The 124,901-nt window shown below is 41.7% G+C and overlaps 5 protein-coding genes and 1 long non-coding RNA gene across 22 annotated transcripts in view; 2 read left to right on the forward strand and 4 right to left on the reverse strand.

The window, feature by feature from the left end:
• Positions 1–606: 606 nt before the first annotated feature.
• On the reverse strand, positions 607–18,716 carry LOC142935319 (polypyrimidine tract-binding protein 2-like). Of its 6 annotated transcripts, none has more exons than XM_076079617.1 (17): positions 18,610–18,716; positions 17,369–17,520; positions 16,885–16,936; positions 14,708–14,871; positions 14,500–14,571; positions 14,319–14,390; positions 14,057–14,215; positions 13,227–13,337; positions 12,596–12,764; positions 11,389–11,466; positions 10,777–10,889; positions 7,657–7,690; positions 5,431–5,523; positions 5,050–5,166; positions 2,959–3,058; positions 2,781–2,858; positions 607–2,697 (listed from the first exon to the last, which is right to left on the reverse strand). In XM_076079617.1, exons 3-17 carry the CDS (start codon positions 16,913–16,915, stop codon positions 2,568–2,570), a joined length of 1,521 nt encoding a protein of 506 aa, XP_075935732.1. In that variant the 5' UTR covers positions 16,916–16,936; positions 17,369–17,520; positions 18,610–18,716; the 3' UTR covers positions 607–2,567. The 6 variants fall into 6 exon arrangements, 2 of the variants coding, with proteins under 2 accessions (XP_075935732.1, XP_075935725.1); XM_076079610.1 differs by having other exon boundaries at positions 17,369–17,390; positions 18,610–18,710; XR_012947839.1 differs by lacking the exon at positions 607–2,697 and adding an exon at positions 3,410–3,904 and having other exon boundaries at positions 2,821–2,858; positions 17,369–17,390; positions 18,610–18,710.
• Positions 18,717–21,293: 2,577 nt separating this feature from the next.
• LOC142933925 (uncharacterized) lies at positions 21,294–22,671 on the reverse strand. The gene is made up of 2 exons (XR_012947642.1): positions 21,854–22,671; positions 21,294–21,766 (listed from the first exon to the last, which is right to left on the reverse strand). It is a non-coding gene; the product is annotated as an uncharacterized LOC142933925 (long non-coding RNA).
• An 11,416-nt stretch (positions 22,672–34,087) lies between these two features.
• Positions 34,088–65,571, reverse strand: dpydb (dihydropyrimidine dehydrogenase b). 2 transcript variants are annotated; one of them, XM_076079655.1, is made up of 26 exons: positions 65,204–65,571; positions 56,863–56,973; positions 56,603–56,685; positions 56,007–56,094; positions 55,680–55,841; positions 54,157–54,353; positions 53,544–53,625; positions 53,306–53,393; positions 52,948–53,055; positions 52,264–52,433; positions 51,972–52,182; positions 50,830–51,014; positions 50,508–50,723; positions 49,298–49,462; positions 48,568–48,636; positions 48,369–48,452; positions 48,040–48,160; positions 47,759–47,878; positions 45,050–45,192; positions 44,482–44,536; positions 43,729–43,850; positions 43,476–43,622; positions 43,238–43,300; positions 42,099–42,176; positions 41,808–42,012; positions 34,088–35,420 (listed from the first exon to the last, which is right to left on the reverse strand). In XM_076079655.1, exons 1-25 carry the CDS (start codon positions 65,231–65,233, stop codon positions 41,848–41,850), a joined length of 3,063 nt encoding a protein of 1,020 aa, XP_075935770.1. In that variant the 5' UTR covers positions 65,234–65,571; the 3' UTR covers positions 34,088–35,420; positions 41,808–41,847. The 2 variants fall into 2 exon arrangements, with proteins under 2 accessions (XP_075935770.1, XP_075935762.1); XM_076079647.1 differs by lacking the exon at positions 34,088–35,420 and having other exon boundaries at positions 37,825–42,012.
• Positions 65,572–67,040: 1,469 nt separating this feature from the next.
• odr4 (odr-4 GPCR localization factor homolog) lies at positions 67,041–79,017 on the reverse strand. Of its 2 annotated transcripts, XM_076079666.1 has the most exons (14): positions 78,887–79,017; positions 78,460–78,560; positions 78,032–78,148; positions 77,616–77,708; positions 76,762–76,868; positions 76,644–76,680; positions 76,329–76,472; positions 76,150–76,245; positions 74,336–74,383; positions 73,858–73,977; positions 73,678–73,771; positions 68,617–68,820; positions 67,606–67,659; positions 67,041–67,154 (listed from the first exon to the last, which is right to left on the reverse strand). In XM_076079666.1, exons 2-14 carry the CDS (start codon positions 78,553–78,555, stop codon positions 67,084–67,086), a joined length of 1,281 nt encoding a protein of 426 aa, XP_075935781.1. In that variant the 5' UTR covers positions 78,556–78,560; positions 78,887–79,017; the 3' UTR covers positions 67,041–67,083. The 2 variants fall into 2 exon arrangements, with proteins under 2 accessions (XP_075935781.1, XP_075935789.1); XM_076079674.1 differs by lacking the exons at positions 67,041–67,154; positions 67,606–67,659; positions 68,617–68,820 and adding an exon at positions 72,412–73,337.
• A 302-nt stretch (positions 79,018–79,319) lies between these two features.
• Positions 79,320–110,429, forward strand: LOC142935362 (nucleoprotein TPR-like). 9 transcript variants are annotated; one of them, XM_076079714.1, is made up of 55 exons: positions 79,320–79,585; positions 80,026–80,130; positions 80,298–80,362; positions 81,660–81,750; positions 81,943–82,046; positions 82,716–82,880; positions 83,158–83,250; positions 84,034–84,114; positions 84,247–84,334; positions 84,583–84,720; positions 84,873–84,967; positions 85,783–85,980; positions 86,116–86,223; positions 86,763–86,986; positions 87,963–88,126; positions 88,222–88,346; positions 88,463–88,611; positions 88,714–88,876; positions 90,058–90,192; positions 90,339–90,479; positions 91,413–91,620; positions 91,758–91,954; positions 92,073–92,213; positions 93,601–93,717; positions 93,839–94,042; positions 94,162–94,340; positions 95,097–95,244; positions 95,522–95,659; positions 96,583–96,714; positions 96,828–96,958; positions 97,702–97,912; positions 98,018–98,167; positions 98,852–98,965; positions 99,184–99,288; positions 99,440–99,652; positions 100,277–100,315; positions 100,444–100,638; positions 100,782–100,893; positions 101,001–101,194; positions 101,298–101,365; positions 101,545–101,744; positions 101,866–102,054; positions 102,390–102,493; positions 102,992–103,066; positions 104,420–104,680; positions 104,773–104,974; positions 105,058–105,266; positions 106,100–106,171; positions 106,299–106,390; positions 107,405–107,517; positions 107,625–107,723; positions 107,830–107,971; positions 108,735–108,832; positions 109,707–109,817; positions 110,069–110,429. In XM_076079714.1, exons 1-55 carry the CDS (start codon positions 79,435–79,437, stop codon positions 110,122–110,124), a joined length of 7,602 nt encoding a protein of 2,533 aa, XP_075935829.1. In that variant the 5' UTR covers positions 79,320–79,434; the 3' UTR covers positions 110,125–110,429. The 9 variants fall into 9 exon arrangements, with proteins under 9 accessions (XP_075935829.1, XP_075935871.1, XP_075935800.1 ...); XM_076079756.1 differs by having other exon boundaries at positions 107,860–107,971; XM_076079685.1 differs by having other exon boundaries at positions 107,405–107,516; positions 107,615–107,723.
• A 13,725-nt stretch (positions 110,430–124,154) lies between these two features.
• dusp12 (dual specificity phosphatase 12) overlaps positions 124,155–124,901 on the forward strand; it is a 5,275-nt gene continuing 4,528 nt past the window's right edge. For both annotated transcript variants that reach the window (XM_076079788.1, XM_076079781.1), the window contains exon 1: positions 124,155–124,382. The gene's annotated coding sequence lies outside the window, so the exon portion shown is untranslated. The remainder of the gene's footprint in view (positions 124,383–124,901) is intronic.

Consider the following 124,901-nt stretch of genomic DNA (forward strand, 5'->3'; position numbering starts at 1 on the left):
GTTACGCTGTCGTTTTAAAGTGTTTTGGTTTTATGGTCCATATGTGCCGAGGTCGGACCTAAAACACATATAAACACAGGCACCTATGAATATTCACAAAGTTTAACTGAACGAGACAAAGCTTTTCTTTTAAATAACAAACGAGTGCGCTTTTAAGATGTTCAGTAAAGGAGATACTGAAGTGTAAAAAAAATCAATGAGCCCTCTCAGCTTGTCTCTACGTGATAAAAAAATTAATTTAAATAAATAATGCTCAGTGTAAAGAAAATCCCTTCAGAAAGTCTGACTATCTTTAAGGTTTCATACACAATTACCGGTAAGTTGCATTTTTATTGAGCACAGATTCTTCTCATCTGTTCCAACCGGACCACAAAGACTGAACCAACAACTGTGTTGTGCTGCTGAAGGTTCAGAAATCATGGCAGAGATTTGAAACAGGAGAAACCCGACTGCACAGACGGGACCAGAGCATCAGTGGAGAAACTAATGTGTGACCGTGCTCTCGTGGTGGGAATCAGCAGCCTGCTTTGGTGTCTCAGCAGAAACGTAGACAGAACAGCTGCAAGAGGAAGAAGTTGAGAAGAAGTGAGAGCAGAGAGACAGAACTGAACAGAGTGAGAGAAGTTTTATTGATGGGTAAGATACAGATGAGAGCAGAGGCCTGAACCGAGACCGGACACACACACACACACACACACACAAACACGTCTGGGCTCGTTGGTAGAAAAGACGTGTTTAATTTGGGCTGGTTGGAAATTTTGCTACAACAAAAAAATTATTTATAGCAGAAAACAATCTGCTAAAAAGAAAAACTAAGTAAAGAACCAGAGACGATTAAATAAAAAGCTACTTTGAAGAAGACCTCAGTTGCTTTCTGAGCATCTCTGCTTCATGTTAGACAAACGGAGGTCCACTTCTATCTAAGAAGAACTAAAGAATCACTTTCTACTGGTCTACAACACAAGATCAACAGACTTCACCGGTAAAATAATACGTTTTAAGACAACAGATCAAATCAGACCACAGACTAAAGGCACATGTACTTTGGTCCCAACAGGCCTCCTCCCAAAACCAGAGACCAAGACCAGAATCGCATGAAACCGTGTCCAAACAGACAGCATCAGCATGCATCCTGTGTATGTTTTATGTGTGTGTGTGTGTGTGTGTGTGTGTGTGTGTGCACCCACTAACATCATGGTCTGTAAAAGACTGGGATTTAAACTTTGCAGGAACCTCTATTCTTTGATGAAAGCTTTGGATCCTCACTATTAGTGCATGTCAGCAATGTGTTGATGTCACTACTAGTAGAAAGGAAACGTCCTCACAGAAGTGGTACGATGCCGCTTTGAACCCGATCGTGTACAAACAGCTGAAAGTCTGCCAGTTAAGAAAAAACTGCCTCTGAAATTTAGAAACTGCAAGACAAGTAGTTCCCTTTAAAGGATTTCTGGGTACTGAAGTCCTCAAAACGTAGTTCCATCTGGTATTTAATTAAACTACATTTTAGAGTGCAGCAAAATGGTCAAATCGGCAAGCTGTTCTAGTGAAGGGGCGCCAACATGCCTACAAAGTATAAAAGTGGGTGCTGGTAATGTAAAACTGGTCATATTTACATTTAACTTGAACCTTTAGTAACAACCCCATCTACTCCCTCATGCTTGTCGCTTGGAAAAATGCTGTAAAAAAAAAAAAACCCAAAGTGCACAAATGAACATTTGGAGAAGTGAACCAGCACACTGAGAATGTGTCAGAAACTGCACGCTGACGACAGCCGCCTACCAGAAAAGGAGCGAGTCGGCATGCGGTAGACGACGTGGAGGTGATGAGTCCGTCATGATGGAGATGTGTTGGAGTTACTACCACAAAGAACGGTGAGCACGGACATCGGATGGGAGTTTGGGGATCAAAACGGTGTTTGATTGGGAACACTAAAGAATTGGTAGGTGGCTCAAGTAGCGACACAATGTACAGAGAAAAAACAGATCACAGGAAGCAAAGCCTCAACTGGAAATTCAAGGAAAAAGTGACTCAGACTAGACTGATAGATTGATAGGTGGATAGGGCAATGCAACAAAAAAAAAAAAACAGGTATTTCAAATGATAAAAGATTCAATTCAAAACTCTCCGCTGCTCTAAAGAGTGACAGCAGGCTTTGGTCAACAGTGTGCTCTGTAGCCACACCCACCCAGCAGTGATGTCACGCTGTACTTTTATATCACTGCAGCCAGGTGACGAGCTGAGCCACGGGAGATAAACACAACACTGTAGTTGCTCTTTAAGATGCTCACAGTATGTGCTGCTTCTACTGGGCAAGAATATTTGCTCTGTGGATTTTGGATTTCTCTCAATATTTTACCTGAAATACTTGAACATTTCTAATGTGTTACGTTGCGTTTGAAGCTTTTGGACATCGAAGCACATTTCAGTGATACACAATATCGTACTGTCAAATTAAAGGGTCGGGGAAAGCGCAGAGGAGGTTTAACGGAAAACGTAGAAGAGATGACAAATGGTAGTGACTTCCTCGCTCGTCATAGATCTTAAGGTTTAGGAGTCAGCTGTGGGGCTCAGATGGTAGACTTTGAAAAGGAAACTTTCAGGTGGTGATTCCCTCCCATGTCGTAGTTGTGGAGTTCCATCAGAGTCTGGATGGCCTCCTCTGCTGACGTCATCTGGATCAGGGCCATCTTACGATCCCTGGTGAGGAAAGAGACAAACAGTTCAAGAAGAGTGCACTGCCTGGTGTGTCCGAAAGAGCGTCACAGTGAAGTGCTTCTTACTGGAAGAACTTGAAGGCCTTGACGGTTCCTCCACTGTTGGAGAACAGAAGACGTAGGTCATCCTCTCCGACTGCATCCCTGGACATCCAAAGACAAGCTGTTAAAGGTGTTGAAGCAGAGTAGCATGAAGCCAAAGTGATCTCACTGATTTGATGAACGTGTGTAGTGGATGTACTACCGGACGTTGGAGAGGTGAAGAGTTGCAGAGGGAGGAAAGATGTTCTGGAAGTTTTTGGATCCCGGCTTCTTAAAGCGATGGAGTGGTGAGCCAGAAAAATCTGTCCAACAGAAAAAAGAAATATATATATACAGTATATACTGTATATACACAGGTGCTGGTCATATAATTAGAATATCATCAAAAAGTTGATTTATTTCACTAATTCCATTCAAAAAGTGAAATTTGTCTATTATATTCATTCATTACACACAGACTGATATATTTCAAATGTTTATTTCTTTTAATTGTGATGATTATAACTGACAACTAAGGAAAATCCCAAATTCAGTATCTCAGAAAATTTGAATATTACTTAAGACCAATACAAAGAAAGGATTTTTAGAAATCTTGGCCAACTGAAAAGTATGAGCATGTACAGCACTCAATACTTAGTTGGGGCTCCTTTTGCCTGAATTACTGCAGCAATGCGGCGTGGCATGGAGTCGATCAGTCTTTGGCACTGCTCAGGTGTTATGAGAGCCCAGGTTGCTCTGATAGTGGCCTTCAGCTCTTCTGCATTGTTGGGTCTGGCATTTCGCATCATCCTCTTCACAATACCCCATAGATTTTCTATGGGGTTAAGGTCAGGCGAGTTTGCTGGCCAATTAAGAACAGGGATACCATGGTCCTTAAACCAGGTACTGGTTGCTTTGGCACTGTGTGCAGGTGCCAAGTCCTGTTGGAAAATGAAATCTCCATAAAGTTGGTCAGCAGCAGGAAGCATGAAGTGCTCTAAAACTTCCTGGTATAAGGCTGCGTTGACCTTGGACCTCAGAAAACACAGTGGACCAACACCAGCAGATGACATGGCACCCCAAACCATCACTGACTGTGGAAACTTTACACTGGACCTCAAGCAACGTGGATTGTGTGTCTCTCCTCTCTTCCTCCAGACTCTGGGACCCTGATTTCCAAAGGAAATGCAAAATTAGCTTTCATCAGAGAACATAACTTTGGACCACTCAGCAGCAGTCCAGTCCTTTTTGTCTTTAGCCCAGGCGAGACGCTTCTGACGCTGTCTGTTGTTCAAGAGTGGCTTGACACAAGGAATGCGACAGCTCAAACCCATGTCTTGCATACGTCTGTGCGTAGTGGTTCTTGAAGCACTGACTCCAGCTGCAGTCCACTCTTTCTGAATCTCCCCCACATTTTTGAATCGGTTTTGTTTCACAATCCTCTCCAGGGTGCGGTTAACCCTATTGCTTGTACACTTTTTTCTACCACATCTTTTCCTTCCCTTCGCCTCTCTATTGATGTGCTTGGACACAGAGCTCTGTGAACAGCCAGCCTCTTTTGCAATGACCTTTTGTGTCTTGCCCTCCTTGTGCAAGGTGTCAATGGTCGTCTTTTGGACAACTGTCAAGTCAGCAGTCTTCCCCATGATTGTGTAGCCTACAGAACTAGACTGAGAGACCATTTAAAGGCCTTTGCAGGTGTTTTGAGTTAATTAGCTGATTAGAGTGTGGCACCAGGTGTCTTCAATATTGAACCTTTTCACAATATTCTAATTTTCTGAGATACTGAATTTGGGATTTTCCTTAGTTGTCAGTTATAATCATCAAAATTAAAAGAAATAAACATTTGAAATATATCAGTCTGTGTGTAATGAATGAATATAATAGACAAGTTTCACTTTTTGAATGGAATTAGTGAAATAAATCAACTTTTTGATGATATTCTAATTATATGACCAGCACCTGTATATATATATATATAGCCGTCCAATAACAGTGACTGATACTGCTGGTGGTTGCTATCGTCTGATGAGCATTTTGTCTCTGAACTCAAACTCCAGTCTTGCATCTCAAGTTGCTCGGCGGGCTGTAAACATTGAGCAACCCTCGGCAGGGAAGACTTGGCCGGAGCGGATAAACACACGTTCTTGTATACTTGTGAGGATCAATCACTCTTAACCCCTTAACAGCAGTTTGAAAAGAGCTGCTTGAGGGTTCGGACTTATTTGAACTGAAACTTGTCCTCACAAAGATAGAATTACTATACATTACCAGACTGTTCGTGGATCTGATCTGGCTGTTGAAAAACTCTTACCTTTAGTGAGCAGCTGGTCATCCAATCCTTCTCTGGGCAGAGCCACAGTCTGATGTTTAGACAGAGTCACTCTCATCACTTTACCAAACACCTTTTGACCATTCAAGTGGCTCATTGCTGCGGGTGAGCAAAGACAGAAATATGGAATGAGTGTGAAAGGCGTTTTCTGATACATCAATCACATCACATGCATGAAATTGCTTTGTGGTAAAAAATGTATTGAGGAAGTGACCGATGCTACAGTGGTTTTCAACAAGTAAACCTTGAAATTAAAAGTGATAGTTGACATTTTAATCGTTGCCCAGCACTAATATAAATATCTAAATAATCCTATTTTGCAGGCCGATACTAGTGACCGATAATGCTGCTGCATAAACTCACCCAGCTGAGCCTGGTTGCCATCAGACAACTGTATCAGAGCACTGTCCTTTTTGTTGTAGAGGATCTTCACCCTCTGGACGTCACCATAGACTCCTGAAGGTAGAGAGAGAGCGAGAGGCAGACCAAGAGAGGGAGAGAGAGAGAGAGAGAGAGAGAGAGAGAGCAGGGTGGAGCAGAAGATGAGGACAGAACAGACAGAGCAGGAGAGATGGAGCCGACCAAGATAAAAAAGGAGAGGTGTGAAGGATGGAAGGAATAAAGTTAGTGCAAGAAAGACAAACGATAAGAAAAGATGGAATCTTCCCATTTCACTTCCACTAGAAACTCAATCAAACCCTTCTGTATACCGAGTGGTTTAATCTGTCAACCAGCGAGACACATCAGCTGAGCTTGACCATTGACATACACCTGAAAGTGGGGATTCACAAATCCAGCTTGAAGACTGGCGATTATAAATGTACTACCATGAATGGACAGTGTGAGAAAAACAACTTTTAAAACACATGCACTAGCCTAAGAAAGGACATGTTGTACAGTGAAACATGTGCAGTAAATGCAGAAAGAAGACCTGAACAACAATTAAGTTCTTTTTAGGCCTTTTATGCAGATCATTTTAGACTTTTTAAAAGATCTGTGGAGCTGAGCTAAAACTGCTCCAACAAGTGGAAGGACTACATATTGTAATACTGCTGGCTGGTAGACGGTCTAATGTGACCGATGAGAAGGTGAACTGTGACTGCACTTGATTGGTACAAAATCTGGAGAAAAAGGCAAAGAGAGTCTTAGTGAGAACACTGGACAGTCATGACCAACTTAAGCAATAAAGTGGTGAGAACATAAACACTGCAATAATCCATAGAGACTCCAGAATAAATGACTAGACAGTCCACTCACAGAACAGAGTGTTATTAGAGAGCGGTATTTTATTCCAGCATCTTAGGCCAAGCTGAGTTTTAGTTACTTATGGAATTAAATGCCATGATTAAATCTTTTCTATCTCGCTTTTTGCATTACAAAATAAGAGCTCAATGAGAAATAAGAGGTTTTTTTGCATTGTAGATTAGCAATTTGGGTATTTGCCAATTGACCCATCGCCGAGTCCCGCCCTCAAACGCAGACTGGCCAATGGTGTCGTAGCTACGGCCAGCTTTTCCCAGGGTCTGACCACTATCCAGCTCGGTAATAGCTCCATTGACTCATCAAATGAGTTTCTTCATCTTCAGGCTGCTTTAGTGGATTTGGAGCTTGTCGTGGTTAAACATGTGATAGTGATACTCGTTACACGGAGAGGTTGGAAGGAGATATACGTCTCTAAAACGTTACGTTTCTAAGTAAAAACCTGTGGAGCTAACATTAGCAGAGTACGTTAGCATATCATTAACTAGCATTAGCACTTCTATGCTACGCTAGCTACTGAATGTATACACATGCTGCTTTAGCTTTTTAATGGTTGTAACAGTGAATAAAGAGGAACAGAGTTGTTCCTTCATTTCATTGTTCTGTCTGGATCATTAGGTGATTTTTACACTGATCTGTAGCTTCAGCTTCCATCTTTATCTTCTAGTTTTCACTGCTAATTCAGTTTGACATCCTGGAAATATCCTTAAACACACAGATATGTATTGAGGGAGTGCAGTTAGTGACAGTGTGGGCTCCATGGTAGCTCTGACAGCTTGACGGAGTAGCAGCAGGGGCCGGGGCTTAGGGAAGGGTCAAATGGGCACTGGATCACTTATGGAGCACCACCCTACTCCTTCCCTTCATCTAACAGATCGGTTGTGTTGTCCCATCAGGGCTCTAATGACGTATCATGTGCTAATTATTGTTACTGCAAACTGCAGCTGTTTCACATTCAACATGTTTTCCGTATCGTTTTCTTTGCAGTTGGTATTGTGGAGCAGCTGCAGGAGGTGCTGGCTTGGCAGTGACAAACCTCAGTGTTTATTAGATTTGGAGGTTTCACATCACATTTTCGTATGAGCATGACATCACATGAATGATTTTGGTGTCTTTGTTCTCATCAGTTTAGAGATAAGATGACCAAACAGACAATCCCAGACTCACTTCTCATTCAAAGTAGAGACAGTTGCGTACAATATAAGAGGGAGGCTTGTAGATACACGGAGATAAGGAGGAATAGCGTGTCCACGACATCACTGAGGAAAGTGAACAAAATTGGATTAACAGAGAGAGATATACAGATAGAATAGTAGAGGTTGAACATACCGAAGAGGGTAAAGATACTTTGAGGCGTGACCATCTTTAGAGAGAGAGACCGCAGAGCAGAGGACAGGAAGAGGAGGAGCAGAGGAGGAGGAGGAAGAGGAGAGACGAAGGTAGAGATCAGACCGCCCAGCGTTGGACGAGGGGGGAAGGTGGTGGTTTCCATGGTGATGAGGGGTGGAGCAAAGATGGAGGGCATGGGGAGAGGGTCAAAACGGCAAACCCAAAGTCGGGTAGACCAGAGTAAGACAAGTGAACAGAGGAAAGGAGGTGGAACCAAAATTGGGTAAACGTACATGATGGGGGAGGGGTTTAAGGGGAGTGTGTAACATTAAAGGGCGTTTGGCCGAATGGAGAGAAAATAAATGTGTTAAGGGAGGAGGAGGAGGAGGGGAAGATAGGAGGCGGGGAAGGGAGAAAGGAGGAGAGGAGGACAAAAACCAAAGCAGAGGTCAGTAAACAGAGCATCAGTGGAACATCAACGGAGTCTGAATGATTCACACGCACACACACACTTCTTCCAGTTCTGTTATCGCACGCACATTCCCTGCTGGATGCATTCATCAGTGAGGAGAAGAACAGATGGGACGAAGGTAAAAAATAATAAATAATGAATAAAGCATGAGATAAATAAGAGAATGAAAGGGATTGGCAGGAGATATCAAACCAAAAGGGGGCAGAGCCATGAAGCAGATGGCCAACCAGATCCCATGAAGGTACCGGTACCAGAAGGACTGCTGACTATGACCGACGGAGACACGTGTAGAGGAACTGTATATACAAACAACGCAACTCCAATTTGATTACAATGAGATATTTTCATTGTTTTCAAGGTAGAAAATCCTCATTAACAAATCTCACTACTAAATAATGGAACATGGGTCAGTTTGACATGTTTCTTTTGGTTCAGCAGGATGTCCAGCAGGAGACCTGTGTCGTCATGGTATCAACTGCCTTTGAATTTGACGCTCGCTATATTAAGTTACCAGAGTCCACGACTGATAAAGGTTTCAGTTTGTGACACGTCACACTGCCTTCAAAATCATATCTGGACGTCCAAGATTCTTCACCTTGAAGTTTGGAGATCATTTCCACGCCACATATTAAAATACAGGACAGTGAGAATCCATCATCACTGGCAGATGTTTTGTATTAAAATGTTTGTTTTGGGTCTCGCAATTAAAGGGGTACAACGGCCATTTTTTTAAAGAAAAGTATATTTTTCAGGAGGTGCGAAAAGATGCTAGCAAAAATACTGCAACCTGTTTATGAACGTGCATACTGCGAGGAGAAGAAATAAATAGAGGATAGAATTTCAAGAACTTTTAAACAAATAAACATGATGTTCCTTTCTGAATCCATTTATTTAAACAATTAACACGTATGAGACAAGGAAACTGTGTCATTCCTTTCTCACCTCTTGTCCACTGGAACAGAGAATCCATGACAGGATTTCAGCACATGTTGTGACCATCATCACGGTTAGCAGCAGGCACGCCATGTTCTGTTTGGTAGCTAGCTAGTTAAATAGGAAGTAGCGTTAGCTATCTAGGATAGTCTAGCTGGTGTGCTGTTCCTCTGTTTTATAAGTGTGTATTGTTTTCATAAAACAGATTCAGATAGTAACCGCATGTTTTGTGTGTGTGTGTGTGTGTATATATATATATATTTTTTTTTTAATTTATTTTTTATTTTTTTCTGTTTTAAATGGCCGTTGTTCCTCATTAAACCTCTAAACAGTAAGAAAAGTTAGTCTCAGCTACCTGGAATCAGTGTACTGCCTGAAACAGATTAAAATCCAACCAGGGATGTTAATCTGTCCATTTGATGACACAGTTGAGAAAGTGACCGGAAAACTATCCCCTGGACTCAACACTCACAACATGAAGAATGGCCACACCACAGTCAACCACTACCGAGCCACTGGTATGTATTGAGCACACTCCCACGCGTGTGCAGGAGCTGCTGATTGGTCAGCGGAGAGAACAGCGTGCTGCACCGAGACTTTACCAGAAGAGTGAAAACCACCACTCCACCATGGAGTCCCCCTCAAACAGGGAGAGGGACAAAGACAGAGAGATGGAACACACACACACAGATAGTGTAGGTATAGAGGTACAGATGTAAGAGTAGGCGCACATTCAGAGCTAGAGAAGAAACTGAAAATCGACAGAAGAAACAGAACTCTAAGGTAATAAAAGTATGTCGGTGTTCAGTTCAGAGAAAACCGCACAGCTTTGAAAACAGAACAGGTCTCATATAAAGACGTAATGTAGTTAGCCTCTGTGACAGTCCATGAAGAACAAAAATCTATCTAGAGAACGGGACAGAGGACCGACCAGGGTAGATGGTCAGCTTGGGCGCTTCCACTTTGATCATGAGCAGATCTGGTCCCTTTGCAGAAAAAAACGCTCGCTTTTCCAATTTGCTGAATACGCCATGCAAGTGCACCTGGCTTTTCACAGGAATGGGAGATGACACTCTGATTGCTTTAGTTCATGCTACGCCCAAAACACACCTATGAATAATTAAGAGACAACCCATTTGCCCATTGCACCTAACATTGCGCCCAGATTACGTGCCATTTAACTAGCAAAAGTGGAGTTGGACGCGCATTAAATGCACATGTGCCATGCACCCTTATGGTTTAAGACTATGTATTATACTCAGACAGTTTATGGCCCATTATGAATCTATCATAATTACAAAACAGACTATATGTGGCTCAAAGAGTGGAGCTGGTCTCCAGTCTGTACGTCGGTACTGAAAAGCCAAAGTTCCTGAAGGCTGTACCATCGGTGTGTGAGTGTGCATGAGCATTTAGATTAGAACCTAACGAGCAGAAGGCACCTTGCGAGGCAGACTTGCCATTAATGTATGAATGTGTGCGCGTCTGGGTAAATGTTGACATGTGGTGCTGAGGACGAGAAAGTCCATTTCCCATATCTAGGTGGAAGATAAATCACGCTGTGAAGCTTAGCACACAAACAACCAACACACAGGAATACACACTACTATCAACTCCAGAATATCATCCAATGGCGTCTGTTAAATAGTAAAGACAATGAGTGACTCAGAGCAGAGACGCGTACTCATTCACAGCTATGCGTATGGCTAGTGTACCTCTTCATTCAGGTTGGATGCCAGCAGGACTCCTGACACTCCGGACCCAGACAGAGCGACGCGGCCGGCTGCTGCTGCTGCTGCTGCTGCAGCGCTCAGAGGACTGATGGCTCCTGTTAGAGAAGAAGAGACCATGAACAGGTCAGAGTCATGTCACATGTAATACAGCAGCAGAGAAGTACACTCACACATTTAACACTAAAAAGACAAACACACATGATTACGCCCTTCTACAGTAGATTTAGGTCAATGGAAATAGAATGCAAACGGCTGTCTAACAACTACCCCAGAGTGCTACGACACTAAAACGCATGCACAGAAATCTAAATGAAAACACCATATTGATTAAAATACACATCGCTACAAAAGCTACTACAGTAATGAACTTGATCTACACTGATTGTAATGTAGAAGGCATTATTCAGCCACAAGTAGTTTGAGCATGGTGTTTGCCTTATTGAGCTCGAACATCAACCAACCTGAAGCCATTGAGATAAAACACACATTCCAGCCCGAGCACATTCAGACAACCATGACAGGACAAGAGAGAGGACAGCAGACAGAGTGATGGACAAACAGAATTAAGTTCAAAAACAGAGAAAAGATCAGTACCTCCACCCTGAGAGAGGGAGAGAGAAGATGAGTAGCCTCCTCCACTAGAGTAGGAAGCTAGCGCTCCGGATGGGGTACCTACAAGACAAGGACAACACTTATCTAACCAAACAGTACAATTATCACAAGAAGACAAACCAGCAAGTCAGTAAATGTTAAAAATACAACAGTATTATAGCATAAAGAGTAAATATTGGTTCTCGTGACAACCCTAGTCAAACATCTTTATAATATTGTTTAAACCCAGAAAATATGATGACAGAATATGTAAATGACATTGATACACCACCCAGCAGGAGCATCATCTACCGACGCAGCAAACAGTAATCCAGACAGATTCTAAATGCATCACAAACATGTGTGCTTTCACTTTCATGTTGCTGTTGGGGGGGGGGGGGGGGGGGGGGTTATTTATTAAGAGGGGAAATACAGGACTCATACACCACCATGCATCTTTAGAGGCAGGCTTCTGTCCCCATGGATACTGATGGATGCTTCATTCACACGGCTGCTGTGTCATGTTTTGTGTTAAGATGCTGAGTCCACTTGAAACACACCGTCAGTCGTATCACTGCACTACAGGACTACTTTTTTAGCTGCTTTACTGTACAAGGGCAACGCAGAAACCGAGTCTGGCCTCCAGATGACCTCATCACAGCCTGCGCTGAAGACAGAATGGTGAAACAGGAAGCAGCGAGACACCAGTCTGTCTGCAATAGCGCTCTGAGCTCCGGTGTCGACCGTCAGTGATGTCCCAGATACTACTTTTGAAGTGTTCAGCTGAATGTACCACAAACGCATGACAAATTAACATACCAAAGCTTCTGTGCTGCATATACTCTCTAACTACTTGTGGAGAACAGTTTTTGTAGTATTTCTGCTCGCTGCTGTTTCCCACTGTAAGCCCATGTGTCCGTGTCTCGCCACAACAAATTCCACATTTACCTCTAAACTGTCATTTTACTGGATTCCAGCAAATTGCTGTATTTAGCCATCACGACACCTCTGCCAGGGTATCGCTGATTGTTTTGAAATAGGAATCCCGTATGTGTTGTGTTTTTTTCCTATTGTGACGCACAAATCACTGATGCACACTAACAAAGGAATAACCTCGTGCATGAACGGGGCCATCAGTGTGACAGGTCAGTAGTATGGATACCCTGGAAGGAGATTTGAATGGATGTGGTGGAGACAGAGGTGTATTTACCCAATAGAGAATGATCCTTGTTGACCGACTCTCCGTCCCCGGTAGGGAGGTCGGGTCTGGTGTAATCGCGACTCTTGTCGTTGTTGTATTTGACGTTGAGGTTGACCAGTTTACTGAAGTCTATCCGCAGAGTACAGCATGAATTATAGATGTTCTGTCCATCCAGAGACTGGAGTAGAGGTAGTGGAAGAGGGAGAAAGAATCACAATAGTGTTTCAATAATTGGATAATGATAGGATTGTGACAAAGATTCACACTAAGAAGGACATCTTACAGTTATGAATCAGCCAGGCTGATGTATTGGTGCAGCTCTACTGCAGCGCATGTTAAAGGGCTGAAAGGTTCGACGTGAACTGCCTGGTTTGAATGTTAGGCACTAACGGGCAGAATGAAGACTTCTGTTAAATCACTGAGATTCAACCTGAAATGCGATTCATTTTACATACGAGTGAACCACCAACACTGGACATGTACTGAGAGTGGCCATGAGTCCATCAAAACCTGTTACTGCATCGTAAAAAGATTCAAATCTAAATCTGTTGTTTAGCCATTTAACGAGGGATTTGAATATAAAAAAGGAAATAAGGTTGCTGATGTGACGGCCAGACGTTACACATGAGTGTGATCCTACCAGTTTAGCCTGCTGCGCATTGACGGGGTCGCTGAACTGCAGAAGAGCCTGGAACTGGTTGTTCTTGGTGAAAGTTATAATCTTCATTACGGTCCCGAACTTACTGAAGATCTGGAAGAATCAACAAATAGAGAATAACTAGTAAACATGACCATGCTTGATTTAAATCACAAACCTAATTTCCAACATTCACATTTAAAGCTATGCCGACACTAGGGCTGTACCAAAAAGGTCAAATCAGGCTACACTACTATCATTAGTATTATACTATTGATAGAATTAGATTCTAGTGGTGGCTGTGTAGGATTGTTTCTGACTGGATCCAAACACTTAAAATAACTTCAGAGCGTTTTGAAGTCAAAAAGTCAAAATCTAACGAAAGAACATGGATGTAATAATTTACACTATGCACAAGATAAATTATCTTATGAAATATTCTGCTTCAATCCATATTTGTTGGCGTTTAGCCGTCAATAACGGTCGAGCAGCAGTCTAACAGCACCATAGATTACATTTATATAACCACCATAAGTATGTGATGATATCTGAAACTATGACGACAGACATTCAATGGTCATTCAGAAACCTCAATAGAACCTTATGAATAACTAAAAATAAAAAAAGCCCGAGCAGACACACAGTCATTATCACAAGTCAACCAGTATGCGCTTTAAAAGGCCTAATGTGAAAGTAGATATCTTATCTCTTTTTTTGCTTTAACGATGCCGTTTGCTTTTTTTCATACCAAGAATATCCAAACATTAGGGGAAATAAGAACTTGACCATTGGACTGTGTATGTGTATCATCCTGAATGGTGTTTGGGTTTTACCTGTTGTAGAACGTCCAGTGTCACAGGATAAAACATGTTGTCGATGATAATTCGCAGGACAGGGCTGGGGGGTGGAACTAGGTCCAACACTCCAGGGTCAGAGGACGGAGAGCCTCCATCCTGAACCGCTGACACTGCCTGCAACACTGCCTGGGCCCTCTGGGTGGAAAGTAAAAGATGCATCACGAATGGGAAGGCATCAAGTCCCACGTCAGTGTAACCCTGGTGTGGGTGAAGGACAGTGCTTGGTGGATTAGTATACCTGGTTCAAAGCCGAGTCTGTTTTCAGCTCCTTATGGTTGGAGTACTGGATGAAGACGGGAGTGTTTCTGACCTGAATAGAATACGATCGGAGGAATACACAGTTCGGTTAGTAGCACTCAGAACATGAACAGAAATGATTAATAACGTGTAACAGGAATGGACACTGATGTATTTCAGACCTGTGGCGTGACAGCTGCGTAGTAGTTCACCATAGTAATGGCTGCTTCTTCTGTGCCCAACTCCAGGAACGCCTGCAAAAACACAGCAACAGTGAGCTCTCATAGATGACAAATCACCTCCAGGACAATGTGTCACTGTGTGCAAAAGACTGTTCCTGTTCCGTCTTCACATCAGCGTATTGGCTGGTGGAGTCTTGCTGTAGTTTACCTGGTTTTTCCCCTTCAGCATCAGTATATTGGTGACCTTTCCGAAGGGCAGCCCCAAGGCAATGACTTCAGTCTCTGACACTTCATTGGGAAGTTTCCTGATGTGGAGAACTCTAGAGGGGGGGGATTCGTCCAGTCGCTGTTTCTTACTGTCACTGCCGTTCGCTGAACATGAACACAAATAACACAAATGATCATATGGTACCATGACTCTAGAATAAAGCTGAAGTCAGAGTACAGCACAAGCGTAAATACTAAAATGAATGACGACTAAGCTCCAATTAGCTGCTTCACTTCCAGAACCCTGGTATTGTGCATGCTGGCTCACTGTCACACCATCATGAGTAATCTTAATACTTTTGACTATTTGATAATTTATTAGATTTGTAATGTGATCTAGAATTTCAAAGTTGTACTGTTAGATACTTGCCCCAAAATATGATCGGACCAGATTTCAAGACTTTAGCCCAGGGGTGGGCAAACTTTTTGGCTCGGGGGCCACATTGAGTTTTAAAATTTGACAGACGGGCCGGGCCAGTAGCAGATGAATGGAGTGTTTGTGTGAACTAATATAAATTACAAGTAAAATTTAATTTCAGTGGGAACAGTGTTGTTGGTCACCCTTTTTAACCAGTGCGTCAACGTTTGGTGTCAGTTTGGTTGTGGCAATTCTCAGAACAGATCTGAGGTGTTCATCAGTTAGCTGGGATCTTACACGGTATTTTTTTATCGTATTAATGCATATTTAATCGTGCACTTAATTATTAAGCAGTCATTTTTGACACAGTGTTTTTAGTGTAAAGGTTAATAACTGTGGTCTTTTTAGCAGTTGGATTCTTTGATCGGATCATACAAATACTTGACTGTCACATCTAACATTATCAGAGCTCTGCTCTGTAATGTCTTTCCTTGTCTCTCCCCCCTGTGTCACGGTGTGGGTACATCTCACTGGCGTCAGGAAACGTATCAGAATACCCTTATTTTATTGGCTAAACTGCATCACGTGACGTGATTTACACCGCATTGGTCGGTGTTTTTCCTGCATCGCTGAACAAGTGCTGTAAATGCTGGAAAGGAGCGTGAATAACTCCGCTGCATAAAGCAAAGTCCCGCAACCCACTGAAAACGGGTCCGCGACGAACCACCAGTTGAGAATCACTGGTCTACAGGATCGTGAAGAGCGGTGAACAGCTGTTTGTGTGGCGTGTCTTCCGTCTCTTCCCGTTTCCTTCACCTACATTCCCCTGGGTCCTAAGCCCCTCCCTGTACAGCTTCTTATCACCCTCTTTGCAACAATGTACATTTATAACAAATACCACACATATTACGGTAATCTGCGTTGCATATGTGTCAAACTCTATCGGTGCATCTCCGGTCTGTCTTTGTTCATCCTGCATCGCTCTGTTCTGTTCTTTAATGTAACGTAACTGGAGCGACGGAGCCTCTCCCAGCTGTTAGCAGACTGTTGTGCTAGCAGGCTCGCGAGTGAGCTGTACCCAGCATGCAGTTCGGCGGGGAAATTTTATAAATGTACAATTATTAGTGTTACAAATTGTTTATGTGTCACAGACTGTTGTGTGCTGTGGTGTTTTTCTCTGTTAAAGAGCGTTAGTTGTGGGTTGTTAATTGTTGTGTTATAAAGTTATGACCATGACTAGGCGTCCCTCTCAATACATATAAGACAACTAGCGCTGACCACTATAGCAAAGAATACATTTAGCTGCCTGTTGAAAGCAGACAGCAGTTGTTTCGGCTATGCACCGGTATAATGGTGTGTGAAGATGTGATATCATACGGGAAAAAAAAAAAGGTATACTGCCCAGCCCTATTCTTTATTATAGTATGGACAATTTTGTACCAATATTTAACGGGCCCGATTAAAACGCCCAACGGGCCGTAGTTTGCCCATGTCTGCTTTAGACCAATCAGAACAAATGTGACATTTTTCCTTATCATATTAAATATTATTATTTACCCATACACAAATGGGTAAATACAGAAAATAATTGATTGAAGCCCTCTAAACGTAATTTGTAAACCCATTTTATTAAAATGTGTTAAAAATGTTTTTTCCTCAAAACTAAGTTCTTCATTCAATATATTTTTGTTTCTACTAAAAAGCACGACTTTCTGTCTTTTTCACCATTCCAGTCCATTTGTGACCATGTTGGTGCTTACCGGTCACAGGGGTGGGGCTGCTACTGTACATGGTGAGCTCATCTGAGCCTCTCTGGAAAAACAAGAAAAAGGAAAAGAAATGTAACTTTCATATACATCCCAACTTCTGACGAATTCCAAAAATATTACTATTATAGGCAGAGTAACAAAAATACTAAACATTCATCAAACATTGATAAAGTATAATCACGGTCTGCCCTACTGAACGAAATATATAATACAACATTACTTTAATGGCTTTACATTTATCCCAATGAAATTACACCATCTGTCATTTAACACAAAGGATAACATACATCTTCATAGTATGTCATCTCGTTACATCACAGCCAACACTAATAAAAAAAAAAAAAGGTATTAAATCTATCCACCCACCCCTATGCTAAAAATCTAAAATCCAATGACATCCAGTCAATTTGTGAACAAAATCATGTAGACCGAGTAAATGCAAGTGTGTTCTAATGTAAAAAGTAAATATACTTGCCTTCACACCAACTGCAACATCACTGTCAACGGAGAACAAACAGCAAATAATGTTACTTCAAATTCTCAAGGAAAAGCAACCTCTTAATTCAAAGTAAAGGGGAGACTGGTGCTGTTATCCTGGATGATGGTGTTGTAGCATTTCTCTTTTAACTGTGTAACAGTTTCACAAAGTAAGAGGAAAAATCATGCAATTAAAGAGGTTGAAATATTATCGTTTTTAAAACTCCTAGCTCTTAATGTACAGAGAAGCTCATGCAGCCATGGAACAGTTGTATAGGTTCAATACTGAATTAGTTCACCACACTGATGTTGGTTATTTTTACCCGCATTTGCATCATTGCATGCTTTTGCCCATAACTAATAAACTGGGACAATATCCTGTCACACATGAACATAGATATTGTTCATCACAAAGATATCTCATACCATCATAGAGGCAAAGCTACTTCAAACACACCCAAAATACATCCGGACCAGTTCAATAATATCACAATTTAATCTGAAGATATTTGAAACCTCCCCACGCAAATGTAACAATTAAGCCATTCAGTGGCTTTTCAATTTATCTGACAAATAATGAACGCTGTTCACTTTGTATTACATTATTATGTTATTTTACACGTCTTTTCTGCGCATATGGTCGTCATGTTTATGTTCCAGTCACCTTCTCTCATATAATAGCCAACGTTGTATACAATAAGCCGGTGGAGGTCGCGTGTAGCATGCACGAGCTCCAGACAAAGGACCGAACTGACAGGTGCGCACGGCACTCCACGTCGGATAGGACACACGGGGCTAATACCGTGTTACACTAATGCTAGCCGACAATAATTGTCGCCATTTACTCATACGAACATTCATCCTTCATATGTTCCTCTCAACGGTAACGTCAGCTACATTAATCCAAAGTTAGCTGCGACATTAATCCAAAATTAGCTGTGACATTGCCGAAGTTAGAAGACCCAGGTGACACGTAAAACGTGCAGTAGAATCATGTTCTACCGTGTAGGGTTTCCTACTAGCAAGACAGCGTTGGACTGCCTCCTTTCTGAGTGGGGGATTGGTGCCGTTGTTTAGTTAGCATCATGGTCTTCGTAATATACAGTATAAAGGATCGCAGCTGAGCTAACAGTTAGCATATCTTAAATTAAGCACGGGGACGGTTCATTCTGCCCACGTCACATGCACAGCAGTGGGAAGTCCAACTAGAATCATTAGTTGTAATATTGACTCATTTACCCGTCCATTGCAGCTCTTTGTCCTCTTCTGTCTGTTGATAGTTCAGCACAATTCGATGCCTTGACAGTGACCAAAATGGGCGTTCTTCTTCTTGTTTGAGATTTATTGGCGGTTGGCAAACAATGAATTAGCGCATTACCGCCACCAACTGGTATGGAGCGTGGATCAGGATATCTAATAGGCTACTTATATAGAAATTTAAATTCAAAAGGAAAAGAAGAAAGAAACAAAACAAAACAACGGGCTCATATTTTCTTAATAATATTAATTAATCTAAGATATTGAAATAACACTCACTTTTTGTGTTATTTTGCAGAATATTCACTATATCCAACCGTACCTTCATCTTGCCGAGGTCTCCAATCAGCTGCCCTCTTTCCTGCTCATATTTCTGATATTGTACAATTACATGCTCTATTGTTTCCTCTTGCTCACAATAGTCGCATTTTCCTGTTTCGTGTTTACCAATTTTTTGAAGCATACCGTTTAGGCCAGTGTGTCTAAATCTAAGCCTTGATATCACTGCTTCCTCTCTCCTGTTCCTTCCTGCACATCTCATTTCTCCCACTTTCCTCTGAACTCAGTAAAACCATCGTCCTTTCCTGTCTTCTTCCCATTGCTTCAGCCACCTTTCCTTCAATCTCTGTTTAATGATACTTTTTGTTTCTGATTTACTAAAGCTGACAGCAACATTAGTGCAGCTATTTTTTGTGGCCTCTTTTGCAGCTTTATCTGCCATTTCATTTCCTATGACCCCAATATGTGCTGGTACCCATAGGAATATGACCGTCAGACCCATCATTTGAATTTTGTATAATGTTTGTTGTATTTCTATAAGGATGTCTGGTCTACTATCTGAATGGCTGTTCTGTAAGCTGGCTAATGATGAGCTTGAGTCTGAACAAATGATTGTCCTCAATGGTCTTGTGTCCTCTATCCACTGTAGTGCTAACATTATTGCCAGCTTTTCCCCTGTGTACACTGATCGTCCCTCAGTGATAATTTTACCTTTTTTAATATTAAATTCTGGGACAATAAATGCCACTACCTTGTTTCCTAAATTCTTTGATGCATCTGTAAAAACCTGGATATAACTGGTAACTGTCGATATGTGCCTGTATTGTATGCCAATTGAAATGATCCGCTCTACCCTTGTTCTTCTTTTTTAATAAAGTAAAGTCTACTGTTGCATCAGGAAGTATCCACGGTGCTATTGTTGGTAATGGGACTGTTGGACTGAAGTTTAATTTAGCTATGCCAAGTTCTGTTGCTTTCTGTGCTACTGTCCAGCCAAAGCTTCTTGTCTCCCTCTTCTTTCCCCAGCAAGGTTCTAACGTTTCTTGTGTTGGATGTTCTTCACTGTGTCCCTGTAGATTTGCCCAATAGCTCAATGCTAACTGTGTTCTTCGTAGTTCTAGCGGCATTTCACCCATTTCCACCTGTAATGCAGCCGTTGGGGTTGTTTTAAAGGCACCGCTGCATATTCTCATTGCCTGATATTGAATAATATCCAGTTTTTTAAGAGATGTGCTTGCTGCTGATCCATACACCACACAACCATAATCTAATATAGATCTAATTAATCCACTGTATATGGCTTTCAAAGCAGTTCTATCTGCCCCCCATTCACTTCCCATCAAACACCTCATTATATTTAATGCTTTTTTACATTTATTCTCTACTTTATTAATATGTACAGCTCATGTGATCCTTTCGTCAAACCACGAACCTACATATTTAAAGTGTTTTACTCTCTCCAATTCATGATTATATAGTTTTAGTTTTATTTCACTACCAATTTGTCTCCTTGTAAAGAACATTGTCTTTGTCTTATCTACTGAGAACTTAAAACCCCATTTATATGACCACTCTTCTTCAAAATGGCTCTCTGCAGTTTGTTTACTATGAATTCCACATTTCTTCCCCTCTTCCAAATTGACCCATCATCTGCAAATAGTGACAATCCCATTTTCAATTTCACTGAACACATCATTTATCATTATGGAGAATAGTAATGGACTGACAATATTACCTTGAGGTGTTCCATTTTCAATACCAACCTTTCCAGAATAGCTCTTTCCTACTCTGACTTCTATACATCTTTTGAATAAAAAATCCTTTATCCATCTATGCATTCGACCCTTATACCCAACTTGCAAAGTCTAATTAGTAACCCTTCTCTCCACATCATATCATATGCTTTCTCTATGTCAAAGAAGACAGCCACAACACTTTCCTTGTTTACCTGTGCTTTCCTAATTTCATGTTCTAAACTTAAAGCTGGATCTAATGTACTTCTCCCTTTCCCGAAACCACTCTGGTATTTGGATATATATCCTTTACTTTCTACATAATATATTAATCTTTCATTTATCATTTTCTCCATTATTTTGCAGATATTTGATGTTAACGCTATTGGTCTATAGTGCCCTGGGTTCATACAATCTTTACCGGGTTTGCGTATCGGAACTACAATAGCCTCCTTCCAGCTTTGAGGCAATTTCCCACCCTCTCAAACTTTATTATATAATTCGAGTAATATATCCTTAGAGGATTCACTTAGATTGCTTAACATTATGTGCTGGTCATATAATTAGAATATCATCAAAAAGTTGATTTATTTCACTAATTCCATTCAAAAAGTGAAACTTGTCTATTATATTCATTCATTACACACTGACTGATATATTTCAAATGTTTATTTCTTTTAATTTTGATGATTATAACTGACAACTAAGGAAAATCCCAAATTCAGTATCTCAGAAAATTAGAATATTACTTAAGACCAATACAAAGAAAGGATTTTTAGAAATCTTGGCCAACTGAAAAGTATGAACATGAAAAGTATGAGCATGTACAGCACTCAATACTTAGTTGGGGCTCCTTTTGCCTGAATTACTGCAGCAATGCGGCGTGGCATGGAGTCGATCAGTCTTTGGCACTGCTCAGGTGTTATGAGAGCCCAGGTTGCTCTGATAGTGGCCTTCAGCTCTTCTGCATTGTTGGGTCTGGCATTTCGCATCATCCTCTTCACAATACCCCATAGATTTTCTATGGGGTTAAGGTCAGGCGAGTTTGCTGGCCAATTAAGAACAGGGATACCATGGTCCTTAAACCAGGTACTGGTTGCTTTGGCACTGTGTGCAGGTGCCAAGTCCTGTTGGAAAATGAAATCTCCATAAAGTTGGTCAGCAGCAGGAAGCATGAAGTGCTCTAAAACTTCCTGGTATATGGCTGCGTTGACCTTGGACCTCAGAAAACACAGTGGACCAACACCAGCAGATGACATGGCACCCCAAACCATCACTGACTGTGGAAACTTTACACTGGACCTCAAGCAACGTGGATTGTTTGTCTCTCCTCTCTTCCTCCAGACTCTGGGACCCTGATTTCCAAAGGAAATGCAAAATTTACTTTCATCAGAGAACATAACTTTGGACCACTCAGCAGCAGTCCAGTCCTTTTTGTCTTTAGCCCAGGCGAGACGCTTCTGACGCTGTCTGTTGTTCAAGAGTGGCTTGACACAAGGAATGCGACAGCTCAAACCCATGTCTTGCATACGTCTGTGCGTAGTGGTTCTTGAAGCACTGACTCCAGCTGCAGTCCACTCTTTCTGAATCTCCCCCACATTTTTGAATCGGTTTTGTTTCACAATCCTCTCCAGGGTGCGGTTAACCCTATTGCTTGTACACTTTTTTCTACCACATCTTTTCCTTCCCTTCGCCTCTCTATTGATGTGCTTGGACAAAGAGCTCTGTGAACAGCCAGCCTCTTTTGCAATGACCTTTTGTGTCTTGCCCTCCTTGTGCAAGGTGTCAATGGTCGTCTTTTGGACAACTGTCAAGTCAGCAGTCTTCCCCATGATTGTGTAGCCTACAGAACTAGACTGAGAGACCATTTAAAGGCCTTTGCAGGTGTTTAGAGTTAATTAGCTGATTAGAGTGTGGCACCAGGTCTCTTCAATATTGAACCTTTTCACAATATTCTAATTTTCTGAGATACTGAATTTGGGATTTTCCTTAGTTGTCAGTTATAATCATCAAAATTAAAAGAAATAAACATTTGAAATATATCAGTCGGTGTGTAATGAATGAATATAATAGACAAGTTTCACTTTTTGAATGGAATTAGTGAAATAAATCAACTTTTTGATGATATTCTAATTATATGACCAGCACCTGTATATAGTGTCTGTCCAGCTCTCTCTGACTTTAATTGTTTCCATAATAAAAGTTTTTAAGGGAAACATCAGATCACGAAAACACAAATCTTTCTAATAAATGAAGAAAGTTGTTTGTGGTCGTTTTGTTGTTCAGTCTACAATGAACATTTATTGAAACCAGATGTTGAATCAGAAACCTAATCAAATATAAAGCTAGAGTTTATTCTGTGATCTGTCTTCACTCTGGTATGAAACTCCAGTCAGTCAGTCTGATCAGCTGCAGCGTCCAATCACATAACTGATGAACAATGAGGGGGCGTGTCGGCCGTTAAAAGACTTCCTGGAAGTCTGTTCTCGTGGGTCCTCGGTCATGGCTCCTCCGAGGTCCCTCCTCCCTCCTCGCTCCTCCGAGCTACGTTAGAGCTTTGGGACGGCCGTCAATATGGCGGCGCAGAAACAACTTCCGGTTCAAGCGAGGAGCGAGGAAATGACAAGAGACTTGAGAAGCACCCAGGGACTACCCCTGCTGCTAAAAAACGCCTAGACATGGACACATATAACAGCCTGTAGCATGGACACTGAAAGCTCTAGGCAAACAAAACTGTTTGAGTAGATGTAAAATAGGTTGAATTTCATTTCTGTAATCTCAAAAGTTCTGTTCATGTACATTTACAATTGTTTATAAAGAGAAACTGATAAATTCAAATCCGTTTATTTACTTTTTTGTTATTAGACACCGTTTTAAGCATTTATAACATAATGACAAATACTTGCCTGATTTTGAAAGTTACATTTCTCCTGAAAAAAGGAGCAAAATAATTTTCAAAAAGGACATTGTCTAACATTTATTGAAGAAAAAAGACAAAAGACCAGGCGGACCTTCATAACTATAGTATTAATAATTCTATTGATGTCAATAATTTTGTTTTCTTATATGCTGATAACTCAAACACGCTCCTTTTCGTTCCCAACAACATTATTATGATTAAGCCCGATGGATTATATACAGTGTGCTTTGGCACAGGCAGTTTTACTGCCTTTGTGCTACAAAGCCACACTGAATGATTTAGTAGTAATGAAAAGTCAATTTGTGTTCATCAAAATAAGGATGACAGTTGAGCATAATTAAAGGCCTCTGGAAACATCAGTACACTTCACTATTGTCTGGCTGGGGTCTGCTGCATTGTGTATTAGCTGCTGTAGCTTTAATGGCGGAAGTAAAGCAATGATTACTTTTGACAACTCAAGTTGGATGCATTCTGAATATTTTTTTATTTCACTTTTATCAAATCACGTCATTGTTTAAACGGCTATGATATTCAGACAGCTCAGGCAGATGCCAGAGAGAGAGACTCTCTGCTCACCGCTGACAGGTGTTGGGAACGTAAAGGAGCGTGTTTGGTTATCAGCAAATATGAAACTAAATTATCAACATCAATGGAGTTATTAATATCAATAAGTTAATTAGTAATTACTAATAAGAACGGGGCACCACCCTGCGGACAGGGACCAATAACCAAACTATAAACTAAGTCTCATAATTAGTGGTCACTCACGATATTAACAGTCTGAATACTATTACACGTTTGGAGTGCGAGTGAAGGGTTAAGTTCGAGCACAGGCCACTACATCCAGTTGTTATTACACACTTATGCACAAGTAATCACAGACGACTGCTCTTTAAAATATAACAGTTTATTAAATCAAAATAATAAATGATCAAATCAAGTAATATCACAATCAACAAACGCTATCATACAATTTATATGTCTAATACCTAAACTCAAATGAATAAAGTGGGGTAAGGATATGTCTATCGATGTATGTACGTATGTACGTATGTATGTATGTATGTATGTGTGTGTAAAGAAAGGGGGGGGGGGGGGGGGGGGCGGAGTCTAGAGACCGGCGACCAAAATGGTGCAGAGGTGGCTACTATAACCACGTGGTACGGTGTACCATGTGGGTTGGGGTCAGAGATTACGTAATCACGAGTCTGAGAGGTTCACCCAAAATCAGTAGCTCTAACTACGTATGTGTGCGGGTTAGTAGAGGGAGAGAGAGAGAGAGAAAATCGAGCTCTGAGCGCGGTGCTCTGCGCAGTAGTGAGGCAGTGAGGAACAGCACGCTTTTACGGTGATAGTTGCGGTTCTAGATCTCACTCGCAGAGCCGATTTAAAGAGGAGAGAATAAAACCAAAAACAAAATAAAAGAATCCCCAAAACAAACAGATCTTTGTCACTGCGGTGAAACGCGAGTTTGTCTCCCTATCACCCCGAAACCCGGTCGGCCAGACGAGAGTCGGCCACCGTAGTTTTAGTTTTTAAAGTGATAGAATCACAAGCTCCACATCCACTAACAGCGACGGATCAAATGCGAACGGTTACAGCAGAAAATACACAATATAACGGGACTCCGTGGTCCGCGATGCTGACGTAATAACACGTTATAACACGACAGTAACTTAACACAACAAGATACAGGAATAACAACGACATAAACGAATTATCTAAGTTACTCGATCGCTGCAGAGAGGGGTCTTCTTAACGTCGGAGGCGTGCGGGAGTCGCTCGTCTTAGGCCGGAAATCTTCGGCTCTTTAGGGGCTCAGTTGCCCTCTTTTGCCGGCAAGGTGTGCACTAAAGGGTGGGAGGACGGGTCGTAGAGATTATCCGTTCTCGCACTACGGGATCCAAAACTCAAAATAAAACACAGTCTGTAGGTTCGACCAGCGAATGTGACATGTGACCTGATAGGGTTTGATGAGGCCGCGGCTCCTCGTGAATCTTCTTGTTGCCAGGACGAGGTCCGGAGGGAAGAGAGCGAATGGCGTTTCCTGCTCGCTTATAAACCAGGTCTCGAACAGTGGGGGGCCACTTCTTGGCCAATGAGGGGCCAGGATCAAGTTTTGGCTGTGCTGGGAGGTGTAGTCATTCATCTTGGAGTTTCCATCAGACTTTGTATGACAGGAAGGAGCATGGGTGCTTCTAGACTAGGGCCAGATCCCAACATCCCCCCTTTGGTCTGAAGAGCGGGGTGCTGGCCACGGTCTTTAGAGCAAACCAAGGGCTGGCACGTGCATCCATGTGGTATCACACTGTCCATGTATTCCGGGAACCTGAAGAGGTTAGACAGTCCAAGTATTCCGGGAACCAAAAGCAGTGGTTAAAACAGTCAGTGTTCAGAGTTCAGAGTTATCGGTATCAGAGTCATTGGTATCTGGGCTGATGACTAAGGTGGCATCTGGGCAGATGACTTTAACTACATTTACCTACATCTACCATTATACACAATTCAAATCATAGGTGAGCAAAACATTATTCCCAAATAATTAAATCGCTAATCATGATTTTGTGATAATCCTAGCATTGCGGTATAGTGTCAAAATAACAACCCAAATAAAACAAAACAAAACACAAAGGAGAGAAGAGAAGAATAGTTAGAAGAGAAGCAGATGAGGGGAGGGAAACAGTGGTTACTGGTTCTACTCCTAGACAGGACTGGAGTCCGTCGGCGGAGCAGTCGCAGGTTGGTTAAAACGTGGGGTTACGAATAGGAGGGAATCCAGTCTGGTCTGTAGCTTCTGGATGCATTTGTACATAATATGTGCGGCGATTGCTGCAATTATCCAGCCACTAAGAAGGAGTCCCAGGGCAACCATGCTGATGTGGCGTTCCTGATAGGGTGTGAACATGCTCAAATGATTAAACAATGTGGTAGTGAGTCCAGTGGGTTTGAGACTGAACTGGACCAATTTCGTCCCTTCTGTTAGAAGCTCTCGTTGAATGTTATCATTAATGGTGAGGTTGTGACCTGTGAATGCGTCCATGATCTCAATATCTACGTCGTGTGTGTCTGGATTGAGGTGATGGAGGACAATATCATTGATGTGCATGGTGGCTCCTTGGGGGACTGTCAAAAGGAATGTCTGGTTTGGTAAGGTTAGCTTAGTGGCTGTGTCATGGCGATCGTAGGATATGAGGACTTCGGTGTTGCAAGGTGTACCTGTGTGTCCCCTGTCCAGAATCCGACATTCAACACAGACTTCATTCGATACACGTTTTGTCTCTCTATGCTTGGTAGGTTAAGAATGAATCCTATTTCTAAGTTGTTGTTTTTTTAGATCTACCGATATTGGGATGGCGCTGCCAAGACTATAGGCCAGATGTACCTGTGATGGTTGCACAACAGTAGTGGTGGCAGATTTAAGGATTTTGTCAACGAGGTCCAGAGGGACCAGATAGGCTGGGATTTTTCCACTGGTCAAGCTGTTGACAGATGAACTTATTTCTCTGATGAGGTCCTGCATTAAATCTCGAACTACTCGTACATCTTCTTTAACTACTTCTGAGAGAGTGGTTAAGGCATGCAAGGTATTATTGATGAGGGCAGAATGTAAGTTTACAGTGACGATGGTTCCCTGAAAGGTTTTACCTAGGCCCTGTAACTGTTCTGGTTGAAGTTGGATTTGTTAGCGGTTAGTGCATGCCTACAGGGTGAGTTGAAGCATGCAGTTAAACGTTAGTAGTCAATGGTAAGCCGCCATTTTGCCGGTTGGTTTCGACACTGGCGAGATTGGAGAATCGTATGTGGAGTTGCACTCCCTGTGAGTTTCCATCAGACGTTGTATGACAGGAAGGAGCATGGGTGCTTCTAGACTAGGGCCAGATCCCAACACAGGCATGAGTTGAAGTATGTCTCTTCAAACTGCTAAGTTGATTGAAACTCCTCCCACACTGCCCACAGGTGAAGGGCTTCTCTCCGGTATGAATCCGCTGATGTCTCTTCAAAGAGTTACTTTGATTGAAACTCCTCCCACACTGCCCACAGGTGAAGGGCTTCTCTCCCGTATGAATCAGCCGATGTCTCTTCAAACTGCTACGTTGAGTGAAACTCTTCTCACACTGCTCGCAGTATGGAGCAAACCCCTCCTGTGAAACAGCAGAATAATGACGTTAGTTTTTTGACAACAATTCATAGGCCCATTTATATACACTATATATATGAATATATATATAATGAAGTTATGAAATGAGCAAATCTAATCATTATCATCTAATCCAGGGGTCTTCAACGTTTTTCAGGCCAAGGACCCCCAAACTGATAGAGAGATGGAGCAGGGACCCCCAACTATCTATATTGTATAAAATAGTGTTTTATATTAAACTAGACCTAGTACCATGAATACCTCTTTATTGTGCATTCAATACTAAGCTATTCAAATAATACACAGGTTCATATATTCATGTTTTTATTTTAAACATGTGCAAGGTACAGTGAGTAGGGAGGCCGTGCCACTGCCATTTATAAACACACCTTGTCAGCTGATACCAATGCCAATATCAACATTGTCAATTAATTGTATGATAGTCATGCATACAAGCTATTCAAATTGATTGTTTTCATTTTAAACATAAATGTGGAAACGCATATTGAGTGATGGCCTATTAGTGCCACTGCCATGCATAAACATACCTGTTATCTTGCATACAATACTGATTAAAATAACGCACAGATTCATGTTTAGGAAAAAAAAAAAATTGTCTAATCAACCAAAGATTTCGCGTACCCCCTGTTGAAGACCTCTGATCTAATCTATTTTAACCAGCGCAGAGAGACCCAACAGTCAGAGAAGTTATTTCACATGGCGTTCTCCAAAAAGAGAAACGTGGACAGAGAGACCAGAGTCTTCAACCAAGAATGAACAGACTTGTTTGATCATTCTTCCTACGGGCAGTTTAAAACCAGTATGTCTGGAATGTTCAGAGACCGTGGTGATTATTAAAAGCGGGAATATGAAGCGCCACTCCGAGACAAAGAACACATCTTTTGAGCAAACGTACCCACAAACGTACCCACTCAAATCCAAAATGAAGGCACAGAAAATAAGCCCAATATGTTGTTGACTACATAAAGATTTTGATACAACTGCTACAGACGTTGAATTTTAGAAGCTTCTGGAGACCTGTTCGTCGGATGAGCGTAACATGCATGTTGTAATCAAACTCTCCGTTTGACGGAATGAACTTTAGCCGGACTACAAAAGTCAGTCATTAAAGAGCTGGGTTACGCTGTCATGAAAAGAATAGAATAATTTAATAACATCGTTCAGCAATACACAGCCCATGCTAACAGCCTATGCTAACAGTGTAGCTGGTTCATCGACGGTATAAATAACCACATGTTGAATCGACTATCAGTAAGTGTAACAAGTATTTAATAACCTTACCATTTCAGTGCTTATACAGCGTTAGATGCCAAATTTCAGCTTTATGTGGAGAGCAAGCGTTTTTTCGACCACGTGGAGCAAGCCTTTCTTTCCCCGACAACTTCCCTCCTGATTGTGAGGACTACAACACGTCACCTCCGCCCAGTCTCACGTTATTTCCCCAAACTAAATATCATTAACTTTGGATTTTTCCCATATTTCTAATAGTTTACCCTGATTTTCATTTAAAATAAACTACTGTAAGATCAGGTTTGTTTTACTAAGGTTTTACTAAATAAATTAAGCTTTGTGTTTATTCATGTAGGAAGCCAAAGCTCATTTAGATTAACTCACATTATTGCTAGACTGTAATGATAGTATCATACACGTGTACCTGGTGGCATTCCAAAGCTGTCAGTTCTTGCTGTAATGTCCGTGCATGTTTACGGCCATTTCTGACTCTGAACCATTTCTAGCAACATAATCATCATTGCCTCAAATTCTTTGAGAGCTCTCTCAATCAGCAAAGCCTTTTTGGCTAAATCTAACTGGACAATGATTTCTTTTGAAATTTAAAGAAAAACAGACAGCTCTTAAGTAACAAAACCAATTTACTGAACATTATTAAAGAAGTTGATCTGACCTGATATGTTGAGTTGTATCTCTTGTACAGTTAATCCAGTCTTGTTTCGTGTCAGCTGAGGTTACTACAGTAATCGTTGCATAGTAACCTTCTCAGTGTCAACTAAATCAAACCTTGGGAGAATTGTCTCAAAAGAAATTCAGTCAGTTGAAGTGTTGAATTTCAAGTAACCCATAGTGATCCCCACTCAAACACATTGTAGTATCCATATTTGTAGTCCACTCCATTTGTAGTACCCATATTTGTAGTCCACTCCATTTGCAGTACACATATTTGTAGTTCACTTCATTTGTAGTCCACTTCATTTGTAGTACCCATATTTGTAGTCCATTTCATTTGGTCCCACAGCTGTAAGAGAATGTTAATTATAAGTGAGTATGACTGGAAGAAACTATGTAATCAAGGCGTCTGCTGTTATTTGGTGCGGACCACCATCATACACTGACGGGAGGGCAACACATGCATTTGCCCAATAATTAGGTTCTGCTCCAAATTTGAGTGGGTTTTTCCTTTGACCAATGCTACACCCTTCCACTTAGTTTCCAAGTTTTATAAAAATCGAGCAAACAGACAAACAAACCGAAGCTAAAAGATAACAAATACACTCACTAAAATGTCTTTGATTCCATAGAAAATATACTTACGTGGTAGGTTCACCTTGTTGGGAAGTCTCATTGGTAGTGGCAGTTTGTCTGATAACAGCACCTTTTCGTTGGGGTTCTGCAAATCACATGCAAATCATGTAACAAACAATGGGCTGTTCCTCCTTAGTTAAACAACAACTGAAAGCCAGCCCCTTTCATATTACAAATGAAAGGGGTTGATCTCGTGCTACAGCAATCAATGTGAGGACAAAGCTGACTAAAACCTTCTGCACATACAACAACAATAAACCCTGGTTTACTGCAAAACTCAGGCAGCTTTGTCAGGTCAAGGAGGAGGCCTACAGAAGTGGGGACAGGATCCTGGACAACCAGACCAGAAATCAGGGTAGCAAAGAGGAGCTACACTTAAAAGTGGGAAAACAGCTTTTCAGCCAACGACCCTGCGTCAGTGTAGAGGCCTGTAGGACCTCACCAACTACAGGAGACCATCCCCCTACACTGTGAAGAATCACCAACTTTCTGACGACCTGAATGTGTTGTACAGCAGGTTTTCACCCCCCCATCTGCTCTGACATCAAACAACCAGGTACACCCCCTGCCACTGTCCGCTGTGACCTCAGCTCGTCTCGGCGTCTCCCCTCTGTTCTTTGTGTGTGTGTGTGTGGGCGCGGCTTCAATCATCCGGCACCTGGGCTCATCTCCACACCTGCCAACAAGACCATCATCACCGACAGCTCAAGTACCCCGGCTTCCTTCAGTCTCATCGCCAGATTGTTTCGTCAGCTCAGTGGTAGCTACAGCCTCGGTCCCTCTGAGCTTTTACCTCTTCTTAGAGTTAATTAACTTCGTTTTCTCGATTTGCAACTAACTTGTGTTTTCCCTCTGCCTCAAGATTCCTGTGCCACATCCCCGCCCAGCCGCCGCCACTCACACCGCCTCACCTTCCTACCTGCATGTTCCACCGGCTCCACAAACTAAATAAATACAAATAAAACCTTTTATTTCACCTACCCTGTCGTCCCGGTGTCTGCGTATGGGTCCAGAATAACCAACCGTAACAGCTATCGCCTAACTTGTCATGATCCAATTATTCCCTCAGGTCACCCAGCTAATGCTAATTAAATACATAAATTGAATAATGAGACTGCTGCACTGCTCAAGATACTCCCGCTGCTACAGTTGGTGTTTGAACAAGAGTCAAATATTGTATCTAATATTTGCCCTGACTCGTGCCTTCAACTACACCTCTGGGATTTATTCAGAACTGATTAGTAATCAAGAAATCATGATTGTTATCAAGTGTGAAGAGACCAGACATGGGTCACCGTTTTCACAGCAGACATTTGGACATGTGATAGCAGGTAAAGCACAGATGGACTTTATGACTTTAATAATGACCACATTTGTTTTAGATTATCTAATTACAGAGCATTGGTATTGCGCATGAAGTCTTAGCCATTCACATTTACAGAGATCGGGGGCTTCTGGGGCAAGATCACTCGTTTGTTTGAGTGAGTTTGAGCCCAGAATTAGACTAGATTCCTCAAATGAGATACAATTTTTAAATTATTAGCATTCCAGCCGCTCTATCTGTTGAGAGGATTTTTAGCTGAGTAAAATGTAATGTTTGGGTGGTGAGGTCTGAGGTGTTCTTATGTGCTGACATGCTCCACAGACGGAGTCGTGTCCCCTAAGACACAGAAAGAAACATTCATGTAAATAAGCCACTTGGTTTGGTTTTAAAAGATGAGGTAGAAGAAAAACTGTAAATTGAGAATGTTTCTATTGTATTTTGTGCCCACAAAAGTGTGTTGGATATAAAGGGGTATTCCAACATTTAGTGCTGCACTGCTCATTGGGTCAAGTTTCAAAAAGCTGGATCTAACATTTCCCATAATGCAACCTAATAGTGTCTTTAGTTAGACCACCTTGTAGAATAAATGTCAGTGGAGTGCTCCTTTAACGAAGACTGGAACACCAATCGGACAAACAGAGCAACGGCTCGTTAGCTCAGCTTATTATGTATCAACTGCTTTGTGCTAATTTGATTGAAAATGGAAAATTGGTGGATAATAGGGGCCCAGCAGCACAGTTTTGTCCCCGGGCCCCTTAGCAGGTTAATGCTGTCATTACTTTAACAATACACACCACTAAATATTAGAACTGGCTAAATATCTATTGGTCCAACGAATAGATTAAACGATTACTAATTCAGCAGACAAGTATCATTGTTTTCTTCTTTAGTATCTTTGCATGTGAGCACACACAGAACGGAAAAAAAATACTGTAGTCAATATAGACAATAATGTATCATTAACAACAGCATCATTTTATTTTTGGATGGAAAGAACGTCTCCTACAGAGAGTGTTGCATTATGGGTTGTTTGTAGCCTTATTGTTGTTCGGGTTGCAACTTTCATCAAGTCTTTTTATAGTGCTTTTTTAAATGAGTCAACCCTTAAATTGTTTGTGAAGTGCAGCTCAAACTATGATAGTGCTGACGGCTGCGCCGGTCATTATATGAAAACACTGACCACCCAAACACAGTCAGCCCCCACCTTTGCTGCTCCTCCACCGCAGAGCTCGCTCCTAGAGGCAGGAAACACTGACAACCCAAATATGGTCAGCCTCCACCTTCGCTGCTCTCATACTCAGCAGAGCTCGTCCCCGCTTACACGGCCACGCGCTAGAGGCAGGCGCCTCCTACTTCCGCTTTCAGCGGAGACCTGAATATAAGCAATGACATTTCGCTCTGTTTTCAGTTCAACTTTTGCTCTCTTGCATAAGCTTTGGACTCCACACTACAATAGGGTTTCCTATTGTAGTGTGATTTCACCCCTCTATACACTTCTCTGAAGGGTTCCTTCGGTAGGGGGGGATGAGCTGTACCGTAGTGCAATCTCCCGAAACGTTATTGGCCGACAGTCTACTGTGCGAAAGTGAAACATTTGCGCCCCCAGCGGTCAAAGCCTGCGTAAAGTCTGCGTTAATTGAAGAATGTGTAATGTCGCCATCAAGTGGTCAATTTATATTGGTGGCATCAATAAATGTAGAATGGATATTTGCTCCCTGATCTTGTCAAACTGTGGTATCTTCAGCAGAATCATGTACAACTATTTACTCCAAGCACATGTTAGTTTGTGTATCACAATGACTTCTTTCATGATTATTGTCATACATGTACCACAATACACAAGATCTGGAAATAGAAATCTGCACATTGGTCCACCAGCTGCTAGATGTGTCCCTTCATACCTAAAGATCTTTAAGACTTTCTTTGTGTTTACAGGAGAGAAAAATATGCACACAAGATTCCCACGTGTGGAATATGAAGGAGTCCACAGGAGGAGTCTAGCACACGCCTCACCTCCTTTCAAAGTAGATGTTGCACACAGTTGTCATCATCTGGATTGATTCCATGTGTGTAAAATTGTCCATTTCAGATTGTAATTAGCTATTTATTGTGATACCTGTTGAAGCTATAATAGAATGGTGCTATAAATAGAGAATCTCAAGTACATTTGTGTCTACATAATGCTACATAATTCATGTCAATTATTCAGGTCTTTTTTCAATAAAATGCATCTTATTCCAAATCAAAATTATACATGTGAGAGAATGCCGTTTGTCACTGTCTTTTTAAATTCCCTTATGACACCTGGGAGGCTAATTAGAAGTAGTTTTATATTTTCTGAGGCTGTTTAATGTTTCTATTGCAAAATGATCTGATATCATTGTAATATAGGCATGTGCACTGACATGCAAGTAATCTGGAACTCTATATATCCGTGTCCCTGTTGTTGATGAAAACAAACGCACCCCTGTTGTTGCATTCATTAATTGATATTCCACAACTCGATGTTACTGTAACACTTAACACTTTATTGAATACAGTGCATGAAATGGAGAACAATCAGAAAAAACAGTGCAGTCATAAAATAGAAGACTACAATATGTACATGAAGATCTAAACTATTTACAATGCATGAGTATTTACACATATATACAGGGTGTCTACAGCTCATCGCTCCACCTTGTCCACAACAGAAGTGAAGTGTTCGTAGCTGTCGTACACTGTGTTGTCCAGACCTTTTGATGTTGACATCATTTTTACAGGCCAGAAAGCCTTTCTGTTGTACTTTTTGTCCCTGGGTCGGTTGGCCACAGCATGTACAGACAGGGAGATTCTGCACTCGTGACACCTTCACTCCTACTGCAGAGGGCTGTTCCAGACTCTTTAGCTTGTACTGCGTAGCTCTGGCCCAGGACGGTGGGCTTAACTCATGAGGAGCAGACATTGTGGGCAGAGTAGCAGGGACTGATGTAGGAGGAGGAGCAGGCAGTATGGCCGTGTGGAGGGGCCAGCAGTCTCAGCGGTTGCTGTGGATGCAGAGAGGGAGGGCACAGGTCTGCTGATGGTAGAGGTGGCAGAGGTGTTTCTAACTGCCGGTAGCACAAGTGGCAGTGGTGGTTGAGGCCGGGAGAGTGGCATGATTATGTCTGTCCTTCCCTTCAACACTTTAGTCCCTGCCGTGCTGGGTGTGGGCACATACTCCATCAGAGAGTAGAGTGGTGGAGGGAGGACTGCCGGCTGGTGTGGTGCTGGAGGGAGGTCAGCAGATGAGATGGAGGTGGTTTTCGTTACATTGGAGGGCTGTTTGGTGGCATGCAGATTAAGAAGGCGCTCTTGACGTTGGATGAAGTCCCGTACTGTCTTCATGTTTATTTTAGGGAGCGGAATGCCTGCTTTGCAGAGGATTGGATCCTCCGCCAGAATCCGATGCTGGATCCTCTCATAGGCCTTCAAGAAGGTGCCCTTCTCAGGAGTGCTGCGAGACCCTTGAGGTGAGACCACAGCAGTTTCACCAGCCATGGGCCTGTTGAGCACTGATGTCTTGTTGAGCTGGTGCGTAGCGCTTAGCCATCTTTAGCCTCTGGATCACAGCAGCATCAACAAGATGGTCCCTCTGTGTGTGGCAGTAGAGGGTGATGCCCAGTGTGTTCTGTACAGCTGGTTGAACTGCTGCGGCTGCTTGTCGTGCTCCTCCACTGCATTCCAGGCTTCAAGGACCGTGTTCCTCTGCTCAGTGGTGAGAGTCAGCTTGTCCTCTGTCAGGCTAACCTCCAGCAGAGCAGAGCCGAACTTTTCCAACCTTTCGAAGCCAGGAAGGGGGTTTGGACTGCAGGCATCCTCCTGTTGAAAAGTTGACATATAAAGGCGGTAAATTCAAATGTAGCTGAAATACACTTGTAGAGTAACACCACAACAACAAAATATTATTATTATTATAATATTAGATATTGTTATATAGTATAATAATACATTACTAATATAACAATGAACATACAACAGGCCAATGATATCCTTTTTAGCACCCAGGGAGGAAGAGGAGGAAGAAGTGTCAGAGCAGGATGACAACTGCTGATTACAGATTAGATTAGAGATCTCTGAGGGAGAGTTCTTATAACGATAACTCATATATCATATCTCATAACTCCTGAGCCTACAACACTGACTGATTCCTCTGATATTTGATTGGTATATAATAATGATGGTAGGAAGTATCTTACATTTCAACATAATACCGTGAAGGGTTCCTTTGCTATTCTAACACGACTCTCTAGAGGTATTTTTCCTCCGGTAGGAGTCTAAACTATCCATTTATTTCCATTGTATTTCACACAAAACGATTCTCTAGATCAGGGGTCTTCAACGTTTTTCAGGCCAAGGACCCCCAAACTGATAGAGAGATGGAGCAGGGACCCCCGACTATATATATATATAGTATAAAATTGTGTTTTATATTAAATGGGCCTAGTACCGTGTATACCTCTTTATTGTGCATTCAATACTAAGCTATTCAAATAATACACAGGTTCATATATTCATGTTTTTATTTTAAACATGTGCAAGGTACAGTGAGGAGGGTGGCCGTGCCACTGCCATTTATAAACACACCTTGTCAGCTGATACCAATGGCAATATCAACATTGTCTGTTAATTGCATGATAGTCATGCATACAAGCTATTCAGATTGATGTTTTTACATAATTGTGGAAACGAAAAATTAGTGATGGCCTATTAGTGCCACTGCCATGCATAAACATACCTGTTATCTTGCATACAATACTGACCTATTAAAATAATGGACAGATTCATCTTTAGAGAAAAAAAAATATATATATATATTTTTTTTTTTTAATTGTCTAATCAACCAAAAATTCCGGACCCCCTAGGGGCCGCGGACCCCCTGATCCCGATGCTGGTGCTACAACCAGCGTCGGAAATGCACGAGGGCAAAGGGCAAAACTGCCCCTAAGAAATATAATTATATAATAAAAAATACCCCCATAATTTCCTCTAATAATAAGGATAATTTAATGAACTTGTCAAAAACATCGTAGCCTATATGACCCGGTCCAGTTGCCATAGAATGTTTTTGATTTTCGCCTTGACTGATGTTGCGTGAAGAACCGAACGTTCTAAACAAATAAATAAATGGAGCGCTTCTTAATCAGACCTGTGACTGCGAGACTGCGGTCAACTCAGCAGACACTTACACTTTAGTGCACCTATATGCTGAAATTCACGGTAAACGTATTCAAACGGCGCAGATCGGGAGCGAGCCAAGGACTTTGCAAAGTTAGCGGAAAGATTAACGTGAGACAACATCCGGTTTTCAGAATAAGATAAGATATTTTACTAAGCAAAAACTCTGAACTGAATTTGTATCTTCAAATGGCACATTTTTGAAATTTTTAAGGTGCTATAAAAATGCTTTTCTCAAAAATTCCACACAATGACTAATGCATAAGTTCAGGACAAAAATGGGTAATATCACAATATTTGAGGTGCTACAAAAATATTTTTCTCAATAATTCCATACAATGACTGATGTATATGTAATCAAGGCATCGTTGACTTAATTGTTAATAGTTGTTTAAAAAATGTAATAACAATAAATAACCACAAAGAAATAAGAATAAAATTGAATATGATTGTCTGATTTATGTTTTCTGTTTGTTTTTTGCTCAAAAAATCTAAGAAAACACTTTGAATCTCTAGACTACTGCCTAATAGTCTTATTATTGCCATTTGATGACAATTGCTCATATACTGTAAGCCTAAATAAGTATATTTATTATTTTGAACAAAGGTTAAATGTTATTTCACAAGTTTCAAAAAGTGCCCCCAATTTTTCAGTGGGGGCAAAAATTGCCCCCTAAAAAATATGTAAATTTCCTACCCTGGCTGCAACATATGCAATTTTGCTAACAGATCCCGATGCTGGTGCTGCAACGCATGCAATTCCGACATAATGTTATTAAGTCTAAATGATTGAATACATATTAATAAAGTCATGTATTACACGTTGTAAAGCCTTTACAAAGTTTCCTATTCAAGAGTGGTGCCCAGCAGTTTAATGTTGTAATGTGTAATATAACACACATATATGCACATATGTTATTGACTCTATATATGCAAATATAGAATATTTCATTCTGATTGTAGCAGAAATATAAAGTAACATAAAATGACAATTCGCAAGTCAATATATTACCATTCCAACACTGGAAATAACACAATTCATCAACAATTTATTTTACTTGTAATACTTTATTATGGTACATTAAGTACATTCAGCTGATAATATTTATGAACTTTAGTTTTAAATGCGGATATTTACCCACAGGGTATTTGTTCATTGGGGCATTGGTCATTTTTAATCAAGGTAAATGAATACTTATTCCACCAGACCAGTCAGTACAATATAATTACTAAGTCTATGAGATTCATCACAGTTTGATCCACGGTAAGATATGTAAGAGTTCATACAGTGTGTGTATGTTAGTTTGTGCTCCAGTGTTCAGATGCTTTGCTGTATTAGAACACTTTTATTTTAATAATTAGACCATATCAAAGATTTATTTTCACACTAGTACATTAACATACAGTACACACATTCACGTTTAATTTGAAATTTTCAGTGTTTACAGAGGGATAACAATAAAGCTGAATTCACAATTATTCGTGTCAGAATTACAATTAAATATTTGACAAATTCATTTTGATGAATTGTGAATCCTGATCTAAAAAAGGTTGGCATTTCTTAAAATCATAATTGTTGGAATGCTGTTAAGCATTCCAACTATTGTTATCCTGTTTCTTTATTGTTGGAATGCTGTTAAGCATTCCAACTATTGTTATCCTGTTTCTTTATTCTTCTTTATTTTATATTTCTTCCGTACGCTTTTTGAAACTCTTCTGCTCCTTCATATTTTAAGCTACAGAAACCGTTCAACTATCAAAATGTTCAGCTCTTTCAGCAGAGGGGTGCTATGACTTTTCATATTTCTAACCTTTAAACTTTATGAATTATTAAGCTTTTTGCAATTTTTTTTTTGAATGGGTTTCTATGGAGAAAATGTTCAAATCCTCTTCAACTTTCAAATCCTTCTACTTCCTCATACTTTCAGCTACAGACACCATTTAAACTTTAAAATGTTGAGAAAACCCTGATCTATTGCCGCATTATTCAGCTTTTTGATATCTTTTATACTTTTTGAACTGCAGCAGTTTAACTTTTATGATTTTTTCAGCCCTTTTCTGCTTTTATAATGGGTGTGTATTGCGCAGCTTAGAGTGCGTGATGTCACCGCTAGAGTGAAGAGCAGCTTGAGATTCTTGTGAAAAAAACATTTGTCTTTTGCCACTGTGTCCACAATCTTCACTCTTCATGCATAATTTCTGGATGTAGAAGTAGCTAATCTTGTCCTTGTCGTAGACAAATGACTGTGGAATCCCACAGATTTACACATTTGACACAGAAGCCTGTAATTGAGAGGAAAACCAACTTTCTGCTCCATAGAGACCAATGTTAAATTTTGCTTCAAAAACATCTTCCACGGAACACGGTACCCCATTTCTAGATTGCCAGTTCAGCCACATTTTTTACACTACAGACACAATTTTTACAGGATCTGTTCTTCAACTCATCCTTCCTCTCATTTATTAATATCGGAGCAATAGGAGCTACGGTTATGGGAGTTTTGAGGATTTGTTTGAGAGGTGTTTCCCTGTTTAATCTCCATGAAAAGGCTGCAAGGACACAGGTGTTTCTGATCAAGCTCATTAGTGATGTTGATAAACACACAGACTCACAGACACACGCACTCCTCTCTCTCTCTCTCTCTCTGTATGTCTCTCTCCCTCTATCTCTGTATGTCTCTCTCTCTCTGTGTGTCTCTCATACAGTCATTCAGGTCTTACAGCTTTTTACAGGACTCCCCTCCCCCCACTCCATTTTAAAATAAAAGCCCCACAGAATGAATTCAAACTGAAATGCTTACGATGAAGCCTGACATTTAATAACCTGCTTGTGTTTATCTAACATTATAAGTCCACCCCCCCCCCCCACACACACCCCATTTCAAAATAAAAGCCCCACAGAGTGAATTCTAACTGGAATGCTTGTGATGAAGCCTGTCATTTAATAACCTCTGTATGTGTGTTTCATACTTTCTGATTCTGTCTCCTCCTCCTCTCTCCCCCACCCAGCCCCACCCTTTCAAAATAAAAGCCCTATGGATTAACTGTATTTAAACGTTAACTAGTACTTATTCTAATGCCAGTAATACTTCTACTACTAATAATACTTCTACTACAACTACAACTTCCAGTACTACTACAAATATCACTACTGTTGACATTTTTTAAGCCACAGAAACCGTTCGAAAATCAAAATATTCAGCTCTTTTCATATTTATAATCATTAAATTCTTTGAAATATTAAGCTATTTGCAATTTTCTTTTGAATGGGATCTCTATGGAGAAAATCTTCAAATCCTGTTAAACTTCTTCAACTTTGAAAGCCTTCTTCATACTTTCAGCTACATATGACTTCATATTTATAATCTTTCAACTTTTTGAATTATTAAGCTTTTTGCAATTTTTTTAAAATTGGATATCTATTTTCAGCAATGTTTTTGAGATTCATTTCAGCTTTCAGCATTCCAACGCATTTTCAGCAGGAAATGCATTTTCTAGTTTCTCATGAACTCCACCTATTACTCTCCATCAAGCAGATAAACACATAAGATGTAATTTTTCTATCACTTTTGAACTCTTCCAAGTGATTTACATTATAGGACCCGAGAGCCCCCCACGGGGGGCTGTTTTAGAGTGTGCAGCATTCAGCGTGTCGTAGAAAGCATTTTTCATAAAGAAATATGATTATTGCTCCAGACATATTAAATATCGAATTAACGGGAAAAGTCCGAGCAACATCATCATACCAGCCATTGTAAACACTGCAAACACAATTATACATGAACTAATATCATATCTGGAAGATATCTAGAAGATTTGCCACAATTTTGGCCAAAAATCGACGACCTATGCTCTCTCTATGGCTCTCTCATCACGGAGCACTGATCGCACATGGCGGATGAACACATGCAGGAGGGGCACGATTCGACCCGGAAACGCACAGCGGCGTCCAAATTACTCTCTTTCAAACCGTTCAAAAGTTATGGGTATGTATGCCAACATCAGCCGCAGGTCACGAGAAAAATAATTGGGTAAAAAAAACTTACGTTTTGACGGTTTTGACGATGAAAAACGGATTTATTCGAGCCGATTTCTGCATAGCTATGCCCGCCATTACATGTTCTGCTGCATGTCTGTGAGTGAGATCAATGCGCTGGCGGAATGAATCACAAAATGGCAGACGATTCTGTGGGGTGGAGCAATCCATGTAGAGAGGGGGCTTCGCCCAGCATTTTGCGATTTTTAGTCAGTAAACAGACCCGGATACGATCAAACACCCCTGCATGGCTCCCGTTGGACTATCCCGCATCTAAAAATGTCTCACACAAGTAAATCGGCCTTACCAGGGTCACATAGACACACATTATGAGCCATTTATTGTTATGAATGACAGATATGACACATCATAACTGCTCAAAATTATTCAAAATGGTGTCAAACTGATTTAATAGGATTATTGAACACTCTTAGTAATAAGAAAAGTGAATATATAGTTAATATTTAGTTATATAGTATATAAAACTAGTATACAGCAATGCAACAGCTGGTTCCGAAAATCAAAATTTTGATTTTTATGACCATTTATGCTGGCCTGCTCCACTCAATCGAAGTAAAATATGTTGTGGGGACATGTAAAACGTGTTGTTCTATGACTGGCGTGTTTTTAGGCTTGCAGCTGCATTATTTAAAAAAAAAAAATGTTCAATACAAGTGCTTTTTTTCAGGCGAACCTAGAAATTTTTCAATTTGAGCTGTGCCATAAGTGTATCAGTTATTAACCAGTAACATATACACAATATTTACACAATTCAACACATCTCACAAGTGTTACCAGTATTCTAGCATCAAAATGATTAAAATAGACCTTGTAGTTAGAGCTCAGGACTCTCTTGAGTATGGCTATGCAATTTTCGAGCAGAGGCCTAAAAATAGGGCTAGGGTCCTATGAGTTAATGGGACACATACAATGTGTCAAACCTCATGAGGCAGATTAATCTGATCATAAAACCCAACTTCATAACGTCTGATTACCATTATTAAATAGGTGGACAGTGTTGGTTCGTCTCTCCCTTCAGTAGACAGGACTGACGGGCACACCCCTGTTGGGTTTATAGGGTTTTTCCATGGTAACCATCTTGATGCAGTCTATGATTGGACAGACGCTGAGGCACAGAGTGCAGCCGGTGCAGTTGTCAGTCACACTGGGAAGGTGGGTCTCTGGGTCGAATGTTATGGCCTGTGAAGACAGTGAACGGGTCGTGTGAGCGAGGACTGAGGCAGTTAAGTCTTCAAAACAGGGAGTTCTGTGACTGACTGACATACCTGGTATCCAGAGTCGTTGCAGGTCATGTAACATTTTCCACAGTTGATACACATCTCTTCATCTATCACAGCCTGGACCTGAGAACGCAGGGAAAGATCATGATTATGATCAATTTATTTCATAAATAAATAAACACACGCACACACGCACACACACACACACACACACACACACACACACACACACACGCACACACACACACACACACACACACACACACGCATATAAAAGAGTATTGAAAAACACAATTGAAAAAACATTAATGTAGGAGAAAAGCTAAATAAATGAAAAGTACAAAAACAAATGCATAAAGAAATAGTCAAAAAGTAAACGAAAAAGTAGAATAAAATAGAATAGAGAGTGAAAAGTAGAATAAATTTAATACAATTTAGAACAGGTGATATTCTCCTCCCTGTTTATATCCAACCTCTCATCACATCAATATTTCTTGTTTCCTCAGTCCATTGAAGTGTTTTAGATGTATCCATATTTTCCATAAAGAGTCAAAGATCTATAAGTGATTCTCTCCATTGAGAGGAAGGAAGACATCTCCCTGATCCACTGACCTACATGCAGCCTATTTACATGTATCCCTGATAAAGCTATGAGGTGTTTAACATTAACAGTAAGCACATGTTAATAAGTGATTTATTTTTGTTTCGGGAAATTGGATCAACTGGATATTTGTCTCCACAGCACTCTGAATAGGATAAGCGGTTAGAGATAATGGATGGATGGATGGATATATATGTCTAATATGAAAGTAGGGTGCAGAGGTAGATTTATGTCCAGTATATTATACATTGCATGTGATACCTCCTTGCAAAACTTTGGAATCAATTTGCACTCCCACTGTCTTTAAAGTTGCTTTGTGTCTCATTGTAGTTGTTTTGAGTCTCTTCCTGGTTGATACTTGGAGATTACATTTTGTATGTGAAGGCCCATGGGTCCTGACACTTTGTGCCCATTTGGTCATTTGGCCTCTATTTGGGTTATGCCAAGATGTCAAGAATGTTGTAAAAAAATGTATTGCATACCATAATCTTTGGGCTTCTGTTCATTTTGGCGGCAACAACCTCACTTAAAATGTTTAATTCTTAAAATATAAAAGGGCTATAATATGTGAGAATATGCGTACCTGCTCCATGTTGTTAAGGTCCCGGTATGCTCCGATGTGGCGCAGCGCTCTGGCTATCACGTCCTACAAACACACACACACACACACACACACACACACACACACACACACACACACACACACACACACACACACACACACAGTATCCACAGTGGTTAAAAACGTATTTCACAGGCCAAAGCACAATTATACAACAATAATACATCCGAAGGAGTAGAGTGTGTGCAGTGTGCCATACCTTGACTGCAGGGACAGTTTTTTTGGGCGCGTCGCCCCGGCTGATGTCGGCTTCCTTCACATAATTATTTTCGTTTCTCAGCTTTTTCTTGTACTCTGCGATGGCATCTGTCCTCTCCTGGAGGTACGGCCCAAAGCTAGGGAGGCTCTACCAACACACACACACACACACAGATGGCAATGGTACTAGTACTATAGTAGCATAATTAATATACTAATACTGTAGTAGTAGTATTGGTAGAAAGTGGTGGTACCTTTCCCACCAGGTCTTCCAGTCTGGGAACTGGTTTCCCCTTCTGATGTCTCTCTGTTGGAGGAGACTGGCCGTCCCAATCCTTCAGCTCCAGGCTCTTCAGGTACAACAAGGCCTTCAGACCTGAACACACATATCCACCATGATGGTATCATCATGCAGGTTAAATATCCGAAAGCAGAAGCATCTGGACACATTTGACCATTTTTAGGTTGGTGGTTATTTCAGGAGAACATACAAAGTGGGTATGCAGAACTCTTCAGACCTGAAGATAAACAACAGGTTAACCGGCCCTATGGGTCATTGTTTTAGATTTTCAAGAACTAGGAATAATAACACAACTGAATGCTAAACCCATGCATTTTATTGTTATAACTAGAATAACTGCCTCTTGGTTGTATCCGCCAGCCAACTAGTCATGTTGCAGTTTTAACAATGTCAGTCAAAAATCTCATCACTTCATCGTTTTATCATATTAGACATTTGTGTGAAACTGTCATAATTAGTATTATTTTTAAACTATGGCAAATACCTTTTTTCCCACGAAAATGGGATGGATGCATGGAAAAACAAAAGAATGTCTCCAGCAATGGCTGAGGGAATAAAAGGCCGTCACAGTTCATGACATTGTAAAAAACATCCAGTGATGTTTGTCATTATTGCTTGTTCCTTGTTTCAGGGTCCAATATGCTGGATCTGCTCATGTCTTTTCACCAAGGAGAATATATATAAATACAGAAACACAGTTACACACCCACACAGTAATCCTCAATCACTGTGAAGTCCTGGTTCTGTATTGCACTGCACACCTGTGGGAGTCAGAGACAGGAAGACAAACAGAGGTCCACAAAAATGTAATCACAACCATAAGATTTCATTTTGCTTCAAATTAACTGCAATTTGTATATTTCTGTCAAAGACTGCTGCTTCTGACCCTTAAATTGCTATATTGAATGAATGAGTTTAAAAATAGTTGTCACTGTTTACACCGTGGTGCCCTCAGCTGAAAACATCCACAGAGCTTGTTCAAGACTTAACTCTGAGGATTGAAGAGACATATGAACCTAAATGGATAATTCAAATACAAATACATTCATATTTAGACAGCGTTTCTTTCTAAGAATTACTGAAAAACACAGCGTAGATGTAGGAGAACAGGAACATGTATGTAGTATAAGTAATAAAAGATCATCTACAGTGATATTAAACTGTAAGGCAATTCAGATTACAGTCTTTAAAAAAAAAGATGTATTCATCGACTTCACAATATGTTATTAAACTATTATTGCATGAGGGAATCAGTGCTGCATCAATATCATCACCTGTAACACTGAGGCCCCGGCGTGGAGAAACTGTAGTCCAGTCTCTGCTGAGTCGATGCCTCCGGTGGCCAGGACGGGGAAACCAGGAATTGCTCTGGCGATGGCTGACACTGCTCTGAGAACGATGGGTCTGATGGCATTACCTGCACACATTGTTATTCATATTAAGAGCTAGTTCAGTGTGGATGTCATGTGTCACTTTAATTCCCTCAGTCATCCCAGGATCTTTTAAAGGCTAATGCTGTTGTATTTACAAATCTTACACGTAAAAGCAAATCTTTATTTTCAGTTCATTTCAATACTTCAGGCCACTGAAATGTGATACCTGCTTGTGGTAGGTTACCACGGTTACAGTTGGTTATAAGCATAGACTGTATATCGGAAGTGGACGTTTGAAGCCCCCCAAATAATTTGGCATTATTGGCTTTAAAAAAAAAAAAAAAAAAAAAATTTTTTTTTTTTGGTGAGGTCATTAAATTAAACTATTGTTTCTCACATGGACCAGTTATTTATAACTCTAACATGCTACATATGTGCGTGCGTTCTGGTTTGTATGTTTTCTCCCCCTTCAAATTACAATCCAATAGCCTATCATCATACTTATCCATTGTGTGCGGTCCCTTTAAGAATTAGGATTTGGGAGTGACGCGGATATTCTTTATTTGAGAAAAGTTCATATTTGTGTTGTCAAATTTCACTATGACCCTGAAATTCGGTCTCTTGTGTCATCATATACTGAATGCAAGCAAAACTACAGAGCAAAATCACACTCTTTCTGATTGAACCAATCTATGAACTGTCTGAAACAATGGATATCCACGGCCCCAAATGGGCCCCAAAAACAATTGCCGCGTGCAAACATGCCACTCCCCTTGGGGCTAAGCCCCCCTTTCTTTGAATCCTAGAAACGCCCCTGGGACGTAGTCATCGTGACGTCACCTATTGGTTTGTGGACTGTCGTTTTGAAGTCTCGAGTTTGGCGATCTCGCAGTCGCCATCTCGGATTGCGGCCGTCGCCATGTTGTTGTTTTCGCAATCGAACGGAAGTTACCATATTTGGAATGCGGAGGAGTGACGTAGAGACGCCGTATACGACTCTGGTAGAGTCAGCAACCTGTCAATCACTGTGTAGCCCCGCCCTACAAGATACCCTGCTTTATGGTCTGTTTGACTCTAAATGGACCATAATGTACTAAATAAACATCATGCTGTATTGAAGAAGACTTGAAACTAGAGATTGAGACCATAAACTCATGTTTACAATGTTTACTGAGGTAATAAATCAAGAGAGAAGTAGAGTCATTTTCTCATAGACTTCTATACAATCAGACTTCTTTTTGCAACCGAAGGAGTCGCCCCCTGTTGGTCCGCATCAGCTTCAGTTAGCACGACCGGAGGACCGGAGGTGTATAAACTAGTGGGTATGTTAATTGGTATGTGTTTGTTGTCCATCTGTATTGATGTCACTGTCTATGTTACCTAATTAAAGATGGACTTCACTAGTTTACTCGGTAAGTTGAGTTTGTTCATAACAATAAGTAACACTGTGAAAATGATTTCTATAATGTCTTCTGTGGCTGTTATGGAAGCCAGATTAATCTCCCTGAATTGTTATTTTTTTTTTGTTAATCTGTGAAACAGGTGGAGAAAAGTTGCCAGGTGATTTTCTTTTGTCAGGATAATTTTTCTACGTCGATGTTGTTGTAGTACTAATTTCAGCCACAAGAGGCTGTTGTTCTAAATAGGACTAAATAGCATTTATGTTTTCCTCCAAGTGAGTTTTAATGTACATAACTTGCTAACACACACACTCTATGTGCCTTGTGTTTAAAGTGCAAGGAGAACACAAAAAAGACAAACAAAAAACTATTTTCCCTGCCTGTTTCACTGGTGGAAAAAAAGCAAATCAAAAAAGTGACCCTAGCAAAACTTTTTTTCATCTGTTCTTAATTAAAGGTCTAGTAGTTTCTAGGATCTTGGGTTCAGATTACATCTCTAGAACCAACGTTTGGTTTGTCCGTTCCAGGCTACTGTAGCAACATGATGGCCGGCTCTGTGAAGAGGACCCGCTCGGTATGTGGATATAAACGGCTCATGTTAAGGTAACAAAAACACAACAGTTCTTATTTTCAGGTGATTATACATTCAAGAAAACATACTTCTGAATATTATATTCCATTTCTGCCAATAGATCTCCCAAAATGCTACACGGTTCCTTTAAGTCAGAAACACAGGAGAGAAAACTATTTAGATCAGCCCAAAAAAATGGATCACCAGAATTACTTTTTCTCATTTGCCTCTCAGGGATTCCGTCGGCTCTGGAAAGAGTGTTCCAAAATTTAAAAAAGACCCAAATGATATCATCTGTGTTGTCTCAACGTGGGCGTGGAGACGACAAATTTATAACAGAAAGCCGCGTTATGAACTGGAGGTGTTAATTGAACAGAGAGATTCTGACGAAAGACGCTATGAAGTTGCAGAATGGGAAGTGTAGGATCCAGTGTTTTTATAGCTAGACTCACATTATTACGGACTAAAAATCCGGGTAATCCTCTGCTGCTTTAATTTACTCTTTTTAATCTGTCTTTATTGAAGGTGTATTAGAAGTGCCACACATATTCTCTACAAGTACCTTTTTATTACAGCAGTATTGGTAACTACCAGCTAAAGGGACAGTGTACATGTTTGCATGTTCGTGCGTTTCCTCACCAGAGACCCCTCCATACGTGGTGCGTTGGTCCTTCCCAACACTCGGCCAGGGGGAACCGTCGGCCTTCAGTCCCATCATACCTGACACTGTGTTGGTGGCTGTTACTCCATCTGCTCCACCTGTAACACAGTGCAACAATAACAACAATCACATACATTCATCACATATCCTCAATGTTGATCATTTGCTCTATATATATATTGATGGAAGGAAGTCCAGTAGCAGAAATTAAGTGGAAGAAAGAAAAAGAAGTGAGCGTGGTGCGGTGAAGTGTGTCCACCTTCATGAGCAGCCATGGCGATGTCGACAATATTGGTAACGTTTGGTGTCAGTTTGGCAAAGAACGGAATGGTAGTGGCTGCACGCACCCAGCGGCAGATGTTACGCACCAACACCGGGTCCTAATCCCACAGACACATGAAAACACAAACATGTCAATAATACACAAATTATTCAGCATATCAAATTATAAATCTTTGAAAGATTACACAAGATGGTATCCTCCATAATATGGCAGAGCAGGCTGTAAAAAACAGAATGAACTGTGTGCTTATGACGAGTAAATCTTTGTGCATATACTGTACATCGGAATAGTGTGTGTGTGTGTACCTGTCCACAGGCCAGTCCCATGCCTCTCTCTCCCATCCCATGAGGACAAGACAGGTTCAGCTCCAATGCATCTGCTCCTGATTCCTAAACACACACACATTTCCATTTCAGACCGTCACAAACCACACAGTTGCAACCTGTGTATGCACTTTCAAAAATTACACAATAGATTCTGTAACCGGCATGTGGTTTTCCTCACCTCTGCCATCGTGGCTATTTCTGTCCAGTCTTCCTTGTTGTAACTGCACATTATACTGGAGATCACCACCTGACAGAGAGAGACGGGGAGAGGGTTCGTTTTCAAATGTCCGTTCTTCAATCACACACACGTAATATTTCAGACACACAGTGACTCGGGTGGAAGGTGAATCTCACCATGCTGTTGGATCAGACAGTGTAAATGGCCACTGTCTGTTTGTAATCTTCTTAAAAAACATCTTAGATATTTTTGTTGAAAGTTTCATCACATCCTGACAGCAACCAATGAATTAAAAAGGAAAAAGATCTGGTATCTGTGGCTGTCACAGGACGTTATTAAGCTCCTCCAATCATTTAATTTGGCCCGAATGTATGCTCGCCACCAGAGTCCTCCACAAGCTGCTAGCTTAACAGCTGTGAGTACTAACAATAACCATGTTTGTTTAGGTTCATTATGGTAATTTGGGGGGTCGTGGCTTTGGAGGGATGCCCAAAATGACGGGCTGTCAGTGTTGTTGCAACACTGGGCTGAGTTTTTCTGCTGGATACTTTTTTAAATCTAGCGCACTCTTGCTCCTGCTGGTTTGTCAAGTTGACCAGCCCTAGCTTTAACTCTTTAACACACATAGGCAGTCACCACAGTTGGTCACCATTCTGCCTGCTGTTAGTAATGCTCTTCATGTTTCTTAGTAAAGTAGAGTCATGACTCTGACCGTGACGAGGAAACTTACATTGTTAGGGAAGTCCCTCTTCAGCTCTGTGACTGACTGACACCAGTAGGCTGCCGTCTTCTCGCTGATGAGCTCGATGTTGAGGAAGGAGCCCTGACCCGGTCCGTACATGTGACCTGAGGTGGTACCGCGCACAATGCGAGGAGACACGTTGGTCACCAGATCCTGCAGACACAGATTCACAGAGGCAGTGGTGTCTGTGTGAGTGGTTGTTTTTATGTAACTGGGTTTCCATTGGTAAATGGACTCAGAATCCACTTCCATGTCATGCATGTATGTGCATGTTTCCATTAATGCAGACATATTACCTGTAGAGCTAATAACACACGGCATTCCCTGAAACAGAAGCTAAAACTCATTTATTTGAGCTTTTACTGACAGAATACCTCTAATAATGGCATTACTTCAGAGCTGAAACAATCAGGTGATGAATCAGTGGAACAAAAATCAATTAGTAACAATTCTGATGCCAACAAAACTTCTGGTTCCAGCTTCTTAAATATGAAAACTTGCTGATTGTATGATTGTATCATAGTAGTAAACTGAAAATAAAAAGGCTTTGGACTTTTGGTTGGACAAAACAGGCAATCTGAATTGGGCTAAATTGGGCTTTATGACACTGTGATGGACTTTTTTTTTCTGTCAATTTACAGATTAAACGACTAATTAAGGCGAGAAAAATGCCCCCCCCCCCCCCCCCCCCAGAGTGAATATCTCCACCAGGTGTGTCTCCCTCTCCTTTCCCAAACAAAGAACAGTTTCACTCGATCGTCACTCGCGACTCCTATACAGTCAAGATGGCGATGAGGATAACAAAAATGGGCTGAGATTAGGCTGATGAGTCCAGTTGTATGTGAGACTAGCTGTGACAGATACACACACACACATGACCGAACACATGATCTCCCAAATAATAATGACTGGCAGACTATAATAATGACTATAATAATGACTGGCAGACTAATCCAAAAGTGAAAATGATTGTTGGGTGCAGCTCTACAATATTTTGCTGGTTACCATCTCTGTTAGTGCTGCCATTTAGACCAACAAACTATACAAAGAAACAGAACAAACTACAAAATAACCAAAGTGAAGTGGGTAAATGGCTATAAAAGTGGGCTCCAGAATCCCTTATGTTTGCATACTAATGTGCAACTCTAAGTGCTTGCTTGGTGGTACTTCATATTGTGTGTGTGTGTGTTTACTCTACCTTATTCAGTCCAAACGTCTTGGTCAGAGCGAAGCCCCATCCTTGCTCAAAAGCCCTCCTGATCATGGCAGTGCTGGTGGTGGGAGGAGCAGACGCCAGACCAAACGGGTTGGGAAACTTTATTCCACACACCTCAACGCTGATGTCCACCTGATCTATAGCACTGTAAAACAGCGGCAGCTTCGGAACTGGGTCCACTGTCTGTCCATGCAGAGACTGCAGGAGCAAGGGAGATGGGACGAATATGTTACAGCCTATGTTTAATTCAGTAATAAACTGGGCAGGGGGGGGGGTTGCAGGCTTCAGGCTGAGACCAATTTACCTGCATGTATCTGTGAATGTGCCACGAAGCCTGTTTGCCATCGTTCACCGATTCCACGGTGGTGTTTGCCAAACCAGCGATGTCTCCTCCTGCAAACACCCAGGGCTCACTGGTCTGCATGGTGTCGGTGTTCACCTCTGGAGTGCCCCAGCGGCTCATCTTCACAGGAGCCATGGCCTCGCTTACTACACACAGACACATACGGAATATGGATCTGATTATGCGATTATTATCTGATTATTATTATGAGTTTTTTTGGCACTCTAAGATTTTTTTAATGAAAAGTACATTACAAATAAAATGCACTATTATTATTATTATTATGCATGAAAACATGTTATCACCAAATTAAGGTTACTATGATGAACTTACAACTGGTTCTGAAACAGTCTTAGTTTAATACCGATGCCTCTATATGACCTTCATCAGTAAATGAGACCAACACTGACATTAAGCTGCTGGGGACCCAGACCGTATTACTGAGCCCGCTGGGGGGAAGGGAGGCACGGGAGAACCAGAACCAGGACTGTCAGGCTGACTATCAAACCCTTGCTGCATGAAAATAAGAGATTTAAAAAGGGAGTCTGGTGCAAGGGAACACTACTGCTTTTGTCCACAGGAACAACCAAAATCAACGCAAAATGTAAGTTCCTCGAAGTAGCTTTAATATTCTGCATTCAGCTACAGCATCACTCAGTAACAGCTCCTGCAATTCTGAAAAGCTCAAAGCTGTTGTGTAACAATGCAAATATGTATTTTCTAGGACCTTTTCCAAAGTCGGACAGACCAAGAGACCAAGAGTTTGTAGCAAGCCATATTGGTTGATTACATACGCTGGTCATCCTGTGCTCAATAAATTAAATTTAAAAAAAATGTAGGTTTATAAAATTCAGATGGTATACAAATCAGCTGTATGAATTAGCCTTCAAATACCAATATTAATTATATTATATTTATAAAAATACAAATGCAATACAACATATAAACATACAAAAGACTGCAAAATACAAAAACACACACAAAATACAAAGATACAGAGATTTACACACATATTTTCAACACACATATTAGTTGACTGATTTGTCAGGTCAAAGCAAAGAGGCTAATTGTTGGTCAGCTAGTCCGTCTGATTGGTCAGTTACCTTGCGGCTCGTTGAGCATGGAACCAAAGGCACTGATGATGTAATCAGCCTTCAGCCTGACAACTTGCTCTTCATCTTCCAGCCAATCACCTTCCTCAGTCTGCTCGGTGCGACAGAACTGTAACCCGGCAACCCGACCGTTCTTCATGATGACCTCACGAGGAGACAGGAAGGGCAGGAACTCACACTTCTCCTCCTTAGCCAACTCCATCTGACAGGAAAAAAACACATGTTCAGCGTTCTCTATGTTTCCATCTGCGTATATATCTGTCCATCCATCCCTCATCCGTACCTCCTCAGGAACAGCCCTGATGTTAGTGAATCCCTTCCTGAAGCAGACGTAGACTCTCTTGGCTCCGCAGCGTAGAGCCGAGGTGGCGCAGTCAAACGCGGTGTCGCCGGCCCCCAAAACTATCACGATACCTCTTAACTCTGGCAGAGAGGAGCGGCACTGACACATACCTAGACCGAGTGAGACGGAGACAGAGAGACACAGTAATATGAGACTGTCCAAGACGCGCAAATATACCTTTCACCGCTGAAACATTTTTATATCTGAACTAGTTCGATTTCCTTATTAATACCTACAAATATTTGTTAATTGAAATGATGTCACCAACGAAACTGTTGTGTGTGTGTGTTGTATATTTCCTGTAAATGGTTGATGTACACCCTATCCATGCTTTGTGTGTGTGTATGTTCTTGTACTTGTTACATAGTGAGGACTAACTTTTTAACCAAGTGAGGCTATTTTTGGAAAGTGAGGACATTATGGCCAATCCTCACCTCCTCCCAGGCCTGTTTGAGGGTTAGGACTTACTTTCAAGCTTCACGCTAAAAAACGGTTCATGCTAAGAGTTGGGGTCAGGCATTAAGTCATGATGGATAAGGGCAAGGGGGCTAGGGAATGCATTATGTAGATGAGGGTCCTCACAAAGATAGAAGTACAGGGATGGGTGTGTATTCACCACAGTACCTTTCTTGCTGGCAGTGGCCACCATGGGCAGAAAGTCTTTGGAAGTGAAGAAGCCTTGGTCCATAGTTAAACCCTGGAAGATGTTAGCTCTGTTGGCCTGAGGGAGACCTGGAGACACACACAGATACATTGACAAAAAAACAGTCAAACTGTTTGAACAGATATGATTGTCAGTGGAACAGTCCAAAAATTCCACTATGTCACACCCACACACACACACACCCACACACACACCCACACACACACACACCCCGATACTATATGTATACCACTGTTGAAGATGGATTATAAGGTGTAAAAACGGATGAATGTTTTAAATGCACATCCATTTGGTCAAATGCAAAGAAGACGCACTCACCAATCCCAATGAAGACAGCCTTAAATCCTTCCTGTTTCAGGGACGTCAAAGTCATTCCGTCAACACCTAGACCCTTCTCACACACCACCTGGCATACACACACACACACACACACACACACACACACACACAAAAACAAACAATTATTGTTGTATGTATTTCAGCATTTTATAGTATGGACACGTATGGACACTAAAACAATATGTGTGTGTATGATAAGAGTTTCTATGAGTCATACCTTCACACCCAAGTCCTTCATCAGGAGTATTTCAAACTGGACCACCTCATAGGGAAGCCGGAACTGGGGGATTTCTGATGTGCTGCAAGGAGGAAAACACATTTGTTGAATTTTCTTTTTCTGCCTTGTTTGACATTGTCTCATTCTCCTTCTCAACAGTGTAGGTGAGTCTGCCTTGCTTTCTGGTTGTGATTATTTTTAACAGGCCTGCATTCACTCACACAGAGACCCAACACTCCTTCATTAACACCAAACAATTTCCCAAAATTACTGAACATTTAGTTGCCAAGTAACTAAATAGTCAGATGGCCTTGCCACACTTTAGATTTTGCTGAATAAATGCCACAAGTTTGTTTTTATTTTGCTTTAAATGTGAAATTGAATAAAATGTTTCCAAAATTCACAAAAGCATTTGCTGTATCTAAAGCCCTGCTTTGTACAATTATTTGTAACTGTACTACATATATATATACATATATATATATATATATATATATATACATATATATATATATATGTGTGTGTATGTGAATATACAATTTCAACTAATATTATGCTTAACAATCTTTGATATCGTGCAGTATGAAATACAACATGATGATATACACATTACCTCAGCCCTCCAATGTACTTCTGTTTCTCAAATATCGTAATATTATCATATCCAAGACGGGCCAGGAAGGAGGCACAGCTGACTGACGCTGGGCCACAACCAATCAGAGCTATAGGGGCGTTGTAAGACTCTGGCATCTCATTGGCTGGTGGGAGTTCAGGATTCCTGATCTGAGGGATGCCCATCTTGCTAAACACCTGGGAAGAAAATAACACACCCCCATATTTAAAATAATGCACTTATCAAGCCCATTAATAGACTGTTCATACCATAACACTGGTATAACTCTCAACACAACATGGCTGACTTTAAAGTAGCCTATATAGCATTTTCTGAACAGTGGCTACTGTGGCCACAATTGGCAATGAAGTGATGATGCTTAATTTTAAAACTGTCCTCCCCCATAATAAAGGTTGTTTGGACAAGCAAATTATTACAAACCCAAAAATGATTTACATACATGTATATTGTTAGGCGGTGACCTCTAGTGGGTGTAGTAATTATGATGGGCACAAAGGAGGACGTCAGGTGACGTAGTATAAAAAGAGACAAAGTCCGTGTTGGGAGGGAGTCGGTGAGGATGGAGGGGTCAAACAGGACTTTGACCCAGGACATTAGAGGGTTTACTCAACTTGTTGTTAATTTCATAATATATTGTAATGCTTTTACAAGTCAAAAAAGCGTCTACTTCATTGCCCATTTATGAGATTTGCCCGTTCCTGAGCATTCGATCACAACTGACAACTGAGCAAAATCCACTCACATCCAATCTATTGATGTGAGATGTGGTTGACTATAATTTAAGATTATTTGATCAAACTATAATTTACAAGGTCAAGAATGAACTTTTACTCTCAAGAATCACATAATCAGCTCACAGACTCAATAATGACAGTTACACAGCAATGGCCGGCTAACTTTAGCAAACATTAGCGACTCTAAACTGAGAGCTCATATCACACGCGAGTAAGACCGCATCTGCAAAACACCTGATTGCGCTGAATTGAGCAATGGTGATATTTATTGCTTATGAATTTAATTTTCATTTAAAATAATTAATGTGTTACTTCGCTTAAAAGTTATGAAGTGTCGCTTTAACATTTTTAACATTTGCAAACCAAATGATTATTTTAGTCATAAACTAGCTGCGGAGGGATACGCCTCTATCCTGATTGAACGGTTGCTGTGGTAGCCCCGTCCTAAAGCATCCCCTGCTTTATGGTCTGTTTGACTCTAAATGGACCATCATTTACTAAATGAACATCATGCTGTATTGAAGAAGACTTGAAACTAGAGATTGATACCATAAACTCATGTTTACAATGTTTACTGAGGTAATAAATCAAGAGAGAAGTAGAGTCATTTTCTCATAGACTTCTATACAACCAGAGGAGTCACCCCCTGGTGGACATTAGAAAGAATGCAGGTTCTGCACTTCACTTTCCAGACTCGGTGGTTACGTCTGCTTCTTTTATACAGGCTATGGTTTTATACAGAAAACTTGACAGCTATAAATGTTGTACCTCGGTAGCAAACTGCTGAAGCCCTCCGATGTTAATGGGCCCCTCCTCAGAAGCAAATAAGTTGCAGCCCCCCACACACAGCTCTGACGTGGGACACACCATTCCACAGGTCAAACCCAGGGGGTTGTCAGAAAGGATGGCCCGCGCTGACCCGTAGTAGTTCTGGTACACACACAGACATGAACGATAAAGATCATGTCATTAGTATTTCTACTTAGAATTCCTCATTCATTGTTTGTTCATTAGCATCTTCTTTGGAGACGGCATTAAAAGAAGACTTTGTGCATGGATGCGTGACTGTGTTCGTGTGTATATATTTTGCATTACCTTATTAGAGATGCTAGTAATAAATGACTTTATGTCCATGTTAGTGGGGCAGCTCTTCTGACAGGGAGCATCTGCACACTTTAGACACCTAAAGACAGATTTTACTTTTATTTGACAGTTTACTTTGTTTGGAAAAATCTTTGTCACAGAAAGCAGCAAGCATCATGGCAACAATAATGCGAAGTCAGCAACATCCAACAATGTACAAGTCACCAGAAATATCACCAGTCCAAAAAGTAAAACCCTATAAATATGGGCTTGAGAATGAAGTGACGCCTTGATAATTATTATATTACTATTACAGTAATGATATTTAATATGCATTGTCCAAGAGATATAAACTAAATAAATTAAAATAAATACAAAATGTAAGTGGTGGACCAGTCGACAGACCGTCCCTGCAACATCAATGCGTCCTTATCTGCAGTTCTAAACTGATGTGCTATTACTTTCTTGTCCTATAGGTGGAGCAACTTAACAGGTGTAGAATTGGTGCGCTGATGCCCAAACAGCTCATCCCTGTAGGATATCATTAGCCTGCTCAATGCGAGTGAGTTTGTGAGGTTGTATGTCAGTTGAAAGTATTTCATTCTCACCTCATTGCTTCCCGTAGAGCTCCGCGCTCGCTCAGCGTTGTGTGTTTGATATCGTCAAAGTTGTTCTCCAACTTCACACAAGACTGAAGAGTGGGCGAAATAGAACGATGAAAAATGATGTCACGGAAACATGGAAAAGAGGAGAAAAAAGAATGTGTGGGTGGGCAGATGTGGAGAAAGAAAATATTTAATAAATGCTTTGGACTAAAGCAGAGTTGTGTGTGTGTGTGTGTGTGTGTGTGTGTGTGTGTGTGTCTTACATCACAGTTCTTTTCCGGGTTTCTCTTCCAGTGTTTCTTTTCTTTCTTCTTGCTCGCCGTGGACATAACCTGAGTGTGAGTCTTCACCCTTGGATTCAGAGCCAGGATGCTCTGTACCAAATGAAGGGAAATAGATCATCACATCCATAATTATTAGATTCTGACTGACAAAAACAGAATCTGAATATATTATTAGTCTCTGTGGCACTCTGTGTTTAGAAAAGGTTTTTTGGTGACCCTTTTTTTCTCCTTTTTTAATTTAAAAATATAATTCTAAAATTTTGTCAAGACTTATGCTAACCCAAACGTCTCAATGTTGCTTTCCACCTGTTACTCATAAACCACTACTGTTATCTGTCCTCATATCCCCCCCCCCCGCCTGCAATTTCTATGAAGTTTGCTTGTTTGGATGGTTGGGGTCAGAATGATAAGATAATGACGGTCAGTGCACTGAGCTTATGTCACTATGCTTATGTTCTATGAATACATAAGAGCAGAAATTAAGGTATGATATCCCGTACTGACGTCTTGTTACAACAGGAAATATGTCCAATTAAAAAAATCAAGATCCAAATGTTAAATATGATCAGCACATGTTCTACTCTGTTTGAGGCCTTACCTAAAAGCCCTACCAGTCAGATAAGGAGACGGATCTCAACAACTTAATCCATTTCTAACCAAGTTTCTTTACACTTTTAACCCATTTAGAGGGGGAGTTTGTCATATTTTGTGAAGCTGTTACACTATCTGGCAGTTATGACATTATCGTTTGCTCAACTCATCTCAGTTTCAAACTATTGCCCCATCTCTACACGTACACACCCATCTGACTGCACCTCACTGTCATACAGCTTGTACAACAGAACACATGGCTTGTTGCATAAAACCATGAGGCCATATTAATCTTTTTTTATCCTCACTGCTGTGACATGGCAGAATTATTGTTAAACCCTCCGAACCACAAAATGCGTGTTTGAAAAGCATGTTTTTTTATTTAAAAACAATTACACCATCTATCACAGCCAGAAGCTGTATAAATTAGGCTTTATGTCGGATTTTCAACTTTCTGACGGTCCATGAACACATCATGTGTGACAAAAGCATCCGAAAAGAAACGCAACCAAACCGAAGCTTAAAATTGTGACATTTCATCAAAATCACTTCATTCTACATTCCAAATAAACCGTTGCACAAACGTCGGTAAAGATACTGTAAAAAACATTCTATGTACAAATTCCTTACTGCAGCGGCCGGGGTTCACACCCGACCCACGGCCCTTTGCCCTCTCCTTCTTCCCCTTTTCTGTCTATCACTACCTCCATCGAATAAAGGCAAAAAGTCCATTAAATTCTGCGCTTCTCAAAATGTAATGGGGGGAAGCCATGAATGACTCAGCTTAGACCAACAGTCACGTGACAAACACTCTTTGGGAAACTTTGGCTGAGCTGCAGGCTGTTTACACAGAGCAGAGAGGAGAGGACAAATGTAAGTACTTTTATATGTATCCCCTGGTTGATATTATGTTGAACAGGCAAACTTTATTAAAATATATTAACATTTGTGCAACTTGGAACTGATTTAAACATAATAACAGTAACAAAACCTTAGTTTAAATACAAAACAGTATTCTGCACCAAATAAATAATAATAATAAATAATTAAATAAATTAATAAAAAACGTTCTGCTAAAATGCCAATATACAGTAACAGTATATTCTATATCCAAAATATATATAAAAAACTACCAGTTGTGCAGCCAAAAAAAGACTAAAAAAATAAAAAATAAATCTATTCTGCAGCACTTAATAGGCTACAAATAAAGTGCTTTCCTCCTTTATGCAATTATTAGTAGTGCTGGGCAACGGTTACAATTTTTAATCACGATTAATCGCATGGATTTTTTGAGATTAATCGCGATTAATCTCATTGTTATGCCAAAGTTCAATAATGAATTCAAAAGTAGTGTATTATGCACTTTTATTTTAAAAGTACTGCTATATGAACAAAAGGTCAATAACATTTGGTTTGTAAACACTTTAAACAAATCAGGTGCTTTTTAACAGCAGTATTCCCTTTACACAGTAGCGATCATATCTCTTGCACTATCTGTGCTCAGTGTGTGACTGTATGTGAAACGTTCCACTGCTGTGCAACAGGAATAAAATGTTTCAGCACGTTTCAGCAAAAATGTCTGTTTTCATGACAGTCAGAGCATGTGAATGCAGCTCTACTGTTCATCAATATAATGCTGTAACTCCGAGGTGATGATGGTGACCCAGCGATCAAAGAATAAAGACACTTTACCCACAATTTAGGTGTATTTTCCCTTTAACTCACGAGATGCAGGTAGCATGTTTTATACTTAATGTGAATATAATTCATACTTTGTTGGCATCTTATTCTGAAAACCGGATGTTCGTCTGAAGAAACCGGATGTTGTCTCACGTTAATCTTTCCGCTGACTTTCACGGTCCTTCGCTCGCTCCCGATCTGTGCCGTTTGAATGCGTTTACCGTGAATTTCAGCATATAGGTGCACTAAAGTGTAAGTGTCTGCTGAGTTGATCACGGAGATCTGAGTGTCTGAGGCAATTAAAATTAACTAAATCTTGGTGGGGACAATTGTGTCTTTCCCAAACTTTGGTCGTGACTAGTCCCTATGGACCCTATGCAAACCTACTAGTGATGTTCCCACTGTTGCCAACTATTTTTCCGGGGAAGTTGCTAGAGGCAGGTCGATTAGTTGCTAAAAGTTGCTAAATGACGTTGGGACGTCATTACGCAATAACGTAAAACTGCGTCATTACGTGATGACGTCATTACGTAATAACGTAAAACTGCGTAATTACGTAGACTACACAATAACGTTACTCAAATTGACTGTCCATCTCGACAAATTATATGATTTGACTGTTAATTAAGATTTTTTGTTTATTATCACATTTTTATTTGTAGAAGTAATTTAAACACAACACATTTTATATGATCAGATATTTTTAAAAACACATTGAATTATTGAACAATTACACATTGAACAATTACTTTTTTTCTTTTCTTATTAACTAGTAAACCTACACATTCTGAACAATTTAAGCAGTGTACTGGTAGTTAGTTAACATGCAACCAAACTGATCAATAATTATAGGTACAAGCTAATAACAAGGTGTGTCAGGCTGTCGGCTGACTCGGCTCGGCTCACTCGGCTGCTGCCCCCTCCTGTGCACGAGCTGAGCACATGCTGTTGACGTAACCCACAATGCACTTTTGCAGCCAGGCACATGTGTTGTGGGTGTGGCTGTGCGTGCGGAGAAAATCTTTTTTGTGTCATTTAGAGGGAAAATGCCTCTCTCTCTCTCTCTCTCTCTCTCTCTCTCTCAAGCCGCATTTGATTGGTCAATATGTGGCGTCGTCTCTGTGCCTGCGCTGAGCAGAGGGGGGAGGGGCGGGAGTTACACACACAGCACAGCACACAGCAAGCACAACAGGAGGGAGGGAGACGAGTCACGAGAGAGAAAGAGAGCAACGGAGTGGAAAGATTAAAAAAAAAAAAAAAGTTGAGAAAATGAGTGTCAACAGGAAACGCAGCAAAATCTGGACACATTTCAATTACATTGACCAAACTAAGGCAGAATGTAGAGTCTGCAAGACTAAAATCTCATATCGAGCTGGCTCCACAAACAACCTGCACAGGACTGCGGTCAAGTCAGCAGACACTCAGATCTCCGTGGTCAACTCAGCAGACACTTAAATTGTAGTGCACCTATACGCTAAAACTTACGGTAAACGCAACCAAACGGCACAGGACGGGAGCAAGCGAAAGATTTTGCAAAGTTAGCGGAAAGATTAACGTGAAAACTTCCGGTTTTCTACAGACGAACATCCGGTTTTCAAAATAAGATGCCAACAAAGTATACATATTGCATAATGAAATTAGATAAAATGAATTATATTCACATTAAGTATAAAACATGCTACCTGCATCTCCTGAGTTAAAGGGAAAATACACCTAAATTGTGCGTAAAGTGTCTTTATTCTTTGATTTGAGGGTTGCTGGAAGTTAATAATACCTGACTGACGGTCAATTAAGATATTTTACGAAGCAAAAACTCTGAACTGAATTTGTATCTTCAAATGGCACATTTTTTAAATGTTTAAGGTGCTATAAAAATGTTTTTCTCAATAATTCCACACAACGACTAATGCATATATGTTCAGGACAAAAATGGGTAATATCACAATATTTAAGGTGCTACAAAAATATTTTTCTCAATAATTCCAGACAATGACTGACATGTATGTGTTGAGGACATCGTTGACTCCACCCATACTGAATATTAGACATTTTTACTGTACCAATTAAGAGATATTTCAAATTAAAACTCATACATTTGAATCGAGAAAATATCTAATAAATGGATATTTGAAGTGTAATAAAAGGTTTTTTCTCAATAAGTCCAGACAATGACTGATATACATGTGTTGAGGACGTCGTTGACTCCACCCACACTGAAAATTAGACATTTTTACTGTCCCAGTTAAGAGATATTTCAAATTAAAACTCATACATTTGAACTGAGAAAATGTATAATAACTGAATATTTGAGGTGCTATAAAAACTATTTTCTCAATAAGTCCAGACAATGACTGATATACATGTGTTGAGGACGTCGTTGACTCCACCCAAACTGAAAATTAGACATTTTTACTGTACCAATTAGGAAATATTTCAAATTAAAACTCATACATTTCAATCGAGAAAATATCTAATAAATGGATATTTGAAGTGTAATAAAAAGTATTTTCTCAATAAGTCCAGACAATGACTGATATACATGTGTTGAGGACGTCGTTGACTCCACCCACACTGAAAATTTGACATTTTTACTGTCCCAATTAAGAGATATTTCAAATTAAAACTCATACATTTCAACCGAGAAAATGTATAATAACTGAATATTTGAGGTGCTATAAAAACTATTTTCTCAATAAGTCCAGACAATGACTGACATGTATGTGTTGAGGACATCGTTGACTCCACCCATACTGAATATTAGACATTTTTACTGTCCCAATTAAGAGATATTTCAAATTAAAACTCATACATTTGAATCGAGAAAATATCTAATAAATGGATATTTGAAGTGTAATAAAAAGGTTTTTCTCAATAAGTCCAGACAATGACTGATATGTATGTGTTGAGGACATCGTTGACTCCACCCACACTGAAAATTAGACATTTTTACTGTCCCAATTAAGAGATATTTCAAATTAAAACTCATACATTTGAATCGAGAAACGGGTACATTTCTGAATATTTGAGGTGCTATAAAAACTATTTTTTCAATAATTCCACACAATGACTAATGCATATAAGTTGAGGAAATCTCTGACCACACATATACAGAAAATGAAAAATCTTTACTGTGGTAATGAAGAGATTTTTTTAAAGTAAATAAATAAATTTGTTCCAAGAAATATCCAATAACTGAATATTTGAGATGCTATAAAAAGAGTTTTCTTTATAATTCCAGACAATGACTAGTGCATATGTGTTCATGACATCTCTAACTATACTAATACTGAGAATCAAATATTTTTACTTTCCCAATTAAGAGATTTTCCAAAATATAAGTCCTTCTTTTGAACGTTCAAAAAGTTAATTTCTTAATATTTAAGGTGCTATAAAAAGGGTTTTCTTAATAATTCCAGATAATGACTGATGCATATCTTTGACTCCACCCATACTGAAAATTAAACAATTTTACTGTACCAATTAAGAGATATTTAAAAGTAAATGTCATACATTTGTACCGAGGAACAGGTAATTTCTGAATATTTGAAGTGTTATAAAATGTATTCCCTCAACAATTCCAAACAATGATTGATGTATACAGGTGCATCTCAATGAATTAGAATATCATCGAAAGTGTGATATATTTCGAGTGTTTAGGCTATGGCTTACAGCTAATAAAAACCCAAAATTCTGTATCTCAGAAAATTAGATATTACATAAGACCGATTAAAAAAAGGATTTTTAATATAGAAATGTTGGCCTACTGAAAAGTATGTACAGTATACAGTATGCACTCAATACTTGGTCGAGGCTCCTTTTGCATGAATTACTGCATCAATGCGGCGTGGCACGGAGGCGATGAGACTGGCACTGCTGAGGTGTTATGGAAGCCCAGGTTGCTTTGATAGCGGCCTTCAGCTCGTCTGCATTGTTGGGTCTGATGTCTCTCATCTTCCTCTTGACAATACCCCATAGATTCTCTCTGAGGTTTAGGTCAGGCGAGTTTGCTGGCCAATCAAGCACAGTGATACCGTGGTCATTAAACCATGTATTGGTGCTTTTGGCAGTGTGGGCAGGTGCCAAGTCCTGCTGGAAAATGAAATCAGCATCTCCATAAAGCTTGTCAGCAGAGGGAAGCATGAAGTGCTCTAAAATGTCCTGGTAGAAGGCTGCACTGACTTTGGACTTGATAAAACACAGTGGACCAACACCAGCAGATGACATGGCTCCCCAAATCATCACTGACTGTGGAAACTTCACACTGGACCTCAAGACACTTGGATTGTGTGCCTCTCCACTCTGCCTCCAGACTCTGGACCTTGATTTCCAAATTAAATGCAAAATTGACTTTCATCTGAAAAGAGGACTTTGGACCACTGAGCAACAGTCCAGTCCTTTTTCTCCTTAGTCCAGGTAACTTAGCTCAGGCAACTTAGCCCAGGTAAGACACTTCTTACATCTCTGGTTCAGGAGTAGCTTGACACAAGGAATGCGACAGTTGTAGCCCATGTCCTGGATACGTCTGTGTGTGGTGGCTCTTGAAGCACTGACTTCAGCCGCAGTTCACTCCTTGTGATTTTCAACCAAATTCTTGAATGACCTAAACCCCAGAGAGAATCTATGGGGTATTGTCAAGAGGAAGATGAGAGACATCAGACCCAACAATGCAGATGAGCTGAAGGCCCCTATCAAAGCAACCTGGGCTTCCATAACACCTCAGCAGGGCCACAGTCTCATCGCCTCCGTGCCACGCCGCATTGATGCAGTAATTCATGCAAAAGGTGCCCCGACCAAGTATTGAGTGCATACTTTATACTGTACATAGACATACTTTTCAGCAGGCCAACATTTCTGTATTAAAAAAACTTTTTTAAATTGGTCTTATGTAATATTCATTTGGGTTTTTTATTAGCTGTAAGCCATAATCATCAACATTAAAAGAAATAAACACTCGAAATATATCACCTTGTGTGTATATTTTCTCAATTCAAATGTATGAGTTTTAATTTGAAATATCTCTTAATTGGGACAGTAAAAATGTCTAATATTCAGTTTGGGTGGAGTCAACGACGTCCTCAACACATGTATATCAGTCATTGTCTGGACTTATTGAGAAAACTGTTTTTATTACACTTCAAATATCCATTTATTAGATATTTTCTCGATTCAAATGTATGAGTTTTAATTTGAAATATTTCCTAATTGGTACAGTAAAAATGTCTAATATTCAGTATGGGTGGAGTCAACGATGTCCTCAACACATACATGTCAGTCATTGTCTGGACTTATTGAGAAAAATATTTTTGTAGCAAAATGTCTTAATTGACCGTCAGTCAGGTATTATTAACTTCCAGCAACCCTCAAATCAAAGAATAGACACTTTACGCACAATTTAGGTGTATTTTCCCTTTAACTCAGGAGATGCAGGTAGCATGTTTTATACTTAATGTGAATATAATTCATTTAATCTAATTTCATTATGCAATATGTATACTTTGTTGGCATCTTATTTTGAAAACCGGATGTTCGTCTGTAGAAAAACCGGAGGTTTTCACGTTAATCTTTCCGCTAACTTTGCAAAATCTTTCGCTCGCTCCCGTCCTGTGCCGTTTGGTTGCGTTTACCGTAAGTTTCAGCGTATAGGTGCACTACAATTTAAGTGTCTGCTGAGTTGACCACGGAGATCTGAGTGTCTGCTGACTTGACCGCAGTCTTGAATTGCTCGGTGAGTTTTCTGCACCGCTTAACGAGAAGCTGGGCAGGTAACAATAGAAGTGCTGTAATGTAATACGTCTCTATTATATATCGGTTGTAGGTCCAGTGTTCAGATACAACTGCGTGTTGGTCCGGATCCGGACATTAGTGACCCGTAGTCTAGTCAAAACAGTCTCTGAGATACTGAGAGAAATGCAAACGTGTCCCCATTCTCCCCTACAATCACACGGCTATTTGCCAGCTATGCAAGTATTAAAGTAGAAGCAACATTACCTTGCCAGTAGCCTAAACAGTTGAGGTAAAACAAGACACAAATACACACACAACAATTTACCTCAATGTCTGGAAGGTCTCTACTCAACATGATGCTTCTGTCTGGGTTTGGGGGACTAAAAGCTTTGTGAAGATCTTCTGGAGATTCTTGTTGCTTTCTGCGTCAGAGGTCCGAAGCACTGTCCGGGACTTCTCTGCTCCTTAGTGGATCTGTGTCCGTCCTTATCAGGCCCGCTCCTCTCACCAACAGTTAAGCGTCAAGTTGACCGGTTAAAGCCACAGAATGCCGTTTTTTCTCCAACTAATCTGTTGATAAGGTAGACCGACGGACGAAACTGATAGGCTCTATCTCTCCGAAGGGGTCGAAGTTCTGCAGAGCTTCGTCAACTGCCAGGTCCAAACTCCACCCTCGCATATGTATTTCTTTTAACTTCTTCCTACTGGTCTCAGCATTTCTCCACGTTTCACTTCCTCGTTGTAGGCAAGGAATATATATATATATATATATATATATATATATATATATATATATATATATATATATATTTATAATATAATATATTTATAATACATATATTATACATATACATATATAATATAATACATATAAATATATAATATAATACATATATTATCTGTATAATATATGTATTATATAATGTATTATATAATACATATATTATATATATGTATTATATTATATTATATTATATAATACATTTAATATAATAAAAAAAACATTTTACAAGATTACATTTGATCACATGCCATTACGGTAACTAATATACATTCACCCATTACCCATTTCACTGAACAGAGCCTGAACGCATCATAATGTAACTGAATGGAACCTCTGTACATTCTCCGTTAGCACCGGTGCTGCAAAGGTTACTGGCTCTCCTGCCGATTTCAACACTGATTTGTTCACTTTTCGATCAACTATGGTCCGTTACACTGCCTGAACTCAGCCATCATTAATTCTATTGGTTTCACCTGTGCTTTTCCTACTGTCAAAATGTCCGCCGGGGAAAAGGCCTATTGAATACAGTATGAATAGAAATGTGGGATTTATTCTGTGATTTTATCATAACAAGTCAAACATGTGTACATCAAGCCACATGCAGTACTGACTGCAATGAGTAAATTATTCAGAATAAGAATTCAGTGGTTCTAAAGGTTGAGGTTAGAACAAACGTAATGTCTGATAACTCTGTAATGAGTGGACAAGAAGTGAGAGAGCAGCTGGAAACTACAGAGGAGCAGCAGACAGATGCAACTTAAACCTTTTCTAAGAAACAACAACAGCTGTTACAATTAAGGAGGGAGCTGTCATTGGACAGCTGGATGAATTTCCTCTGCACTGTCTATTCTGGTTAGAAACTTGTTCTGTGAGAAAAGAGGCAGGCTAATCTTTACAACTTTAATGTGAGGGCTGGTCTGGACTCCTGCACTGGAGGGCCAGGGTCCACTCTGTCAAAGATTGTCAATTTATTCTTTAAGTCCCCGCTGGACCTTTATCAAAAGCAACGCATTGTGAATAAACATTACTAACTCAAACGTAACATTGTTTATTTAACTCTGCAATGGTTCCAATTTACATCATGTGATGTACTGAACTTACATACTAACTTTGGTATTTTTTAACCTGGACCCTATCTCCCCATATTTCTGTGTCTAAGTGAATATTGGGGACAGCAATTTTATATATATATATATATATATATTTATTTTTTTAAATCGGTCCAGTATTGATAATTAAAAACATTGTTAATATTAGAAAATATATACAGTATATAGACATAGAGCTCACTAAAAACTAATTATGGGATAAATTCAAGAGCATGAACCCAAATTTCTACTTTTCAATTTTGTGATTCAACAGACACTTTGTAGAAATGTGAACAACAAACGTTTTATTTGGCGTGTGCATATATGTGTGTATCAAACGTCATTGAGATAGAGCAGCGAGGCAGCAGTGGCAAGAAGGGCGACGGCAGTAGCCATGGCAACACCTAAACAACAGAGAGGAGAATTAGGACACACTGATTGGTAACACATTTAAAAAGTGGTAAGTGTGACCGTTCTATTACAGCAGATTGATTATCTTAGTGCAGTGATTGTAGACGGGTGATGATGAAACTACACCAAACACAAGCTAACAAACCATCAATTCTGCCACCTTCCACTTCCTCTGTGGAGAAATCAATTCCCTGCACAGTGCATGCTGGGAAAAGGGGCGGGGAACAAACCGCACACATTACGCACTGTTTGCTTGTGAGAACCAATGATATCGCCTGGTCAATTAGAACTTCCTGGAGCACATTTGTCCCACTCAACTCGAGACTAGTATGAGCTAACAATGTTGTGAGTTGTAACGAGGTGGCAGAAGGTCCATGTGATTATTGGCTGTTGTGCTGATGTTATAAGGATGTTTGTAGGCGTTACACTGGAAAAGTGTTTTACCAATGTAGTTGTTCCTCTTGGGCTCCAGCGCTTCAATGGTTTCCACGGTGGGCTCTGGAAAAACACCATTTAATAAACTACAATAACACAAAATCTCAACAACTCAAACCTGGTTATTGGGGAAGAATCAGGTTAAGGATGGAAATGAGAGAATTCCTTTACTTCAACTGCAATAACTGCAATAAATAAATAAATGTCAGTTTGTGTTGGACTTTGGATGGATTTGTGGATACTACCTGAGGTAATGATCCGTCTTCTCACAGCCAGAAACAAAGGTTTCCCCAACAAAACACTTTCTGTGCTTTTTGCCAGGTGAAACTCAAAATACTGCCTCTCCGTTGTTGCTTCGGTTTACAACACGTCTGTCCAAAATGTCACTTAATCAATTTATTCTACTTGACATTTTGTGTAATATTGTCATAATAAGCATACACAATTTTTAATTGTGGCCAAAAAAAGTGTTTTGTAACATCACTGTGACTTTTGACCACCAAATTTTAATCAGTTCATCCGAGTCCACGTGGACGTTTGTGCCAAATTTGAAGAAATTCCTTCCAGGCGTTATCTGAGGAATTGCATTCACTAGAATGGATTGTGAAGCCGATGCGGAAATATTTAAACTTCTATTATTTCTACTGGCCATCGAGGGCGAAGTCTATGAGAAAATGACTCTACTTCTCTCTTGATTTATTACCTCAGTAAACATTGTAAACATGAGTTTATGCTCTAAATCTCTAGTTTCAAGTCTTCTTCAATACAGCATGATGTTCATTTAGTACCCAACCTCTACTTCTGCTTCCAAAAAAACAAGATTTTAACGACAAAAACCAAGATGCTGATGTCCAAAATGCTGAACTCAAGGCTTCAAAACGGTAGTCTACAAACCAATGTCTACCAGTCTACCAGTCTATGCTTTTATTCCAATGTGCTCTAAATACAAATACTGATTTGGTGTGAAAATCATGAACCACATGGTGCAGCAGACACGGTGCGGACACACACTCCTCCTACCCGCTGCAGCATCTCTCTCTAGGACTTCAGCGGGCGTCTCCTGCCTGGTATCCAGGTCTTTCTCGGCTACGTCAATGTCCAGCATCTCCTTCAGCCTGTCAGTCACCTCAGACAGGCCCTCGTCACTGAAGTGGTAGTCACACACACACACCGGCCCGCTCCCTTTCACCGGACAGAAGACACGATGAGGGAGACAGAATTGCTCTGAAACAAAAGACAGTCAGAGGCACAGTGAGGAGAGCGGCTGAGATGGATTGAATTTAAATACCTGCCGAATGTTACTGTGGTTATTAATAAAGACGCTAAAGTGAGACGAGGTAAATTAAGAAAAACGGTAGCCACTGCTGCCACAAGTGGCAATAACATGATAATGGCGTGTTACATTGTCCTTCAGTACCCAACAACCTGTTGTGTCAGTTGCTTTCAAGACATCGTCGCCTGGACTGAAGGTGCATTCAGATATATTGTTCCACACTCACAGTTGTATTTTGATCCTGCATTGGTCACTTTACTCACAGCTCAGTTTGATTGAAATTTTCTTTAAAAAAATAATTTCTTTAAATAAATAAATTTCAAAAAACATCTCAGACAAAAGAAAAGAGTCACAAACAAATGACCCTTTACAGTGATCTGATCCAATAGGATAAAAACATCTCTGGGACATATTCTAGATGAAACATGCATAGAAATTACCCAGAGTTCATCAGTATTTCACCTACATTACTTTGCTCAACAAAAGCTAGTGTCCACCTTGATTACAGAAACAAAAGGCAAAATAATACAAACAGTAAAGACGGTGATGACAGTAAGGTGTGTGATACGAAGCTGCAGCCAGCCGTACCGGTGCGTGTCTGAGTCCTGTCTGATCGTGCATGGACAAGCACTGTGCTGGGTGAGGCAATGTGTTTACAGATTTAGTTTTTATGAAGAAGCCATGGAAAGTTTTATGACATGAGTCACCACAAGCTGTCGGTCGTACCAGACCGGACCAAACGAACACAGCAGCACCAAAACCCGGAGTGCATTGAAAGGATGCGTTTGATAAATGATTAAACCAACTTTGATGAGAGGATGTTACTTCTTCTTCATACGGTCTCACTATAACATCAGCTGAAAGTACATCGATACACTGTTTTTATGTTTCGCAGATTTTGGACATTCATCTCATCCGTAACTGAACACAACATTGTATTTGCTGTTGTTTGGGCTTCACGAATGCAGCTGGATACAGAGGGCACATTCCAGAAGTCTCACTTACAATTTATTGTTCCAATCGTTGAAACAGTCTTAACATTCTCTAAACTTTAAGTACATACGTCACAGCTGTAGTTGTTGACATGTTATTTTCAACCATGGAATTGTTCCTGAAATACAAATCTCTGTACTATAAAGGAACGTCAGTTTTGTCCAGCTGAATGCTGTTGTGTATCACACTGAGCTTTTTATACTCCCAGTTCAACTGTAGGTACAGGTTTACTGGGAGAAGTCAATACTGAACCATGCTGTAGTACACAGAATCTTTCATGTAAAAAAGCCAGACAAACCCTGGAACAATAAAAAACCAAACACCATGTCATAGATATTTATGGAACGTACATTTATGTCTGACAGCGTTTTATAATTGAATGGATCACTTTGCATGTGTTGGCTCAAATGATAAAATGATAATTTTTAGCATTTGTGAAGACTATGACAATATCAAACTACGTGCAAGCGGTTATTGTGCAAACTGAAGACAAATTGTACGCACGTGTTTTAGCACGTGTGCAATTTGCTTGAATAAATAGGAAATTCTAATCTGTTGTCAACAACAAAGTAACTGAATGAGTTATTTCCGCAGCCTAGGAAAGCTCAACCAATATGTGTGAACGTGCTCTCTCTCACAGCCAGAAACCAGAGAAGAAGAGTAGAGCTGCTCTCTCTCTCACAGCCAGAAACCAGAGAAGAAGAGTAGAGCTGCTCTCTCTCTCACAGCCAGAAACCAGAGAAGAAGAGTAGAGCTGCTCTCTCTCTCACAGCCAGAAACCAGAGAAGAAGAGTAGAGCTGCTCTCTCTCTCACAGCCAGAAACCAGAGAAGAAGAGTAGAGCTGCTCTCTCTCTCACAGCCAGAAACCAGAGAAGAAGAGTAGAGCTGCTCTCTCTCTCACAGCCAGAAACCAGAGAAGAAGAGTAGAGCTGCTCTCTCTCTCACAGCCAGAAACCAGAGAAGAAGAGTAGAGCTGCTCTCTCTCTCACAGCCAGAAACCAGAGAAGAAGAGTAGAGCTGCTCTCTCTCTCACAGCCAGAAACCAGAGAAGAAGAGTAGAGCTGCTCTCTCTCTCACAGCCAGAAACCAGAGAAGAAGAGTAGAGCTGCTCTCTCTCTCACAGCCAGAAACCAGAGAAGAAGAGTAGAGCTGCTCTCTCTCTCACAGCCAGAAACCAGAGAAGAAGAGTAGAGCTGCTCTCTCTCACAGCCAGAAACCAGAGAAGAAGAGTAGAGCTGCTCTCTCTCTCACAGCCAGAAACCAGAGAAGAAGAGTAGAGCTGCTCTCTCTCACAGCCAGAAACCAGAGAAGAAGAGTGGAGCTGCTCTCTCTCTCACAGCCAGAAACCAGAGAAGAAGAGTGGAGCTGCTCTCTCTCACAGCCAGAAACCAGAGAAGAGTAGAGCTGCTCTCTCTCACAGCCAGAAACCAGAGAAGAAGAGTAGAGCTGCTCTCTCTCACAGCCAGAAACCAGAGAAGAAGAGTGGAGCTGCTCTCTCTCACAGCCAGAAACCAGAGAAGAGTAGAGCTGCTCTCTCTCACAGCCAGAAACCAAAGAAGTGTAGAGCTGCTCTCTCTCTCACAGCCAGAAACCAGAGAAGAGTGGAGCTGCTCTCTCTCACAGCCAGAAACCAGAGAAGAAGAGTAGAGCTGCTCTCTCTCACAGCCAGAAACCAGAGAAGAGTGGAGCTGCTCTCTCTCACAGCCAGAAACCAGAGAAGAAGAGTGGAGCTGCTCTCTCTCTCACAGCCAGAAACCAGAGAAGAGTGGAGCTGCTCTCTCTCACAGCCAGAAACCAGAGAAGAGTGGAGCTGCTCTCTCTCACAGCCAGAAACCAGAGAAGAAGAGTAGAGCTGCTCTCTCTCACAGCCAGAAACCAGAGAAGAAGAGTAGAGCTGCTCTCTCTCTCACAGCCAGAAACCAGAGAAGAAGAGTAGAGCTGCTCTCTCTCTCACAGCCAGAAACCAGAGAAGAAGAGTAGAGCTGCTCTCTCTCTCACAGCCAGAAACCAGAGAAGAAGAGTAGAGCTGCTCTCTCTCACAGCCAGAAACCAGAGAAGAAGAGTAGAGCTGCTCTCTCTCTCACAGCCAGAAACCAGAGAAGAAGAGTAGAGCTGCTCTCTCTCACAGCCAGAAACCAGAGAAGAAGAGTGGAGCTGCTCTCTCTCTCACAGCCAGAAACCAGAGAAGAGTGGAGCTGCTCTCTCTCACAGCCAGAAACCAGAGAAGAAGAGTAGAGCTGCTCTCTCTCACAGCCAGAAACCAGAGAAGAAGAGTGGAGCTGCTCTCTCTCACAGCCAGAAACCAGAGAAGAAGAGTAGAGCTGCTCTCTCTCACAGCCAGAAACCAAAGAAGTGTAGAGCTGCTCTCTCTCTCACAGCCAGAAACCAGAGAAGAGTGGAGCTGCTCTCTCTCACAGCCAGAAACCAGAGAAGAAGAGTAGAGCTGCTCTCTCTCACAGCCAGAAACCAGAGAAGAGTGGAGCTGCTCTCTCTCTCACAGCCAGAAACCAGAGAAGAAGAGTGGAGCTGCTCTCTCTCTCACAGCCAGAAGCCAGAGAAGAGTGGAGCTGCTCTCTCTCACAGCCAGAAACCAGAGAAGAAGAGTGGAGCTGCTCCACAGACAATGAACAGGAGACTGATTTTGTTTTCTTTTTTTATTCTATTGTAGCGGTCTCAGTTGTGAAACAGAAAATGTTCCCATATACTCAGTTCCACACTTTATACTTGATGACATCACAAATTTGGGTTTTAGCACTCTTTGGGAGAGGTGTTCATGTTGACTAATATTTTAGGACTGTGTTGGACCATATGAACAACATGTATGAGTTTTAAAAAAGGTGTCAAGAAAAGTTGAGTTGAGCTCCCAGGAAGGCTGCCTTAAAAAGGAGGAATACATGTTCGATATATGAATCAGGCTTAAATAGACACAAAGCGTATAGTCAAAAGTTGACAGAATGTATTCTAAATAATCATATTAATGCAAGTGTGTAGTACGTAGAATTATGAAGTGATTTAACAAATGTAAAACTGATAATAATAATGTATGTGTATCTGAGTAAAGTGAAGTCTGTGTGTGTGTGGAAAGAGCTGATGTAAGCAGGGTGGGGGCCTTAAAGGCTGAGATCATAACAGATGTTGGAGTGTTGTCCGAGCACATACACGGGTGTAACCTGACACACGCTCAGAGCATTGAGGAAGTGAGAGCACCCACACAGAGAAGTTAGGTAGTTTCCAGAACACACACACACACAGAAAGATTGGTGTTGTTCGCAGCACATACACATAATCAATGATGTCATGATAATCATGTGCCGAGTTAGGAAGTGTTGGGGAGGGGGGAGAGAGAGAGCCCAAAAGTGTTATAAAAAGAGAGACTTGCAAAGAGCAAGACGGGATTCATCGCGGGACGCCGACCAAGTGCTCCATGGAGAAACACTGGACCTCATTCGACAGCAGCATCGGAGGACTTCGTCTCTGTTCACGGAAAGAAGACAGCCGTTCGTGGACAAAGATTGAAAGACGGAACACACACAAAGGGTGTACTTCCCCTTTAACCTTCCCCATCAGGATGGACAGTACGTTTCTCTTTGTGTATCGCTGACTCAGCGCTGTGTTCAACTCTTACTGAACTGGGTTTTGTAAAGTTGGTTAATCATTTCCCCAGTTTAGCTTCCAATGCATATCTTCCTATCAGCACATAAATCCTATCTCTTCACTTGGATTGGTTGACCCTACTCTGACCTCATCCTTCACCTTGACTTCCACTATCTGCACACAAAGGCTCATGACTGGCGGAGCACACCGGTGCATGTACCTCTCTGGTGTTTGTCCTCTTGTGACGTCAGCAGCTCCTCCAGCAGTATTTGAGCCCTCGTGGCCACCGTAGAGACCATGTCCCTCTTCAGCAGCTGTCCACAATAGAGATTTCACAATTTAAAAAAAGAAATGACGGAAAGCTTCTGATTTAAGCTCGTATACAGAATCACAGCATTACCTTCTCGGCCAGTTTGGCCTTGGGTTTGTTGCTGTGCAGGTAAGCTCTGCTGTGGATCGCTCCTCTGACCGACACGCTGCCTCCACACCGCTGGACCACATCTGTTGACCTCCGCTCCTCCTGGCACACACAGGACATCATGGTTCTCTGTTATACATAGCACGTACCAAATCACTAGGCCTAGATTTATGAGTCAGAGCGCTAGATATAGTTTGTATTTATGAACGATGCTTTAAAATCAGCTTCTTCTGGTCCCCTACCATACTGTTTAAATACCCTTAAAAGGGACAGTTTATCCCAAAATCGGAAGTAAATATTTGGTGCTATAAATCAGTCTAGATAGTTTTGGTGTGAGCTGCCTAGTGTTGGCGGTATCGGCCGTAGAGATGTCTGCCTTCTCTCCAATATAATGGACTATAATATGGAATATAATAAACTACAGGCTCTCGTCTTGTTTCTGTTGTGAGTGTTCTCTTACCGGTGTGATGAGTAGCTGAGCTGTGTACGTCTGTCTCACATTCCTCTTCTACAGAAAGACATAATCACAGACACAATCACACACTCCCGTCTTCCACACCGTTAGATTCATCGTCATAGTTACATGCAGTTCTTTAAGGTTTAATACATCATATTTAGGATTATTGTGAGGTGGTGTTTTAACCTCTCATCAGCCTGCTCAGGGCCCGTATTGATCAAGCGTCTCAGAATCACACAGTAAATATGTAAATACTCTGCTCTGCTGTTAGATTGTAGAAATGATTAAGAGCACATCTACTTATTGTAAGAAATACTAAATCTATGAAATAAATAAATAAATCTTTTGTTTTAAAGTCAAACTGCTGGACCAAACTATCTCATACTTCACTGAGAAGTCCGTTCTCTGTGTTCATGCGCTGGAAGATTCCACGAAGGCTTCCTAATTAACTGTGATGTTATAGATCCTAAAGCTAAGATTTAAGGTGAGTAAAGAGAAACTGAAATACAGTGGAGATCTCTGATAGTGATCCCATCTGTAGATGATTGTCATAATCAAATGTATTTTCTTCATTTCGCATACAGATAACCATCTAATTGATGTTTGTATATTTATTACATGAATATAAAATAATGACATGGACAGCTTTACCATTACTGAATTGTATTGACTGTTTCTAATTACAGAACAGCCGTTTCAAATATATTTTTTTAATTACTCTGCAAATTAAATGACTGTACTGTGTATAATCGGCATCCTCTAGTTCTGAAAAGTGAAGCCAAAGCTTCATGACTTAAACCTGTATTCTCTCTAGTGTCCATCAGGGGGCGACTCCTCTGGTTGTATAGAAGTCTATGAGAAAATGACTCTACTTCTCTCTTGATTTATTACCTCAGTAAACATTGTAGACGAATATGGTAACTTCCTTTCAAAGGTTGCAAAAAAACAAGATGGCGACGGCCAAAATGCCGAACTCGAGGCTTCAAACAAGCAGTCCACAAACCGATGGGGGACGTCAGGACGACTACCACTTCTTATACACAGTCTATGTGTATAATCCAAACCCACTATAACACAGTATGGTACATATTGTATATGAAATATGGCTTACTGTCCTTAGGCTATAGCCTAAAACAGTACTGTGATGTTGACAAATAGAGTAACGTCAGTAGCACTATTTCTGTAATGTCACCCAGTCTTACACTGTAACAAAATGAACATGTAAACTGAGATATCCTTCACTATACGTTACAACCAGCCAGAGGACATGATTGTGTAAGTCTGCTCTCACGCCGAACCCTTGTGCGCATTTTCATCTTCACAAGGACAGGCGAGCATGATCAAAGCTGAGGACTGGGCAACAATGTGAGGACAGCGGTTTCTGCAGGGACAGCATGTGTTCTCCTCTGTATCCTGCATATAATCCATCTTTTAATAAGCTCAATGTAATCAAGCGTTTCCAAAAATATCTTTCTTCTCACGAGGTATTTCGGCCTGAATATTGTCTCCTGGCTTCTCCACACAGCTTAGGACTCCTGTGGAGCTCTCCCACATTTTGGCAGAGACAGGAGTCATTTCCTATGTTAGGGAAGTTGATAAGAAATGCTTTTACTTCTAGTCCTAAAAAGGAGGACCAAAAGCACATCACTCTGAAACTTCTCAGCCATTTAGGAGAGATTTCCTTCTCTGAGACACTTGATAAGTACCAGCTGTGCTCTTGTTGGCAGCATTACTGCCAAAGTGCCATTGAGCAAAGGTCCAAAGCAGACGTAAAGATTGAATTTCTGTTCTGTCAGTGTTGGTTAGATGTATACAACCTGTCCTCCTGCGAGCTCTGAGTCGTCCGCCAGCTTTTTCCCATCGATCAGACAAACTCCGGCCTCCAGCTGGTGTGCCCACACTTTGAGTCCCTCCTGAAACGAAGCTTGGCCTGAGAACAGTTCCACTGAAGTTCCTGAAAATTAATTTACGTGACTGTGTGTGCTTGCGTGCCAACCTTTAGACATGTATCCATGTCCTCCGTATCGGTTCTATTGTCTGGCAGTGGCACCAACAGGTCCATGCTTAAACAACAGGACACCGTGATCCAGGAGGAACACACACCCGACTGGTACTTCCAGTCTGCAGGCTTGGCCACGCTCTGCAACAGCCAGTGGACATTGGGATGATTGATGACAACACAACGCTGCGAGTCTGAGATCTTGAGCACTTTTTGAAGGCAATATACAACAGATTAAGTGTAACGACTGCAGATGGAAGACCGTGGCTTTTGTGAAAGATGAATGAATGAAAATGAAAGATGGAAACCAACCTTGGAGTCTTTAACGTCGAAGGTTCTGCAGAAGGTTCTAAGACGAGAGGTTAAGGAACATCCACACGGGGTATCTGGTAGCTAACTGATCTGACGAGAAGGATGCGCAAAAGGATACTTCCTGGTTTTGGGGTTGACGTGCAGCGCGACACTGTCGGTGACGTCATCATCTGCAGGGTTCCACAGACGCTCCGAGGAGATCAGGTTCTCCACGGCAAAGACCAGCTGCACACAGACAGCTCACAAGGTTCAGAGACAGAGAATACAGGTACAAGCACATAAGCATCATGACTATTCATTGATTATTGCACATTCAGATAAACAGAGCACTCCTTTCTCTTCCATGCTGCGCTACATTTCTGCTCATCTACAAACCTTTTGCATTAAATTGCAAGACTCAAAACAAGGTTCTTCTTCCCCGACGGCTAACAGGATAATATACAGTATATTACTCTTCTACTCTGACAGCAGCCACAACATTCAGTAAAGTGTTTCACAGGCTGACAGCTCCCCAAAAGGAAGGTCGAAACATCTTCATCGCCCGCTGCTGGCTGGCTGGCAGTTTAGAAAGCGCTTGATTTGATATGCAGCAGTGTGGACCAATTTCAAAAACAGTCCCCATAAGTCACTTAGACACGAAAACATCGCCTATGTTGAAAAATATTGAAGTTACCCTTTAGGATCTGTGGACTCCCAAAGCAGCTCAAGACACACCTGTTTAGATTTATTCACATTTTATGGTGTCTTAATGTCTTTTTTTAAAGTCTGTTCACTTGTTTTTCATTGTGAAGCACTTTGCGAAGTTCTGCAGTGGAAAGGTGCTTCATAAATGAACTTGTCCCAACAATATTATAAGCAAAGGAGAATCTGCCCCCTGATTGTAATGCTTTTCTGCCCCCTAGTGGCCAGAAATGGATTGATGCAGCTTTTATAATGTGTGCATCATGTACAATGCATTTATATGAATCTCACCTGTCGGAGTGTGGTTACTGTGTCCTTGGCGTCAGTGTCAGCGACGATGAACACTCCCAATACAGACAGGCCTCCGGGCAGCATCCGAGACACCTGTAAACAGTAGCAATGCAAACCGTCAGTAAAAACACCGTACCGGTTATCAGTTTTGCCCTCTCACTCCAATGAACACAACCTACACTGTTCATTACAAAACACATATGTTGACATCATTACATGGAACTATAGATGTGTTTACAATAACTTCAAAGTCTTTCTGTCCTTGTTTCTTTAATCCATCGTCTTTCATTGACTGTATGAGCTCCCTGTATAAAGCATGTCCCAGTTCTTATCATGCAGTACACTTTAATACATACTTAAATACTCGAGACCACATGAGTGTGCGTTGGGATAGAGCCGTGTCCCTCTCTGCTCACCTGTCGAGCATGCTCAGTCACCCAATCCTTGTCCAGAGAGTTTCCAGCCGCTGCAGCAGACTCCTTCCTCTGGGGCGTCCGAGTTGCCGTGACGACAAACTCCCTCTGGGTTGAGCTCTGAAATGTTTAGTCATCAATATCGATTGATGTGTTGTCACTCACACATACAGCAAATACTCTTTCCCATCATATCATGTCGTATTATGAGACCACACTCCAATACCTCCAACAAACCCTAGACTCTAACTGACAGACGTATTGTCCAGTTTTACATCCTGAACTTCTCAGGTGTATTGTGTTGTTCTGTGTTACAGGTGAGGCTGTTTTTCTAGTTACATTAGTACCAACATGTTACTGCAGTGGTAACTGTTACAGCTGGTCTGAAGCTATGCTCAGTACCACAGATAGATGTCTGTGTACAACCTTACCTGTCCAATTAGCAGGCCTGTGACTGGACCTGCTTGTTCACACTGTTTCGTCAGATATCCCTCCACGGCCTCTTCTACTATATAACTGCGACCCATTCTGCCTAAGGAAGGTGTGGAGAGAGATGGAGGGGTGATAGAAAATCAGAGTAATGTCTGCAGTGAGAAAGTGATGAGAAAGGAGAGACGTGGAAGTACAAAACACGGCTAAACAAGTGAAGACTTGACGTAAGATTGACTTGTAACGTTATCTACAAAAAAACAAGTAATTAAACCACGTAAAACTTAAACTCAACGTTGGGGTTGGTTAATGATTGTCAGCCCCCTAACTTTAGCTAACCGATATTAACTCACTGCGACTAGCTAACGTTATATAGAGCTCGTACAGCTTGAGTTTCAGGTGTCTAAATACGTGTCGTGGGGGAAATACCTGACAGAAGCGAGACAGTGGGTAACTTATGAACCAGAAGGCAGGATACTTGCTGTTAATGTTGACAGCTTGCAGGGGTTCGTCAGCAGAGCAGCAAGGCTCAATTTACCAGCATGCGTTGCGCAATGACGTATTTCCGTCGCACAACGTCGTCGTGCGTCAATGATCAAGTTACATAACGAAAGACATTCATTCCTTTTCAATATACAACTTGCAGTGACCGTTAAACTTTAACTAACTAACTGCACATAATTAAAGTATTGTAGCTATTCACATTACACCAATGAAAACAATACAACTAGTAATATCTGTGGTGAGATCACACTTTTCTTTCAGTTAGTGCACATTCGTTATGACATAGTAGCAACAGGATTGTTAATGATTGCTTTATTTTGAAAGTTTCGAGTAGATATCCTGTTTTTGCACAAGCGTGGCTTGACACGTTCGCAGTTCAGCGGACCGGGTTTGTGGACAGTAGAACATTTCTATTTTACCAGAGTTTGGTATCCATTTACTGTTATTTTTCAGTGGTGTAGTGTTAGGTGTAGATGGCGGCCGTCCTGCTTCAGGTTCTGGAGCGGACGGAGTTCAATAAACTCCCGAAAGCCGCCCAGAACAAGCTCGAGAAGTTTGTAACGGAGCTGCAAAATGCTAACGAGGAGCTCAGGACGCAGCACGAGCGGTTCAAAGCAGACAGCGGTAGGTAGCTACTACACAGGAGACAGTAGTTAACCGGTTAGCATGTGCGATATGATGGAAACCTCATGTCAAACTTCAGTGTACTGTGAAGCTTTCTTCTGCTACATCCGGCAAAAAATACAACGAATGCTGTGATTCATCCACATTGCTTACAACTGCCCGCTAACGTTAGCTACGATGTTAATGCTAACTATGGCGCAAGAGTTTTTGGAGGTTTCCTTTGAATCCATCATGTTCAATACCTGTGTATGAGTTCTGAATATAAAGTTATATAGTAGTATATAGTAGTAACTACTGCTGATAAAAGATGTTACTGCTTTAAAAATTATTCTTTGGCAGATGAGACATGGAATAAAACTAGTGTATTCTGTGTCGTGCAGTTACTATGTTGTTTGACATGTGTACTCATGTGTTGTGTATACTGTCCTTCGTCCCTACAGAACAGCAGTACTTTGACATTGACAAGAGACTGGCGGAGAGTCAGGAACAGATCCTGTCTGCCACCAGAGACGTGCAGGCGCTCCAGGAGGAAAATAAGAAGCTCAGTGAGTCGTCACGCTCTTCCCTTTTACACACATTGTCTTCCCTTTGTTTATTTGAGGGGTCGGCGCTTCGACTGCACCGCTTTCACTCGTTGGACTCAACTTCCTGATTGTTTGAAATGTTTGCCTCCATGTTCCTGTGTGTGAGCGGTGTCTTCTCTATTGTGCAGATGAAGAGCTGAGCGCTCTGAAGGGAATAGAGGGAGAGACCCCTGAAGATAAACCCCCTCAACAGGTAGGCATGCCCATCCCCCTCCTGAGTCTGTGGTGTCAATGATGTCCTGCTACAGACACAACACCAAAAATATAGGTCTGGTAATGAACTTTTTATAGTTTCAGAAACAGCTTCTGTTTGTTTTTGGATGAAATTTAAGCACATTTATTAATTCAATTCAATTACTTTTTTGATATCAGAGGGCGTGTAATATAGCAGAGTAAGTACATTTTTGGTTGAAGAGAGAAGTACGCAGATTTTTGGTATGGTGTTGAAGGTAAGACATAGAATGCATGGTGTCAGTGGATTTTAAATATCTAAACCAGGGGTGTCAAACTCATCTTCACTCTGGGCCACATCAGCATCACGGTCGCCCTAAAAGGGCCGGTTGTAAATGTAAGACGGTGTAAATGTAACTACTCCTAACATATTGGTAAATAACTTTCTCTGCATTTGATTATTGTTTATTCAAGTGTAAAAATATTGTACATGCAGTTATATAAATGTAAAAATATATTTAAGCACATTTCTGTTATAACTTAAATCCTTTTAATTTAGGGTTAAGAAACCCATATTACTCTATCAAAGATCAAACTATTAAAGAAAATAGCAAAGACAAATATCAAACAAGTTATTACAATAACTTTGTTCAAAGCTTAAAATCCTTTCAAGGGTGCGTTTGCACAATCCCACGTGAAGTATTTCATGTGTCGTAAAGCCACGTTTAAAGTAGTCTTCAATATACTCAATACATTTCCATTTCAAGTGTAACCAGCCAAAGAGCTGCTTCTATGACTGTGTGTTCAAGTATCTCATCATTTAGATTTTCTATCTCATAACCTCGACTTTCTATCTCATAATTTCGACTATGGGGACATTTTTATTATCAAGTCTAACTTTAAATCATTTTTTTTTTTAATCATTTTATTTTTTTTTTTCTGCTGGCGGATTCGCGGGCCACATAAAATGACATGGTGGGCCGGATTCGGCCCGCGGGCCTTGAGTTTGACACCCCTGATCTAAACCAATCTGTCATGCGTGTCTTTTTTGTCTGAATAGTGAAGAGCAAATTTATTCTTTTTTACGCCCACAAAATCCTCTGCAGCAGTTAACCTCTGAAATGTTGAATGTTTTTAACAGACTCTCTGACTGCTGGATTTACACATGTAGCTCTTACAAAGGACTCTGTCAGACTGCCATTTAAGCCAATTAAGTCTTTTCAGCACTTTATTTAGAGGTATTCAAACAACCAAATGTTTCAAATTTCCTTCAAACCCTGGATAGTTTTGTAGTTCAAATGCTGTGTGTACGTTTACAGCAAACCAAGGCCAAGTATGAGATCGAGGCCGAGAAGAGAGAGCTGGCGAGGCTGCTGGAGAAGAGAACGCAGGAGGTGGAAAACCTCACTGGTAAGATGTCAGCTTTACACACACACACACACACACACACTTTTCTTTTTAGACATTTGGTTAGAATGGCAACAGTTATTCTTGTGTTTTTCACGTCAAGTCGTTTTTCTTCATACAACCCAATATCATGAATTAGCCTTAAGGGGCGTTACAATCTGTTCAGCACACGACACCATCTGTCCTTGTTTGTAGAGGACGTGAAGCGTCTGAATGAGAAGCTGGCAGAGACCAGCAAAGTGAAGACGGAGCTGCAGCTCAAACTGGACGGCATACAGTCATCTGAGGCTTCTGTGCAGGTATGCACTAGTTTCATGGAAAGCGCATCACGTCAGTGTTAGAGCTCATGTTGCAGTGCATTTAGCCGTAGTTTTTTCCAGTGACCACGAGTGCCTGCTTTTATTGTGGTACTTATATTGTTTTATTGTGGTTTTACTTTAATGGTACTCTATTTTCAGAATGTCCACTTACGGCATGTCTGTCTCACCACCAAATCAGTTGCTTAAAGGGATAGTTTAGATTTTTTGAAGTGTGGTTGTATGAGCTACTCTTCCATAGTCAGTGGACACTATATTTAGAATATTCTCACCTCTTTACGTTGCTGTCAGATGGCTCTTTCAGACGGGGAACTGGAGCTGTTATATCCATCTATGCTGTCTTCAAAGCAACCAGGCTCCTTTGACAACAACAGTCATTTTACCTGAACATGGGAGTTGCTGGTCTTTGTTTGTGTTATTGTGTGACTTTGGTGAATCCAAACTGAACCTTTTTAAAACACCAAAGTCACCCAAACTATCCCTTGAAGCAGTCGCAAAGACTGCATCTGAATTTAAATCCCAAATCATCCATTGGTCACAAATCTTCAGTACACCACTGAGTGTTTTTACTGGAACCACACATTAGTAGTTTAAAGCAGCAACCACAAGGCTCTGATTTTATAATGTGCTTTTTGTGATTGCACGTCGTAGCACCGAGAGAAGCGCATGGAGCAGGAGAAAGAGTTGCACGAGAAGAAGATCGAGTGGTTAACGGCAGAACTGAAGACCAAAACGGAAGAACTGTTGAACACCAACAGAGAGAAAGGCAAGGAGATACTGGAGCTTCAGGGTGGTCAGAAGAGCAGCAAGGAGCAGGTAACACACACACACACACACACACACACACACACACACACACACACACACACACACACACACACACACACACACACACACACATACACACACACACACAGAGGAAAAGCATAAACTGAGCAGATTGTGTCGTATTCTACTCTCATATAACAATGCTTTCCCTACTGGCTTTCATCTGCTGTAATACTGAAACGTCTCTTTATGAATAAAGACATGAGGCATGGCGTCCTATCCACAGTGCTGATGTCTTTCTTAAGATAACTTTTCTCTTCAACAGGTGACCAGCCTGGAAGGACAGCTGGCCTCTCTGACGCAAACCAGTGACAGCCAGGGTAAACGAGCCGAGGACCTCAACAGCAAACTGAAGCAGGTAATGAAAACACACCTCAGCTGAGAACTTCATGGAGAGACCAGTGGTAGGATTACTGTATTCCCTTCTTATTGGATTTGCAAGTCTGCATCTGTATTGGATGGTTGAGGGTCCTCGCATCGCTGTAAAGACCAACTAGGTCGACACCAAATATCATTCTCACATTTAACACTTTACAGTTTCTTTGTATGTTTATCAGCTACTTTTCTAAATCCACATGAACCGCTCTGTATATCAGCATTAATTACATCTACAACACTTATTCAAAATGAAATTACGGTTATATAGAGCACACAAGGCCAAATATGACCTGTTGCTGACAAGCAGTGGAGCATTAAAGGGTATTTTTTAAACAGAGTCCGGGGCAAGTAAACTATCCTGGAATCAAGCGTGTAGTTGGGCGGCGTCAGAGGATGTGTGCGAAACTCCAACTGTGTGTTGAGCAGTTTGAGAGCGTTTACTTGCCGTGAATAAAGATTAAACATGACAATTAACTTCAGTTTTGTATTTGTATCGGGGCAAGTACAATTTGATCATTAACGTTGAACGCTGGATTGTCCTGCTGTTGGTACAGACGTGTGAACTAACCACAGACTCTTGAACGGTGCGCCGATAGAGGGGAAACACTGGAGGGGATATTTGGCATTAAAGAAAAAGACATTTTTGGGGAAACGCTGTATGTACAGGACAAAAAAATAAGATGACATTAAAGTCTGCTCGTCCGGCCGTGTATACATATGTGGTGGTGTTCATTGTTTGTATGGGGTACGTATGTCTCTCCAGGCTAAAGACGAGCAGAGTGCCATGGAGGAGAAATACCGCAATGAGCTCAATGCTCATGTCAAGTTGTCTTCCCTCTACAAGGTGAGAATCACTGCAGGCCACCTGGGATAACTATATTCTCTTTATTAATAACACAAGACATCTGCTCTACATTTCGCTGTCTGCTTGTTCCCGGCATGTCGTTGGTACACAATGTCTTTGTTCTCCCTGTAGGGGGCAGCAACAGACATGGAGACGAAGAATCAAGAGCTGAGCAGAGCAGTGGAGGAGCTCAGCAAGCTGGTTAAAGACACTGGGGAAGGTATCGCACCGGTTTTTACTTTTCTTCCAACACGCAAATAGTCTGCTACGGAACTCTGGTCTTGACTTAATCTGTGCCACCCTCACCATTGTTATCTGTGTTTGGCCTCCTGATAATCCTGATTGTATGACCCGAATGTATTGAACAGCGTAGGCGAAGAAGCGGTCAAAAGCCACCTAGAGCCCTGTTTTTACATGTGACGTATTAATGGTGACCTGTGTGATCGATGACGCTGTCCGTCTTTGCAGCCAATAAGACCCTCGAAAAGAAGGCGTCGGATGGGGCGGAGCTAAAGACGCGGCTTGAGGCGGAGCTTAGAGAGAAGATCAAGAAAATGGAGCAGGAGCTAGAGAACGCCACGGTGAAGGCTTCTGGCAAACACTGCTGTAAGAACACGCGTGTTATTTTATGTCTAACTTTTATAACGAGATGAATGTGTTTGTCATGGTGCAAAGGGCCATCTGCACAGTGCTGTGTGTGTACACATGTGCATTATGTGTGTGTGTGTGTGTGTGTGTGTGTGTGTGTTCTGCTCCAGGTGCGCCGTCTCTGACCGAGGAGCAGTTGGACACCATGTGTCCATCGGCAGCAGCCATCGCGGCCATTGTGAAGCCCAGCATGAAGTTCTTTGATGTGAGTTTCAGAGGACACTCCGGGGCTGGATGACATGGTTGAACTCATATCAGTAGTATATCACACGGCTGCATAATAACCAATAAAGTATTCAGATTGATATTTACTTGCAAGGACTTGTGTTCCACGGTTTTACACCGTGTTAGATCAAAACTCTTAACACATTTAAAACATCAATAAGTCATCATAGTGCCTAACTGTGGCTCTAAAGCTTTGAGCAGCACTCAAACCGACTGAATCCTTGTGCCTCACTTGAGACATTTTGGGCTTGTTTAATTTTTTGATCATTTTCACTCAATGCATATGGCATAAACTTTGGCAATGGTGTGAGGGTTGTTGTTTTCTTCTTCTTTTTTTAAATTTATTTTGTTCAACCTCAGCTCCTATAATAAACTTTCGCCAAAATACAGACACTCAGAACCCCAAGGACAAAAATGTCCCGATAGAAACACATTAAAACCACAATTTTTGATCCCTCAGCCAAAAAAATATGAATTACTTATTATTGTATTACTATTTTCCAGCATGTAAATACACGTTTGTTTCCTGGTTTCCACCAGAGACGTGGCTGCTGTATTATGTGGTTGATGCTAATCATTGACACATCCCAGACTGGATATCATATCGTATATGACATCCTCATAGCATTTAGTACAGAGAAAATAATTACGTTATTATATTATTATCCACAGAAGTGTAGACTTTGGCTTTCTGCAACCTGTGCGTTTTTATGATGAAGGTTGAGTAACTGTAGTCTACCTCACTATGGTTTTATGTTTGTTGTAGCGAGTATTAACTCCTCCTCTGCGTTTCAGCTGTATAATGCGTATGCGGAGTGTCAGACGCAGCTTCAGCTCGAGATGCAGGAGACCAGGAGAGTGAGCCGAGTTCTGGACGAGATCGTCCTGGAGATAGAGTCCAAGGCGCCTGTCCTGAAGCGTCAGAGAGAGGAGTACGAGAGCATGCAGAGATCCATGGCCTCCCTGTGCAACAAGCTGGAACAGGCTCGAACGGTGGGCGACACGTCCACGCTCCTGCTGTTTTTGTCAAACTTTACATTCTAATGTGTTATCAAGTGCGTTTATTCACCTTTCTGACTACATATTCTGTTGAGTTAAACCTGTGTTTTGTGTACTTTTTGTCATTAGGAGATCTACAGTTTGCAGAAAGAGAAAGAGGAGGCCAAGCAGTGCTGTGATAGCATGGAGAGAGACAAACTGAGGACAGAGAGACATCTAGAGGATACATCTACACAGGTACACACACACACACACACCAAGCATTACATGCTTTCAAATAAATCTAAATGCATCTGTTTCTGGTGATCTGTTTTCTAACTCCAATCTAAAAATAATTCAAAAAGCGTTGCCAGTATACCAACTGTGAAAAGCAGATTAAAATACATTTCTAGCCAAAAGAAAGACATGGCAGTAATGTTACATAACTTGCTAACACATACAATATGTACCTCGTGTTTAGAGTGTATGGAGAAATTAAAAGTCGCTTTAGGACTTTGGGCAGTGGTGCACTTCAGCCTCTTGTGGTCGAAAAGAGAATAACAACAACAAACACTGGGGGGAAAAAAAGAAATGCACCTGCAACTCACAGAAGAAAAAAATAAGCAACTAACCTGCTTCTCGGGGCTTCGGTAGTTCTGATCACTTTTAATAAAAAGATTTTTCAAGTATGTGAACAGTGGATTGATAAAATATTCTCGGGATAAAAATCTAGAATAAAAGGAGATCCCTGCTGATTGGTACAGATTACTTCATTCATAAATGTGTCTCTTGTCCAGGTGTGTGCTCTTCTGGTGGAGCTGGAGGAAGCCAGAGGTAATCAGGTGACCAGGGAGGACGGCAGCTCCGCCAACATTTCCAGTACCTCTGAGGTCATCAGTCCGCGCCAGCTGTCCTTCCGCAGTGTGGAGGAGCTGCAGAGGCAGAACCAAAGCCTGCTGAGACGGCTGAGGGAGCTGGAGGAGGAGAAGGACAGACGGCAGAGCCAAGTGACATCCGCACGGTAATAAGTGCTGTAACTGAATTCTTCATTTTTTTTTTTACAAGTGCCTCTGCTGATGCAACAACTGACTCCGCTAGTGACAGTCGCTTTCCCGCAAAACAACGTACAAATGATGTAAAAGTCTCTTCTGGGGCTGACACAAGCGCCACAAGCTTGCAGGTACAAGTAAGATGAAGTGATGAAGTGCGTAGGCAATTAAAATTCGTTTTCAAATGTTGTAGCTTTTTCTAAGAACTATGACCTTACATCAGTCTATATCTAAGAATATTATAGATGTAATAAGAGCGCCTCAGAAAAATTGAAGAATTTCACCCAAAGACTCTCTCCCGGGCATAACTCATGGCCCAACGACTGAAACGGTTGTTGAATACTTCGGCCCCTACGTCCGGTTAACTGTTGTGATGAGTCAGCAGTCAATGGCGGAATCAAACCGCCAATAAAAGTGTGAATCACTGCAACCAAGAGAGGTCCTCCAGCATACGTTCATAAATGAGCACAAAAACATTTTGGCTGATGGGTCCAGCATTATGCCAGATTAGCCGTAGACAGACGGACAAAGAGATGCACGCATACTCACGCAGATGACTGAATACATACCTTCCTGGCAGTGATAATAAGATAATACATTTAGGACACACAATAAATCACAATAACGTCACAGCACTTAATCAATTAAAAATAATATGACAGATTTAATAACAGTCAATAAACCAACCAACACATCAGCCGTCAGCCCGGTATCTTTAACTGTAATTATAATTAAACAGGTAAAAGGTATCCGAAGTGAGAAAGGAAATACACATTCTGATGAACACGGGGGGGAAAAAAGCTGTGTTTCCATCCTGGACAAAATTGTATATGTGTTGATGTTCAGTTATATAAACACGAGTGATATGGGATCCATGGATCAGGCAGAACGCATCGTTGGTGAGCAGCGGAGCTAAACATGAGCGCCGTCTCTGTGGTTCCTCCTCAGTGTGTCAGAGTTGGAGGCCAGCGTGGACAAGCTTCAGAAGGAGGTGGAGCAGCTGAGGGAGCAGAGGAACCAGCAGAAGCAGCTGGCCGACTCCAGCGCCCGGCAGAGAGACATGTACAAGGCCCTGCTGACGCAGAGCACCGGCTTCAGTCTGCCTCCTCAAGGTGAGCTGAAAAAACTCCAAATACGCCTTTATGGGGATGTCTTTTTTTAACATGTAATGGCGTTTATAGCACAAAGTTTTCACGTGTGTCCGCAGGTTCCGAGTCTCCGTCCCACCCTGCACATGTTAGACCGTCGGTGCCGGCTACTCGCTCTGCTCCTCAGAGAGCCGCCACTGCCGAGTCAGCACAGACCACTCAGGCTAAAGCTGCATTAAAACAGGTATGAACACCTGCACATGCTCACTTGAATCTGCATATCTTCATTGGGTGAAAATCCTAAATGTTTAAATCCAGTAGCTGTTCTGACTGGATGCGTTTGTGTCCGTGCCCCTCCAGCTGAGCGACTCCTTCACTCTGTACAAGAAGGAGAAGGCGGAGAACGACCGGATGTTGAACGAAACGAACGACCGGCTGCAGAGGCAGCTGACGGATCTCAACTCCAGCCACGCCAAGCTCACCTCGCAGTTCGAGTTCAGCAGCAAGAGGTTTGCTCGGCCCAGCGCTTCTGCCGCACCCCCCGCCTCACGGTTCAGCTCTTGGAGGTTTTCCTTTTAATGCAGCGTGTTTGTCTTTTGTGTCTCCGTCAGGTACGAGATGCTCCAGGACACGGTGTCCGCCTACCGCAGAGAGGTCTCCGCCCTGCAGGACAGGAACCAAAAGATGGCTGCAACAGCCCAACGACACGAGCACATCATCCACACGATGAGCCAGGACCTGCGGCAGGCCAGCGAGAAGCTGGCGCTGGAAGAGGTGAGGAGGAAGAGAAGCTTTATCTTAAGGGTACTTATGATGCTGTGGGACAGGGTCACACTTTGACCAAAGCTGGATTAAAGAGAGAGGAAATCAGATCACCGTGTTATTCTTTGTCCCTCTGGTTTTATGTTCATGACATATTCATTATGAACTGCATTGGTGTTGGACAGATTGATTAGTCAAAGTAGCTTTTTCAGGTTTAAAATAAACTTTTGGTCTTTCTTTTGTAGCTTCAGAACGTTTTTAGCCTTAAATTGCAAATATCCTTAACTGGAAGTATAGTACGAACACCTAGACTAATGATTCTCAGAGAATGTTACTCTGTGGATATTTTACTGTTGCGAGGAAATTAGAGACGCACCGAGTGATCGTTCACGGCCGATCAGTCTCAGATGTACTGGTTCAATTTACAGTTCATATCACGCGCATCAGCACAGACAGCAACCGACTATTGTCACAGCCACACACTGTTGTCAACTGTCTCGCTAGATTTAGAGACTTTTCAACTCTCTTCGCATTTCTAAAAAGCGAGTGGAGACGAGGGGGAAAAAAGCATGAAATATATTATATTATAATTCATTCCCAATACAGTCTTGCAACTAGATACTGATTCATAAAGTTATATATAAATAAATAGATAATAAGATAATACATCTATAAAAGGCCTTCGTACACAGTGTAGAATGATATCTTCTCTGAGTCTTCCCTGATCTACATGAAAATACAGATTCATTAATTAAAATGTTTGTTTATGTCACTTATATTTCTTACAAAGAAAGAAAATCCGAATCAGCAGGTCAGACGTTTTTACAAGAAAATTGCAATCTGTGCATCTCTACAGGAAATGCTGACTCACTTGTAGAATTTTCACTCCAAGTTAAACATTATTCTTCCATACATGAATACCTATTCGTTAAACATCAGGAGATGCACACAGTTACTCGAGTGGACCAGAAATAAGACATGAGATATTCCTTCTAGCAGATGATCCGATGAGAGCGTGGCCAATCAGCAGTTTTCTTCTGTTGTAAAGTCTGACTAAACAGGTGAACTGTTTCACACCTCTTGTAGGGAACACCCACCACTCAAAGTGATGATCTCTCCCTCTGGTCACATCCATTCATAACCACCAGCGCTCTCTCGGTGTAAACTTGTTTATTTCCCCTCTGTGTCTGCAGGTGCGCGTCGAGAACTTGACCAAAGAGAGAGACATGTTGAGACGAGCAGAGAGTCGACTCAGTCGAGAGAAGGAAGCCGTGCTTGCTGAGCAACGGAACCAGAACCTGCTGCTCACCAACCTCAAGTCCATACAGGTACCGTGTCATGCACCGGTGTGGACTGTGTGACTTAGATTTAACACAATCATCGGTGACGGTCGTTCCACTCTATTCTGTTACCAAACGTCCCGGTGAGCTCCCTGATTTGAACCAGTTTCCTCTCCTCTCTCACTCTGGTCCAGTTGACCATGGAGCGGACGGAGTCACAGACCCGCCAGCGGCTGAACGACAAGATCGAGAGTCTGGAGGCAGAAGTGGCTTCAATGAAGACCAGGCTGGACCAGGAAGTGGCACAGAGACACGCCCTTGGGCGCACCATGGATGTACGTAGAATATTACATTTAATGATCTCTGCACAAACACTACCGATCAAAAATGTTTCATCTCCTGCCACAAAACTAAATAAAATGTAAAAAAATAAATAAAGACTTAAACTTAAAACAATTTTTCAAATTATTATTATTTTAATCGTTGCATATATACATGAAATTGGTCCTCTGCATTTAACCCCTCCGTAGCATTTTAGGAGCAGTGGGCTGCTGTAAAATGCCCAGAGAGTAACTTGGGGTTCAGTGTCTTGCTCAAGGTGCCGGGATCAAACCACCAACCTTGTGGTGAAAGGACAACCCGCGCTACCCACCAAGCCACAGCTGCCCTACAAAAACTTGATTGCGTCCAGTTGGATGTCTTCAAAGGACTAGTCTCTATGTTTTACAGCTCTTTCATGCTTTAGGTTGCAGGAAGTCCTCTTTACAAATAGATGTTGTTTTGTATAAAGGGTTTGTTTTGTACAACACACTGACGACTGAGAGAGCTGAAAGAGACAAAGACCAACAGTTGAATAAGAAGAGAAGACATCAGTCGTTGGTAAAAGAAACGGGAAGCTTAGCATCAATGTGTGCGGAATAAACGGGAACAACTTCCTGTTTCAGTGTCAAGAGTTTCACAATAACGGCAGCCTAGAACAAGCTGGAATTAAAAGGCAACATGTTGCTTTAGCAAAGCTCTTCTTCAAACTGCACAATAGAAATAGGTTAGCTCAGGGTTAGCACTATTTCAGAAGTGAATAAAACATCTAGTGTCTCAATAATACAGTTTAAAAAAAATCTCTGTTAAACAGATGTTATTTAGGAAAAAGAAGAAAAACTTTAATACAACAGCTGATTCCAAACTTTTGAACGGTGATGCTTTCTCTTAAATAAGTGTTGTTGAACACAGCATGTAAACTTGTCTTGTTGCTATCACCTCCTCGGCAGGCCCAGTTGTTGGAAGCGAAGAAACAGCTGGAGACCCAGAACACCTTGCAGCAGAAGACCAGGGAGCTGCTGCGCGGTGCTGAACAGCAGGTGGCAGCACTGAAAGCCCAGCTGGCTTCCGCTTCATCCTCTGAGGCCATTGCTGCCTCCGGCAACACCACCGCCACCCCGGCCTCCAGAGCCGCAGCCCTCAGAGCGCCACTCCGAGGTAAATGGCATCACTCAGTAATGAAGGGCCGAGGACCATGTTTGTTGTCTGTGGACGGGTAACAGGAACTAATGCAATCACTGTCACCGTGAGTGTTAACAGCTCTTTTTTCTTTTTTTGTCTCTGCTTACCTTCAGTACGCTCTCCAGTGCCGGCAGCCTCCCAGCAGCTCAGCCAATCAGAGCATGAGCTTGCAGAGGTGAAAAGCCTCCTGCGTACTGCCGAGGAACAAAAGGGAGAACTGGCGGAGCAGCTGAAGAACGCTAACGCTACTGTGGAGCAGTACAGGGCTGTGGTACTGAGTCTGGAAGACAGTCTGAAGAAAGAAAAGGAGGTATGGCTCTTTGATTCGTTCTCCTTAGTAATTCAACAACACTCGGTTGTTCTCCGCCGTCTTCTTTGTCTTCTCCTACCCTCTTTCTATACTGCTCACGCATGTATCCGTCCTTTAGTCCCGCTGCCCTCTGGAGCGCCGGCTGGAGGAGTCTGAGGAGGTGCAGAAGCAGCTGGAGAAGAGGATTTTAGAGGGGGAGAAAATGAAGCAGCAGGAGCGAGAAGAGAGGAGGAAGGCCGTGGACGCAGTGGAAAAACAAGTAAGCCAAGCGATGATAACAATATTTAAACATGTGTAATGTGAGGCGTCGCTCATAGGGATGAACGTACAGAAAATGATCACCCGGGGCTGCAGCTCCTTCTCGGCTTTACCGAGCAGCTAAAGAGACTGATATGTTTCTCAGGAGCTAGTAGAGAGTAGGGGTGGGAATCACCAGAGATCCCGCGATACGATACTTAGGTCACGATACTTAGGTCACGATACAATATTATCACGATACGATATTATCACGATACTGCGATATTCTGAGTATTGCGATAACATATATTGCGATTTATTACTTTTTTCAACTTCTAATTATGTCCCCAAAGGAAAACTGTGTCAACATGTTTTATCTAATAAGATAAAGTTTTCAGTCTGTTCATCTCACTTCAATCATTTTTATTGCAGCAAAATAGGATTGTCAAGCAGACAGACTGACCAACAATGTCATAAATGTTGCACCTGACAAACTGAACTGTTTGTATTACTACATAGTCCAACTTAACTAAATGCAAACGTGTGGACTCAGTATATGTATATATATAACTATAACTTATATAAGTAGGATATAAGAGTTATATAACTCAGTATAACCTGCGATGCGTGGACGTCGAGGGCAGAGAGACAGTTATGCTCTGCACTCTCCCCATGAGTCTGGCTACTGTTGGCAGATTTAACCCCGTTGTAAGGCCAGATGTCTCTATCTTTGTTTTGACCAACTTCCTACCAATCACGCTGACCCGGGACCTTTCCTGACCTCACCAGAAAACAACTGGTGAGGTCTTGTTTTTTTTTTCTTGTTTTTTTTAATAGTTTATATAATAAAAGATCGATACTTGGCGTCCGTGTATCGATACAATATCGCCACGCAAAATATCGCGATACTATGCTGTATCGATTTTTTCCCCCACCCCTAGTCGAGAGTGAATACTGGACTTCAACTTGCCAGTTGTCCACAAACTGTATCTGTGTATATGCTTGCAATAAGGAAACAGAATAGCAGTTCTGAAATGCCAAACCAATGAGGCAATTTAGAAACGGTGTCACCATTACAGGGTTTGTCCACAAGACAGCACTCTGTAAAATGTCCCGTGCAGTATTTATCTTGGTCACAATTTAAGAAAAGAAATATAGGGGAAAGAACACCCCAACCTCTAGGACACGGGGGACTGAACAATGAATCAATTAAATGGGGGGTGGGGAATCTTGATTATATGATTAAAATAACTGTTATCCGCCTCTTTGGCATGACTCCATTCATCTGTATGACACAGGAGGAATAGTTTAACTTACTATAAATCTCTCGATAAGTCAGTCAAAGAGATCGTATGACTATTATTCAACCTTTCAGTGTCTGTGTTTACTGTCCCCGCTGTGTCGTCCAGGTGTGTGAGCTGCAGCGCAGTCTGAAGTCCAGCCAGGCAGAGCAGCAGGAGGCGCTGGAGAGAGCTGCTGCTGCTGTCACACTGGAGCAGAAGGCCATACAGGACAGCCTGCTGCAGGTGCATTAACACACACACATTCATGCTGGTTATTAACCTCAGTCAAGACCACTTAGCTTATATATCGTGACCACATCACACTCTACATGAAGCCGTGTCCCGTCCGTCCTCCTCCTCATAGACCAAGCTAGCTGGAGAGGCGCAGGCCAAGTACGAGCGGGAGCTCATGCTTCATGCCGCGGACGTGGAGGCCCTCCAGGAGCTGAAGAAAAGATTACAGCAAGACGCAGCGCGTAGGAGGGAGTTGGAGGAGCAGCTGAACAAGACCTCGTCCGTCCTGCAGGAGAAAACCGTGGTGTTGAACACGGCGGAGCGACAGATGAAGGTGGGACGACGAGTGTTTGTCAAGCATGTCCAGAAAAATGATCAATAACTCAAATGATCGCAAAGTGTGTCGCAAAAGCCTCCTGAATGTTTGTGATTGGTCATAACTTTCTCCTTCAGGAGGATGTGACCAATAAGACCCGTCGCTGTGTGGAGCTGGGGAAGCAGAATGCTCTCCTGCACCAACAGATGGATGAAATGGCCTCCAGGAGTCGCCAGCAGCAAAACCAGCAGCAGCAGCTGGACCTGTCATTCAGTGAGGAGGGGAAGACCACTGAGCAGATACTAGAAATACTCGGGTAATAAAGCAACACCAAAGGTGGTTGTGTGTTAGCCTCGAGCGCACAATCTGTCATTTCTGCCGCTATTGGGTGTCTCCATCAAAACGATAACCAAGGACGGCGTTTTGTGTCATCTTGATAAAGCAGAGGGGTCATGGGATTCCTTCAGTGTTCGTCATTCAGGAGTTTTTTTTTTTTTACCACAGGGGTCTCCTCTCTGAAACAAGCAGACCTGCTGATTAACTAAAACAACACTGAATGAAGCAGTTTCACGTTCAAAATCGTTGTTTCTTCGACGTTGTCTGGAGGACACAGGACGTCCCAGAGGGACTGAGAGCCGAACATTTGCTCAGCTAGTTTCTCTGATGACTTAAATCCTTCATTGGGTTGAAATATATAGTTCAAAACCACCAAGATCTAAAATGTATATGGCAAAAATGTGTCTTGAAACTGGATAAAAAGTTAATTCGTGACAGCTTCTGCTGCTACGTTGATGCATGTACAAAAGGGGATATGACGGCAATTAAAATACAGATTTCTCAGGTTTGAAAATTTGGATAATTTAAGTACACAACTCAACAAAATTATAGAACATAGATCGAGTCAGTTTTAGAGAAAAGTTGCATATTATACCTTAAATACTTGAGAGAAGGGCTTAAGGTTGTTGACAAACAGTTTTTTGTAGAATTGGAAGGCGGATTAAACCCGTTCTCTCTCTTAACAAGTTTCAGGTTGAGTTTGAAATGTGTGTGTGTGTGTGTGTGTGTGTTGTAGGTTTGTGCGGCGTGAGAAAGACATCGCCCTGGCTCAGTGCGAGGCATCTGACACAGAAGCCCTTCGCTACAGACAGCGAGTGGAGCACCAAGACAGAGAACTGAAGGAGCTGCAGGAAGCCCTGAACGCAGAGAGGGAGAAGATGCAGGTAGGAAACGAAGCGATGGAGGGGCGGAAGACTGGTGGTGGATAACGAAGTGATAAGCAGCGAGGACTCACTGTTTTTGCAGAGGAAAAATATGTATCTGAAATATGTCATTAAGGATTTGAACAAATACATCCTACTTGCTCTTTCAGGCTGTGACGGAGGGCATTGCCTTTGGTAAATGAATCATGCTAACTTGAGGCTAAAAAGGGCAAATATGGCACGACGGAATACTGTTAATCATAATGCATCTGTGTGTCCCCGTCCGTCCTTGGCTCAGGCTACAGCCAAGACTCTGGCCCAGCAGGAGGAGCAGCTGAAGAAGTTGGAGACCATCAGTACTCTGCAAGAAACCACCAGGATGCTGAAAATGGACCGAGACAAACTGGAACAGGAGCTGCAGCAAGCCCAGGCTAAAGTAAGAATCAAGTGTTGCACCTCATGGTTCGTCCTGCGTCTCCCTTTTTCTCGTGGTCAGCTGTGGCTAAATTTAATTTGTATTACTTTTGTGGTTATCAGAGAATCTGTCCATGCTGAACAGCTTCTTGGTCCCTGAACATCTCTCTGGCTCAAGTTCCTTAAAGAGCAAGAGTGTTTGCTCGTATCGGTTTGTAAGGTTGGAACTAGACGAGCAAACCTTTTAATCTATATCGTTAAAGGGACAGTTCACCCCAAAACTGAAAATACACATTTTTCCTCTTACCTTGTAGTGCTATTTATAAATCGACATAGTTTTGGTGCGAGTTGCTGAATGTTAGAGGTATCGGCCGTAGAGATGTCTGCCTTCTCTCCAGTGTAATGGCACTAGATGGCATTCAGCTTGTGGCGCTCAACAGCAACGTCTCTTTCTAGAAATCATGACCCGGTTACTCGAGATAATCCACAGACCTTGTAGTGAGCAGTTTCATGTAGGAACTATTTACTTTCTACCGAACTACACCTGCAAACAGTATCACCATGAAGAAGGAAGCGTGCATCTACTCGAGGACTGGAGGCTCATGCACGTGATGGCGCCAGATGTAAACTTTAATGGTTAGCTAGCTCAGTGGTGCTGATGCCATCAGGTGATAATGGCCCAGTGCAGTTTACCTCTCTAATGCAGCCCTATTTTGAATTTAATCATAACAATAATGTTTGCTTTTACAGTAAAACGTCTTGCTAGTGATGTGTTGTATATTCGTAAGGCAGGTTGGACAATTATTAGTGTCGAGTTCCTCAGTCACCTTGTCTTTCATCTGGAGAGCTATTCTCTTTTCTGCATCACACCACCTCCACCACTGGGTGAAGCTGCAGCTGCTCTTAAACTTGAGTGAAGCTCACATCTGTCTCTCTCTCTGTCAGGTTACTAAGCTCCAGTCAGAGATCAGCCCACTACATCACTCTATGTCCATGCTATCTGAGAAAAATGGCTCCCTGCAGGCTGATAGGAGGATACTGGAGGAAGACCTGAAACGTTGGAAGGCCAAAACACAGGTAACTGTGTGTTTAATGTCCGACCGTCCCATTGCTACTGCACAGTCTTCTCTACAAATTTCTACAGTTACTATTTGAGTTTGTCTTTAACTCGACTGACTGTCCCTCCACAGCAACTGGTCAGCCAACAGAAAGACGGCGACGTTGAGGAGCGACAGAAAGTCACCACTGAGAGAGAAGCTCAGCAAAGACGCATCACACAGCTGGCTGAAGAGACGGCCAAGCTGAAGACTGAAGTGGCGAGGTAGAGCAGCCCACTGAGACCACACACACACACACACACACACACACACACACACACACACACACACACACACCATCAGCCTGGATGCAACAACAACAACATAAAGACTGACAAACCATTGAAGTATCCTGGTTTTTACCTCGGCCTGTCCTGGACCAGAGAAATTCTTAGTTGAACAACACGACTAATTGATAAGTTGATTTAATCGACAAACTAAGTTTCTCCACGAAGAATCACACAAAAGCACCACTGAAAATCTTGTCTTTAACAGAGATGTGCTCGTGTTTCTTGGAAATGCGTCATAAAGCATGAAAAAAGTAAACTGAGACCAAAACAACCGATAGGTCGACTAAGAGTGGGCAGCTCTAGTTTTTACAAAACACAAAGTAACTGTATGCCATGACACTATATGGTCATTGTAGCTAAAACATGAAAATAACAAAATGATGGGGGAGGGGGTTAATATTCACAGTAAGTAAAAAGTAGAGAAGAAAAAAACCTGGAAAATTGTGTTGTTTTGGTTTGTTGAGGAACCACATCGGTTTGGTCAACCTCATCACACCACACAGAACACTGCAATATTTATTATAAATATTAATATTAGTAAATAATTATTTTATTATTATATGTATTTTTTTTACCTACAATGGCCCTGATACACCGTGTTTATTTGGGTCTCATATCTGTGGTCCATGTCCTGTGGTTTGTACCTAACCTAACCCTGCTGTGTGTGTGCGCATCAGAACCAGCGTCAGCAGTAACTCGGCTCAGTCTCAGCTGCAGGCCTTCAGAGACTCTGTGGCCCATCTGACTTCGGAGAGAGACGCTCTGAAGAAAGACATAGAAACGAAAAACAAGGACATTCTGGAGAAGAACAAGACCATCACCCAGGTTAAGAAGATCGGACGACGCTACAAGACTCAGTACGACGAGCTCAAAGCGCAGCACGACAAGGTGGGACTGCAGTCACACATGTTTAAAGACTTAAAGTAGACAAGAAGTTTAGTGGGGATGAAAATTGTAATAATGAGCTTTGTGTGTGTGTCTTGTGTGCTGCAGCTGGTTGAGGAAACTGCTGCTAAAGCAGGAAGTGAGGCGGGACCGAGCCTGGCGGAGCAGCAGGAAGTGACTAAAGCCAAGGAGGAGCTCAAAAAGACCGTAGAGGAGCTGAGCGCACTGAAAGAGGAGGCGCGGAAAAAGCTGGAGGAGGTGAGCAGGAAGACATTTTAGGCCTTCAACATCAAATGATAGATCACCAGGCCGGTGTAAAAGTCTGTATACTCTCACAGCTGAATGAAGGGGCCGTCTTTAAGGTGGAGGGTACAAACACATACAGCGGCAAGCTTCTGACGAACTTCCCTCTCTCAAGGAAACTTTAATTACATATCAGAATCAGAAACACTTTATTGATCCCCGAAGGGGAAATGGGGTTACATTACAGCTGCTGCCATTCTAGAAAATAAATATATAACATAGAGAAATTATAAAAAAAAAATAGAAATAAATACACGTCATGACCACGCCCACTCAGGAGACGGGATGTGTACACTATTTCAAACCATTATCGGAGCTTGTGATGCGTCATCTTTGATATTGAGCATCTTTCGGTTCTCTGGTTGAGTCAGCATTGATGTAGACTCTCTGTTTTACAACCTGGTTCCCTGTAGTCCAAACGCAATGAGTTCCTCAAAAGGTTCCTAGTCCCTGGGGAAAGATCCGGCAGTGGAAAATGGACTTTAGTAACGTGCTCTTATCCTATCGTCGATACATAAGAACACATATCTCAGGATTTTGTTGGACTACAATACATCAAATACATACAAACATGGCTTTAGTTTAACTGTCAGAAAGTGTCAGTAGATTTTATTTTTGTGATATTTTCCTCTTAACCAGGCCCAGAAGACCCAGCAGGAGCTGGAGGAGGCCAAGAAGGAAATCCAGCAGAGCAAGGAAAAGTTCCAGGAGGTCCAAAACCAGCTGACGCAGAAACAGAACCAGCTGACACAGGTCCTTGAGCTTATTCGAGTTATTAAACTATGATTAAGTCTGTATATTGCCAAGGATTTAGAGAGGTTTAGGTGGCAAAAACAGCAGTGTGGAAGGTTTCATAGCGGGTTAAAAGGGGGACGGAGAACAGTACATATAGCTAGCTCATTATTTAGTGAGGAATATACATGAGAAAGGCAGAAATCACAGGATTCATTGTCACATCTTTGCTGCTATAGGTCCAGTCCCAGTTGTCCCAGATCCAGACTCAACTGCAGCAGAATCAGAACCAGCTGACCCAGAGTCAGAAGGAGCTTCAGCAAGCCAAGACCCACAGCCAGCAGGTAAGAAGAGGCGCAGAACAAGGACACAGATGCACCTGACACAGATACACAAAGCTACTCGCTGCATTTACAGCAAACATTCTGTTTATTTGTAATGTCGTAGCGACATCAGACCCATGCTACCAGCCTAATCTCCTCCTCTGGTTTAAAGGTACAGAACCAGCTGAAATCAGCTCAGTCTCAATCCCAGGCCCGTCAGAACCAGATTCAGCAGATCCAGAGGGAGCTCCAGCAGGCTAAAGAGGCCCTTCAGCAGAACCTCGCCAATCAGAAAGAGCTACAGCAGACCCACCAGAGCAGTCAGCAGAGCCACAACCAGGAAGTCAGCAACCTCAAGACGGCGCTCAGCCAAGCAGAGAGCAAGGTGCGTGTCTTTGGGATGTTTTTTTGTTTTTGTTTCAATATTTACTTATATTTATACATATACATTCTTGCATTTAGATGGCATTTATAGTTCTGTCTCATACAGTGTAGGAGGCACTGCTCATGTTTTGACAGATTTTCAATGGAAAACACAGCAGTTACCTCAGCATCCTTCAGTGAAGTGCGACTCTTTCCAAACAGCCATTCAAATGTAGTCGCTGATGCAAAGTGCACGTGCTGTGACTCATCTTTGAATCAAAGTGAAAAATAGTTGTATGCCTTTACATCTCTATAAACCCTGTCCTAGTGCTGCAACAACCCAAATTCAGTCTCTCTTATCTTATGTTAAAAATTGACCGTTGACAGTGTAAAATGTTAACTCTGTTCCCAAACATAGCAGCAAAGTTTGTTATTCAAGCTGCACACATTCTGTTTGCATTTCTCTCTAGCATATTTAATAAATACTTGTTTAAGTCATAATGCGGCTGCACACAGAAAGAAGCAAGCTACCGAACAAAAATGTCTTTTCTTTTTGGCAAAAAGTTGCTGCTGTTTCATTTAAACCAGTTTTTTTTGTGCAATATTCAAACTAATAAGCAGTGTATCTGTGCTTGCCTCATAACAGGTGACTGAACTTCAGGGCCGCCTGGACAGCCAGCAGAAGGTGGGGAAAAGTGTTTTAACTAGCAGTCCAATGATTTCTGTTATGTGTTGATAAATCAGCACTGTTGCATTTAAAGACCTTTTTTAATTCCATAACGTCTCCCGTACTCTATGAATCCTCTTTGTCAGCTGGTTGGCGAGCGTGAGGCAGACATCAAGCGTCTGCAGGAGCAGGTAACGGAGGCTAACCAGGCTAATGAAGCTAGCCGGGCCACGCCGGCCAACCAGAGCCAGAGTTCCCAGTCCAACCAGCCCGGCGACGCTAACGCTGCTAGTGACGCTAACCAGGCTCTCCAAGAGGAGCTGGCAAAACTCAGAGAAGAGGTGCTCCCAAATCCCCAAATCATTTTAAATCAAACTGTTGTTATTTTCTCTATTGACACCCTTACGTTCTCGCTATTTAACAGTAAAGAGCGATGAGCCAGTACTGTGCAGTCTGTTCTAACACTCTGTTGTTCCCCCTGCAGCTGTCTGAGAGCAAGAACACAGAGGAGCAGCTCAGAAAGCAGATCGCTGAAAAAGAGGAGAAGACTAAGAAGGTCTTCATGGGAGCCAAGACCAAAATCAACCAACTAAACGGTGAGTTAACTTATGCTCGGAGATTGAAAACATGCTGATGAAGGACAGCTGAACAAAGAAGCTACATTAGCTGAAGAGGAACTTGAGTTTTACATTTTAACCCGTAGGTGCTAAGGAGCAGCTGAGTCGGGAGATAGAGGAGGTGAAACAGAGCAAGGAGGAGCTGGAGGTGAGAATGAGCGCCCTCAAGTCTCAGTACGAAGGACGAATTCTTCGGCTGGACAGAGAGCTGAGGGAGCTGAGAGAGACCCAAGCACAGTCGGAGCCCAGAGAGGAGCCACAGGACCCGAGTGGAGCAAAGGTAGGGGACATGGAGGCCGCAGAGCTTTTCATCAGATCACTTTGTCTCACCAAAACAGTGTGTGTGTGTGTGTACCCCCAAACAAACCTGTATCTGTACGTAGGGTGATCAGGCCAGATCTGCAGACCAGAGACAGATATCGCTGAAGAGTCCTGCCCAGGACAGAGGAAGGTAACTAATGGAGACATACACACATGCACAAACGCCAGACACTCTTGTGAATACTTATAAACACAGATATTATTTAAAAAGTAGTCGGAGCCAGATTAGAATGGCTCAATTATGAGTTATAAGAGCTTAAAGTTGTTCACAGCTAAATAGAAAAACTGTAATACCAACTTGTCCGTCAGCTCCAGCCTGTCTGACCCTCCCACTGCCAACATCCGCCCCACCACAAGCACTCCGTCTCCGAGCAGCAAGCCTAGCCCCTCCCCTGGCAGCAAGGCCACACCCCGGGCCAGCATCCGGCCAATGGTTACCCCGGCAACCGTCCCCGTCCCAACACCTACTGCCACGGTCATGCCGACCACACAGACTGACAGCCAAGAGGGTGAGGGCAAGAGATGAAAAGAAACAGAAAATAATAGTATAAGATTGTAGATTCTAGTTGGTGATGGTTGGATGTTACTTTAAAGTGTAATACAACGTTTCAAAAACCCCCCCCCCCACAGCGCTGATGAGTTCGGGAGCCTCTGTACACTCCACCAGCTCCAGTCTGGTGAACACGTCAATAACTCAGCCAACCAGCACCCAGGCCACAGCATTTGTCCAGCCCACCCAGCAGCAGGCAACCAATCAGGACGCAGGCCCCAGTATGGAGGCAGAGCGACCGTCCACTTCGTCATCCCTGAGTGGAACTGGTGAGCAGAACCTCGTCCCAAACTCACCAGCAACTCAGCAACTGTACAGATAACCATTAATCACACAAACGGGAAAGAAGATGTCCGACTGGCTATCAGCTGAACAGTTTAATTCTGTTAACTGATATCCTGGTGTGTGTGTGTGTGTGTGTGTGTGTGTGTGTGTGTGTGTGTGTGTGTGTGTGTGTGTGTGTGTGTGTGTGTGTGTGTGTGTGTGTGTGTGTGTGTGTGTGTGTGTGTGTGTGTGTGTGTGTGTGTGTGTGTGTGTGTGTGTGTGTGTGTGTGTGTGTGTGTGTGTGTGTGTGTGTGTGTGTGTGTGTGTGTGTGTTTTAAAGTAGCTTCAAAGCGAGGCAGAGAGGACGAGGAAGAGGAGAGCAGACCAGAGAGTTCACACACCCCTCCGACCATGAAAAGACTAAAACCATCGATAGCACTGCAGGTAAACACACACAGACTGCCTGTTAATCTTCTATATGTATGTATGTATATATATATAATGTGTTTTTTGACAGAAAAGCAGTGAAAATATTCTAAATATAGCGTACATTTAAAGTGATAATGTTTTCAGGTGTCTAAAATACATCTACAGCGGTACATTACTTTGCTCCTGTCTGTTTCTATAAACTCCATCTACTGTAGTGAAACACTGACTATGGAGAAGAACCTCATACAAACACACCTTAAAAAAGCCAAACTATCCCTTTAAGGTTGCATCAAGCATAAATCTGACGTTTAGCCTCTAAAAGCTCAATTCAACAGTTGCACGACTGGCAGTAGTGTAACACAAATTCAGGAATATTGTTGTCTCAGGAAGAAAGTCAAGATGCATCACTAAAGGAGCTGCTGAACCAACTTCTGTTTTTTGACAATCGTCCAATGCATTCATTATTAACGTATAAACTGTGTTACACATGATCTGTAATTTGTCGTGTTTCAGATTGAATGTGATGAGGAGATTGAAGGAGAGCTGAGGGATGAAGGAGAACGACAGGATTCACCAGACGACAGTCAGGTCAGTCACCAATGACGAATTGAAGATATCAATTCTAGCTTTTTATTTGACTACTCTGTTGTATTTCTTACCTGTTTGCAATCCACAACCTCCACTAAAAGTGTTCCTGGTTACCAGACTGAAGCTCCATATGTGATAGATGAACATGTAAATTCAAGCATGGGGCTGACTGAAGTAGACAAAGGAGAGTAGACTTACTTTTGGCAATATAGTGTTCTCAAACATTTGAAGTAGATATCAAGCTTTAAAGGGTAATTTATTTTCAAACTGGACCCTATATTCCCATGTTTGTGTGTCAAAGGAACATCATCATTTTTTTAATTTGTCCGGTATTGAGGGAGAATTCTGCAACGTGCTGTAATGTAATCCATCAATATACGACCACTAAGTGCTTGTTTTTGCAACAGACGGGCTCAGATTGTTATTCCAGGTGTCTGACAACATTATGGAGAGAATCCTACAGAGAAATAGGTTTGATCTGTCTGTTTGTTATTGGGTGTCCTCTTCAGAGAAGTCTTGTTCTGAAATCTTCCGTCGCATCCGCATTGTTGAAATCAGCTAAATATTCATCCACGACATTGACAATCTTTAAAAAAAGGGTTAGGGTTAGAAAGACCAGCGCTACATGGACTAAAAATCACGAGATCATCTGCATACATAATGTGGTTAACCAGAGTATTCCCAATCATGCACCAGTATTACAGGCTTTCAATTTCTTGGACAGATCATCAATATATAGATTAAACAGATCTTGTCGGACACCATTGTTAACCCCAAATGGGGCTGAGACACTTCTACCCCATTTTACTTGCGTAGTCTGGTGAGCATACCAGTAAGCCAGAATTCTCACAATGTATGTGGGGACACCTCTTTGGCTCAGTTTAAAAAATAACTTTCTATGATTAACACGATCAAAAGCTTTCGAGGCATCAATAAAACACATAAGAACTGATGAGTTTTTACGTCTGTATTTGTTGACTACTTCCTTTAAGGCATATATACACAAGTCAGTGCCATGTTTGGCTTTAAAGCCCAACTGGTTCTCTGTGGAGTTAATAAACTCATATAGTCTGTCCAGCAGGATTCTTTCTCTGACTTTTGACAGTACGCTGGCCAAAGCAATAGGCCTGTAATTACCTAGTCTTTAATGACGGGCACTAAGAGAACAGACAGCATCTGGTAACAAGCCATGAACCATGAAGCCAGTAAAACAAATGGTTCTAGTCAGTGTAGTAGTAGATGACTATTCTACAAACATTTAACGTAAGTCAATAGCTGTAGTGGTTGAGATTAGAATGTAGTGATGAGGATCTGAAGACGATACTCAATAACGGGTTCACGTTTGGGCTGCAGGAACTTCCAGAGGATTGTTTCCCCGTGTTGGCCGAAGAGGACGAGGACATCGAGGAAGAAGTCGTGTCCCAGTCTGTCCCCTTTGATCTGATGTCCTCTCAGGCCTCCAGCATCGTTCGGGATGTCATCGTGATCGACACGGACAGCGAGAGCCACGAGAGCAGAGAGGGGGAGGAGCAGCAGGAGGACGAAGGTGAAGAGGAAGATGAGGAGGAGGAGGAGGAGGAGGAGGAAGAAGACGACGACGACGACGACGACGGGGTGCTGTTCTGCTTATTAACGCATTATAAAAATATTTTCAGGCTTAATCTATTGTCTGGAGTTATTAACATCGCATCCTGTATCTGCCTCAGTACAAGGAAGAGGTGGATGGCGATGAAGACGAGGATGATGCTGGCGACAGCGGGATGAGGGGAGGAGAGGAGGACAACGAGGAGAGCAGGGAGGCAGAGCAGGAGGGAGGGCAGTGCGAGCCGTCGGAGGCCTCCAACCCCGAGGAGACTGCGTGCGGAGCGTCCTCCGACTCGCAGCGTCCCTCTGAGGCGTCACACAGCAGTGAGCCCTTCCTGTCACCTCTGACTCATGTAGCTCCTCCTCCTTTTGAAATCTTCTAACGTGAATCCCTCTTGTCTTACTAGATGAGGGCAGCAGTGACGCCACGTCGGAGTCCGACACCCCCAGAGACCCCGTACACTTCCCCCCGACCTCCTCTGCACCCTCCCCCTCCCCCTCCCTCATGCCCCGCCTCCCCCACCCCCGTAGGCCCCCGCACCCCCTCCCACCACGGCTCTACATTCAACCACCGGCTCCGGAGCTGGGACCCCCGCACACACAGGTGCACACACAGGTGTGCACACACACACACACACACTCCAAAAAATGAAATCTGATTTATTCTTGGCTGTAGCTTTATCACACAAGATATCCCAGATATAATCCAAATATGGACTATTGGCCTACTCATTAGGGACGAGTTGTTTAAAGGACAGGACATTTAAAGTCCCAGTAAAACGTAAGTTAGAGCGTTCTTATCTTCTGTTCTGGGACATATTCCACTGTGAAGGGGAACATCTTAGTGGAATACAGTTCTAAGAGGGAGTTAAATGCGATACAGAGCTGAAGACGCACAACTCCCTTGTCGCTAAAAGTGGCAGATTGATGAATGTCATAATGTTATTTGTTGGAACTAGCTTACGTAATCACACTTCATATTTTGTTTTACAGGAAGAAAATGTATTTATTTTTTTCATATATTGTGAAATAGGTGCACAATATGACAGCAAAAGTTATGTAAAATGGTTAAATAGGCATCTAATCTCGACTTTAAAGCCTGGGTTGGTAATCTTGAGAAACGTATCGGACATTATCCAACTGGAATGACATGAACAATGGTCCAAGGCTGGAACCGAAGCTGTTGCAGCATGCGCTGTAACCACTCGGCTACGAAGGCGCTCCAACATGGTGTCTTTAAACATGTTGAAGAAGAGTTTCGTCAAGATCAGTGGTTCCTGACCTTTTTCCCTTGACGCCCCCTAACTTGTATCTAAGAAAAGTCCCCTCTCCCTCTATTTTCTGACATCATCACCCCAAAACAAATTACAGATCTATGAACAAAAACCTCAATTTGAATGAAGTGATTCCGATCTCCTCTGACCGTGATGACGTGTGTTTGTTCATCAGAGACAGTCCTCTCAGCTGCGCAGACCATCAGTAGGACGCGGACCTCAACTGACTCCTGGAATAGGCAGTATGGTAAGAGATGGAGTGTGGATCACATGTACTGTTACATCTTTGTATTATTGGTCAACAAAGGATCGTGTGTGAAGCGCGTGCTGTAGATAGATCTGCAGTGAGTTTGTGTTGTGTGTGTGTGTTGCAGCAACATTTCTTTGATGATGACGACAGAATGGTTCCCAGTACTCCCACTCTGGTGGTCCCACACCGCACTGATGGCTTTGCTGAGGCTATACAGTAAGATCTACACACACACTCACACACACAGACTATAGTGTAAAAAATATACACCCCTGGAACACTTAGTGCTCATTTAAACCCTTGAATATCATTAAATAGACGGGTGTGTTTGATTCTGTGTGAATGTTTGAGAATATCAGGGGGGTTCTTATGGTCTAAATGTTTGCATCCAAAAGTTGTTGTTGGGATACGATAGAGACCGCGCTTATACACACACGTGTCTGAGATAGTCAGCTAAACCGGTATATGTGTGTGTGTGTGTGGGGGCCTATCGCCCTCGTCCAATGAGCTCTCAGTGTTGGGTTTTGGTTGAAAAGATCACACGTAGGTGCGACTTAACGTCTCCCAGGGGGTTGGTGTGAATCTTAACTCAAATCAGGCTGCTGGCTATCCTGCAGTCTTTGTTCTAATAAGCTCATAGTGAGGCCCCAGCACTGCAAGAAAACACTGGACAGCATATTTCACAGTAAAGAGTCCTCAGGAAGTTCCTGGTGATGGAAAATAAAGACCGAAACGTGGGAGTAATTAAGAATGAGCTTCTTGCTTTATCCTTCTAACAGGTTTAACTAGAGTGCACCTCATGCTGCATTTTAAGACTTCCCCAGATCTTTGTATCTTTGTTTTTAATCATATTTCTACCTACTAACTACATTGACTCTAAATGGACCATAATGTACTAAATTAACATCATGCTGTATTGAAGAAGACTTGAAACTAGAGATTGAGACCATAAACTCATGTTTACAATGTTTACTGAGGGAATAAATCAAGAGAGAAGTAGAGTCATTTTCTCATACAACCAGAGGAGTCGCCCCCCGATGGACACTAGAGAGAATGCAGCTTTAAGACATGAAGCATCGGCTTCACTTTTCAGGACCGGGGGTTGCCTCATTTGAAAAGCAACTAGAAACTCTATGAAAACAAAGGTTGACCTCTGTTATGGACTGTTTCGATAATCTTGGACGAATGCATGAACTGTGACTCTCACACATCTGTCTTTCACCTCCTCAGTTCTCCTCAGGTAGCAGGGCTGTCCACCAGGTTCAGGTTTGGACCTCCAGATGACCTGCTGCCTCAGACATCGGCCTCACACTCTGACCTGGGACAGCTGGCCTCTCAAGGAGGTACTACACACACACACACACACTTAGAACACCTGAACTAATCTGAAACAGTGACATTCATTCTTTAACACTTCATCCTGTCCGCCTTCCTACTGCTGTGTGTGAAGGTCTGGGGATGTATGAGTCCCCGCTGTTCCTGGCTGCTCACGATGAAGACGGAGGAGGAAGGAGTGTCCCCACCACACCCTTACAAGTGGCTGCACCAGGTGAGAGAGACACACACACACACACACACACACAGAACATTATGACAGTTCATCGTGTATGGCTTTAAAGTCCAAGTGCTACATCACGACTCTCCATCTCCGTCAGTGACGGTCTTCACGGAGTCTCTGCCCTCAGACGGTGCCGACAACATGGCGTCCCAGTCGGTTCCCATGGTAACCACCTCCACAGGGTTGGCTTCTGCTGCAGATGATGGAGATGAAGTGTTCATGGAGCAGGAGGGAGAGGGGTGAGCAGCTTCTTAACGTGTAGACCTGAGGTGTCTTCTAAATAGACAGCTGATATGAGAGGAGCAGAGGTGTGACCGTTTTCTAAAGGTCAGATGTAATTGTGGTAAAAAGATTTTGTACCATTCGGCTGTAAACTACGGAAGCCCTGAGCGGTCAGTGAGGAAGATAAATTCTGGTGATCCTTTGTCTAGGTCTGGTCTGAATTGTTTTCTTTCCTTTGTTGATGACTTAAGAACAAGGTGAAGAAAAACCGTTAGCCATGATATTCTTTCTAAGTTCTTTAATTTTTAATTTTCAGAAGAAACAGGTATTTGTTGTTGTAAAATTTGTATCGGCCACAAAAGGCTGAAGTGCTCCACTGCTCCATGGTCTACATAGGACTAAAATAATGATTTTCTTTCAGGTGAGTTTTAATCACTCCATGCACTCTAAACTCATTATTCATATATTATGTGAGAGCAAGTTATGTAACGTTTATGTCATGGGTTCATTTTGGCCTTGACATGTATTTTATTTGGCACTAATCTGTCGTTGGGTACAACATGAATGCTTGTAGTTCCATTTAGAGCTTGGAGTAGAGCTGCACTTTAGCCCCCTGTGGCCATAATACAATTTACAACAACAAACACAATAATGATCCAGACAGCTGTTCTTAAAGTCGACACAGGAGAAAACACTATTTATCAGATTTAGAAAATGGATCACTGGATATTTTTTTTTTTTTTTTCACTTTTCTACGAGCACTGTATTTGTGTTTTCCAGTCTTGGTATTGAATCCTCTTTGGAGAGCCAAACAGACATGGAGCCGACAGGACAGCAGAGTGATGATGCATCACTGCCGTCTACCAGCCAGGACGCTGGTGAGTGATGCTGTTGACTGACCGTGCCCTAAACCTGAACAACCCTCCGTTATCGGGCCTGTAACAGACCGGCGCTGACTATACTCACAGGGCTGTGGTGCCCTTCTCACAGTTTAACACACGACACGACCTTTCACTTGTTTTGGTTGTCATGGTTTGAGATGAAATAGGGCTGCAGAAAATATTCTGTGTATTAAAATGTTTTCATCGCAAAAATAAATTGTAACTACAGGCAGCAACCAGCTTTGGTTGCTGCTATGACACTGTTTTCAGGATTTAGGACAACTACATAAAATTCTATGTATCAAATATTTATTCCATCCATAGGTAAAAACATTGAAACCACAGCATTTTGTTCAGAGAGGGATGACTTCAACTACAGGAATCCTCTTAGCTTCTTATCATAGCATGTTGAGAAGAAGCAGACGAGCGGGGGAGCTGTGGAGGAGCGGGGCCCTGCAGCCAGCTACCGTTAGCACGGCTAACGCTACCGCTAGCTTGGTTAGCAAGCAAGACACATCCATAATTCACGTTAACTGTGCTGTTGATTAGGATCCTGATTTTGGCTAGTGATGAACTTAAAACTTATCTTATCATTACCATAAACAAAAGAAATTAACAGCCGACTTTTATTACAACCGAACGCTGAACAAGTCCACCAACATGTTACAATTAACTTTAATGAACTGTGAAAGGGTCAAAGTTGTAAGACAATCCTGCTGAATTCCGCTTACCGCCGGTCACATTTGTGTTTATCTCTTTGTCCTCGTAGACGTGACGGATGTAAGCAGCGTGCTGTGTTCTTATGCATAGCATGTCCTCGTGTGATGAGCTTGTGTTCTGTCACTGAAAGTCTAAAACTCTTCATTCATAGACACCAGCAGCGCCACTCAGCGGCGCACCGTGCCCAGTCTGATGAGCAGCCTGCCGGGCAGAGGAACCAGGGGAGGGAGGAACGAGGCCAGGACGTTCCTCAGCCGCAGAGGTGAGAGACTAAAGCAGCCCTGGAGGTGTGGTAGTTAAGGTGATGCAGGGCTCTTAAGACCCGCTTCTTCCAGAATAAACTCCAGTCACTCAAAGGGTAATGATGAAGCTGTTTATTGAAGTGCAATAAGCAGAGAGCAGCATAAACACAGAAGTGATGGGGATAATATCACGAGCAGTGATGATGTGGAATCAAGCGGATCGTCTCGGTCATCAATGCTAATCTGCTGTATCCTCGCTTTGTGCTTACAGGCACTTTCTTTCGGGGAGGAAGGGGAGGAGCCATGGGCAGAGGGAGCTTCGCCTGATGATGATGTCACCAGTATCAACTCGGCCGAATGAAAAGACGACGCTTATGTTCCCACGTTATTTTATTTTTGTTGTTGAATTTTGAGATAGTCAATCAAAAATCAATAACCTGATATTACACACGTGTGTGTGTTACTTTCTCTGACATGTTCTACGGACACATTGTTTGTGAGAGTTTTTAGTTTTGTCATTTTTTGTTTATCATTCATCTATGAGAGCGTTGTCATTTTGTTGGTAACTTCGTATTGCTCCACTTTTGTGCTGTTGATACACTTGTTTTATTAATAAAGTTGAACGATGAGTATCAGCGAATATGCGTGCTTTGTATAATTAGTCCAGTGAGTCTGAGTGGACCGAGAGGACAAACAGCCAGGGCTTTTCAATTAGCAGTGCAAGGATGTGGCATTGTAGCCATATCTTAGTTAGGTTTTATATTATTGTTCATTATTTTTGAAAATCTTCCAAATGAATAAATTCTACCCACTACACAGCCATGGGAAGTGAAACGCTTTTACTCTAGCAGAAGTTATCTCTTATGTGTCTCAATTTGTGTTGACATAGTTATAAATTCATGGAAGTAAATTTTTGGAATAAAGAAAAATGGTAAGTTGTTGCTTATTGCTCAGTAGACATATTTCCTGAGTAGAATTTGTTGTGCTGAGACAGAAAACACCAGAAGCTCTTGTCTTCTAGGGACAGCGTAGCCAGACTCTGATGGAGTTGGCCGGCAGGGGAGCGTTGGCATTTTGAGCGGCCACGCTGGTTACCACGGTGACGGGGCTGAGGATGGGCACGAGGGCTGCAGACGGGTGAGGTTTGGCCAGCGCTGGCAGGTCACCTGAAATCTGGACGCTGAAGAAGAAAGCTGCGGGGAAGACAAGACCACCAACCTCAGAAACATATATATATATATGTATGTATGTATGTATATATATATGTGTATACGTGTGTATGTGTATATACGTGTATACATATATATACGTGTATATATATACGTGTGTGTGTGTATATATATACACGTGTGTATGTACATATGTGTGTGTGTGTATATATATATATATATATATATATATACGTATGTATATTTGGCTCAGCCAACATGGTGAACCACTTTTCTCGTAGAGTTGAACTAACAGCCTCCAATACTACTGCTTTCTGAAGAGAATGCACACGGGGCGGTTCTTACGTCCAGAGAAGACGTAGTGCTCGTACGGGTCTCTCCTCTGAGGACTGGGCATGGACAGGGCCGAGGTGACCGGGGTGGGGAAACCCATCAGAGACACTTTGATGTTGATCTCTCCACTGAGAAGAACTTATGGATGTGAGAAATAAAAACAGCAGCAATTAAAGTACATTCTCGAAGTGCGCGTGCACGTAATGATTTTAATGTTGCAAACCAACTGCTCATTAGGAAAAATGAAATTGAGTATAACTAAGTTGGTTGGTTAAAGGTGAGGACCAAGCTGCCTCTTTATAGTGGGTGTTCTTGGTTTTTAGAATAATCCATGTCCCTATGCAGCAACCTCTGCTGGGATTTCATTTGAATCCATTTCCCTGGACGTTTTTGAAGGGACAGTACAACATTTTGGGGGAATTGCTGTGTTAGGCTACTGACCAGCCTGGCGAGCGGCGTGTCTCCTCGAGGAGCCCCTTGGTGTCTTGCTGCAGGAGGGAGTGCTGCCTGGTAGGAAGGTGAACCTCTGCATGATGTCTCCTGGAGGACAAACATGGGTAGACATTTTCAGAGATTCACTCTGTATATCCATCTATCCACATGTGTGTTTTGTTACCTTGCAGGAGATTATGTGTTCAGTCGTCTGCGTGCGTGCATGCTCGAGTGCTCATCCGAGTGTCCGTCTAAGGCTAACGGAACTAATTGTGGTTTGTATCACAGCAGTGGTCTTTGCAGACGCACCTGGCTGGGATCTGCACTAGTTAATTTACATATCTAGAGAGAGATGACAGAGCTCCCTGCTTTATATCCACACAGTTCCACACATACTGGGAGCTGAACAATACAACAAAACAGCCACACGGTTTTTGAGGAAGGAAGGTTTTTTTTGGACCCTGGGAACATTACGTGTGAGTGAGTAAGTAATCTCAACTCAAAAGTCCACTTACTAGCTTTTTTCAGACCTCCCAGATGCATCTCGTGGTCTTTCATCATCAGAGAATGTAACTGGTTCAGGTGTCGACCAACCTGAACATTAATCACCTGTTGACACCGGTTTCATTTACTGATGGAGACCGTGAGCTCTGGTTGGAAGCCCCAAAAGGCAGGTGAGTGGACCTTGAGTTGAGATTATTTTTCTCACACAGCCACACTGTTCTTTTGGCCAGTTGACAATTGTGAGTTTGAGTGCCTTGCTCAAGGACACTTGAATGGTGGCTGTTAATGCGTGGAACTGGTGATTCGTTTATCCCTCTCATGCTGCCCAGACTGGGATTCACCAGTTTTAGTTAGTTAGTTGAGTCTGTCTGTATTCCTCACCCCTCTTAAAGAAGTACACAGTCTCTGCTGTGCTGCTGCTGGCTGCTACTGCCAGTGCAGCGCTGATGCTTCCTGTCAGACCTGGGAACTCAGAGACCAGAGGTTTGGGGTAGCCCGGCTCCATCACCATGTTCCCGTCTAGACGCCAGTACTGTTCTCCCTGGGGGGGACGAGAAGGACAGATGGTGACAGAAAGGGATAACTGCTAGCTCTCTGAAGGGATCTTGTAGTGTGATTTCCATTAGTGGAGCTCATATTGCCTTTAACACCTCTTGGTATACACATTCAGTATTCTCAAATATAGAATTTTTACCAATTGTGCTTTCTCTCCCTTTTAGATTTGGGAAATAATGATTTTGTTATGATTGAAAATATATCAGAATTTAATTTGATGCTGCTGTAAATGTTTTCCTCCTGCATCAAAGGCAGCATTTACCAGATATTTGAGAATTTCTTATGTTTTTTTCTTGTGTAGCATAAAGGGGACCACAACTTGTATTTCATTGTGCTACACTGTGTTATAGAGTGGCAACAAATGAACTTTGAACCTTGAAAAACAAGAGTGTTGAAGTCTGTTAGACAAAGCAAATGGAACAAACCCGTAGTCTCATGCCTCTCCAAAAACAACCTGTCCACAATGATGTCCAATACTACACAGAGGCTCTCAATTGTTTTTCAGCCAAGGACAAAGAATATCAAGGGGACCCCCTCATGCAAGACCCTGTCTTTGACCTGTTACAGTTCTACAGTCGTAGTTATGTGAAAGAACAACAAGAGAAATGTATTAGAAAGATATTCAACATGTCTTAAACATATTTACATCATCTCAACCCAGAATACCCATAAAACAATGCAGCTTAATCATTCCAATTAGCTGCAAGTAACAATGTACCTAAAGAAAATGCCAAAGGCAAATCAAGAGAAAAGATTGATGTGGCTTCAGAACACACACGCTCTACTATCAGTAGTAGCAGCACAGACGTTGCTGCAGTAATGATATTATCAGTGTCAGTAGTTGCAGTAGAAGTAGCGACCCAGTGGCTGTAGTTGAGCTGCCAGCAGCAGTAACACTGTACCTTGATGATGTAGGTGTGTGCGCGGCAGTTGCAGCGTGTGAAGACGGTGTCGATGGGGGAGGGGACGCCCAGGGTGTCCGCGATGCTCTGTGGACGACCCACTGAGCGACTCACAGCGTCCACCGTCCAGAACAGATCACCTGAAACACACACACAACTGATGAAGCTCTCTTCAAATGAATATGCTTCTATCCTCCAGTCACTACACACACTTTAATATATGAAGAAACAATGTACTATGATACATCTATCCATAAGGGCCACTGGAGGTGACACACACACTGAGACTGACCTTTAAATATCAGAATGGTCCCATTGCTGAGAGCTGTCAGTCCATTGATGGGAGAATCACTGCACAGGTTGGCATCAGCAAGGAGTCCTACACACACACACACACACACACACACAAAATATGTATCTTACACACTAAAGAATTGATCATGTGTGTTAACGCCACTATGACTGTAAACACTAAAGTTAAGCCATTATTGCGTCGGTGCTATATCGACCTAGTGGGTCCATTTTTAACACAGTGACTCTTTGTGTGTACTTTTTAAAGTATTAGAATATTAAATACTTTAAAAGTCATTTTGATACAGAAACATTGAACAGGTGTAGATCAGTCCGATCTGTTCAGAGCATTTGTTTGGATGTCATTATAGGAACTTAGATATGTAATATTACATCTGTGCTATTTGTATATGTAAAGACAAAAGAGACTGAAGTTGGACAGATGCAACACACACACACACACACACACACACACGGACCAATTGCCCTACCTGTTCCTGGTCCCTCAGAGCCTCCTTCCACCAGACCCAAGGCCTGGGCCACGTCCTGCAGGGTGCTGGGTCTGGGCTCTGTGACTGCCGGGCCACTGGGACCTGGGAAATAACCCGAAATCAAACAATACTTTTGTTGAAGTTATCAAAGATGCATGTTATTTCTAAACAAAGACAAACAAAATCAAATTAACTTTTCAAACAAATTGTAATTTAACAAAACATTGTATTGTTCAAAATTCCTCCTAATCCATTTTTAACAAATATTATAATCACAATTAAATTTAAAATAATGTTTGTATGATTAATCTTGACTTGGCCCAGGTGACAGCACCAGGTGGACATTCACTTTACCATCAACTGCTCCAGGATCAGAGGGACTGACGGGAGCACTGCTGCCCAGAGACAGAGCACTGTGGCTGGGCAGAGAGAAGCCACGTGCTGGTGAAACCGGAGCTCCGCTGTGAGAGACCGGCATGGACATCGGCAGGAGACCGACTGGGATGTTCCTCACACCTGCAGAGGAAAGGAGGACGGTTCTAACTTTCAAACCACGTTGTAGTGGATCGGTCGGTACAACAGGAGAATGAGTGAAACATTCACAGGTTTGGTACGATCCATCAAGCATGAACTCTAGTTCTGGGGTTTTAGTGGTTAAACACTGGATGACTGTTGTATTCAAAGTTACCTGAATGCTAGAAAAATATAGAGATGCTGTTATAGTGTTAGTGCTTCAGTGATGCAGTGCAAATATAAACCTGGAAATGTGTCAGTAAGAAGAAAACAAAGCAAACTGGCACATAACATGAATGATGCAATAATTAGCCAAATATAGGACAGAACAGGAAGTTTGAAATGTTAAATATTAGCTATGGCTTCATCAAAATGGTCGGATGAACCTGTTAGACGGCCAATGATGGAACTCTCTGTAAGTTAGTTTGTGGTCATTTACTTCAACATAGTGTAACTTCTCTCAGGAATATCCACCATGTGAGCACAATATAAACCCTTAAATGATTATTTCTATAAATTATTACAGGCATAGTTGAATATTTTGGGAAATCCGATTACGTGCCAAGAGTTCAATGAGGGGATCGATACCACTCGTATGTCTGCAGCAACCATGGACTCTGGCTCTCTCCAACAGTAACACATAAAACCACCATGAGCTGTTTGAACACTTTGGTTTTTGCAACATGTTTATTAGATGAGCTGGTTGGTAGACTGAACAGCTGTTTCCCCTGTTTCTACTATTTAGCCAATGTTAAAGTTGGCTAACCGGCTTAGCTTCATATATTTACTGTATAAAAACATGAAGGTGGTATCGATCTTCTCATCTAACTCTCAACAAGAAAGCAAATACGCATATTTCCTAAAATATCGCACTATTCCTTTAAGATTTGAAAAACTTAAAACTAGGTTTTGCCGAATAGGAGGCTTCAAGAAACAAATGGGTGAATGTCCAAGTCTAGGAGGCTGCAGCACCTAATTTTACCCATTAGCGAAACAATGTCCCCAGCAAACATGAAATTATTGAAAATATCAAAACAACAATCCATATGCAGTGAGAGTTTTTTGCCTCCCAGAGACTCTGGGCCCCGAGTCAGTAATCCAGTCGTCATCATTAGCATGGTACAGTGTCTGCATGCAGGAGTAGTAGCAAAAGATTTGTGTATTATTTGTGTAATTAATGACTGCTGTTTGGACACATACTACTATACTATACTATAGTTGTGTTTTGCTGTGGTTGTTGGCCATTACCGCACTGTTGCTGGTAGTTAGGACAACAGGTGTTGTACTGGATGCACTGTGGATCGCACTCGCACAGGCGACCGCGCCTGAACGCCTCACCACAGCGGCCCTGACAGGACTGAGCTGAGAACAGAACATTAAGAACACATTGACCACAAGGAGCAGAAGAACTGGAAACAAGCTGTCAGACATGTGGCCCTGACAAATGATTGCCTCGTAAAGTTAATATGGCTAACAATAGAGCAAACAGTTGCCCATCTACACATCCAGCAGACACACAGCAACGTTAGCATTGGTTTGGAGAAGGCTTCTGCAATTAGATGATCCACAATCTGGATCCACAAACTAACTTTGTCTGTCTGGCTTTTGGTGCTGAGCAGGTATAGTGTACTGTGTGTATAGTGTGTTGGCTCAAAGGATGCCTGACTCTGCCGGAAACGGGGCTATCAGAGAGCAGTGAGACGGAAACATGAAATGTAAAAGCAAAACAATAAGCTAAAGGGGTGCAAGTTTTTAGAAAACAAAATGATGAGCAAAGCTCAAAACAGAGGCTAAAAAGTTTCATAGAAACTAAAACAACAAGCTGAAGAGGCTCATAAGTTCTTTGGAAACAAAGAAATTAGCCACAAAAAGTGAAAAAGGTTCAAATTTAAATGAGCAAAACAAGTTAAAAAGAAGCTAAAAAGTCCCACAGAGCTGCAGAGTTTGATGCTCAGTGGGTTAGTCAGTATTACACTGTGACTCATTTCACATTTGCACCATTTGATTCGTTGATGTTGATATAAATAAAAAAACATTGATGCAGCTTGAAGTTGAAAACATAAAGCTAATGCTACAACATTTAACAACTGTGACTTAAATGTCAGACACATCTGTTTCACATCGATGAACCGGTTATATATATATATTGATCTGTTGAGTGTCGTACCAGCGGTGCAAGTAGCCTGGAAGTCGAGGCAGCACTCGTTATGTTGCAGGCAGCTGAAGTCACAGGTACACCGCTGGCCTCTGCTGAAAACCTCCCCACAGCGACCCATGCAGCTGCCTGAGGGGAGACGGCATGGGGGGCTCAGTAACACTTACTTTTCATTCCAGTGTATTGAATGACATCATAACTTCAGGTATCATCAAGCGGACTGTGAGACATCTTATGGATAGAATATTAAACATTAGGTGTTACCATGGCCTAGCTGCATTATTAGACAGCCATAGTAGGCGTGCACCAGATATTTTAAGGCATATTGGGGACTTTATTTGACATTATAAAGTTATTTATAGTGCATTATAAGATATTTCAATCATTTCGAATCAGAATTTGATTGCAAGTTATTTTAAGGGCGACTGTGGCTCAGTGGTAGAGCAGGGTCGTCCTTCAATCAGAGGATATGCGGTTTGATCCCCGGCTCCACTAGTCCATGTCCATGTGTCCATGAGCAAGACACTTAACCCCAAAGTGCTCCCGTAGCTGTGTCTACGGTCTGTGAATGTTAGTCCTGATGGGCAGGTGGCACCTTGCATGGGAGCCCCTGTCGTCAGTGTGTGAATGAGTGTGAATGATGACATGTAGTGTTAAAAAGCTTTGAGTGGTCGGTAGACTAGAAAAGAGACATGTACAGTCCATTTACCCTTTAAGTGTAATGTAACACATGACATCATGCACATTACATGATATCACAACTTCATTAGCAGACATTTTATACAACTGAGGTACCATGATGCATCAGAAGGGCAGTGTACACAACGTGCCATATAGTGTAGATTTGGAAGGTTTAATCAACATGTCCTACCTGGTCCAGCAGCAGCAGTGTAGGTCACAGCAAGGCCAAGCAACAGAAGCAGTAGTGACATCATCCTCATCATCATCTTCACGCAAAATTCTGCCTGAATGAAATCAACAGAAAGAGAGAGTCAGCAGTTACCTCCTCAGTCACCTCTCCTTGTCTTCCTTCAATCTGTCAAGTCTGTTGGTCTTATATATATGAGACGAAGGCACTGAGACAGGACACGTTTGATCAGCATCACACACAAACACACACCCGCAGACTCATTAAAAACTGCCAAGATGTATTTAAACTTCCTACACTGGCAATAAATGAACTCCTACACACAGTAAAGCCGTTTCAAGACCAGAAGCGGAAAGTCACTAATTACAAATGAGCCTTTTTACTGTGTGTTTTTGGATGCACAACAGAAAGCCTGTCTTTTACTTCCTTTTTGTGTTTTTTATATTCTACGTTTTTAAATATCAAATCATATCTTGGTCTACTATTCTTTTAAGTTGCCATTAAATCTATCAAAAACATTACAGTATTTAAGTGTTTTTTGTGAGGTCTGTGATATTACTCCCACCTGTTCTCTCTGCCAGCCAACTGGAATGAGGAATGAGGTGCTTGGGCCAGACACAACTGATGTCATGTGGTTTTTGACAATTATTCGGCGGAGTTTCAACAGTTCAGCTTAGTCCGTGGGTCGTAAAAAGTGTCTACATGTGGGTGACTTTCACAAGCAGAGGATGAGGGGAAAGAGCCAAAGAGAGGAAATAAATGAGAGGGGTCAATCTAGTGAGGCATTTACTGTAGTTTCATGTGGATAGACTGCTTACTTCTGGATTGATTGTCCCTTACATTTTTACATTAAAGGGATAGTTTGGCTCTTTTTAAGTGTGGTTGTATGAGGTTCTTCTCCATAGTCAGTGTTTAGTAGATGGAGTTAGAAACAGACAGGAGAACCAGCACAGGAGCAAAGTAATGTACTGCTGTGGACGTACTTTAGACACCTGAAAATACTAATATCAGTTTAAACGTACGCTATATTTACATAGGATTAGGATAGGATTTTCACCACTTTACCTGACTCCATTGTCAAAAACATGTCATTTTAACTCGGTTGCTGGTCTACCGGCCGCCTCAATCAGTTAGTTTGTGTTATGTGAACTAACCCTGTAAAGCACCGACACACATCTCTTTATACGGCCACGATACAACCCCACTTCACACAATCTGAACCATCCCTCTAAGACATATTTAACAGCTCTGTCACATCAATAACACTTCTATTTAAGTATAAAATTCCACTTTGCTTGACGTGACATATTTTTCAGACGTATGAATCTCACAAATCATCGTTTGGTCACATGACGTTGTCACGGGTTACCACCTGTAAGGAGTCTTACAGGAAGTGAGGTGGTAATCACAATTTACTGCGTTCGAAAAGATACACACCACTGTTTATTCACACAAAGTATGTTGAACGGTACACATTGTGCATAGTATGCAATTTGGGATTGGATTATCAACTGATTGAGGTTTGGTCACCTTCACTTAAAAAACAACAGCTGCTGTGTCCATTTGTTCTTCAGGTGACCCACAGCTCTATCACACTTGAGGGCGATAGAAATTTAGCTTGCAGACCTCAGACATTAAATGCAATAATTGAGTCGTGGAACACCAGCAGCAGCCACTGAAGTGAAACTGATTGACTGTCAAGTGTGTGCTTCTGAGCCTGGGCCGTGTGTTCAGACGACGCGGTTGCAGAGCCAGAGAGGGTGCCGCATGTTCCCTTCACTTCTCTGGGTTGCAAATAGCTGCTGAGCTACTGGATGCACTTTTACTTCACTCTCTCTCAAATCACTAGAAGCAGAGGCCTCAATATTCCATCGCAGCTCCAGTACTGTCGAACTAGAAACATTGCTTTGCCTAAATGTTTGTACATAAACCAGAATGTTAATAAAGCAACAACAACTTGACAATCCCTTCATATTATACATTTTGATAGATATAGTTTGGTAACAAAGTTGAAATGCCAAATTGTTTTTTTTGTTTAAAAAAATAAACCTTTTCTAGAGCAAAAGTTACAATTGTAAATGTCAGTTTTGAACCCTGGCCTCCGGATCATCAAAGCCAATGATTTAAACCCTAGACTATCATATAACTCCTTAATGAGAGCTATGTACAATTACATCTTCACAATCAAAAGAATAATTTAGGTTATTTTAAACGACAAGGTAAGGTGATCATATTCTCAATCAATATTTAATATTTGTAAAATTTCAGTGACCAAAGTGTTGGTCAAGTGATGACAACTCCATGACAACAGAGCAAAAGTCCACCCCCTGATGAAGATGATGCACGGGGGTGAAAGCTCTACGAAACGCTGCTAAGTGGACTTTGAGTTACAGTATTATTATTTGATGCTCAACTTTGACAACATTGTTTAATAACTTCCATGATGTCAAAGCACTCAGTTGACCTAAAATTCTATGTTTTCTTGTACATCTCCTCGCAGTTTACCAGTTATTGATTTCATCAACTTAATATCGTGCAACTCTCTCCTTTCCCTAAAATCATGAAAACAGAAATGAACAAGAACATCCCAGCATTTTTTTAAATGAACAACAAAACAGATGTTAAATATATTGAATAATGTGTTCTCTTGTTTCCACTTCAATATAGCAGTTTGCATGAAAGCTTATTCATTTTAATTTATGATGCAGACCCCCATCTTAACTGACATTGTTTGATTCTTCTACGAAACTTCTATCATCATAAATTGAAAGGTATAATCACAGACTGGTAAAAGGCCCCAGATAAGAGGAATGCTATTGGATGATCACCTCAATATTCTACACATACTGGCTTTCATGAAAACAGAAGTTTGATATAAAGGATTTGAAAAGTAGAAAAAGGTTTTTTGACATCTGTTGCAAATCGGCTTGTTGACACTTACAGGCCATCTGCTAGAGAGATGATCCAATGGGAATGAGTCACTGCAGACCAAAGACATCAACACACCCACTCTGTTCCCATTCACCTGTTGGTCTAACTCCTCCAATGAGCCCTCAGAGAGGGGTGTGGTCACAGTGAGGCATTGTGATTGGCCAGACGGTCAGATTAAAGCAGCTCATAAAACTTTATTAGCACCCCACATTGTGACCATGTACAGACTGTGGGACGCAAGCTGGCGGGAAGTTCAGAACACCACACACACATTCAGTTGATCTTGAGAAACAGGAGGCCAGACAGACATTATGAAACGTGTATTTAAAGCGTGTCTGGCAAACAAAACAGTAACTGAAAGAAGAATAGAGATTCATTCCACCTGACCGTGTGATTGTAAATTTAGTCCTTTAATTCTTTGACATTCTTTGAAAGGTTGAGAACATGGATTGGTATCTCAGGGACCGGCCCTCCAGTGGTTCTTCTCATATTTTCCGAACAGAAAATGTTTTGTGTCTTTTGATGCTTCACATCCTCTGAAGGATCATCTATGTATGAGGTGCCTCAGGGCTCCATTCTAGGATCAATTGTATTTCCTCTTAATCCTCCCTTTGCTTCACATTATCAATTTCATTGCTATGTAGACGATTCGCAGCTGTACTTGTCCTGCAAACCAATTTTCTTCATCTTAACTCCACGTAAACGGAAAGCGATGAGCACATGGACAAGCTCTGCCTGCTCTAAGTTGATTTTAGATCACAACCTCAATCACGAGTCCCATGTTAAAAAACTAGCTTATTCTTGTGTTTTCTAGTAGAGAAATATTGCTAGAATTTAGATCATTTCTGACTTTTAATCATTTTCTAAAAGTTATTCATGCTCTTATTACTTCATTTCTGGATTATTGTTACGCCATGTTAACGTGCTTAAACATGATTACACGGCTTCGGGCTGTCTAAAATGCAGCTGCCAGACTTTTAACCAAATCTTGAAAGCTTGATCAGCTCTCCAATATTTTAGCTTCCCTTCACTGGCTGATGTCCATTTTAGAAGTGATTTTATAATCATAATCTTGACTTTTAAGACCCTGCATGGTATGGCACACCCTTATCAATCATTGCTCACATATTTGATTGTTTGTAAAGCACTCTGTAATGGGTTGCTATATAAATAAAGTCATTATCATCATCATTAGGCTAAATAAAGTGTATTTGAGAAATGTGTCTGTTTCTCTCTGTAGCTGGCAGGACGTTTTGTAGATCTGCATTTACTTTGTGTGGTTTTAGTGCTCCTACTCTCTTCAGCTGACACTGGTAATAACTCCTCGATGGGACTGCGGGTTGCTGGGTTGCATTACCTCACCCTCTTAGTCTTCCTGTCGCCTCACTTGTCCGTAGTTTCAGCTTCATATCCATGTCACATGTACCTAATTCAAATTGGGAACCTTTTGTTGGATCAACGTATTGATATATTTTTTCACAAAAAATATATCATATCAACAGTAATACATTGACCAGTCAGAAAGCACTGATTTATTGAGGAGTACTGTGAAAAGGTGAGGTGAAATTCTATTATTCCTGGATTCTTTGGATTGCAACGTATCTATGAGTCTTAGCCTCACTTATTATCAAGCTAGATTTTCCACTTTTTTTTCCAAAACTGTGTTTATTGGCTTTTGTTCATTTTCAGTAAACAGATCGCTAAACATCCAGTGACACCACATTCTGGTTAAAAGGGGAAACGTAACTAGTAGGCCTATAATGTACAGTAACAGCTCTGGCATATAAATAATCTGGGTTTGAGCAACCAAACGGCTCATAAGAAATCAGAAAATTCTATCAAAAATAAACCAAGCTTTGAAAATTGTCTTTGAAAACAATGGTATAGGTCAGGGGTCGGCAACCTTTTCTATCCAAAGAGCCATTTTGCCCTATTTTCCACCAAATAAAATTCGTCTGGAGCCGCAAAAGCTATTTGATATCACAGTTTATAAAGTTGTATATATAGTTATATTATATATACGAAAAACTATAGTTTGTTGTATTTATGAAAATATAGAACAAGAATAAAGACAATTCTTGACATTTTTTTTGCAATTTTACCTGTTATAACAATATCAAACTCTTATGAAGAGGAGAGTTTGCTGCAGCAGCTGAGAATTCGCTCTTTGTCGCTCATCTCCAGCGTGACACTTTTCAGCAAATGCTGTGCGCTTGTTCTGGAAGCATACAGGTTAAGCCAGCATCGTTGGCAGTGAAAGCAAATGAATACATCCACGCAGAGTTAAACTTTCTATTTTCCTCCGTGACTTTTCTTTTTTTGGATTTATCCATTGGTAGTTTACCGAGGGCGCGGGTCTGAAAATCATGATTAGCCACCTGCAGGGAAAAGCGCTTGACAGGGGTAGAGGATTTAACTGCCTGTGGGAATAATTAACATATAAGATTCTGTTCATTCTTGTTTATAAATTATATTCTCTCTGAACACGTTTCTCTTTTTGGAGAACGTCATGTGAGATAACTTCTTCGATTAGCGCAATTTCCCTGCTCTTCTTTCTATTTCCTCGTCTCAGCCCCGTGTGTCACGGTGTGTGTAAACCTCGCTCGAGTCAGGAAACTTGTCAGAATACCCATATTTGATTGGCTGAGCTGCATCACGTGATGTGATTTGCAATGCATTGGTCGGTGTGTTTCCTGCACCGCCGAACAAGTGCCGTAACGGCTGAATAAGAGGCGCCGGTTAAAATTTAAACCCGGTGCCCAATATGTATAATTCCAAATTATCTATCGGTTTTTAGTTCCTGGGTCCGGATCCGGTGGGCCAGTTTGGGACCTCTGATGTAGACTCAGGGAGCCACAACAGAGAGGCTGAAGAGCCGCATGCGGGCCGCGAGCCGCAGGTTGCCGACCCCTGGTATAGGTGGTAAGCCTGTGCCATGAAAAGTGGCACCGCACAAAACCTGGATTCGCCCCTGGTAATATGGCCTTGGAGGGGGCTGCTACCCTTTTAGACACGCCCCTGCCAGTAGCCTATCCTGTCAATTCAGCACATCAATAACATGACTGCTAACATTTTTGACCCTATATATAATAACTATTTAGCTTCCATTTTCGGTAAAATATGTCAAAATAAAGTTAAAACCTGATGGGTTACATGTAACTCCGGAACTAAAGAGCCCGCCTGTTTGTTTCCGCCCGGACAGTGTCAGAGACGAACTAAACACCTCAGTCGAAGCATGAGTGAAAGATGCTTAATGACTTAACGTTCTGAACTGTCTCTGCCTCAGTGTCCACACGTTTTTTTTTTTGTATCGAGCTCGGTTTCCTGAGTTGTTGTAGTCAGTTGTTGTTTACTCAGTCAGTGCGTCACGTGTTGAACGCAGCGAGCAACCGAAGCAGCAGAGTTACCCCGGAGAGCTCAAACAAGTGGCAGGCTAACGAGGTGAGCTAACTACCGCATCCTCAGGCTGTCATCGTTATAGAGATGGCATGAGCAAAATGTTGAGGTCCAAGTCAAGGCAGACCCCTTTTTGTCACTTTATCAGTTCTTTCGGCTTTATAGAGGATACAGGACCAGTCTCCTACTTCATCAGGCGTGTAGCTAAAAAACACACCACTTCAAATAGCATGTATACAAACAGCAGTGAACAGCAGTGCTAGAAGAGGACAAGGAGCCATAGACTAATACAGTGACCCGTCCCACATTAGCAACAACAATTATGTAAAGGCATGACATTTGTAAATTAAAAATGTGCATAAATAAGAAATAAAGGAATATATTACTCCAAAGTAAAAGTAACACAGCAAATACAAAAATTGTATTACTATTTTCTAATTGCCATGTATTGATACTTTTTATCAGTCTGTTTATTTTTTACATTTTATAACCAAAATATCTAACACATGTAAGTCAAAAATCATAGAAAGAACCAAAAAATGAAGAAGCTTTTTTTTTTTTAAA

The sequence above is a fragment of the Anarhichas minor genome, unplaced genomic scaffold (genome assembly GCF_050575085.1).
Source record: "Anarhichas minor isolate MPS153535 unplaced genomic scaffold, ASM5057508v1 ptg000006l, whole genome shotgun sequence".
NCBI lineage: Eukaryota > Metazoa > Chordata > Actinopteri > Perciformes > Anarhichadidae > Anarhichas > Anarhichas minor.

Excerpts from the sequence above, each read along its gene's own strand:
- LOC142935319 (XM_076079610.1), bottom strand. Across the intron at positions 14,572-14,707 it reads TGCTGAAGGGGAAAAACCAG|GCGTTCCTGGAGTTGGGCAC; the intron begins GTAAACTACAGC and ends GTGTTTTTGCAG. Across the intron at positions 14,391-14,499 it reads ACGCAGCTGTCACGCCACAG|GTCAGAAACACTCCCGTCTT; the intron begins GTCTGAAATACA and ends TATTCTATTCAG.
- dpydb (XM_076079655.1), bottom strand. The coding sequence starts at position 65,233 with ATGTTGAGTAGAGACCTTCCAGACATTGAG. Across the intron at positions 48,453-48,567 it reads AAATAGCCACGATGGCAGAG|GAATCAGGAGCAGATGCATT; the intron begins GTGAGGAAAACC and ends GTGTGTGTTTAG. Across the intron at positions 43,623-43,728 it reads TGGAAGACCTGGTGGGAAAG|AGCCTCCCTAGCTTTGGGCC; the intron begins GTACCACCACTT and ends GTGTGTTGGTAG.
- odr4 (XM_076079666.1), bottom strand. The coding sequence starts at position 78,555 with ATGGGTCGCAGTTATATAGTAGAAGAGGCCGTGGAGGGATATCTGACG. Across the intron at positions 77,709-78,031 it reads TGACTGAGCATGCTCGACAG|GTGTCTCGGATGCTGCCCGG; the intron begins GTGAGCAGAGAG and ends TACTGTTTACAG. Across the intron at positions 76,473-76,643 it reads TCGACGTTAAAGACTCCAAG|AGCGTGGCCAAGCCTGCAGA; the intron begins GTTGGTTTCCAT and ends TGGCTGTTGCAG.
- LOC142935362 (XM_076079685.1), top strand. The coding sequence starts at position 79,435 with ATGGCGGCCGTCCTGCTTCAGGTTCTGGAGCGGACGGAGTTCAATAAA. Across the intron at positions 104,975-105,057 it reads CTCTGAGGCGTCACACAGCA|ATGAGGGCAGCAGTGACGCC; the intron begins GTGAGCCCTTCC and ends TTGTCTTACTAG. Across the intron at positions 105,267-106,099 it reads ACACACAGGTGCACACACAG|AGACAGTCCTCTCAGCTGCG; the intron begins GTGTGCACACAC and ends TTTGTTCATCAG.